Source organism: Mytilus californianus, unplaced genomic scaffold (genome assembly GCF_021869535.1).
Source record: "Mytilus californianus isolate M0D057914Y unplaced genomic scaffold, xbMytCali1.0.p SCAF_3, whole genome shotgun sequence".
In the NCBI taxonomy this organism is placed as follows: domain Eukaryota; kingdom Metazoa; phylum Mollusca; class Bivalvia; order Mytilida; family Mytilidae; genus Mytilus; species Mytilus californianus.
In genome coordinates, this window is record NW_026262679.1 from 111345636 (window position 1) to 111452376 (window position 106741).

General features: G+C 32.7%; 4 protein-coding genes across 8 annotated transcripts; 2 read left to right on the forward strand and 2 right to left on the reverse strand.

Annotated features, from left to right (window-relative positions):
• Positions 1 to 5630: 5630 nt before the first annotated feature.
• LOC127735818 (ciliary-associated calcium-binding coiled-coil protein 1-like) lies at positions 5631 to 23272 on the reverse strand. Of its 3 annotated transcripts, XM_052246197.1 has the most exons (10): positions 23101 to 23272; positions 18662 to 18679; positions 17476 to 17573; positions 15968 to 16137; positions 14150 to 14297; positions 12925 to 12997; positions 12220 to 12342; positions 11962 to 11988; positions 8363 to 8482; positions 5631 to 5826 (listed from the first exon to the last, which is right to left on the reverse strand). In XM_052246197.1, the coding sequence occupies exons 1-10, from the start codon at positions 23119 to 23121 to the stop codon at positions 5746 to 5748; spliced, it is 879 nt and encodes a 292-aa protein (XP_052102157.1). In that variant the 5' UTR covers positions 23122 to 23272; the 3' UTR covers positions 5631 to 5745. The 3 variants fall into 3 exon arrangements, with proteins under 3 accessions (XP_052102157.1, XP_052102155.1, XP_052102156.1); XM_052246195.1 differs by lacking the exons at positions 18662 to 18679; positions 23101 to 23272 and adding an exon at positions 18428 to 18560; XM_052246196.1 differs by lacking the exons at positions 11962 to 11988; positions 18662 to 18679; positions 23101 to 23272 and adding an exon at positions 18428 to 18560.
• Positions 23273 to 29754: 6482 nt separating this feature from the next.
• Positions 29755 to 33451, forward strand: LOC127735821 (uncharacterized). The gene is made up of 2 exons (XM_052246201.1): positions 29755 to 29892; positions 30478 to 33451. The coding sequence occupies exons 1-2, from the start codon at positions 29885 to 29887 to the stop codon at positions 32837 to 32839; spliced, it is 2370 nt and encodes a 789-aa protein (XP_052102161.1). The 5' UTR covers positions 29755 to 29884; the 3' UTR covers positions 32840 to 33451.
• Positions 29916 to 97227, forward strand: LOC127735840 (15-hydroxyprostaglandin dehydrogenase [NAD(+)]-like). 3 transcript variants are annotated; one of them, XM_052246231.1, is made up of 8 exons: positions 29916 to 29931; positions 43343 to 43604; positions 44545 to 44668; positions 46903 to 47009; positions 49061 to 49157; positions 49484 to 49560; positions 50180 to 50355; positions 50670 to 52254. In XM_052246231.1, exons 2-8 carry the CDS (start codon positions 43512 to 43514, stop codon positions 50797 to 50799), a joined length of 804 nt encoding a protein of 267 aa, XP_052102191.1. In that variant the 5' UTR covers positions 29916 to 29931; positions 43343 to 43511; the 3' UTR covers positions 50800 to 52254. The 3 variants fall into 3 exon arrangements, with proteins under 3 accessions (XP_052102191.1, XP_052102192.1, XP_052102190.1); XM_052246232.1 differs by lacking the exons at positions 29916 to 29931; positions 44545 to 44668; positions 46903 to 47009; ... (2 more) ...; positions 50180 to 50355; positions 50670 to 52254 and adding exons at positions 85464 to 85587; positions 91236 to 91342; positions 93238 to 93334; ... (1 more) ...; positions 94310 to 94485; positions 95460 to 97227 and having other exon boundaries at positions 43402 to 43604; XM_052246230.1 differs by lacking the exons at positions 29916 to 29931; positions 43343 to 43604; positions 44545 to 44668; ... (3 more) ...; positions 50180 to 50355; positions 50670 to 52254 and adding exons at positions 80011 to 80237; positions 85464 to 85587; positions 91236 to 91342; ... (2 more) ...; positions 94310 to 94485; positions 95460 to 97227.
• LOC127735824 (uncharacterized) lies at positions 36147 to 38928 on the reverse strand. The gene has a single exon (XM_052246209.1). It carries the CDS (start codon positions 38835 to 38837, stop codon positions 37026 to 37028), a length of 1812 nt encoding a protein of 603 aa, XP_052102169.1. The 5' UTR covers positions 38838 to 38928; the 3' UTR covers positions 36147 to 37025.
• Positions 97228 to 106741: the final 9514 nt, after the last annotated feature.

Consider the following 106741-nt stretch of genomic DNA (forward strand, 5'->3'; position numbering starts at 1 on the left):
GAAAATAGAAACTTACCGGTATTACAGAGACGGTGTTGCCACTTTGAACATTGCTCACACTGAAGTGCATGCTGCCGAGGTCTAACATGTTGGTCACATACCACACAAGGAAAAGCCATTGTGATATTAAAAGCAAACGCATTCTGTCTCCTCTTTTATAGAAAGGATTCGGCAAATCAAACAACATTTCTCAATTTGAGAAGTTTTAAGAACTTAAAACAAAAACAAAGTTTGTATGTATCAGCTTGGGGATCGGCTTGTACCGTTGTGTATGTAACTATTTGTTATTACACAGGATGAAAGACTTGTTAAGATCACAGTCAATTGAAAGAAAATACTAATTACTGCTGATTAATGTTGATGTCTGTTGATTGTACTAAATTCTGTTATATACGTTTTTATTATAATTATACCCAATAATCTTGAAAACTTGTAATGAAAACATAATCAACCTACTTGTTTTATACTCATCTAAAGAAAATATTTGTCAAAGGCCATTTTTTTTTACCGTACACCTTTTACATTATAATAAAACTCATAAACATTTATGAATTACAATTAATATATATCTTTATTTTTATTCCTTATAAATATATTTTTTTATTGGGGCCGGATCGACTTTAAATATGGGCCGGATCGACGTTGGGCCGGATCGACGTTGGGCCGGATCGACGTGGGACGGATCGACTTGGGCCGGATCGACGTGGGGCCGTATCGACATGAAACCAATATCTTATACCACACCAATTATTAAATGATATAAGATGCAGAAACTTTTTTGTACTGACAACTTCCATCGGTATATTGTCTTCCCGGCAAGATGCATGCATGCATATATACGAGATATAGTTGTGATAACTTTCAATTTCAAATCGTATGGCATTCATTGTAATGTGTTTTAATGTCCTAATCACTTAAAAATCCGTAGCCCTCGCTCTAGAGCATAAGATGCCTTGAGGCGAGATTTTTTTCCCATCCAACACCATGAACATCTGAAAAACAGTTTATGGAATGGGTAAAAAGACTTAATTTTTAAGAATTGTGAAATCAAAAATGGGAAAACGCAAGGTGTGAGGGAACATGCAAATTTTGTAAATTGAAATGTTCAAAAAAAAATTAGGACTATGGAAAAATGGACACCAAAAATTTTAGGGAATTATGGAAAAGTCAGTATTATGTTTAGTTTTATATGTATTGTCTATCATCTGTTGTTTCTAATGTATTGGTCTTTTGTTGGGCAATGTATGACAAATATATGTTGATTGATTGATTGATTTTTGGTGTTTTAACGCCACTTTTAAGCAACGCTTTTGGGCTATTTCGTGGCGGCCAGTTTTAATTGGTGGAGGAAGCCGGAGTGTCCGGAGAAAACCACCGACCTTCGATAGGAAAACTGACAATCCTAGTAAATTAAGATTGGAGTCGGGTGCACCCGCACGAGCGGGGTTCGAACTCACAACCTCAGTTTTGACTGGCTAGTGATTACAGTAGTAACTACTTAGACCACTCGGCCACCGAGGCCCCTCCAAATATATGTTGAAAAACCTAGCCCGTAATTATAAATTATGTAATTCATTGACCGCTCCCCGACATGTGTAACTTCAAAGCATATTTTAGCGGCGATCGATGTCTTTCAAAATTACTGCACTTTTCTTGTATCCCTGGTGCTTTCGACTGGAGAACCGTCGTACACAAGCATCGCACAAGTTGGCAGTCCGAGGCGGGTAGGGAGCAAGAAGGTGAACTTTGGTTTATTTTTATCAATAGTACAGTTTAAGTCGACGCTAGGGGCCGTCTTGACCTTGTAGGATATGCATGATTCGTTCATTGTTGAAGACCCTACATCAACTGTCAAGATGAAGAACAGGAATTAAAGCCTTGTTCATTGATAAATATATGTATTGTGTGCGATTTTGTCCCATGTACATTTACTCCATATCCTTTTATTTTCTCTTATGAATACTGACCCATGTCACTCCTCAATGAAGGGTCTTGCTGGCCTAAGTCCAATATCTCGAAAATGAAAAGTTAAAAAAAAATGAAAGGGAGCTTCCCCTAATGTTACTAAATGTTGTGCTAAAATTTCTTTTAAAATCTGTGGAGTTAATTTGAGTTATCCTACGACATAGAAAGTGTAAACGGACGGATGAATAGACGGGCAGAGTGATTACTATAATAGGGCATCCGCCAAAAGTCGACAGGACATAATAAAGACGTAGTCCTGGAGATTATCAGGTCACGCATGATGATATGCTATTCGTTGCATTTCGTCACATATATATTTTTTTCTATATAATGCCCGTTCTCTGACCAATAATGGCATGGGATTTTATCCGACTGGCGAATAGATACCAGCGTGTTCAGAACATGCATACCGAGTTCTGTGTCTAAGATGAAATGTCTAAAACACAACAGGTTAACAATAGGTGCAAAAAGATGATTAATTACAATAACATTCATTCGTCCATGCAGGTAAAAAAAAAAGTGAGGCATACGTCGTTCACATGAGAAAATTACCGAACCAAATATGGAAGATGCAGGTGATACAGTTTCACCCGGGGAGAAGGATGAGAACGAGGAAGAGCTTATTAAAAACTTTTTAGTTATTAAATAGTTTACATTTGAATTTGTTATATGATTACAAAGCTTTTAGTTTATGATTATTTGATAACTAAAGAAAAGAAGTTTTTGATTACCAAAGCAAATATTTAATGGTTATGTGATTATGTTGGCAAAAATTTGGTGATTATGCGATTATTGGTACCTCTCCATGAGGGGCGTCGTTTGTTTTTCGATTTGTCACAGACGGATGGACAAACAGACAGACAGACGACTGGATGCACACTGTCGTTACTGTAGGCTCACAAAAGTCTAAAGAGGTCTTTAAAAACCAATGTATTGGTTACATTATTTCTATCATGTTTTAAAAAGTTTTATAAAAACATTTCTTTCAAAGGAATATTCGTGATATCAATAAGTTCATCTTCCTCTTCCGCAGTAAGAATGTCCAACTCTTTACCTCCTATACTTGATTTTCAAGCAATAAACACAATGTTGCTGAATTCATTTTCCTTATCACTTTCAATAATTTCGCATAGTAGTGCCCCCCCCCCCCCCCCTTCCCCCTCAGTAGTGTTTGATACATATTCATCTTTTGATAAACGTAAAATTTCATAAATAAATAGCCAATAACATCATTGTCAAATGGCCAAATAAATAGCCAATAACATCATTGTCAAATAGCCAAATAAATAGCCAATAACATCATTGTCAAATAGCCAAATAAATAGCCAATAACATCATTGTCAAATAGCCAAATAAATAGCCAATAACATCATTGTCAAATAGCCACTCGTCTACGAGACATTGTTGCAATTTCATTCGGGCGATTGATTCTGTACATTTTATTTCATTCCATTCTTGCTTTCGCAAAAAGTCCTAAACATGTAGACATTCTGCGAAGAAAGAGAAATGAATTGGCTTGCCATCCAGGGGATGACGTTTTCAGTTTTTGACCTATTGAAGATGTGTGCAAGTTGCAAATTGGAGTGGAAATCAGACTTGTAATTGCATTATGTTCGTAATATGCAAAATAAAAGCAAAACAAATAAACCCAAATCAACACTTTATTGATATAAATGTATCGGATTGAAACTAATAATGCTAGATTATAAGAGAGTTTTGTTTATTTCCGTCATCATGGTATTGACATATGCACCACTGCACGTGTTAGTTGTTCAAAATATTTTGTGTCCGCATTTCGGCTATCATACTATTTTCGGTGGTGAAAATGCGGACACTTGCTTATTCCAATTTTGTAATCAAAATTTAGACAAATCAGTAAATATAATTGAAAGAAATGTTTCCTTGCATAAAATACGCAATGCCTATTGCTTTTCAACACATAAATTGCCATTTTTACATGAACAACTGTGTATTGAATGTGACACGCTGACTTTGGACCTTTTTCAAAATTTCCCGGTTTTCAAACTTGTTGACATAAGCTATTTATAGCATGCAATTTCAATCACACGACACAAAAGTAAATCGTAGGCAATAGACATGATAACCTTATTGCAACAAAATAGACATTCAATAGTAAACAAAACACCTTATTTCTTATATCTATTTTATTTCAATTTTCCATAATTTTATCGAAAAGTGAGATATTCGTTTTCCGTCCGCATATCGGCGCTGTCCGCAATTACGCGATTTTCCCCTATCATGTTTCATTGATCAATGTTACTGTTTTATGATTATGCCATTCTTGAGTTACTTTTTACTGTAATAGGTGTACTATATTTAGTAGAGTTCACCTGAACTTTGCTGCATTTCACTGCTCATAGATTGATGTTCAAGTTTTGTGTAACCTGTTTTATAAGATCATTAAGACTTTCAACATATTAAATCAATTCATAATAAGTACAGTAGACAAGACATTGATGAATGAATTTCAGAGGAGATAACTAGCATATTTATTTAGCTATGCTTTCCATAAGTATGACATTGGTAATTATTTGCCTCAATGAACCATTTATGGGGGTAACAAACTTCACATAATAGATTGGGACTAATAAATGTTATTCTTTTCTATACTTTTCAGCATGCTTTTGGTATTTCAAAAACTCAACAAAGTGGGAAATAATTAAATTCATCATATATATGTACTTAAAAAGATGATATTGTCACATGATCTTAGCTAAACCATTTGAAAAGTTAAAATACCATGATTAATCATGGTTTTCATACATATACATCAAAAGTATTTTTTTGTAAACTTTTCAAAATATATTATTCCATTTACTCATAAAATATTCAAGATTTGTGCTGCCATGAAAATTTTGGTAAAAAATATATTGTTTACTAAATTACTTTTCATGTTCAATTATCTGAATTTTTTGTGGTGATTTTGATCAGAATCATGAGTAACATAATATAATAAATGAAGGAAATTTCAACAGTGGATAAAAAATGAATGAGTGGACAGTGGCATCTATGTGTATCATGGACACTAGTCATTTCTGTTTATCACAGCTTCAGAAAGTGTGTACCTGCCTTTCTCATTCACTACCAAAATTGGCAAGGTTGATTTATTTAAAGATTTTGTTAGTTAATAATGGAAGTCTATGGTTTACTTTAGATACTAAAGTTTATTCCACCAATAAATTGATTGATTGATTGTTGCTTGCTTAACAACCAGTGGCAAGTATTTCAAGTATATTCAGGACAAGAAACTATCTGCAATTAATACAATATATTGGCAGGAACAGCAAGGGGGACAGATGGGATCAAAGGTGGAAAATCTGGACTGCCACTGGAAAACAATGGTACATGAATGTATTGTTGCAATTATTTTTTCTACAGGAGTTCTGATTTAATGTCCCAAATCTGACTGGACATGGCTTGGAATTTAAACATCCAACACAGCCAAACAGAGGCTCCAATTTGGATAGGGTTTTACTCCCATGAGAAGAAAACCAAGCAGACTATATTTCTTGACTTCAGTCACCATTGGTGTATACATCAATTGAAGGGACAACCATAAAATTTTACAGCTATACTGAGACACCATTTAAATCCACCCAATAAATGCATCTGTTTAATGCATTTTAAATAAGTGCAACAAAAACTTATTTGGATTTTTAGATATTTTTTTACAAAACAAATTTAAAATAATACAATTATAGTAACAAAATAATAGTCTTCAAAAGGAATATCACAGTATATATAATCTGTACATAATATTCATTCTGCCACTTTATGAATTTTATTTATTCTCTGAATAATATTATTTTCCTTTTCCCTAAGTTTTGCAGCAAGGTCGTTCTGAAAAAAGAAAAAAAAATATGTTATAAATTAAATCTCCAAAAAATAATGGTCTCTTTTATTGATACATATTATAGGTTTTGTATTTATATTTTGGATATCACTTGCTCTGTCTGTAGGTGTTTAAGTTTTCTACAAAGGATAGGGTTATTTGTAACAATAAGGGACACAGAGGTCTTATAAATAGTTGATGGTTAAGTTTTCTACAAAGGATAGGGTTATTTGTAACAATAAGGGACACAGAGGTCTTATGAATAGTTGGTGGTTAAGATTTCTACAAAGGATAGGGTTATTTGTAACAATAAGGGACACAGAGGTCTTATGAATAATTGGTGGTTAAGATTTCTACAAAGGATAGGGTTATTTGTGACAATAAGGGGCACAGAGGTCTTATAAATAGTTGGGTCATTATCAACCCTGTACTATTACCACGCTTTGTCCTATGAATTTGGTTACTGTAAATTCAGATATTATTGCGTGCATATATTATTGTGATTGTTGAAGAATTGACAAAGATGCGAGTTTAATTATTGCGATTTCAGGAAAATCTGTATACAGATATATGTATCAGATACCAAATTGCGTGTTCTTATTGTGATACTCACCCAGACGCATTATTCACATTAATAAAAACCTCTCGATAATAATTTACAGTACTAAAATAACACTTTTTTTTATTTTAAACATCCAAATCCCTTTTCTTGATTTACCTTCACCAGGAACACTCATACCCTAACACCTGAAAGCCAAGGATGTATAAGACCTAATATTTGAAAGCCAAGGATGTATAAGACCTAACACTGGAAAGCCAAAGATGTATAAGACCTAACACTTAAAAGCCAAGGATGTATAAGACCTAACACTTAAAAGCCAAGGATGTATAAGACCTAACACTTTAAAGCTAATGATGTATAAGACCTAACATTTGAAAGCCAAAGATGTATAAGACCTAACACTTAAAAGCCAAGGATGTATAAGACCTAACACTGGAAAGCCAAGGATGTATAAGACCTAACATTTGAAAGCCAAGGATGTATAAGACCTAACACTTGAAAGCCAAGGATGTATAAGACCTAACATTTGAAAGCCAAGGATGTATAAGACCTAACACCTGAAAGCCAATGATGTATAAGACCTAACACTTGAAGGCCAAGGATGTATAAGACCTAACACTTGAAAACCAAGGATGTATAAGACCTAACATTTGAAAGCCAAGGATGTATAAGACCTAACATTTGAAAGCCAAGGATGTATAAGACCTAACATTTGAAAGCCAAGGATGTATAAGACCTAACATTTGAAAGCCAAGGATGTATAAGACCTAACACTTGAAAGCCAAGGATGTATAAGACCTAACACCTGAAAGCCAAGGATGTATAAGACCTAACACTTGAAAGCTAAGGATGTATAAGACCTAACACTTGAAAGCCAAGGATGTATAAGACCTAACACCTGAAAGCCAAGGATGTATACGACCTAACACTTAAAAGCCAAGGATGTATAAGACCTAACACTGGAAAGCCAAAGATGTATAAGACCTAACACTTAAAAGCCAAGGATGTATAAGACCTAACACTTAAAAGCCAAGGATGTATAAGACCTAACACTTTAAAGCTAATGATGTATAAGACCTAACATTTGAAAGCCAAAGATGTATAAGACCTAACACTTAAAAGCCAAGGATGTATAAGACCTAACACTGGAAAGCCAAGGATGTATAAGACCTAACATTTGAAAGCCAAGGATGTATAAGACCTAACACTTGAAAGCCAAGGATGTATAAGACCTAACATTTGAAAGCCAAGGATGTATAAGACCTAACACCTGAAAGCCAATGATGTATAAGACCTAACACTTGAAGGCCAAGGATGTATAAGACCTAACACTTGAAAGCCAAGGATGTATAAGACCTATTACCTGAAAGCCAAGGATGTATAAGACCTAACACTTAAAAGCTAAGGATGTATAAGACCTAACACTTGAAAGCCAAGGATGTATAAGACCTAACACCTGAAAGCCAAGGATGTATAAGACCTAACACTTAAAAGCCAAGGATGTATAAGACCTAACATTTGAAAGCCAAATATGTATAAGACCTAACATTTGAAAGCCAAGGATGTATAAGACCTAACATTTGTAAGCTAAGGATGTATAAGACCTAACACCTGAAAGCCTAGGATGTATAAGACCTAACACTTGAAAGCCAAGGATGTATAAGACCTAACACTTGAAGGGCTATTATGACCAAAAAAGGACTCCAAAAATAGCCAAATTCATCTAAGGTCAACTTTTCCTAAGGGAGTTGGATCCTTAGTGTCTAAAATCTTCTTAATCTATCAATGGAGAATTATTTAAAAGTTTGTTTAGGCACTGACTACTGAGTTGTTGATACCTTCAGGAACTAACAGTTCACTAGCTGTGGTATTGACCCAGTGCTAGAAAATGAAAACAACATTTAATAAACTTTATTATTAAGAATTAAGGACAAAACTGATTAACATGTTTATTTGTAACGAACTATACATAGCTGTATTACCTGCAGTCCTCCTAACATTTCTTTAGCAACACTTTCTATCACTTCTCTGACATCATCCACAGTTAAATCATTAAATGCATCAATATCTGGTACTGTAGGCTCACCCTCTTTTGGTTTCTCCTATGGGAACAAAACATAAGGAAAAAATTCATCACAATTCAAAACAGTATTTAAAAATCTGGCAAAACGAAGGAAGATTAATGTTAGTGATTCAATGATTAAAATTTAACTGCACATTTTAATTGAAAGCAGCATTACTGCTAAAATGGTTTATTATCAATAGATTTTAATAAATATCAATGGTTTCTTGACAATTACCTTTAGAATGACCTCATGACTATTACAAAAATTTAAAGAAAATACTGTCTTTAAAATTAAACAAAATTCTGCAATTTGCAAACATTCTTGTTACATTATTATTATACTTCTTGAGTAATGCTTAAACAGTTTTTACTTTAGAAATTGTCTTATTTTTCAAATACATCTTAATTCAATCAATATTCATGATCAAAAACAGGTCTTTATGCCTCTTTTTCATTTTTTGAGAAACCAAGATAATTTAACAATAAAACTGATATGATTTCATGTCTCAGTTAAGTTAAAATTTTATTTCTAAAAATATATCAATTTAATAAATACTTTCAAAAGCCATTTTTCATTTAAATGATTAATAAAAGCATGTAGTCTAACTACATTTGAACTAGCAAATTTTTTTTTAATTGATATACAATATATGCAATTGAATATAAAAGTAAGCAGTAATGAAGACAAAGGCATCCTAAGATCTAAGCAATGACTATTAGTATTATTCATATATAGATTAAGTAAACTCAACTATCTACAAGTGTACTATAAAGAACATATGTTAGCGGTACAAAATATATTTCAACTGTATGATTCCAAGGATATGATTTAATATTTATTTGAAAATCTGTTTGGTTCATTGGAATGAAACTTACACAGATGGAAGATGCATATTGATTTTGAAGTCAAAACTCTAGTCAAGGTCACTGTTATTTAAAATAAAAATTGCTTGCTTGATTGGAATAAAACTTATAAAAATTGAAGATATAGGGAAGAGGAAGAAGCCTATAGATTTTGAGGTCATTAGGTCAAAGGTTAGGTCACTTTAATTACTAATAATACATTTTTTGGAAGAATGGTTTCTGGATGGTACGCTCACTTAAATTTCCCTTGCTTGATTGAAATGAAAGATAGGGAAGGGGAAGAAACCAATTGATCACAGGGTCAAAGGTCAAGGTCACTGTTACTTAAAAAAAATGTATAGTAAATGTAAAAATGGTTTTTGGATGGTAGCTTGAGTTTCCCTTGATTGATTGGAATGAAATTCATGAAAGATATAGGGAAGGAGAAGCATTATGATATTGATTTTGGGATTAACATGTCAAATCACTGTTACTTAAGAATTATTTTTCAAAGTTCATTTCAGGATGGTATCCCAATTTAAACATAACACATTATGCAGGCAAAATAAGGCAATAATAGTACATGTTTATTTGTCCCTTCAAACATACTAGTATTTAGAATTGGCTTTGAACTAGCTGTCTTTAGCTGTAAATAGTATTGCCTTTGAACTAGCTGTCAGTAACTGCAAGAACTCTCAGATCTATACCTAATGTCTCTTTTATTGTGGGGATGTATAAATACCCTGCCACGTCCAATAACTGATTTTCAAAGTTTGTTTGGATGTTGTGTTACGCCACTGTCCTAGGTTAGGGGAGGGTTGGGCATCTGCAAACATGTTTAACCCCGCCAAATTCTTTATATGCCTGTCCCAAGTCAGGAGCCTGTAATTCAGTGGTTGTGGTTGATTGATGCTTCTCATATTTGTTTTTTTTATTTTATTGTTTTGTAGTTTTTTCTTGTGTTGTGCTGTAACAACACTGTCCTAGATTAGAAGGAGGGTTGGTGCATTCAAAAATGTGTAACCCTGCCACATTCTGTATGTCTTAGTCGGAAGCCTGTAATTCAGTGGTTGTCATTTGTTGCTGTTCATCATATTCGCTTTTCGTTCATTGTTTTGTACATAAATCAAGCCGTTATTTTTCTTGTTTGAATTGTTTTACATTTGTCATTTTGGAACCTTTTATAGCTGACTATGCGGTATGGGTTTTGTTCATTGTTGGAAGACCATACAGTGAGCTATAGTTGTTAACTTCTATGTCATTTGGTCTCTGGTGGAGAGTTGTCTCATTAGCAATCATACAACATCTTCTTATTTTTACAGTATTTAGAACCCTTGAAATAAAAACGTTTTCTCTTAATTAAAGCAGTTCTGGGAGCAACTGTTGGCAGTTCCAGCGTTTTGTTTGTTAAATAAAAATTACTGGTAACAATAACTCAGCAAGAGAACAAGGTTAGATGAAATTAAGGGTGGGTGGTAATATAATATATGAAGTTGACTGATTTTTCCTAGTTATCTGTTAATTGGTTAGTGTATGGGAGAGGTTGGTACAACATGTATATGGAAGTGAATATGGCTATGGCAGACTATGAGTCACCTGTTAAGTGGCTATCAGAAATAAATGGAAATGTAACTTCAAAAGAATAATGTGCATACACATGCATGGTGTCTTTTTGTTTGCATGCAGGTTAAAATATAAATATTGAAATCATGCTTAGACTCTTTAAACATCATTGTTAGAATCATGCATTACCTTACTTAACTCTATCTTAACATGTTTTTCCATATTTCATAATAGTTGTAATCTTATGTAAGCAATGGAAATTTAAAGTTTTCCATTTACTAAGAAAAGAACGTGTATTAGTATTAAAATATTTGAAATAATGGGATCATTTTAACAGATTGGACATACCGGTATATGATTCCTGTTAAATAGTAAGTCTTTTGATTTGTGAATATTGAGTCCTTTGGGCTGTGGTTAGAAAAAAATTAATATAATAAAGATCAAATAAAATTAGCGACAAAAATTAAGTCACAGATATCAGGGAAAGACATTTCAATATTTACAATGTTTGTAATTCCCAAAAAATCAAGAAAGGTCAAATGTACTGTTTGTCTTGCCTTTTCTCATTATTGCCAGATAACTTTGTGTATGTTTCAAATGTATTACTGTTAATTCAGAAATTTTTGTGTTTATTTATTATTGGCATTGTTGAAAAATGTACATAAATGCCAGATTAATTATTGCCACCTCAGGAAATGTTGAATACAAATAATGCCAACAAAATTCAACATGAAAGTTTTACTTTTTGTGAAACCTATCCTGTCCAAATTTTTGCAAAAATAAAAACATCCCAATTTTTTTTTAATTTACATGATAACGTTAAGTGTATGAAAATTTCTATCCCAGTAAGCTAATAATGCATAAATAGGAAAAACGAAAATATTGACATCTGACTTTTTCACATCTTAGTAATTACTTATCTCTGAAGTCTTATAAGGAAGTCTCATTCTTTTGCCTGAGTGGATAGATAGAAAATAAATAAGTCAGAAAGTTTTTTTTTTGTGATAACTGGGTATGAATTTTCATCATTAACTCATTATTTGATCTTTATTCGTATGCAATAGCAGTGAAAAATAAAGGGAGATAACTTAATATATGTATACCAATTACCTGATCTGATTTTGTATCTTCAGCACCCTACATTTAATCATACAAGGAGATAAGATTTGTTTAAATGTTGATGTATGTTTATATCTAAGAATATATTTCATTAAATAACTAAAAAAAATTATTATATTGGAATCAAGGGAAAATACATTCATAATATCTCATTATATATTGCATAAAATATGAAATTGAAATAAACAAACTAAAAACTAAAAAAATAACTTAAAAATATCTCTGCATTATTTGATATTTGATACATACCTCTGCAGGTGGTGGTGTAGGTGGGGGTGTGGCTATAAATGAGGCATACATATCATCCTGAACTCCTTCATGTAGAGGGGGAGGGAATGGCAGTGTAGAAGGCTTGGCCACTTCTATAGAAAGCTGTAAAAATTTTGATCTTAATTTTACTTCATGTATTAACTACCTGCAATATTATATACTTACTGTTTATCTGGACAAAAATTGAAGTTTTCCACATAAATAATGGATTGAAGACTCATAGAAAAAACTATATTGTACAAGCTAGTAAATTTTAAACTATTTTTTCAATGGAAGTTATAAAAAAAATTGATTTTAAATTAACACGAAAGTTTTAGAACAAAGACAACAATAGTAAAAGTACTATCAATATAATATTTCATTGTATTTTCTCCATCCCATAATTACAAAAATGTAGCAAAATTTTATTTCTAATAGCGATAATATGTATATGTTAATATATAATTTAAGAAAAATACATCTTCTTTCTTTTATAAATTGTTTACAATTAATGACATTTGTTAATTATATGTGTCAAGATAGGGTTTTCCCATAAAATAGTGTCAATATCTTTACCAGAAACCACATAAACACAGGACTAATGGTTTTTTTTCGATTATAAACTTCCAGTAGCATATCAACGATGAAAACAAAAGTGATTTTTGGTTTTCACTTTTGTTCAAGTAATTATATATATGTACTCACATCTGTTCCAATAATTTCTTCTGCTTGAGTGTGTGTGAACATAAACTGGTATAAATTATAGTGCTGGAACAAACTATAATGTAAAGATATTACAAAAACATGTAATGGGAAAATATAAATCAAAAGCAGAATTTAAAAAAAAATTAAAAAAATCAATATCTAATGCTACACATTGTGAGCAACATAGGAAGAATAATCATTACTGCTCATTATTTAACAAATTGAGATATGGGGATATTTTTGACTGCCACAAATTATCTCCCTTGCCACAATTCCAAAATATTGACAGTAACTATGTTCCAGAGATTCCCTCAGGTTTTGTTTATTATCCTGATTTTGTATATTCCTAATGGATTTGCAATATTTGAAATCAGTACTGTTAACTACTGTTATCTCTATTTCATCACAATTTTTTTAAAAGGTTCATAATTTTAAAGTCTTACATCAATGGTATGAAACACCGCCTCGGTGGTCTCGTGGTAGAGTGTTCGCCTCAAGTGCGGGAGGTTGTTGGTTCAAACCCTGGCCGGGTCAAACCAAAGACTTTAAAATTGGTATTTGCTGCTTCTCCGCTAAGCACACAGCATTAAGGAGTAAGAGCAAAGACTGGTTAGCTCGGAGTCAGAATAATGTGTCTGGGTAAGGTGACATGTTTTCCTGCGGACTGTTACCTTGTGAACTAGCACATTAAAAATACGGCTCAGCATGTCGGTCTAGTACAAAGCAGTGCTAAATTTCATATTACATTAACATGTTCTCGTCCTGAAAATGCATATTAATTTGCCGCTGGACGTTAAGCAGCCATCCATAGTCATCATCATCAATGGTATGAAAACTGATCAAATTTTGAAAGAAATCATTATCATTATACCAGTATAGCTAAAACATAACTAAAAACCTTCATTTACTATGATTTTGAAATTGCCCAAAAAATAGGTTTTGTCAATATCTACAAGAATTTTTTTTTTATTTCCACGATTGCATGTTGTGAAAGCATAAAAAATTATTTGCCATGCTAAATAAATCAATTATCATGCAAATATACAAAAGAATTGATTAATCTGCAAAACTGTATGTTCACTGAGTAAATTCTACATGGAGATTTTCAAAACTTGGCAGTCAGATATACATGTATATCAGACTTAATTATCCATTGTCATTTTTCTTGTTTTGACAATGAAATATGTTCAAAGTATGAGACTTAGCTTTATAATAAAATTCATACCTAGTATGTATGTACAGAGCAATGGCTCTTGCCTGTGCTACAGAGAAGAAATCTAAACCAGCTGATTTAACATCTGGATATTCTGGTTCTATACCCATCATTACGGCTTTAAATTCTTTCAAATTGTCTACTTTATTCATGTGTTGTTCTGTAAAAAAAGTTTATTTGCTAATGTTACAATATACAAGGTCTAGTAAATCAGAAATAAACTTGCTTTATGAATTGTCAGAAAGTGTGGGAATCATATTAATAAAACTTAAACCTTAAATTTACTACTATTATTTTCTTACACAAATGCACTAGAATTAAACTGTTTATAGTCAGAAAACATTTATGGTATACTGTTAATTCAGAAATTATTGTGTGTGCAATTATTAAAGTTTATGTTGAAAATGGATAAAAGTTTGAGATTGGTTAAATATTGTGAATTCAGACAATGGGACATACAAATGTTGCTATAAAAATTTTAAATGTGAGTTTTTTATTTTTGCAAATCCTATCCATTCTCAAAATAATAAAAACATCACAAAAATTTATGAATCTAAATAATTTGGATTTCTTTTAAAGGGGCATTAGCTGTCAAATTCATGTTCACCGATTTGACTCAAATTCTTACATTTGACTCATAACATAGTAAAACGCATATCCAAATTATGAAAAAAGTCTAAAATAAACAATTTAAGTTGCAAAGACTCGATTTTATGTGTGAGCATTTTGTGTGTATTTTAGTCCAGACGACATCTAATTAACCATTGAGGTGACCTCCGAAGATTGCCGACGGTCATACAACCCAATATAAACATAAACATAGATATAAATAGATTGTGAACTCGTGCAATTGGATTTTTCTAGGTCTGTTTGATTTCATATTATAGGTTAAAAAATATGTTAATAATCCTTTTTACCTGTATAAGAATGAGTTTTTCTAGATCGAATCAGTCAACCAAATGGTTTACCCTTGTTTCATTTCCAATGTTTACATTCTTTTCCATTTAATAACTGAACACGCCTAGTTCATGCGCAATACATCTCTAGCTATAGGGATCAATTTAAGTTCACATGAATACAGATTCAATGAGGTCGAATTATTCATTTGCAAGTGAATAATTCATTAGCAATGTCTCTTTGCTTATTTTGACAAAACTGAACCAAACTGATTGTTAAAAGCAAATTATTATTTCAATATTTCACTTTCATTATTATTGATAAAAAAACAATTATATTTCATTTTTTTTATATCTCGTAGCTAATGCCCCTTTAAATTTGATTTCAATCCACAAACTTTGTATGGTAACAATTACCTACAAAGGCTGTCGAAATGGATATCTCATTCATAACTTTTTTAGACTAACTAGGAGCAATTTGGAATATGACATGATACATTTTTATAGTTTGGACCATATTTTTACCTCTATTTTTTATTTTTTTCTATTGTGCTACTGTTTCATAAACATATACCAATAAATACATTCCATCATAATTAGCATTTTTTTTGTCAATTTTAGGAGATAATATTGACACACTGAATTGGCAATAAAGTAAATACAGCATTGAAAGTATTTAAGAACTTTTTTGAAGTTTCAGGGTCAAATATTGGCTATTATCACATCCCACTTTACAAAAATTACAATTTTGCCATTATTTTGGCATAATTTGAAGATACATCATTAATGTTATTACTTCTAATTGTGTCTTTGTTCTATGGTTGTTTTGTTAATGCAACGCTCAGTGTTGGTACATTTATATAGATACATGTACCTCTAAAATTAAATAGACATAGATTATCTAATTCTGTAGATCATTTTCTTGTTTAATTACCTTTTACATTGTCAAAAAGGTTATAAACTACAGTAAATAACCCAGATAACTGTTGTGGGTTTAGTCCTTGTTCTTTACCCCACCAGACTGCTCCTGTGTAATAATCTAACGTGGATGCTTCTTGTAAATCTGTGCTGTAGTTTTTTAATTTGAATATATCACCTAGTTCTCTGAAAATGAAGTAAAATATATAAAAATAACAAAATATGGTTATTTTTTTACTTTTATATTTCAAAATGTAAAAATCTTACACATACATTGTAAATAAGATAATGTGACACAAATGATTCTTGAAGAACAAATAAATAGGAGGAAATGGAGATGAGGCCACCATGAGGGTTACATCAATAAGACAGTAACCAAACAAAGGAGGTGAGGCCACCATGAGGGTTACATTATTAAGACAGCAACCAAACAAGGATATGAGGCCACCATGAGGGTTACATCAATAAGACAGTAACCAAACAAAGGAGGTGAGGCCACCATGAGGGTTACATTATTAAGACAGCAACCAAACAAGGATATGATTCCACCATGAGGGTTACATCAAGAAGACAATAACCAAACAAAGGAGATGAGGCCAACTTGATAGTTACATTATTAAGACAGCAACCTAACAAGGCGATGAGGCCAGCATGATGGTTACATCAATAAGACAGTAACCAAATAAAGGAGATGAGGCCATCTGGAGACTTACACTATTAAGACAGCAACAAAACAAAAAAATAACAACTGCAGGCAATCTCTCTTAGAGTAGCTAGACTTCTCACAAGCTGTGAATGAATTCCAGAGATGACCAATGATCTGACATCAACATCATAAACAGACCAGGAAAAACCTTTATACATGTAGCATAAACACAAACAGACCTAAATAGCAACACCCACTTACAAGATTCCTAATATGTAAATTAAACATAATGAAAGGTTTATTAAAAATCCCAGTAATTTATGAGTAGTACATGTACAATATTAAAATGATGGGCTATTAGAACAAGTATATGTAAATATGATAATAACAATAACAATAATCCTCCCATAAAGGTTTGACCCTTTATCTGTGAAAATTATGTCTACATTTTGGGGAGGAGGGGGTAGTGACCGGTAGTTTGTAAATGGGATATTGAGCAGATTTTCCTTATGTTGTTTAATACTAGTTTTTTAAATAATAATAGAATTCACATTTTGCCAAAACAAAAAAAACAGTTTAAAAATTATTATGTCTTTTAATTCACCTACTTTTTTGAATTAAGGTCCTAGTATACTTTCTTTTACGTTAGGGGTTCCTGTACTGCAGGGTTAGAGTTCATTTATAGTTAGGGTTAGTTAAAGTATTTAAGACTTTTAAGTTTATTAGAGCTCGAGATCTACATGGGTTTGAATTCTTTATATAAAAAAAGTGCAAGAATGACTGCTCAAAATGTTCTGATTGAAAAAACTATATAAAATATCTACTGCATAAGATTTTGTGATGATTTATCATTCAGAACAAAGAAACTATGAAATTACTTTTGTATGTCTTCAACTTCTAATGTGAGTAATTTTTTCGTCTGGTCTTCTGACAATACTTTAAATGCCAGAACAGCAGTTTCATCATCTGGATCATCCTAAAAGAAAGAATCAATAATTATACAAGAGGATCCTCTAATAATATTATATGAATTATCCTAATAAAGGTCACTCTTTGTATAAAATACACATCTTGTAAGAGGTCAATTCTATCCAGATTGTTCTAAGACCTTATAAACACTGGTAGCTAATTTGCTATTGGCACCTAAATCGCCTAAGCTAAAGTCTCACTCAGGTTATATAACAGAGAATTATTGAAAGTTACCCTGTTACTGTTGTGTTGATGGACGCTGCCATGTACAACATGTAAGTCATACAATTTCCTGTAAATTTGTATATCTACCAAAAAGAATACTGACTTCCTTCTCTTTCACGGGTACAAGTCAAATCGGCACTTGGTTGATTAGGCACATTTAGAAAAAGTCAGATGGGCACTAAGTCAAATCGGCACCTTATATCATTTTCTTTCTTTTGAGGTATGGGCAAAAATTTGTATAGTACTGTACAAAATTATTGGTACGGGGAACATATTTTTTTTGCTTTTTTTACATAAAAAAACAGAGTATTTTACTTGAAAAACATCATGTGAACCGCAGGTGCCAAAAATAACAAGGTAACAAGGTTTGACTATTCCAGGTGCCGAAGTGAGTAGAATTCCTCTTCACAGGGAACAATTGCTTCATATTAATGGTTAAGTTTCGTTTTAAAGGCTTTCATTTCAATTTGAAAATTTAAACCTTGTGACTAACAAGTTAAGCAAACATGCAAAATAACTTGTTATAAACCATTACAACCATCGCCTTTAGGAGCTGATCAGGTAGAATCTACATCATATCAAACGATTAAGTATAGACTATTGCGAATCTGGGACGACTGCAAAAAATATACACACTTCTTCCACGGTTACTTTTTTCTTTCCTTTGATATCTTTCCCTGTAGATGCATTAGATCTCGTTGACTTTCCAGAACTTGATTTTGATTGACTTTTCGCGGCCATATTGTTTGTTGCTATGCATGATAGACGATTTCTATTTCCGGCAAAAGAGAGTGGTGAAAGTTGATACAACTAAATACCTATTTTCTACTACGAAAGTGTGCAATAACGTTCCAAATTTTAAAAACTTACCCCTTTCTTGCCTTTCTTCTGCAAATGAAAATATTGAAGTGAATCATTTGAATATTTATTTAGATATAATCGATTTTAATAAAATAAAAAAAATGGTAGCATAGAATATAGGCCTATATATTATCACTTATTATTAGCGGGCAACTGGGCCGAAAACAAGAGTGTTGCCCGGTGCGCAAACCTTTTTTTTAAGTCATCAAAGTTGTATGAATTCAGCGTCTAGTCGTGAATTCTAGTTTTGAACTTTTTGTTTATATTATTTTAACATCAAACGAACTCTTTTCTAGTCACTTGAAATATCACAAGTCATAGTCTGCAGACGGTACTGTGTGGAAAGATATTGTCGATGATCGAAAATATAGTAGTGACTATGAAACTCTTTTGTTAAAATCTGGTTTACCTTCTTCAAAAATAAGACGTCTACGAACGATGGCAATAGAAACTTTTAAAATATTACACAAAGAGTCACCAGTGTATCTCCATGGTATTATCAATTTTAAAAATGTACCATACTCTTTTAGAAAGCGCGAACAAACTGTTGAAGTACCCATTCATTAAGGTATGCTGGAGCTACACTCTGGAATGAGCTGCCTGACGCGATCCGTGCGCAGTCGAACCTGAACCAGTTTAAAAGTATGATCAACAACTGAAATGGCAACTCATGCAGATGTGGCTCATGCAGATCTTAATTTTTTGATTTTTATTTTGAGTTTTCCATGCAGCTTTTAGAACTAGTTTTGCATTGTTTATTTCGTGCTTATAATCTAGTTTAGTGCTTTACTTGTTTGTGCTTTGCTTTTATATATAAACATTTTTGCTTGTGCAATATAGCTGTCTTACATCTGTATGTCTAATGTGTATGTTTTATATGTCTTAATATATTGTATGTGTTGTTATTGTTATTAATGTCGACAAAAAGCTCTACAGAGCTTATGTTTGTAATGTTTCATGTAAACCCGACTTAAAATAAAATTATTCTATCATTTTCACATCAAATATTTACTGTAACTATATATTATTGATTTATTTTGAGCAAACACCATAAAAGAAACTTTCCCGTAATGGCTTTACTAGATCTCTATAAACGTACAAGGCATTATATATCTTATTCAATAATACATAAATTCCGGCGGCAGTGAAAACATTGAATATAACCTAAGGAGATGCAGTATGATTGTAAAGCGCCATCTGTCTAACAGCGTCCAAATGAAATGGATTCATACAACTTAAGGTCGCCGTACGACCTTCAACAATAAGCAAAACCCATACCGTATGACCAGTTATAAAAGGCCCGACATGACAAAATGTGAAACAATTCAAACAATTATAAAACAGAAACCACGACAACCACTGAATAACAACTAATGACTTCGGACACACATATAGAATGTGTCAGAGGTAAACATGTCTATCGGCGCTCGACCCTCTCCTAACCTGGGAGAATGGTGTAACAGTACAACATAAGAGCAAACTGTAAAATGCAGTTGGAAAAGGCTGGAATCATCAGATCAACACGAAGTACACAAAAAAAACCAGCTACCATCAATACAAAAGATATAAGAGTACTCGCACTTACAGGAAGATAGTTCAAAGCCAATAACAAATAATGAATAAATCATGTTCTTCCAGACTACAGTAGCTATTAGTACACATCCAATGGATTTAGCTTAAATACGTCTTGAACAGTCTGAGAAAAGCATGACCTTGTGCAATGCCAAAATGTCAGTAAATAATATCGGCAGGATGTAGGACCATCAGTTTTTATAAATGTACAGCAACACATATTTAGTTATGTTTTAATTTATCAAAAACAAAATCAATATTAGCACGGATAAAAACAATATTCAAATTTCTGATTAAGGTATTAAATTGATATTCTTTAAGAATAAGTTCATCAAAAGAACCAATACATTAACGTGGATCGTATCTAAGTTGATGGGCTTTATAAATAACATAACCGTAAAAATTAGGATGTGATATCCAGTTTTTATACGACCGCAAACAATTTTTGTGGTCGTATATTGGTATCACGTCGTCGTCGTCGTCGTCGTCGTCCGAAGACACTTGGTTTCCGGACAATAACTTTAGTATTAGTAAATAGAAATTTATGAAATTTAAACACAAGGTTTATAACCACAAAACCACAAAAGGAATGTTGGGATTGATTGGGGTTATGGTCTTAACAGTTTAGGAATTAGGGGGCCAAAAAAGGGGCCCATATAAGCATTTTTCTAGTTTTAAGATAATAACTTGTGGAACGGTGTATAGATCTCTCTGAAATTTTACAACAAGTTTCCATACCACAAATGGATGGTTATGATTGGCTTTGGGGGGTAATGGCTCAAACCGTTAAGGAATTAGGGGCAAAAAAGGGGGAAAAACAAGGGTTTCCTTGTTAATGACAATCACTTTTAAGTACAATGTTAAATTTGGATTACCTCCCTTACACTGCTTTTTTTTTTAAATTATGTATAAAGAAATTTTGTATTGTCGTGAGGTGATTAGCTGTCAATTTATTTTTAGAAGTAAATAATAAAAATGCTGATTAAAGATATATTATTTTTAGACATGATTATGTATGTCATTTTCTATTTTAAAACTTTTATGATGTATTTAAATGGGTAATTATGGTTGCAAACTCCATTGGAAAATTGAATTGAGATAATGACCATATCTTGAGGGAAAGATTTTTTTTTTTTTGAAAAAGGGGAGGGGGAGGGGAGGTGAAAAATAATTGGGGGGGGGGGGGGGGGTAAAAAGGAAATTGTGTTTTTTTTTTCTCATTACAGATTTCAGAAATGAAAAAGAAAATTTCTTCAAATACGTGTCGTGTGCAATATCGATAATATCCGACATTAGCGTGTCGTGTGCTTTCACCTCTCTTTTCATACTTTTTAAAAATTAGTTCATTTAAGAATTGAATGCTTCTTTTTGTAAATTTATTGGGGTGTAAAAGCGTTGACCGAAGTACATTTTGTTCCGCGCTTGATTCTAAAAATGTGCGCACGGTCAACGCTTTTACAACCCTATAAAATTACTAAAAGAAGCATTCAATACTTATAATTACATTTTTTTGCTAGGATCATGAAAACACGATTTCTATCAAGTTTCTCTTTTATTTACCTGTGCACTTTATTGTGGAAGCTCGTGTCGTCATGAATGTTACATTTCATTATGAAATGAAGGTTAATTTCAGAATGACGCGAGATTGCTGTTAGCCAATCAAAATAACGTATTATAATGAAACATACATGTAAAATGTAATTATATGGAGATATTTTTAACATTATCATAAAAAGTTTGTCATATAGCCGGTTTTAAGCGTCAGTTGTCCTAAGTTTGTATATTTTGTCAGGGTTATACACGGAATTTTCATAAGAATAAAATTAATGATGGCTAGACTTAAATAGAGTTGTGTATAGTCAAAATTTGAATAATGCCTAGTCTAAAATCTAATTATGTCTAGCCTTAATTTATTGTGTCTAGTCTAATTGAATTATGTCTAGTCTAGTCTAAATGACATATGTCAAGTCCTAATTGAATATGACTAGACAGAAATAGATATGACTAGACTAAACTAGAATTAAGGCTAGACTAAATCATTCATGACAAGACATTATCAATTTTGACTAGTCATAATTATATTTAAGGCTTGTCATAATTAATTTAGACTAGACATAGTTCTATTAAGGCTGGTTATAATCAATTAAAACTAGACATAATTCTATTTAACAGTTTAAGACTAGTAATAATTAATCTAGACTAGATATTTATAATGATTTATGACTCACAAACCGCGCCATATAATTCTTCAAAGTTTATAGATAAATCTTCATTATTCTAAATTAAAATCATGCAGCACATGAATCACAATCTTTTTTCCTTCACTAAATTAGCTGGTATTTTTTTAATGTTTTTTTTTTATGAGAATATTATAAAATAAGATGATATACATTCTGCATTGAAATGAATCATCATGCAAATAATATGTATTCATTGAATTTCTGTATTATATTTTAGTAGTTTTAGTAAACATATACCGTTCATTTGCGATCCAAAGATAGTCAATTGGTGTATTAGAGTAATTTTCATGTTTTCTGTAGAACCTACATATTGTCAAAGGTTTATGTGAATGTGAAGTAATTCTATCTATAACATGTCTTCGATATACAAGTGAACAAAGCAACAAAGACTATCCCATATAAAGTTTTGACACTTTTATAAATAACTTTATCACACACACGTATGTTTTTCACTTGACTTTTAGACGTCCTGCAGTCGTTTCTACTCATATAGCAATCAGTTTTTCCACAATGGCTTTTTGGTATTGTCCCCAGACTGCTGAATTGCAATTATGAAATATTTAGTAAATAGCACTAAAACAACGACGGTTTTTATTTTAATCAAACATTTTTTACACGAAATATTGTTTTGCTTACCTTTCCTCCTTTCTTCGACATCTTTTTGGTTCACTGAAATTTTGATGAAAGGATCAAATGTTTAAAATTAATCCTCGAAAAACAGAATTCATTACATTCTCATTCATGCACAAATAAAATGAACTAGATGTCTCCAATATACACAAACAGACAAATAATGTATGTTAAATCTATCACAGGATCGCTTGATCAATGCCGAGATTAAAATTTATTCTTCTGTTCTACAAACCTTTAAGTAGAGTACGTTATTCATTTAATTCTAAATCAGATTGTTTTGACATGTAAATTGACCAAAATTAAATCTACTAAGTGTTTTATAAAATAATCCACTACATGTTTTATGCATTTGTTTAAAGAATTCTATAAACAGAAATATACAGTTGTATAGTAACGATTCTACGATGAATCATATCTTTAACGAAATGGGATTTAAGATTTAAAACCTTTCGAAGTTTGCGTCGATGTTTCCCAATAAATTTTAGATGATGATATATTGTTGATATTATCGTGTGTTCATTAAGTTTCTATAGGGATCACATTCAAATAAGAAATTCCTGTAATCACTTGGAATACGAATACGAATCAGAATGAAGGGACCTTAAGTGACTTCAAGTCGTTTAGGTTCTCAGCTTTGGTGAAATAGCTGCTGAAGCAGAACTAATGTCTTGTTTTAATTCGAGATATTTCAGTTGAGGGTTTGAACAAACCATTTAGGTCTTAATTCATGTGAAAATAATCTTAATAGTTTGTCACTGCAGTTGAGACACCTATATTTATTTATTCAATATGTTTGAAAATCAGATCTATCGTAACTCGCATACTCGTCCACACAGGCACTTCTCTGTGAACAAATTCATATATACCTTTAATATGAGCTGTCAAATTCGTGTTCACCGATTTGACTTAAATTCTTATATTCGACTTATAACATACTAAAATGCATATTCAAATTATAAAAAGTCTAAAATAAACAATTTAAGATGCATAGACTCGATAGTATGTATCAGCATTTCGTGTGTATTTTAGTCTGGGCGCCATTTAATTAACCATCGAGGTGACCCCCAAAGACCCCCGACGGTCATATAACCCGATGTTAACATAAACATAGATATAAATAGATTGCGAACTCGTGCAATTGGATTTTTATAGGTCTGTTTGATTTCATATTATAGGTTAAAAAAATATGTTGATAATCGTTTTTACCTGTATAAGAATGAGTTTTCTAGATCGAATCAGTCAACCAAATTGTTTACCCTTGTTTCATTTCCAATGTTTACATTCTTTTCCATTTAATAACTGAACACACCTAGTTCATGCGTAACCCATCTCTAGCTATAGGAATCAATTAAAGTTCACATGATTACGGATTCAATGAGGTCGAATTATTCACTTGCAAGTGAATAATTCATTAGCAATGTTTCTTTGCTTATTTTGACAAAACTGAACCAAACTGGTTGTTAAAAGCGAATTGTTAAAAGCGAATTATTATTTCACTATTTCACTTTCGCTAATGATTGAACAAAAAAAAATCATATTTTTTTTTATATCTCGTAGCTAATGCTCCTTTAACACCTATATGTTGGTTTTTTTTTAGAGACAAGTGCCTGTTCTCTTCCACCATATCAAAATCAATGATATAGACATACATTTTCATAAGGCTGACATTTATTTCGCATGGTATTTCCTTTATTTGTTTACTTAAACGTGTAATATTCTAAAGTATGGACGAAACCGAGGGGAGAATTTTTATTTACCCATATTGTTCAACGCAATTTAACATCCATCTTTAAAAGTATGTTTCTCTAATAGATATTACTGAGTTCATTTCTGGACTGATTTTGGAAGGGTTCGATTTTTTTTTATTGATCAGCTTCGTATCTTCTTACCTTTATGTTTGATTGTTGATTGCTTGACATCCAGCAGCAAATATTTCACGCATCTTCAGGCAGAGAACTAATGAGCAAAATAAATCCAGTAGACAGAGTCTACAATGTGGATTGCCTTGGATGATGGGTTTGAATTTCGATAGCAGCATAAAATCATACGGTTATTATATGCTTGGTACGGATCTCCAAACAACTCAATGAGGTAGCGTGGTACTCTCTTTATTTACATGTATCTTGTGTACAGGATGTAATTTTACATGTTATCAGTATTTTGTGAACCTCTTAACATTATTGGACAAAACAAGATCGTTGTCTTTGCTTTGTAGACTTGTACACAACACAGATACTAACGTTTTATAAGGACAGGACATTTTTTTTTGGGGGGGGGGGGATTAGAGAATCTGGTATAAGCGAAAAAATATCAATAGAATCTATCAAATGTGTTTCATCATTTGCAACCTTATACCAAATTGTTTAAGGTCATATGCTACTTCAAATTTAAAATAAAAGTTAAATATATTTTATGAATAAGTTTTACTATAAAACACGTGTGCATGTACATGGACTTACTTTTAAAAGAAAATCCTTTATCTTACCAAAATCTTCAGAAATGTTCTGCTATTGATATATTATCTCCCCGTACTTTAATTTGCCAATAGCTTTCCAGTATGCAGTGACCTTAACCACGAGACCTCTCGTTAGTACTTCGGCAACCGCACAGCGCAAGTGCGACGGAAAGGCCTCGAAGAAAGAAAAAAGGTAAACAAACGTGAAAGTTATAGATATATTGTAGTGTTACGATAGAATCATAATAATAACAACTGTTACACTGTGTCTAAACAAGTGCCTTTACCCCGGCAAAAATGTTTGGACTCAATAGTATCTCATATCCGGTACGGTGACGGCCCATCAACAGACAGAGAAAAGGTAGGATTTCTGTTTATTTATTTGTTAATTTTTATGATATTGAAGAATATACATACAAATATAACTGTTTTCGATTGTGAGATGTAATATTTTCTACAACCGTTCTAGATTAATGGAGAAATAAGTAAAAAGGCACATCAAAATGGTGAATTCAAATGTTTACGAATTAAAATGTATAATAAGTTATCCTCTGAAAGAAATCGTTTTCCAACGAGCCATCAAACTCCTGTTGCCAGTGAATGCCGGATTTTAATTTACGTCTTGCGATCATGCATTATTTTCTATGACAAACCGGGTCGTACACATTGACGAAACCGGGTCCTTCAATCTTGACATGACCCATTTCTTTCGTTCCATGCACAGATATATAAATATTGAGGTGCTCAAACTGACTAGTCTTGCAATCTCCGTGTTAATATCTTTCTTTTGGTACAATGTGCTCAATTTAAAAAGAAATTAAACAAATTCGAGACAAGGTTCACTCAATTCACAATTTTGATGTGCCTTTTTACTTATTTCTCCATTAATCTAGAACGGTTGTAGAAAATATTACATCTCACAATCGAAAACAGTTACATGTGTATGTTTATTCTTCAATGTAATTAAAATAACCAATAAATAAACAGAAATCCTACCTTTTCTTTGTCTGTTGATGGTCCGTCACCGTACCGAATGTTAAATACAAATGAGTCCACAGTGTATTAAATGACAAAATTTAATTAAAAATAGAAACGCAAGGAAAATATATATATAAAAAATTAAAACCAAGCTCGATTGCATGTCGATCAACTGACCTTTTTCACTTGTTTCATGATTTTGCGTTGATTGGTTTATTGTAAGGTCATAATCGGTTAAATTCAGCAATAAAACACGAAAAATAATCAGCAGGGAAATTTTTCACTGAACGAAATATTTTTGTCGATTTTATGTTATGTATTCGTAATAAATGTAAAATAATCGGGCATAGAGAACTGAATTTAGTATGTATATTTATGCACTGGTTCAATAATTTCCTTAAAATTATAATTTCAAGAAACTCGTTTGATATGACTTTAAAGTCATGTTGAACTATATATAGATAAACATTTGTGAGTGAGCACCAAACTGGTCAATAATTATCTTGTTTCACGCGGAGAAAGAAGGAGGTTGTCTGAATATTAATAACTTGTGCAAAAAGTCCGCATAAATTCTAACTTGTGCTAAAATTCCAATTTGTATTTATTTAGCGATCAATACCACAATAACACAGCATTTTTATATATGCATAATTCCCATTATATTATCATGATAGTTGTCAAGGAAGAGCAAATTGATTCATAAAAAATACACATACTTTCACCTTATTTGTTTAAAAATATCCTTCCATAGAATTTGTCATGAGATCGAAAGTAGGTTTATATGCGTGTCTTTTGTTTCCATGGTCTTTTATTTCCGTGACATTTGTTTGGAGGGAAGCAATTATGTCAAATATATATTTAAAACATTATACTTAGAACAAAAAGTTTTATACAACACATTCTTTGATGAACCATTCAGATTGGACCTATCCGTTTAAGGAAAACTATCTGTTACACAATAATATAATATAGATCACTTTATCTCCAATTTATATTATTGTGTAACAGATAGTTTTCCTTAAATGAATAGGTCCAATCTGAATGGTTCATCAAAGAATGTGTCAACAACTGATTCACATTCTAATGTGCCTTTATTTTCTTATTTCTATATTTAGAAAGGGAAATACTAAAATATGCAAGTTCGTCGATATTGCCAGGGATTATTAATATAATCATTTATTTGTTAATAAGAGAATTAATGAAGAATATATTTTGTACTTTACCACTTTAAATTTTTACTTGTCCAGGACAATTTGAGCAGCTGTTAATGGCTAACCATAATAGTGTCATTTATTCCATATTTCTTTACAATTTTCAAGATTTTTACAACTTTGATAAAACCAACGAATAAAATACAAGCATTTTTTTTAATCGTTTTTTTTTTCTCAATAGAAACAATGTATTTTTTTACTTATCATCTGAAACAAATAATTGTTTTTAAAAAAAATCAAATCAACCATTTTGATATTCTTACTAAAATGATGCCACACAAAACAAAAATAATGATGGGTGTCTTAGTTCGTATATGAGCCGCGGATTTAGTCACGTATTTCAGGAGGTCCTAAAATATTTGTAGTCCCCGAGAAACCGACATAACCACGAATATTAAAACGTTGACAAACCGTCCATATCTTATGAACTCTACCAGACGGACATGTAATATTTAATTTCTAACACCGAATATAGTTAACCTTTTGCTTGTAGTATCTGAGAAACGGATTTTCTGGACCAAGAAAACTATACCTTGATCAATGAGCCATTAAAATGAGGTCGAAGTCAGATTGTCACAGCCAGATGGACATGCACACCTTACAACCATTACATACACAATATATAGTTTACATATTGCTTATAGTATCTGAGAAACGAATGTTACCACGAAAACTTAACGTTGACCAATAAACCATAAAAATGTGTTTAAGGTCAGATGAATCATGCATGTAGACGAACATGTACAACTTACAATCATTCCAAAAGCCAAAAATATATGACTTTTAGAGAGAAAACTTACAGTTCTTTTAAGCAGTCGCTGAACTATGAAAATGAATTCAAGGGCAACAGATATATGCTAGACGGAAACTTTAGAACATAAAACATCTGTGTACAAGTTCGTCCCTCTTTTACGAAATATCCAGGTCTTCTACCTTCTGAAATATATAACGCATATTCTTCGACATTTTTCGAAGGCACGACAAAAAAAAAACAGCGGAATGTTGACATTTGACATACCTCTCACAAGAGGAAAAAGCATAGTTTTCAGTAATTAAACTTTTGGAACGGTATTTAAATTCCCGCATAAAAAAATCACTCGGATAAAAATTCATCCACATACGATGGTCTGGATGGGGTTTACAGAATAGAAAATATGGTCAAAAGGTGAAGAATAAAGGGCAAACTATATAAAGAATAGAGAAAAATGGCAAAAAAAATAGATAATAATTGGGTGCTGATATATAGCGAATACAGAATAAGAGTCAAAATAAATAAGGAATTAGAAAAAAATGGTCTAAAATATAAAATAAATACACTGGCACCCGTTGTGGAACAATTGTGTATACAAGTAAAAAATGAATAGTTCCATACTTAAAAGGGGAAAGGGGAATGGGAGATTTAGTTATCAAAATGTTCTTCTGTATGAAAATTACACTTCACATTTTTTTTTGCGTCCGAAGCGTTTATTCTGGATTTACCTTCACCAGGAACGCTCAAAGCCGAATATTTGAAAGCCAAAGAATAAATTTAAAAAATAAATAATAATGGGGTGATGATATATAGCGAATACAGAATAAGAGTCAAAATAAATAAGAAATAGAAAAAAAATGGTCTAAAATATAAAATAAATACACTGGCACCCGTTTTGGAACAATTGTGTATACAAATCAAAAATGATTGGTTCCAGACTTAAACGGGGAAAGGGAAGTATTGGTTATCAAAATGTTCTTCTGTTCAAGTATTTAAAATGAAAATTACACTTCACAAATTTGTTTGCGTCCGAAGCGGTATATCTAGATTTACCTTCACCAGGAACGCTCAAAGCCGAATATTTGAAAGCCAATCATGAATAAGCACAGTAAGAGTTTCGTTTATCTGATTTCATGATGCAATAGTTGCTAAAATTATCATCAAGTATCAACAATAACCAACATTTTAAATCGAGGCAACGTCAATAAACTTGTAACCTTTAACGATATTTATTTCAATTCGGAAATTTTAAATAGAACTACGTAAATCATAGTACATTGAAAGTTTATTCGAAAGTTTCCGTCTTCCTCCTTTAAATATCCAATAAAAAGAAAAAAAAGATTTAATTAGGGATATACATCCTAGTTATTTACCTGTCGTAGTTGTGTTAGGATGACATTGTAAGTAGCATATATTATCTGTTGTGTTAGGATGACATTGTAAGTAACATATATTATCTGAAGTATTGAATATATTTTCTTTATACATTCTAATTAAAATTCAGATCTATTGTAACTTGCGTCGAAGTCTTGTGAGGATAGCGAAATCAGAAATCTATATTTTAAGTAGATTGATCTTTTCAATGTTTCGTCAATTCAAAATGAAAATACCGGTAAATTATTGCCAAGTTGATTGTAATTTTTAACAAATTGGAATGAAACATCTCACTGAAAAAAATTCTAAAAAGAAATAAAAGTAAACACCAACATACAATAATGTTATCATAACTGAAGAAGGATAGATGGGGACTATTATCGGAAACAAAACGAATATAGCATTAGTTTATTTCTACATCTATAGTTTTGTAGAAACATGGCGGATTGAAGGATTAAGGATGGTCGCGACTCTGTTTCAAAAATAACAAGCTTTTTAAAAGAGTGTTATAAATTGATAGTAAATAAATAACGGAACTAAAAAGGCAGAAAAAAAAGAAGGGTCTGTGTCCTTGTTTTCGAGATCTTTCTAACCATTTTTTTCTGTTGAAGGTGTGGAAGTAGGACTACTGACTACGCCGTCACGATACTTCTAGTTACTTTTATTATTTCTTGTAATGCTTCAAATGATCTTGAAAAGCCAAAAAAGTGTCATTTTGAGGTTGAGAACAAATCCGGCAATTACTTAGCTAAATGGCTTAAAATTATAGACGGAATGGTTGCTCCTTTGGACATTGCGTTTACAAATAACAAGACATATAGTTCAACACCAGACGTTTTGCTTCCGAACAGATGGATATGGACATTTGTTCCTCCTTTCGGTGGAAAATTCTACATTTCATGGCCCTTGGATTACTTTGTGTATTCGTTCGGTCTACTCGATACGCATACTTTATATCCTACAAAAATCTACTTAAACGTTACTCCTCCGGACTGCAATATTACATTCGGCGATCCTAAAACTACTGAAGGAATTGGTAACGCTTTGCAAAAAATGGCCAAGGAGCAACACTTTTATAAAATCAACGAGATGTATGACTATAGCTACTGGTGTTATTTGTCGAGGAGTTCTTATTTTAATAACTCATTGTACTATGGTTTAAGTCGATACCTAAACGTACCATTACAACTATTGGGATATAAATGCTGTCGGAACAGTGGTGGAAAGAAACGGTTAATTTGTGACCACAAAAATGTCATACAGAATTCCTATCAACTAATACCCTTTTACATAGGACTTGTTTTCCTAGTATATTTTCCACTTGCTCTTCTAAAATTTGGACATGAAGCTTTGGAATCCAGTAATGACATAAAACATATCGCGTTACAATCGGAATATTCAATTATACCAAATCAGGATGACGACTATATTTTTATGAGAACAAGAGGTCATATATCAGTCTTTAAAATGATTGTCAGCGCTTTTGGATTGGCTGACAAACATCCGGTAATTGTGTCGAGAATACGACGAGTTATATTTGTAACATTGGCTCCATTTCTTGTATACATATTTATTTTACTTTACTACAAGAAAGGACGTTATTTGATGAAAGAAATAGTCAATCATAGAATTCCACATGGGTTTGTATCTGTTGTCGGTGGTTTTACTGAGAGTCTAGACCTGTACCTACCAATGTTTGGTGGTCCGGCAATTTCGCTCATTTTATACCTCATAGTAGGATTAATATTGACGTTAGTTCCAAGAAGTTTGTCTGATATCCTTCAGTTGGGGTTATCTCCTGACGAATCAACCTATTCAACACTTTTAACATTAGACTTGGTAACAATTGAAAAGTTTTCGAAGAAGAAATGCAGTCAAATATCTGGCTACCGGAGATTCTATTCTGTAATGAGAGGATCGTTATACATGTTAATAAATCCGTCATTTTGGTGTTATGTCCTATCGTTCCAAAAGACAAGATTGAGAAAAGTAATAGATAAATTGTGTCCTGGGTGTGTTGGGACGATCTGTATGGCCATTATTTGTCTGCCTGTATTTGTATCTTACTTCTGTTTCTGTATTTTAGAGACGGTATTAATGATATTTTATTACGGCTTTCCCTTTTGTTATTTTGTGGTGTCAACTGCCAAAGGATACGCAAAGTATTTCCAAAGAGCACAACAAAAACAGACATTTATGCTAAATGTTGTATTATCAATACTTTTCCCTATTTGCTTTCTCTTTTTCATGTTTATGTTGGTCATGATAAGTCTGGAAACTTTCATGATCATTGGTTATTTCATATTTTTCGTTTACTTATCCCTTGTGATATTTCCAGGATGGTCTTTTGGTTTCGTATACTATGTAATTATGTTCATTCTATATGTACATAGTGTATTGAAAGATTTTAAACAGGAATACCAAGACTTATTGCATCATACCATACAAGCATCCGTTAAAGTGGAAAAGGCTGCCTTAGCAACGGAACTACTAAATAAAAGACAAAACTGTACAGGCTGCTCTATGCCCGAATTTATAGCAATTACTAACAGAATTCCCTTAGAAATATTTAATCAAACTACATCGATACAGCATGATAATCGAATCGAATATGTACGATTTCGAAAACAGATACCAGGAGTTCGAAGAGATCTGTATCGGTTCGTTATCGATAGATCCTATCCCGTACATATCGCATTCTTCCATATCATCGTGCAAATTTTAGTGCTACAAGTTATCGTTTTGATCTCTATATTATTTATTACCACGTACATACAGAGGGAATCGTCACGGGACTCCAGTGACGTCCTGAATGTAATGTGTATTATAATTGTAACAATGATTCCAAATCTTGTACGTATTTTCTTCTGTAAAGTACATAACAATAAGGTAAGAAAAAGGAAAATCCGACAAAGAGTTATAGAATTTTGGAGAGCAAAGAACAATGTTTACATCGACGATGATAACGAGTAAGGAAAAGGACACAATGGCTCCATTTCATCTGTTCTGATGTCAATTACAAAAAGGGTTAATTGGGATCTCCAATTGATCTAAAAGGTGATTACAAGAAACTCGTAATAAGTTCATGGACATTAAGTTAAAAGTTTAAGGAATCCTGAAGTTTTAGCAGCAATAGATTTTTAGTTTCTACAACTTAAAACCTTGTCCGTATTTTGAATTCAGAACTTTGAAGTACTGAACAATTAGGTTGGTGACAGTACTGAACAATAAGCCTGGTGACAGTACTGAAAAATTAGGCTGGTGACAGTACTGAAAAATTAGGCTGGTGACAGTACTGACAAATTAGGCTGGTGAGTCTCCCAGTAAAGATATCTAACCAATGATAACATTTAACGGTACAACATTTACAGCAGCAGAAGCACATGAAATATTGTATAGATACCTGTTTATTGTTGACTATTTGTATCCATTTAGATGTCTTTTGTTTATTTTTGTCATTGGTTTGTGCAATACATTGTAAGCTAAACATTTGTTTCCGAATCGAATTAATGATTCAACTACAATTATATAATCATGCCAATGTGTAAAACTTGAATGAATCAATAAATAAAATCTTAACACTTACTCCACAATACCAGTATCCTAGATAACAGATTCAATAAATAAAATCTTATCACTTACTCCATAATACCAGTATCCTAGATAACAGAATCAATTAATAAAATATTAACACTAACTCCACAATACCAGTATCCTAGATAACAGAATCAATAAATAAAATCTTAACACTAACTCCACAATACCAGTATCCTAGATAACAGAATCAATAAATAAAATCTTAACACTAACTCCACAATACCAGTATGATCCTAGATAACAGAATCAATAAATAAAATCTTAACACTACCTCCACAATACCAGTATCCTAGATAACAGAATCAATAAATAAAATCTTAACACTAACTCCACAATACCAGTATCCTAGATAACAACAACAACAAATCTCAGAATGCTCGTAACCTCAATGTTGCTGATATGAACAACTCTAATTTTGATGACTGTACTTCACGCAGAGATTTTATAAAGCAGAAGTATAAGAAGACACTTGTACAATTCCATGAACAAATATGTACAGCAGAAAATCAATGCAGAATAAAACAAATAGATCGTTGTAGTCTTGTTATTGAACTTGTTAGCTTGAGAAATATTATCATCGTTCTTGTACATGTATATATTTTCCAGCAGGTGGAATCATACGTCACAATAAAACTCAACTCTTGTGCTATAATTTAGATACACTTTTTTTTAGCAATCTATGAAATCTATATCCCCGTTTTAAAAGTTATTTAGTACGTTAACAGAAAGTTTGCCTGGTCTGCATGTATTACACGTACATGGAAAAAAACAAATTGAACATTTAAGTCTTATTTCGGATAATAAATGAACAGCACTAGTCTATTCAGTTAGCCAAAGACTGAGAGTAAAGCGGCCCGCTAATCTTGTTAGCTTAATGAATTGCGCCCCTTTTTTTGATCTGATTCCCAAAAGTGATATCGTACTTCAACATTAAATTTCAATATTTGCTATTAACATAAGAAACAGTTTTGATCAATTTGTGAAATCTATATCCCACTTGTAAAAGTTCATAAACATATCAACAGAAAGTCTTCCTGGTTCGTATTGATACTGCTTTATGGTACAAGTTACACATCATGCACAACAGACATAATTTAACACCTTAGTAAGTGTTTGAATACTATTTTTATCAATACTAACATTGACTTTGTTTTTGATAAATTAAAACACAAGTAGATATGTAGTGTTGTACTGATATGAAAGGTTATGGTCCTACATCCTGTCAATATTATGAATTGTTTTTTTTTCATTGCACAAGGTCATCCTTTCTCAAGCTGTTCATAACATTCTTACACTAAATCCCGTGGATGTGTACTGATTGATATTTTCTTTTGGGAGATCTTGATTTATTTATTAGTTGTAATTAGCTTTAAAATGGCTTTCAGTAATTGCGAGTACTCTTAGATCGGTATGTTGTTTTATTTTTGTCTTCATACTGATCTGACGAGTTGAGATATTTTCAAAGGTTAGGAGTCTGTTATTCGGTGGTTGTGGTTTGTAGCTGTTTAACGTATTTGTTTTTCGTTTATTGTTTTGTCATAAATCAGGCCTTTGTTTTTCTTTTTTCGCATCTTGTCATGTCGGAGCTTACTATAATTATGGGTTTTGCTCATTGTTGGAGGCCGTGCAGTGATCTATAGTTACTTAAATCCATGTTATTTGGATTCTGGTGGACATTTGCCTTAGAGGCAATCATACCACACCTTATTTTAAAATAAATTACAGATTGTATCTATGTTATACACATCATATATATATATAACATAAGTAAGCAAATAGATCTGTCTATAGATATTGACGTTTGAAACGATTCGAGTTTCACTGTCATAAAAATCGACATCCATTCAGAACGATGGACCTGAATACATAATTAAGGTCTGCTGAATACATTAAACTGTAAACTGAACCAATTTTTGTTCACATCAAAGCTAGTTTGGAATATTTTATTGTGATCTAATTGTTAGAGAAGTGCATTTTTAGTTGAAGCACACTAAAGTTTTGTGGTAATATAATACAAAAAATTGTCAAGACTCATATAACTTACCAAAAGATGCTCAAACAAGTAATACACGACATAGTGACCTAAATATTGCTGAACATTATTATGCTACACAAGAAAACTACAACCCTGTAAAAGTCATTTATCACTAATACTAGCATTAAATTTAATGTTGTTTTTTTTCCATTCAGACTAGCATTGACAATAACCCACTAGCGGTTCTCCTCAAATGATATGAAACATTCATATCTATCGTAACTCGCTCACTCGTCTCGAATATTTATACTTTAATTATAGATTCAATATTACACTAACGGTGTTTGAGCAAATGACAAATGAGCTTTTGCTCCGTGTTGAAGGCCAGGATGTGACTTTATGACGAAGATCAGCACTATCAGTGCTGTATTTTTACTGTGGGTTTTGTCAGATGCGTGAACGAATATATCTTTGTTTTCCTTCGTTTCCGTTATGTTATATGCGAACGAGACAGGAACAACCTACTTAAAGCAAATTTGAATTCAAGTATGTTTTTTTCGTGTAGACATCGTCTTTTCTGCATCGTAGATAATAGTAAAATGCAACGGCAGATTATAACATAACACATAATTAAATACAAAACAGATTTGGGCTGGTTATAGATACAACTACCAATATATAGCCAACGAAATTTTTAGGAAACAATACTTTATACTATCTGACACTTTTATTTTACAACAGAATGTACAAAACTATACATTTTCAAATCATATGCTTTATAAAAAGCAAAAAGAAACATAACACTTTACTTAAGGTCAAGAAACAGTAAATGAGCTATGTTACAGATTTTGATAAAATTTTGCATGCAACTTTGGCTCGTTGTATTTTAGCTAAAAATCGAAAAAATAATGAATTTATCTTATTTATTTTCTGAAATATTACTGATTAAATTCTTTCAAAATAGGTGAACATTTGCATAGAAAGCACATACAATCGGCGAAATACGTTCTTAAATTTGTCTTATAATTACCAAATCTCCAATTTCAATTCCATAGATTTTTCCTAAAAAAAACATATGGTATTGATACATACATTTTCGTAAAAGATACAATAGAACAAAAAACACTACAATTTGATAAATTGATATTGAAATTGTTTCGCAAGTAGAGGTTGGAACTTAGGAGTTTTCATGTTTTTCATGCAATGGATTTTGGTAGAATTTATACCCGTTGATGTAATCCATTATCAATTGTGATGATGACGTTTTGTCAGTTTTGATACAAGTTTGAACATAAGTTTTCACACATGTACTACCATCAACAAACGAAAATCGCATTTTGTTACTTACTTTCTAACAAAACTAAAGTTCGAGCGTATCCGAAAATTTTCATAAAAAAAATCTTTCCATCTTGTATCATTCGGAGAACTTCCTTGTCACTAGTCAGTGCCTATAGATCTTATTGTCTACACACTAAAATTTGACTTTATATTCTAAGAGATTATTTGATAAATTCGGTTCTCGCACAGTCTCTCTATTTGGAAAAGTTTGAAAGTTTTTAATTGAATTATACTTAGGAATCAGCATGTTTAATTCTCCATTGCAAATTTCTTTTTCTTTTCCCAGAAGTCTATTATACTTTGTCTGACTTTCCTTTTCCGAACATTTTTATTGTGCACTCGCACGAAAAGCAGACGAATAAGATTTGGGAACATGGTAACGACGACAACTGACATAACGTTCAAGACTTCATTGGACTCGTCCGATGTAAAGTTTTTAATGTATCTTGAAATGAAGATAATTGATACTAATACAAGTACCTGCACACACAGAATCTGAATTATTATATGAAAAAATGCTATGTGAACGGGTAGAAATTTGTCAATAATGTATTCAAACAGATCTTTTCTGACTCCTGGCACCTGTCCTTTGTACAGAACATAATCGTTTTGAAATCCGTACTGAATGGACAACGATTCATAAGACATTCCTAAAGGAATTGTGTTTGTCAAGGCCAAACATTCGGTTGCACAGCATCCACTGTTGTTTTTAGCTTTATGGTCGAGTAGTTCTTTCGCAATTTTAACTTTAACGAGTTTTTCCGAAGCTTTGATTGTAAACTCTAGTAATGCTTGATACTCGTTTTCAAATTCTTTCACCACAGTATGTACAAATAAAATGAACATAATGATAAAATAGATAAATCCAAATGAACGACTGGGAAAAACGATCAATGACAAGTAAAGAAAAAATATAAAGTAGCCAATGATAGTGAAGGATTGCAGAATTATGATAATGAACATAAAGAAATAGAAAAGGCAACAAAGTGGAAATAATATAAACGCACATACACTGGATACTACTAGCATCCGTCTGTTTGATTGCTTGAAATGACGGACATATCCTCGCACGACTGACAAAATGAAGAGAAAAATTGGAAACCCATAGAAAATATACAATAACAGAGTTTCAACTATACACCAAAAGATGTAAATAATAAACAATGGCATACGAACAAAAAACGTAAAGCATCTTTTCATGTGACAACAACTGCATAAAGCCATCATAATGGATTTCCATCTACGTAAATGAAATAAAGTTATGAACTTCAAAAAGACTGGATTTATAAGCATGTAAATAGATCCTCGCATCACTGAATATACTTTTCTATATCTACTGAAGTTTCGACAGTGCTTTTTTGAGAATTTTTCTATAGTGGCTACATCTAGCATAAGAAGAGTTGAAAATGGCTTTGTGTCCGGTGGTAGACCTTGTTCCAAAATTTTAGAAAGATCTACGGGAACCAATATTACAATCAGTCCAACAATGTTGTATAGAATAAGGGATATTACTGGGCCTCCAAACATTGGAAGAAATAAATCCCTGCTTTCTGTGAATCCACCGAGAAGTGACATGAAACCGCATGGTATTTTATGCTTGACTATCTCCTTGATGAGGTCTTGTCCAAGTCCATGATATACAAGGAGAAATACATACACAATGATCGGAGTTAGCAATACAAACATTGTTCTTCTTATTCTTGAGACAAGGAGCGGATGTCTATCACCAAGACCAAATAATCCAAACAATAATTTGGAAATGGATATCGGTCCCCTTTGTTTTAGAAACAGAAAATCTGTATCTTTAGTTTCTAGACTTAACAGTTGGGTACCTGAATTATCTAACTCTTCTCCAGAATCGATAGCATGTTTTCCTATCTTTACAACAACAAGAGGGAAATACGCCATGGCAATTATTCCAATGTAGTATGGCAGGAGTTGATAAATATTCCAGATATTTTCGTTTCTTATGTCACAAATCGCTTCCCTTTTCTCCATGAAATTACGACAACATTTATAACCAAACAACTGAAGCGGAACACCTAGGTATTGGTTAAGCATATACCACGTGGAGTCTCTAAACTTTGAGTTTGTTGTTATATAACACCAATAACTGTACTCATAAAGTGCATTGAGTTTGAAAAGGTAATATTCTGACATGTTATACAGAGCATTGCTTAGTTCATGAATAGTGTGATTACCACCGAAAAGAATGCTGCAGTTTTCGGGGTCTGTTTGAACATAGAGTGTAACTGGATATTTTAGACTGTGCGTGTCGAGTAGACCAAACGAATAAACAAAATAGTCTACAGGCCATGAAATGTAAAATTTTCCTCCTCCAGGAGGTACAAATGTCCACATCCATCTGTCTGGAAACAGGACCTCGTCAGTCGCGTTAAACGTTTTGTCGTAAAATTTGAATTTTATATGTGCCAGCATTCCCTGTAGTATTTTTACCCATTTCGTAAAATATTCAGCCGACTCGTCCTCTATTTGAAATTTACATCCATTCCATTCCTCTATGTAAGACTGTGTTGCGAAAACCGAAGACAAAAACAGCAAGACAATGAATGGCGTCATCTATATACTTTGATTGCTCTGATAGAAAGAAAAATGTTCTATTACCCAATCTATTAATGTTTAAAGAATACAAAATCGGTTTTTGATAAAACTAACTAATATTATTATATATAGTTACATATATATAGTGTGCTTGTGAACTAATACGATATATTGGGGTAAGTAAATTCCATATGGGATGAGAGCGAAGCTCGAATCCTCATATGGAATTTACTGACCCCATATATATCGCATTAGGTCACTAGCACACTATGTAACGAATTATCTTGCCGACTATCTTAACTAGTGGCCTATCAAAGTAATCAAGTCTTCAATACCGTTAGTATAAAGAACCTACTTCAATTAGTCTGTACAAAAACACATGCCAACAATAAATACTTGTTAGCTTTAAATGTGTTTTATTAATTTATTTCAATCGTTCATCATCAATTTTTTCGTCTGTTGAAACGTTTAATATTTTTCCTAAACATCGTGTTGTTTTTATAAAGGGACGTAACACCACTACTAACCGTGTATTGAAATTAGCCCCGCCTACTAAACCAATATAGAATATACACGGTCTCCACGCGGTTGCTTTTAACCAATCATAGTCCTAGAAATATATAGGAGGTGAGATAAATGTATATATCAAACGCGTCTTAATGGGCATTAGCTGTCAAATTTATATTAACCGATTTGACTAAAATTCTCATTGTTGATTCATTACAAGTGGTAAACAAGAAACAATCAAAAATGCATGGACTCTTTATAATGTATCAGCGTTGCTTCAGGCTTGTGAATTTTAAACTAGACGCAATCTATAGGTAACCATCGAGATGACCCTTGAAGAATGCCGATTTTCTATGACCTGATATAAACATAAATATCAATACACAGACAAGCACGTGCAATCAAATCCAAATAATGCTAATTTTCCTGTGGATCTGTTTGCTTTCATGTCATGATTAAAACAAAATGTAAATCATCGTTTTTACCTGTATAAGAATAATTTTACATTAGTAAACGAAATGGTTCTTCCCGGTTGCTCCCTTCTTTCTTTTTCAATCAGACATTCTTTTCTTTTTATAACTGAACATGTTTAGAAAATGCGTAACCCAACTAAGGGTATAATTGAAGATCGCATGAATATTGAGGATTCAAATGACTCAATCAGAGGTTGAATAATTGACTTGCAAGCCAATAAAACATTAGTTGAACCAAATTGACTGCTTTTATTGAAATATTATTTCAAAATTCCAGTTCTATATATGTTTGAGACAAAAACAAAATCATATCTTAATGTGTTGTCTAAATCGTAGTATTAAAGTTAGTTTACAAAAAACAAATAAGACTTCAAGGTGTGATCAAAATTAATAAATCGAAAATAAAAATGGAGTTTGATATGTTTCCAAATACGAAAAAACATGTTAGTTACAAATAGCCGAACCAAGAGTATACTGTTCACCAATTGTCCGTCGATTGAATAATGAATTTTGGGGTTATCATTTTCGTCGCTGGGTTACAGTTTCATTGGCGTAACTCCTACATCTCCTTTTCTGTATTCATTCCTAATAATCAATTGCAAACTGAAAAATAACTTCTACGATTGAATTTTACAATCTTAATTCAAATAAGAATAAAAAATAAACTTACTATTTTTCTCTGTTTATTTTGTTATGAATTGCTCAAAACCTTTAAACTTGTAAGACCTTTCACAAGTATTTTATCATATGACATGTCAATCATTGTTTATCCGGTTTTAAACTATTGTTACATTAAGGCAAATAACTCGATCACCATGGATATAAGGAAGTAATAGCTGATATAATGAAAACGACATCCTTCAACTTCACCCCAGTATGCATCAGTCAAGTTGGTGTTTCCTTTGATACTGTCTGTAACACGAGTCTGTAACATGTAAATACTGTCTGTAACACCAGTCTGTTACATTTAATTACTCTCTGATAACACCAGTCTGTTACATTTAATTTCTCTCTGATAACTTAATATATAATAACTAGATTTAAGCAGCTATATGGAGCGAGACAGAAAACAATAGAATATATTATGATGATTTCTTTGTCATGGCTTTTACTGAACGTTTCACTTTTATGCTTGTAAAGATGTTCCACAATTCACATTCCATCTTATGAAAAATGGCCACAGAAGAAAGTCAAGCTCATAAGGGAATATATCAAATCATACGATCATGGTATATTACCTATTACTACTCCCGCAAGACAATATAAAAAGAGAAAGAGAAGATACCAGAGTCAACAAAACCCCCCTTTTTTGACGATCAATGCTTTTGAATGGGGACATATGGTTGGACCCCCTCCCTTTATCCTTGGTGGGAACCCCCTTTTATAAATGACTGGATCCGCCCCTGAGACAATACGTACGCCATCAAAAACCGGGGTGAACGCCGGTGCTCCACAAGGGAAAGATGATCCTGTTTCACTGGTGGCAGCCGTCGTGTTACTTGTTGTAAGTAAAAGTAGGAAACCGTAAAAGTACATTGAAAAGTCGCATTCGGTAATGTCACAATGGAGGAAAATAGAACAGGGTGTGGTTGGGAAAAAACTATACCAAGCGGAACATAGAACATATATATCCGTGATCATCTATGGCATAGATATTGCATAACGTTTAACCAAATATTTATGGCGTTAATAATTTTTTAGAAGGGATTTACTTAAACTATACCGTTTGGAAGCCTTGGAGCAATAGCTTCCTTAATTGTAAGCAGTAATCTTCTGTTAAAAATCATGAACGCAAGTCCGGGGATATCTTATCAACTGGGAGTTGCTTACTCCATGATGGCATCTGTTGGCGCTTATGGAATGTTGCTACACAGAATGGACATGACCAATGGTTTATCAACTTGAGATTTCTTAGAGTAAGAGAAGAGTCAATTACCAACCCCCTATTGGAAAAAGTTGAAATCTTCTGTCTTGTCTTGAAATTTAGTTCTCAACCGATCCTCTTTTTTTTATTTATAGATGTAAGTCAAGATAGGAAGCAGACGTAACTGTATCTGTGGTATCCTTTATTTCATGTCAATTGTGATAGAGCTTACCAGTAAAACATCCCTGAACTCGAAAAATAAAACGACCAGGAATACAACACTGAAAACTAAAGCAAAAGCAACACGAATGAATCCCTTTAAGCAAAACTACTCAGGTGCTTAAAAGGATAAGCAATTCCTGATGCATTAGTGTTGCTCATTATGTACGGAAAAATACGGAATAAGTTGCATTTGGAAATGTCACGATCGTAGAATATAAACGTGCTCGCTTTGAGTGTGAGAGGTTGAGTCGATCCCCGCTCAGTGGTTTTAACAAAAAGAATTCAAAACTGACATTTTCTGCTTCTCTGCCAATCTATGGCACGACATTTGGGAATGAGAACAAAGATTGTCAGCCGTCGGTTCATATTTATAATAACGTGTGTATGAGTATGGTAATATATCTACCTTTGAAGTTATCATGTTATTAAAATATGTATCAGTGTGTCGATCTAGTTCAAAGCATTTGCATATAACTGATAACGCATATAACATTTGCAGTGGGCGAAAGGGGTGAGCAGGGACTTCCTGATTCCTCGCACTGCCCTCCCAAACTCCCATTTCCCTCTAGCTACTCTGGGCCAATCCCCCCTTTTCACTCTAAGACGAAATCGGTCAAAGAAACAGAGAAAATAATATTAAACAAGAGCTTATAGGCGAACACAACAGTAAGCCTTGAGTAAGTTTGAATTTTAGAAATGATTGATACTAGTAGTAGCCAGACTGAGAGATGAATGATATATATAATATGTCTCTGTAGTCATGGTAGTAGCCAAGCCAGTGGGAAAACTCAACTAAAATTTTGTTCAAATTTATACTGGGACTTAGATATCAAGCATTTCCTTAATAATAATATAAATTCATTTTAATATTTGATTATAATCAGAGACATATATACACATGTGTATATATGTCTCTGATATAATATAGATTAAAACAGGACACTGATTGAATGATGTTATGATAGAAAGAAGCGGAAAATCAACGTATTCGTCCCTGCTAGTACGCTTCACGATTGGAGAGGTCAAAATATAGCACATACATTGATAACACTGAACTTCAAACTCTTGTTTTGTTGTTTATAACTTGGCAATCACAGAAGCCGCTAGATGAAGTTGAAAGGAAAAGTAGCATTGATTTCAGGAGGCGCCCGAGGTCTTGGTAGAGCATACGCAGAAGCAATATTAAAGGCTAGCGGAAAGGTAACTTCGTGTATGCAAAATCATTTACAACTGTAAAATTCGAGTTGAAGAAAGTTGGTATTGAAGAATAAGAATAAACATTAATTTTTGACTTACTGGAACATCAATAATTCGAGATTAAAGCAATTAAATAACATTCATTTAGGGTAGGAGGAGGGTCTAAATTATAAACGATGTGTAATGCTTTGCCAAAATCATGAATATGTAGTATATATGATATTTTCAAAATATAATAACAGAGACATGTGATACAATCTCTGATAATAACATGTATCAAGGTGAGTGCAAAATTGTCAAAGTTGTAAAGATTGTACAACCACTTTCATGTGAGTTGAAAGACAACTAAATTATAGAATTTTGCATATTTCAATAAAGATCTAGATCGATTGTTTTCTACTATTTCACAATGCAAGATGATGAAAGACACAAATTCTACCTGTACACAAGTACTAAATATTAATTTTTAAGTTACATTATTTTAAACATTTTTAAATAGTTCATTATATTATAATAATCTACAATGCAAGTGTGCTCTACATTAGTATTAGAACTATATACATGTATATGTATGAACAAATATTTTTGTCAGTTTTCTGGCATGCCACTAGTATAAATCTATGAGTATTTAAAATAAAAGAAGTGATTTCAAGAATTTATAAAATAATGTTATGCTATCTCATATGAGCATATGTATAAATTATTATGAGTTAATCTTATGAATTTTCCATCATTATGTTTTTTAAAGAGAATTAATGTAATGTGTATTGTTTTCATTGTGTGTAACCCCCTCCTCACCTGTCTCGTCACGTAGGTACATGTGATGCCTTACATTTGATTAACCACCTGTAATGTTTATTTGTTATGTTATTTGATAAAACACTTGTTATTTCAGTATGATAATGTGACATATTTTACTTATTTAAACACATGCATTTTTCAGGTATGTTTATGTGATATAGATTCAGAGGAAGGATTAAAAACTCTGAAAAGATTTCAGACAACATTTGGTAATGACAATGTAATGTTTGTAAAATGTGATGTATCAGATCATGATAGTTTTGAAAGTAAGTTTGCTTCTTTTTCTATTTTAATTATTTATGTATGTAGTTTTGTTTTTTTTAGGGCGGGGGTGTGTGTATTAATAATCTTAACCTATAAAAATAGGGGGAAATAAAATTGAGAATGGAAACGGGGAATGTGTCAAAGAGACAACCAAACCAAAGAGTAGAAAACAGCCAAAGGCAACCAATGGGTCTTCAACACAGCGAGAAAATCCTGCATCCCTCAACAAACATGTATACTAGTTCAGCGAAAATGGAAAGGACACTTGCTTCCTTCCCTTTTGTATTTAATCTTTAAATCAAATTATTTGGATGTTTATCTGCTAGAAATGTAATACTGTATTTAAAGGAAAATCTTATGGAACTTTTGATAAGAATTTTATGTGTTAGTCTCATACATACCAAGCAGTTCAGAATCTTATGTGTTAGTTACATACACACAACACACAGTTCAGAATCTTATATGAGTCTCATACACACCACGAAGTTCAGAATCTTATGAGTAAGTCTCATACACACCATGCAATTCAGAATCTTATGAGTAAGTCTAATACAAACCAGTCAGTTCAGAATCTTATGTGTTAGTCTCATTCACACCAGTCAGTTCAGAATCTTATGAGTAAGTCTCATACACACCAGTCAGTTCAGAATCTTATGAGTAATTCTCATACTAAACAGTCAGTTCAAAATCTTATGTGTTAGTCTTATACACACAACACAGTTCAGAATCTTATGTGTGAGTCTCATACACACAACACAGTTCAGAATCTTATGTGAGTCTCATACACACCACGAAGTTCAGAATCTTATGAGTAAGTCTCATACACACCATGCAATTCAGAATCTAATGAGTAAGTCTAATACACACCAGTCAGTTCAGAATCTTATGTGTTAGTCTCATACACACCAGTCAGTTCAGAATCTTATGTGTAAGTCTCTTACACACCATGCAGTTTTGAATCTTATGTGTTAGTCTCATACACACCATGCAGTTAAGAATCTTATGAGTAAGTCTCATACACACCAGTCAGTTCAGAATCTTATGAGTATGTCTCATACACACCAGTCAGTTCAAAATCTTATGTGTTAGTCTCATACACACCAGTCTGTTCAGAATTTTATGTGTTAGTCTCATACACACTAGTCAGTTCAGAATCTTATGTGTAATTTCATTGTTCATACACAAAATGGAATTGTTTAAATATTAATTGTTTAAGACAGAATCAGCCAATCACAATATTGTGATGCACACTTTTAAAAATACAAGTTTATTTTTTTAGCTCACTTAGCCTTAAAGGCCATGCAAGCTTTTGCCATCACTAATCACTTGGCGTCCATCGTCGTCCTTCATCCTGAAAAAATTTTCTCCTCTAAAAGTACTGGGCCAAATATTACCAAACTTGACCTGGATGTTCCTTAGGTCATCTTCTTTAAAATGTGGGGATTTGAACCACCATCAAACATGGCATCTATTTCTAATAATAGAACAGACGGGGTAAAATGTAGTTTTTGGCTTATATCTCAAAAACTAAAGCAGTAAGAGCAAACCTGACAGGAATAAAATTATCAGCAGGTCAAGGTCTATCACCCGAGGAAATTTAAGGAAAATTGGACAATCCATTTAGGAGTTATTCTGAAATGTTAATTTTTTTAAAATTTCAAAGCTTTTGGCCTTTATCTAAAAAGCTAAAGCAATAAGAGCAGATCTGACATGGGTAGAGTTGATCTACAAGTAAGTCATAAAATTATGAACAAAGGGAGATAACTCCAATTCAAAATATTGCCTTAATGTGTTCAATCACTACTTTAATTTAATGTTCAATTTTAAGTTCACATTGCAAAATGAAAGCAACCTTTACTCTTACAAAAAAGTACTATAAGGTTGCACTCTGTCAGATTGTCAGTTCATACCTCTGAAGATTTTGACATTATAGTTTTGCAGAGATGTTGTGGCTTGTGGATAAGAAATATCAAGGAAAAAATTCTGCAGAGGATCTCAGTTATTGAAAATATTTGCATTATAAGATAAATTTTCTTACCTGATTAATGATAAGATTTGAAATACCTGACTACATCCCCAACAACTCTTCCCCAATTTGAATTGACATTTCACCAGCTCTAGCTCCCTTACAATCCAATACAAGTGCCCCATAAAAGTGTAAACTCATCCAGTGTTCCTATTTTGGCAAATATAATACCTTCAAAATGCTTATACATTTTTGCAGTTTTTTTTTCAGATGTATTTAAGCAAGCAAAAAGAAAATTTGGTGTATTAGATATTGTGGTAAATAATGCAGGACTTCTTACAGAAGATAACGTGAGAAAAACAATGATGGTTAATTCAGTAAGTTCAATTTAGTTTCTTATTTAGTCAGAGTCCCTGCTAACATGTTTAGTACCACCAGATTCTGTATGTGCCTTTCCCAAGTCAGGAGCCAGTGTAATTTAGTGGTTGTTGTTTGTTACGGTATCATATTTGTTTTTCGTTTATTGTTTTGTATATAAATCAGGCCGTTAGTTATCTCATTTGAATTGTTTTACATCTGTAATTTCTGAGCCTTTAATTGCTTGCTTTTCGGCATTGGTTTTGCTTATTGTTGAAGGCAGTATGACCTATAGTTGCTAACTTCTACGTCATTTGGTCTCTGGTGGAGAGTTATCTCATTGGCAATCATACAACATCTTCTTATTTTTCTATTGGATGAGACTGTGAACTTTGAGATTCGATAAACAACATTTGAAAAAAATAAAAATCCATCTGAGCCTTTATTGGGAGAGAACAGTTACAGGTACCTGACATTTTATGCAATAATAAATGTTATCTTCAGACAAATACTATTATTTCATCTGTGATTGGATTAAGATAGGGAAATGCTGACATGGAAGATTTACATGCAGGGAAATGACAATATCGCTTAATGATGTCCAGAATCTTTGGAACTTAATGGTTACAGCCTTGTCATTATATGCTTGCAAATTCAGTTTAAAAATTACTGTCACTAGCAGTAAAACTTGTTTAAAACAAAATTATTTCTTTAAAAAAAAGAAAGGATCTTGTGTATACCGGTAGTTTATGACACAAAATCACTACACTGTTGAGCATACCATATGCAGAAGAACAGTGGTTTGATTGCTGTTCTCCATCTCAAAGTCACATTGAGGCCTTCACCATGGAACAAAAACTCTCACCTCACTGCAAGTTAAATATGGCCCCTTAAAGTGCATCGAAACACACAGCTGTGTGGTAATATCAACAAGTTATAAATTATATCTGGCAAAGAAATCTAGTAAATACTGTGTGTTTGTTTATTCTACATTGGCTAGAGGTATAGGGAGAGGGTTGAGATCTCACAAAACATGTTTAACCCGGCCGCATTTTTGCGCCTGTCCCAAGTCAGGAGCCTCTGGCCTTTGTTAGTCTTGTATGTTTTTTAATTTTAGTTCATTTATATGTTTTGGAGTTTAGTGTGACGTCCTTTTTCACTGAGCTAGTACACATTTTTATTTAGGGGCCAACTGAAGCCCGCCTCGGGGTGAGGGATTTTCTCGCTGTGTTGAAGACCCATTTGTGGCCTTTGTCTGTTTTCTGCTCTTTGATCAGGTTGTTTTCTCTTTGACACATTCCCCATTTCCATTCTTAATTATATAAATTGCCCAACATTCTTACTATAAAATACAGAAACAGCACACACATTTAGACGATCGCAAGTCACATCTAGATATAATGTTATATTACTTGATAGGTATGAATAGGGCAAATAATATGGTTGGACTGCACACCAAATTTAGATCAACAAATTGGTCGAAATGAGAAAATATGTACAATACAATCAGCTATATTTAATGGCCGTACATTTTAACATACAAAACATAAGATCTAAGACCTTTTAAAACCGATTTTTTGTCTTACATCATGTGTATTCTTGAGATAACTTCTCTTATGTGTGCTTCTTCTCTAAACATTGAATAACTGTCTAAATTGAAAACAACGTTCAAACCTATGATTGCGTTGGATAAAAACCGCAATTTTTATACGTGTGCATGCAAAACAAATTTCTTGTTAGAGGGGTCTAAATACAGCACAAACAACATATATATACAACTCGTCTAAACATCAGCCCAACAATGTTAGATCTGTAAATTTGCTTTCGCAAATTTTTTGTTCTTCCCTCGCCGGGATTCGAACTCATGCTACTGAGATATCGTGACACAAATCGCCTGCACTGTATCCGACGCGCTAGACCACACGACCACCTAGGCTTCACTAATATATTCCTAGTAAAATCTGATTTAATCCCTTCTTTGGACGTTCAGCTACATTGTTTTTATCAATTTTTTATGATGCTTATTTGAGATGTAAATTTAATTTTGTACATTTCTGTTCCTTTTTCACAGATAGGTGTCATAGAGGGGACACAGCTAGCTACACACTATTTAAGTAAGCAATCAGGAGGACAAGGCGGTGTTGTTGTCAATATTTCTTCTACTGGAGGTAAGTAAGGATAAAGTATGATTCAAAATATAAATAATAATATACGAAGTAGGTTCACATAGGTTAAGTATGGAGTCAGGACTCTAAACTTGCATGAAATTTTCATCTTGATTACTGTACTATTTATTTAATGAAAAATTCTGAAAATATGATTGACAATTATAAATTTAATGTTTCATGCTGTATTAATCTGAGGAATGTTTCATGTTACTTGATAAGCCTTCACATATAGAAAATGAGTATTTCACAACACAATTGAACAACAACATTCATTCATATTTCCTTTACAAACTTCTGGAATGTTATTTGCACCAATTTATTTTCAGGTTTAACTCCAGTATTCTACATGCCAATTTATGTAGCTTCTAAATATAGTATTGTAGGATATACAAGAAGTGTTGCTGTAAGTATATCTCTACAAGAAGCACAGTAAAACCTGTATTATCTAAATAAACCCTGGATCTAAAAAGAGTTGTGAATAAATTCAACAGACTATCAAAAATCTGCTGTCTGTCACTGAACAAAATAGCTAAAAAAACACTACGATATAGAAATAAAAAAGATGTGGGGTGTCAGGAATTTGAGCACGATTTCGTTCATGTAAACGTTGCTAACTGACACTTATGTATTATGACATTACTTATATAGCAATGGCTAGATGTTAAATAAACACGATGTATACTCACATTACGCATTTAGCTACTTTACCCGACATGGGGTTTACATCAATAAGACAACAACCTAACAGGAAAAATAACTAAAATAAACATGTATGTACAGGGCAACATACAGTCCTCAACAAGCACCAACAGGACAGGCACTTGAATATGTGGCAAGAGTTGGTTTTAAACTTCTTGCAGACAAACAGTTAAACATGCTCTTTTTCTCTCTTCAAACTTTTACAAGTCCTAGAGCTTGCATCTCAAATAAGAAAAATTATTAACAGACAATTTGCATGTTAGCATAAATTTTGATGCCTGTTTTGGCTCACTATAAATCATTGCAGTTATTATGTTCTACAGCAAAATCCTGCCAACAAAGAAAGAGGGATGAGATATACTTGTTTGTGTCCAGCCTTTACTGATACTACCATGTTTGATAAGAAATGGTCCGATGAGGGTGAAGAACCACCACCAGGGATCAGTGAAGAAGAGAAAAAAGAGTTTCTACACCTAATAGAGACAACAGGTGTTAATACGTAAGTAGATACGATGAAAAATGTCAAAACTTGGTCCTTGGTAAACAGGAAACTTGTCTCAACTTTTTTTTATAAGAACATACATAGAATATTTATTAGTTATTTAACCTATTAAGAATAATAAAAATCTAGTTTAAATCAGATATTCTATCAAAATGTTTCCACAATATAGATTTTACTATGCTCAATTTAAGTCTAAATATTTTGTGTTGTATTATGGTATGGGTGTGTCATTGCCTGTCTTACCTTTTGGCAACGACTTTAGTTATCTGAGGTTTATTTACTTCCTTTATAGAATATTATTTTTATTTCAGAGTAGAGGAAGTGGTGAAGGGATTTATGAAATTACTAGAAGTAGATGACAACAATGGTGCTGTGATGACAGTCACTAAAAAACATGGTGTTCAGTATCGTCATGGAAAACCGTTAAGCCATAAATTATAACTTGAAAACAGAATATTTTAATCAGATGAACTACTTAAACTGCCATTACTGATTGAATCCTTAAACTGATTTGATATTTTACATGCATACTAAGTGTTCAGACTAGACTACTCAAGATATAATTTAGGTCTTTCCTGAAGATACAACACTTTGGGGTCTCTAATGGCAGTCCATAAAAAGTGTCTCAAGGTAGAATTTAGGCCTGTCCTAAGGAGAACAACTCTCTGGTGTTTCTGATTGCACTCCATTATCAGATGCTTGCCAAACTAGGGATTAAAAGTTATTTTACTGCTAATCTTGTAAAAATTCACAATTAACAAGTAGAAAAATTTTAAGATTCTTTCTGATACAAAAAATCTGGTACTGAATACATTCTTTAAGTTTCAGGTCCCAGGTTTTATAAATCTTGTAAATTTTTTAAATTTTTATCAGGAGTTTCGATGAAATACATGCCAAACTGAGAATAACTTCAATGAATGCCACTAATGCAGTTGGATCAACATGAGCAGTACATCCTTTCTATGATACTATGCATACATAATTATCACCTGTTAGTGATGCTAAATACAACATTTTCCTATTAAAATGAATATTAATGTTCATGCATATTATTCCAGTAAAATCCAGCACTAGTTTGAGAGGAAGTTCCCATAGTATTCCTATCTTTAAATTTGTACATGTATGATTGGTCTTGTGGAAAACCAAGGCACGGTCCCTGTCTTCCACAAATGTGGTTGGATGTCATTTTATTTTGTTAATTTTACTTATATTTTGTGATAAATGAAATGAAATGTGTATATATATATATATTTTATATTATGGAGAAGGTAGGATATAAGTTCCTTGTAGTCTCCTTTTTAAGATAAAAAAATTAAAGTTTAGATTAAAAGATTACATGTAATACCAGTTCTATCATTAATAATGATAAAAAGAAGTATTTGTATTCTGTTACATAAAAATTGACTAGCTTTTGTCCATATCAACATATTTTTTGAAAGAAATATCTGATATTTGGATCTTTCTTGTTCTCTGTCTTATTTTACCCAAATTTATATTACTGTGGAGTTGTTATATTGAGTGGGATACCTATTTGTAAGAATTTTCTGGAATTTTAATGGTATGGGTGAACGACAGAAATTATTTCCTACAGGCTTGTATGTCTCCATATAAAGTATCCACGAAAAATACAATTTTAACCAATCCACAAAAATTGGTAATCACCGAAATTAATGAATCTAAAGTGTTCAAATATGTTGTTTTGCACCTCGTTTTGAAATAACTGGGCCTCCAAAAGAAATCCTTTTTTACCTTTTCCTGTAATTTTTGGTTGATTTTATCTAGATGTATTTGTTAACGATTATTAATTTGAAGTATTTATTGTTAATTAAATTCACCATGTGAAACATTTTATTTTTTTTACAATTTTTTATACAGGAATAAAGATATTAATCATTTCCTGTTGGAAGTTATGAATTATTATGATATATATATTTGATTCCTGTCGGACAAAACAATTTAAAAAAATGTTACCACAGACAACAGATGCTTCATAAATTTCACAAGATATTTGACGACAGGAAAGTCTAGTAGAAAATTACATTCCTTCTTACAATCCAATTATCATCTGAAGATATGTATACAAGATGAATTTTTTAACATTTATCCTTAAAAAGTTAATTTAAAACAACAGAAGACATAACTTGTAAATGGCAAACCTTGATTGAAAGACTAGATTTTGGCCAAAGGGTTTGACCTTATCAACAGTATTACTTGAAAATCATCAATGTACTCTTATCATTGAAAATCATACAATATGAATAATAATTGATGTGGGGGAAAAGTCACTGAGACAGAAACCCAATGACACAAATAACCAAAAAACATCTGCAGGTCAATGTCATACATTGAATTTGACATTGACATTGTCTCGTTCAAATCTGTAAAAAGTGTTTCGTTTCAAAGCCTCTTCAGACTAATAATAGATAAGAGAGATATATAATTCACAATATTCTCTTTTACAATGCTATTCCTCCTTACCAGCAAAATAATGTTTTATGAAAAGGGTGGTCTTTAGTGTGAAGTCTAATTTAGGTCAGAAATACTAATCCAAAGACTGATTGCAGTAACCTTTCATGAGTTTGGTCCAAGTGTAAATCCTTGCTGTGACTTTGAGATAAAGAATGATAATAGTAGTTTTTTTGCTTTGGGTTTTGTCAAGTGTTTGTCCTCATTGATTTACTATGTCTTTTCTTTCCACTTTTTTACAGCATGTCCCTATTTTTTCATTCTAGAGGTTGATAAGCTCGGAATTAACTTAAGTGTTCCTTAAACTTAGATTTCACTAAGAATTCCCTTAGTTAAGTAAAATTCTTAAGTGGTATGCATAAAATTACTTAAGTCATCACTTAACTTAGGAATACTTAAATCGGAACCTTTCTCTAATTACCGTATGACATATGTTACTCATCGCATGTACTCATCCGTGTAAAAGTTTGTTTTGATTATTTACATTGATTGAACAATACGTTTAGCACATACTTAGAACTTCTCGTCCAATCAAATTGCTAGAATTTGCCTTCTAATTTTCATAGTACATACTTTTTCCATGTACTAAGTAACTACGCATGAATGCCCACAAGGGTAAGATTTCATTGTATCGTTATCAAGATGTTAAAACAAAATTGCCACTGGCTATTTTGAAATAAAATGCTGTGTTCCAAATTAAATTAAATAGTTTGTAATATAGTTTTCACGTTGATTTTTAAATATCCTGCTATTAAAATCTTTGGATCTAAAAAATGTTTTTAACGATTGCAAGTTTCTTTCATTTAAATAAAAGAGTAACAAATATGGTTCTTTATACCTTGATAAGAGTACAACGCCATCTTGAAATTGTGATAATTTATCATCCATGCAATTACTTTGTACACAAAAAAGTGTGTACTATGAAACCTTGTGAAGGGAAATTCAGGCAACTTGATCTATTTCGTCATGAATTGATTGATTGATTAATTATTGGTTGCTTAATGTCCAGTGGCAAATATTTCATGTATGTTCAGGACGATGTCATGAATTGCAAAACCGTAATAATGTCTGAAGAGAATATGCCACCTATATATATATATATATATATATATATATATATATATATATATATACAAACAACATTTTCCAAAAGAACAAAAGAGTGTACAAAAACGTATATTTTAACAAAACGCATTTGACTAACAGGTCGAACAACAAATGTTCTTAAACCCTGCTGACTGCCATTGGCGATTGCCAAATTAACGGATCACAAGGTGTAATAAATGGTTCTTAATTATAAATTTAATACCAAACAGAAAACAATAAACTTGCGGCAAAGATGGTTTACCGCAAACAAAGGTGCAAAGATTTTTGTACACCATATCCGGATTTCGACAATTAATGTCTCTTCAGTGATGTTAGGAATCGAAACAGTATTCGGAAGGCCATGTAATTTACCTCAATTTAGGATAGACTCTTGAATTTTGAGGAGTCAAATTAGGATGAACGGATCATATAAACCCGAAGGCAAATATAATACAAGCCCAAACGAAAAAATATAAACAAGTCTAAATTGAAAACAACGTTCAAACCTATGATTGCGTTGAATAAAAACCGCAATTTTTATACGTGTGTATGCAAAACAATTTCTTGTTAGAGGGGTCTAAATACAGCACAAACAACATTTTCCAAAAGACCAAAAGAGTGGAAAAGTATATTTTAACAAAACGCATTTGACTAACAGGTCGAACAACAATTGTTCTTAAACCCTGCTGACTGCCATTGGCGATTGCCAAATAAACGGATCACAAGGTGTAATAAATGGATCTTAATTATAAATTTAATACCAAACAGAAAACAATAAACTTGCGGCAAAGATGGTATACCGCAAACAAAGGTGCAAAGATTTTTGTACACCATTACTAAAACACACATTATTAGATTCATATGTTTACTGTAAGGTATTATCAACATCTTTGCGTATTTCTGAATATTTCACTTGAAAGTTATCAACGCGTAAAGATAACTCAAAACTGCATGCATTCTGGCCAGATTTTAGAAAATTTTAGCAATTATCTAAAACTGACGAGAAGGATTTTCCTAAAGGGATAGTAGCTACGATTTTGACAAAATTTTGAGAATGTTTAAAAGTGGCCAAGATGAAAGATACATAAAAACCAAAATTTATTGGAAGTTATAACATTCATTTCTTTCAGATACACCATAATTTATTTAAGGTTAAAATCTTCCTTCTATGCAAAATTTGCAGAATATATAAGGAAATACAAAAAAATATTGAATACGGATTAAGTATCATGAATACATCATATATATAAACTTCGAATTCCACGGAGTAGGTCTTAAAACGTTTTGATTTTGTCCCAGTTAGTGAAACATATTTAGGGGAAATTTGCCCAGTATATGTAGAAAAAAACAATATAATTGAAAATTAAACCGATGTCCCCCCAAGAAAACAGGATTTTGCATGCCTAAAGATCTTCTTACAGTTTTGTACTAAAAGTTACAATCGATACCAGGCGATGTATTTTATCAATCTAACATTTAATGTTATTTGTGTAAGCAGGCACGAACAAATCAAAAGAAAAATAAATGCATGAATTCCATGCGTGTAAAAACTGTGAGCACTTTTCGGAATACACACCAACGAGATTGAGAAATAAGGGTAGAATGAAATTATAAAACTATCCTCAATTATCTCTTGATTTTGTTGGTTATAGGTGATCTTTCGAAAATTACAATGATCGTTAATATTTAGCAATAAACAAACGAAATATTACTGAATATATTTATAATTCAATTAAATGGGAGCTAATATATCCATGTTCTGCAAAAAACGCATGCATTCGACTGAATTTATATATTTTAGAAAAGTTAAGGTAGCTCTATAGGTACCTTATACTTAAGTATAATCTTAGGCGTTTTCTTAGTTTAAGAATTTTTATGCATACCACTTAGGTAAAAAGGGCGGAGTTTCCTTAACTTAAGTGTTTACTAAGGAAAATCTTTACTTAAGTAGCTTTATGCATAGGGGCCCAGGTCTTTACTCCTCATGTTCCAATTCAGGAACTATTGTTTTACAAATCAAATAATGCATTTCTGTAAATAAAGGATTTTTTTTACTTCCTCTTCCAAATCAGGAATTAATGTACATTGTACATAACTTTTTTTTATAATATTTCTGTAAAGCAGGGAAATGCTTTATAATATGATCAGAGTCAGAGATTATTTTAAAATGTATATCATAGACTGATTAAAACATTTCAGTTTAGTAGGGAAGCTCTCGAGCTCCTGTACTATGTTAGCATTACTCTACATATATTTCATAGACTTCTTAAAATGTTTAAATGAATCAGGAAAGTTCTCTATATTTTTAAAAAGTCATTCCATCAGCTGGGTATATTATTGTTGGCAAATGTTTCGCACAATGACTTTGAAATGACCTTGAATAGATATAAGAAGATGTGGTATGAGTGCCAATGAGACAACTCTCCATCCAAGTAAAAATTTATAAAAGTAAAACCATTATAGATCAAAGTACGGTATTCAACACGGAGCCTTGGCTCACACCGCACAGTAAGCTATAAAGGGCCCCAAAAATTACTAGTGTAAAACCATTCAAACGGGAAAACCAACAGTCTAGTCTATATAAAAAACGAGAAACGAGAAACACTTATGAACCACATCAACAAACGACAACTACTGAACATCAGATTCCTGACTTAGGACAGGTGCAAACAAATGAATTTTACAATATGTGAAATGACCTTGACTTGTGAAATGACCTTGAAGTTTACAATTTGTGAAATGACCTTGATGTTTACAATTGAATACTTCGTGATTTTTTTTTTCAGACCAAAAATGAATTGTCTGCCAATACAGAAATCAGTAGATACTCACTCCAACATTTTATAAATAAATTTTGATATTAAAAGGGTACAAATGGCAGGTTTTCTTCATTTAAGAGTACGGAACCTAATTGTTTTTTTGTCTTTAATATTGAAATATTTATTATTCAATGTGCAATAAAACCATTCATCATAATATGGAAATCCATTAATCGTCTGAAATGTAAACCATATTTATTTATACTATGAAAAAGACAGTATTCTTTCTGAATCCAAAAATAATGATGTTTGTATTCCAAGATAAACAGTCATGTATCATGTACATATATATTAATATTTTTCTTACTTCAGGACTAATTGACCTCATTTTTGTTGGTTGTTTCTGCTGCCTCCAAATTAACACTAAATGAAAATAATTTACAGAATTATTTCAAGCAAGAAAGAGTTAATATCAAAATGTTTTAAAAAATTTTATACTTACATTTTTAACTTCTGTATATGCATGCAGTCCATATTCACCCAACTCTCGGCCTTGTCCAGACATCTTATATCCACCAAATGGTGCTGCAGCATCAAACGCATCATAGCAGTTCACCCTATTGACAAAGTAGAAAGTAAACTTTGGAAAAATAAATTTACCCTGTGTGCAATCATTAATTTGCACAATCCAACTATAATACACATTCTGTGACCACACAAGTGGGCAGTTTAGGTAGTTATAAAACCAGTTTTAACCCACCATTTTCTTCGGCAGTTGTTTTTCACTTGTTCCGTTGGTTGATAGCGTTTGATTTTGTCACTTTTTATAATTGGACTTCCCCTCTTTGAATTTGCCTTAGAGTTTGGTATTTTTGTTCAAGGATCTGTCAGTGCTTCGGGATGCTCTGGTTTTGTTGTAATGAAGGAGGGAATTTGGTTTGCCGATTTAAATATTACCAGTACATAATATAGAACAGAGTGTTGTCAAATCCTGGTAAGCAAAGCGTTGACACAAGATCTGTATTTTTATCTGGTTGTAATTTGCAGTTAGTCAATTTTTTAAAAAGTGTTGAGATCTTAGTAAAAGCTTTTTCAGAAGTGTTGTAATCTTAGTAAAAGCCGCAAAGTTCATAACAATACACTTGAGTTTCAAGGGCTTTAATTCCATCAACAAGTAATGTTATTTAGAATCAACAACATAACCTACAAGCAAGACAAGGAAGTCTGTGGACATGTTGAATTTCAGAATGATATGACAAATCAACAAAGAAGTCTGTGGACCTGTTGTATTTCAGAATGATAGGACAAATCAACAAAGAAGTCTGTGGACCTGTTGTATTTCAGAATGATAGGACAAATCAACAAAGAAGTCTATGGACCTGTTGTATTTCAGAATGATAGGACAAATCAACAAAGAAGTCTGTGGACCTGTTGTATTTCAGAATGATAGTGCGAAGAACCATATATCTATCTAGTCGTTCTGTCTGTATATTACAAGAGCCGAAATCAGTTTTCTGTCGAAGCAGATGGAAGATTCAGTCGTATATCTGTCCACTGTTTCCACGAAAAAGGGATATACATATTGGGTACGTTACGTCGTGAACTTTAGGGTGTTTAACTGTGGGAACTGGCTTGGTGAATTGTGGGCTACTAGTATTCTCAATTGTCACTTAAGCTTTGGACAACTGACTTCGGCTCTTGTGATATACAGACAGAACGACTAGGCAAAAATCATTTTGTCTGATAAAAGAACATTAGACTTGAATATTACAGATCTGTATTGCACCAACTTAACATAAGTACCATATTTTATCATTACATGTATTAATTAAATATGAATAAAATTTGAAAGTACTATGGACTTAAAATATTATTGAATTGGAATGTATTGCAACTAGTTGGAAAGAGTCCTTATTTAAATAAATTGGGAATGTGTCCATGGGACACAGATGATGCCCACGCTTGCATATTATATAAAGTTATAAAGGGACATAACTGAAGAACGGTAAAAGTGACGCTTCCCAAATTTGTACTTGATCTGAGTTTTGTGATAATAAGCATTGTGTATAAGTTTCATAACATTTGGTTGAGGCAAACTTAAGTTAGAGAACAGAAACGAAAAATTCAGCAATTTTTCCATTGGTAAAGGGGCATAACTCTAGAACAGTTAAAGTGACACCACCAAAATTCAAACTTGATCTATATTTTGTGGTAATCAGCATTGTGTATAACATTTGGTAGAGGCAAACTAGAGTTAGAGAACGGAAATGAAAAATTCAGCAATTTTTCCATTTGTAAAGGGGCATAGCTCTAGAACAGATAAAGTGACGCCACCAAAATTCAAACTTAATCTGTGTATTGTGGTAATAAGCATTGTGTATAAGTTTCATAACTTTTGGTCGAGGCAAACTAAAGTTAGGAAACAGAAACCAACTTTGGGACTTACGGACAGACGTACGTACGTACGTACGGACGGACAAGGGTAAAACTTAATGCCCCCTTCGCTACGGCGGGGGCATAAAAACATGTTAACACTACAAATCAAAGTGCTGGTGAGCACTGCAGGGTAAAGTTGCTTTTATTTTTCAACGTGAACTAAAAATTAAACATTGCATTGTATTATGCAATGGAACACATTTAGGCAATATTGTGAAGTATAGTCAATATTCCGTTGTTCATAATTGTACATTTGTAGTTAAGCCTTTTTTTCTTTTAGAACAGACAGATTACTACACCTTGCACAGTTTATGGAATTTTTTTTATATATATGAAATAGTTATACATATGCACATCATTTTGTAACTTATCTGAGTATATATTATTAATAATTGTATCATATGGGAGGGATAGGATATCAAAAGTGTTCACCTCACTATATTGTTTGAGCTTTCAAATGTAGAGATGAGACTATGAATTTATAGCTATCAAACCTGTGATCTTAGGGTTTTTGTTGACATTTTAAGCAATCTTCACTCAAAATTAGATAGGTGTCCCTTTAAAGCATGACAGTCCAAACTAGTTGTTGTCAACATCAACAAAGGTAGGAAGATCGGGGATTACTACTTAGTGATCTAAATAATTAGCTAAGACCCTCCTTGGACAAACATGTGGTCCTTGTTCAGTTGATTTTAAGTATGGATCACCAACAGTCCCTTTTCTTTGCTCTCTCTGTACTACGTTCTACAAATTCATCATAGATCTTTTCTTCTACGTACACTCTAGTTCCTGCACAGCAGCACTGACCCATGTTGAAAAACAAGGCAAAATGGGTATCCTCAACAGCTTTCTCAGCTAGTAAATAAATTTACAACTTTTAGCATTTTAATCTGACCACAAAATTGGCTCTTTTTGAGTACTGGTAATTACAATAAGCTGCATGTGTTGTTGTTGATGTGCTAAGTATACCAACAATCATAATTCAAAGTACTTAACATGAAAACGGTTTCCGACAGATCCTTGAATAAAAGTGTGACAGAAATTGTTGTCAGATGAACCGATGGATAGACAGAAATTCTTAATATAACCCCAATTATAAAATTTCAATACATTTTTAAATTGATATAGTTTTACTTTGGAATCAACAGTCAATATTTTCTGGGGAAAAAATGATGTTGTTTATAGCAAATTTCCACACAAACATTATTTTTTGTTAGTTTCTAGTACTGTTTCTAGTTTCTGCGATACTATAGCTCTAAAATCAGTCTCATTTATATGCATCTAATTCTGTCCTGCAATAAGCTTTCTTTTTCTATTTTATCATACTTGTCACTTATATATATGTTCTATAGAGCTGTGTATTACCAATATATTTTTAATTACATACTATTAACATCAGAGAGTATGATATTTGGACTCTTTCCTCCTAATTCCAGGGACACTCTCTTCAAGTTAGACTCAGCTGCAGATTTGGCAACTATTTTTCCTACCTTAAGTAAATAAATGTTCACATATGAAATTTTGTATCTCTACTTCATATACTAATATCTTGGGTATCTTTTTTTAGAGGAAATCAAACAAAGATGTCTTCTGCTTGATTATGTTCTTGGATATCTATCTCATTGATGTATACCGACATCTTTTTCATTTACATGAACTAGAATATGTTAAAACTTGTTATGTAAAGTACACTGGTGATTTGATAACCAGCTGTTCAGAAGCGTTAACACCTTTTCATCATTTAAGGTCAAATGTTGACCTTTAGATGAACATATTTGTAACTTGTGTTGGGTAGCTGTCCTACTGATGTTTACCCCATATGTTTTTACTTTCATTTCCTCTAGATAAAAACTAGATTTATTGTTGAATTATAGGTAAAATTCAGCTTTTGTGGTGACTAACATTTTTGAAAATATAGGAAGGTAATAAAAATAACTGCTATAATAGGAATAAACAGATCATATGAAATTATCTCATTTCTGATATACTCCTGTATACCCAGTAAAGGCATTTTTCATTGAGAGTAAGAGTCAATCATGATTTTTTCCAAATTAGCAGAAGCTATCAAACCCAGAAATATCTATAAATCCTGAGAGTAACTTAATTGTTTTGTCAGCCTTGTTTCATTTGACTTTAATAACTAGAGGCTCTAAAGAGCCTGTGTCGCTCACCTAGGTCTATGTGCACATTCAACAAAGGACACTCTCCAACATTGTAGACGAGAATAGAATTCATAACAAAAATCTCTTTTTTGTTGATCTTGCATTGCTGATCCTTTTGTCTGTTTAGTTTCTTTAGTGTTTGCTCAAAACACAAAAGAGGGTAAAAAAATCCTCATTTAAGGGCAATCACTCCTATAAAGAGTGACAGTCTACTAACTATATCGGCTTAATTTGTCTTGTTTGTAGATCTTGCCTTGCTGATCATTTTTGTTATTTAAAGTTTCTATTATCTATAATAATTTTTATCATATAAGGAAAAACGCAAAAATTGTTAAAAATCGTCATTTAAGGGCAATAACTCCCAAAAAGGAGTTGTCGGATGATTTCCTTCATGTAGTTTTAATTGTAGATCTTGTCTTGCTGATCATGTTTGCTTATTTAAGTTTCTATCAATCTATTATAATTTCTTAGATAAAAGGCAAAAATGCAAAAAATTGGATAAAATCGTCATCAAAGGGTAATATACCTCTAATAAGGAGTTGACTGACGATTCTGACCATGTTAAACTTATTTGTCTTCATGGTTTTTTTTTTTGCAATTTAAGGTTTCTTTGTATCTATTATAGTTTTCAAGATAATAGGCAAAAATGAAAAAAAAGGTAAAATTTGTAATTTAAGGATAATAACTCCTATATGAAGCCCCCTGACAGTTTTGACTTAAATGGACAATTGTATACTTTGTTCAAGTTTTCATGTTATCAAATAGTCCTAGCTAAAGCTACCTGCAGAATAGCATATTACATAACATATATCACAAGGACTTTAAGAGCTATGGTTCTGCTGCTAAGCTTGAAAAAAGTTAGATCACAAAAAATACTGAACTCCAAAGAAAATCCAAAACGGAAAGTCTCTAATCAAATGGCAAAATCAAAAGCACAAACACATCAAACGAATGGACAACAACTGTCATATTCCTGACTTGGTACAGGCATTTTCTTATGTAGAAAATGGTGGATTGAACCTGGTTTTTTAGCGCTAAACCTCTCACTTGTATGACAGTCGCATCAAATTCCATTATATTGAACATACTCTCCCCTACTTTCTTATACAGGACCCTGCATCCTTGAAAACCCACTGAAATCTGAGTAAGGACCAATTTATTTTATTTTGGATGCTCAGATATAGCAGTGCCAGTTATAGAGTCCACCTCAGCTCATTCTACACCCCCTAGTTAATACAAACCTCTGTAGATCCAGTAAAGGCCACTTTGTCTATGTCTGGATGGTTGGCAATAGCAGCACCAGCAGTTGGACCATAACCTGGTACAATGTCCAATACTCCTGGGGGAAATCCTGCCTGTAAAAGTAGTTAATTAAAACTAATTATAATGTAACAGAAGATTACATTCTAATGTATGCTGCTTCCCACATAAGTTCTTTAAATTTTCGATGATCTAAAAAGTTTTATTCCTATAAATATTTCTACCATCCATTTAACATGTTTGACATACTGATATAAATCTAAAAAACAGTATAGTGCTTTAATAATAATAAACACGTCTTAATTTATATTTCAAATTCATAACTCCTTTCAATCATTCATTCTTCTACTCTATACAGAATTTCTGTATTACTGTATAGAATAGAAGAATGAATGATGCATCACATTTGGCTTCTTATTTTAATTGTTTTCTATTTTCTTTCCAAAAGATTGCAAGCTCTGATTATTCAGAAAATACTAGTTTTAATACTTTTGCTACTTTTTTATTAGGCCTGTTTAAACCTGTGATTTCCAAATTATACATACATTCTCTTATTTCCTATATGTTAATGGTTACATATTTTTTTATTGTGCTGCATTGGGTCTTGGTCAGTAAGAGATGTCTTTGAATACACCTAAAACCAATCCAGGTAATCTATGCCACACATTGTATATGTTCTAAGTCATGTTATCTATCCAGTATTACATGCTTGAACCAAGTCAGGCAATCCATCCCATATTTTGTTCTGTTATGTATGCATCGTACCAGTTTTCTATCTCTTCAACAACAAATTTTTTGTTTAAGGAAGTTCGCTACTCAGTTTCAAAATAACAAGCTTTTCACAACACTAGTATATATTGATAGGGGATTAGTAAAGGAACCAAATGAGCGGAAACAAAATATAGGTCCGTGTGCTCGTTTTCGAGATATAAGCCATTGAAATGTTCTCTCTTGATTTTTCATAGCTTTATCATTGACGAGTATAAGTTCACAAAAACTATTAAAAAATAACAAAGATTTTATAAGACTTTTACAGATGGCTTATAATTATACATGTAAAAGAGTTATAAAAAGAAAAATGTGGGTTAGTGGGCAAAATTTTTTAAGGCATTCAAATGGATAAATCCAGAGGATTCCGAAAATCTGACAAAAATTCCAAAACATGCCAAGCGAACATCCTTAATTTTCAAGTGTAGATTTTTATCAAAGGCTGACTAATTGTCAAAAATAAATGCTAGGATACAAGAATCATTAAAAGAATACAAGAGTTTAAATTTTGTGATTTGTAGGGAAAAACCTGTTCTGGGGGATATAAGACTTTTTTCTTGTGCCTTATTCTAATTCTCCATGAATATCAACCTTACATGAAAGGATGTTTTCATGAAATAAGCAAAAAAATTAAATTCCTCGTAAAAATTTCCACATAGCATATCAATAAAACAATCCGACACTTAACAGTTTGTTCAAATGTTTTGGCCTCAAGCATCACTAAAGAGACATTAATTGTGGAAATGTGCATCTGGTGCAGTAAAATTAGTACCGTTTATATTATTAGCTCTGCTGCTAACTGAACAACATATAAAGCTGTCAATGGTGTCTGTTCTGCTGTCTTCATCACGACACAGTTACCAATTGATAGTGCAGGTCCTAATTTCCATGCCTGAATCAGCAAGGGGAAATTCCACTGAAAAAAAATAAAACATTCTTATCAATGAATACAGCAGACATTTTGAAATTTCATTATATATGGACACATGAAATTCTGTTGTCTCCACTGATTTGAATTTGTGTGTGCAAAAACTATCTCCCTTGTAAACATATCATTCTAAGTATCGTGAAGGTTGTGGCTAGTACTTTCTTTGAATTGATAAGTCTTGTTCATACAAATTGTATTCATGTAATGAGTAGTTGCGCACAAGGCAACGTTAAGTATACAATAGGTTACATAAACAATAGGTAAAGTTAGTGACGTTGGTTACATAATAAATGAATAGCGGCAAATCCTTGACACTAAGAGTATTGCACTCCTTAGAATGTCCCCATTCTAACAGAACCTTCTGGAAAAAATTTATAAGTACCTCTAAATTGACAACATCTAAGTAAACTGCAACTTTTATTGGTAAACATGCTGCAGATTAGATTGGCGTCTTCAGGACAAGGTATACAAAAATATACACCAGTCAAAACTAGGTAAAACAGTGGATAATACTTCAACAACATTAGACAATTAATGAATTTTACCTCTTTTCCTATTTTTAGCCATGAATGCCATGTTGATTGATTGGCAGGAACAAACAAACACAAACTTTATACAAGATACCCCATTTTGGGGGTAATCTTCCTATATAAATGTATATAAAGACATGCCGCTGGATTGGGACTGTGTTTGTCAAATATATTACTTATTTGCAAAATAAAATGTCAATGGGTAAGGTATTTTCATCTTTCAATTAGATATCTGCATATATGCTGTTTTTCCCTATAAATAAAATTAGGATGTAAAAAATTGTGTATAAGATAATTGAGATATATATCAAGAATGGGTCATCGTCACAAACCTTTAATATATGAATGGGGGAGGGGGTGTTTTTGAAATCTGTACCAAAAATCCCACGTTGTGGCCCCTGTGGATACCCTAAGGATAATTCACTTCTAGTTTGGCTGAAGAAGATCCAGTGGTTTCAGATAAGATTTTTGAAAAGGTTTATGATGACAAGGGACGCTAAGTGATGGCAATAGGTCACATGGCTAATAGGGCAGGTAATCTAATGTATTGAGAATAATTTTCAAATTAACTTACAGGAATAATTCATTCAACACATAATTCTCTCAATGAAAAATATGTTAATTATCATATGAAAACAATCTGTGAAAATTATCTGATCATGCTGATGTGTATTGAATATTGTTTCAAGCGCCATCTTTTGTGTGTATTTGTGATGTATAAATGTGCTGTTAGTATGGGTATGCATTTTTATTTTAAGCATTGTACAACTGCTTTGCTTTTCAATTGTCTGATTGAACATATTACTTAATGAGTATTGATAATAATATTACAGTCTTATCTATGAATGTAAGGGTCATATTTTCGAGCAAGAAAAAAAGATTAGATATTTTTGATTGGGTAAGAGGTAAAAATGCATCTATTGTTTGTTTTCAAGAGATCCACAGTAATGAGGATATCGAGAAACTTTGGCAAGACGAATGGGGTAATACATGCATTTTCAGTCACTGCAACAATAAAAGTGCTGGTGTTAGTGTGATGTTTAACAAGGGTCTGGATTTTAAGATTCATGATTCTAAAATAGACCAGAAAGGTCGTTTTATTGTTCTAGACTTATCATTATATGAACAAAGGCTTACCTTTTTCACCGTTTATGGATTTAATACAGATGAACCATCATTGTTTAGTGATATTTTACACAACATCACTTGCTACACTAATACTAGCATCTTAATGTGTGGTGACTGGAATGTTGTACAAGATTTTCAGACGGACACTTATAATATTCTGCACAATAGAAATTTAAACTCTCGTAATAAGATTAAAGAAATTTTACAAACTTTTGAACTTTTGGATCCATGGAGAACCTGTCATCCTGATGACAGAAACTTAACATGGCATCAAACCTCTCCTATCAAGCAGAGTCGACTAGATTACTTTTTATTAAGTGAAGACTTATTTTCACTTATGAAAAATACAAAAAATATACCTGGATACAAAAACGATCACTCGGCCATTGTTTTCACATTTTCTGCCAGTCTTGATAAAAGGGGTAAGGGATATTGGAAGTTTAATTCACAGTTGTTGAGAGATACTGCGTATGTTGAAAAGGTAAAGATGTGTATTAAGGACACTGTTTCTGAGTTTTATTTTTCAGACAATTTAGATGACCCATTGCATGTACAATTTACTTGTAATGATTTTTTTTTCTGGAAGTACTGAAGATAAAAATCAGATCCTTGTCCATTACACACAGTATATCTAAATCAAAAGAAGAGAAAAATACTACTCTGAAACTTGAAGAGGATATACAAAATTTAGATATTATTATGAATACATCCCCTACTGAAGCTGTACAGACCACTTTATATGACAAAAAAGTGGAGTTAGAATCCATGAGAGAGCAGAAGATAGAGGGTATACTTTTACGGTCCAGGGCAAACTGGCATGAAAATGGTGAAAAATGTTCTCAATATTTTTGTAAATTAGAAAAGAGAAATTTTATAAAGAAGACAATGGTTGAAATGATTGGTGATCAGGGTAATCAAATTTCAGACCAATCCAAGATTCTATCAGAACAACATAATTTTTATAAAAATTTGTTTTCAGACAGAAAAATTGATTGTTCAAATGAAAGCTTTTTCTCACAATGTTGCCCTTACACAGGAACAACATAACCTGTGTGAGGTTAACTTAACATATTAGGAATGTTCTATGGCATTGAATAAGATGAAAAATGGAAAATCCCCAGGAAGCGATGGATTTACTGTCTTGTATACCAAAAGAAGGAAAAGATATGCGATATATTAGTAATTGGCAACCTATCAGCCTTTTAAATACAGAAATTAAAATAGCTTCTGAAGCAATAGCAAACAGAGTCAAGTCTGTATTACCATATATTATTAGTGACATTCAAAAGGGATTTATAAAGGGGAGGTTAATTGGGAGAATACTGGATTATTGTACGATTTGATGCACTATCTTGAATACCATAACATGAGTGCCTTACTTTTATTGGTTGATTTTGAAAAGGCATTTGACTCTGTTGACTGGGTCTATTACAAAAAGCATTAAAAAGTTTTAATTTTGGTCCTTCGATGTGCAGATGGTACAAGACTCTACAAAAGTGCTAAAAGTTGTGTAATCAACAATGGCCATTTATCATTTTTTATCAATCTTGAGAGAGGTTGCCGACAAGAGGATACGCTCTCCCCTTATTTGTTTGTTATTGGTGTAGAGTTATTATCTTTTAAACTTAAGTCCAACCCAAATATTCAAAGTGTCCTCATCAATGAAAAACAAACACTATTAAGTCAGTATGCAGAATATACCTTTCTTACTTTAGATGGTAGTGAGACATCACTACAAGAAAGCCTCGATAGTTTTGATTCTTTTTACATGTTATCTGGATTAAAAATGAACAGATCAAAGACAAGAGCTGTTTGGATTGGTAACAAAAAATATTCTGATCACATATTGTGTCCTAATTACAATCTTATGTGGTCACATACAAACTTTAGTATTTTAGGAATACATTTTTCTCTTGATTTAAAATGCATTCTCGATATTAATTTTAGAAAGAAGATCAAAGAGGTTTCAGCTATACTAAAAAGCTGGCAACATAGAAAATTAACATTACTAGGTAAAATCACTGTAATTCAGACTCTGGCATTGCCAAGATTGATTCATTTGTTGACTGCTCTGCCGAATTTACCTCACTCACAATTAAATGAACTAAATACTATGTTTTTTAATTTCATATGGAATGGTAAGACTGATAGAGTCAAGCTTAGTACTCTTATTGCAGATTTTTCACAGGGAGGATTAAATATGGTGCATTTGCAGTCTTTCTGTACATATCTTAAATTATCTTGGGTAAAGAGATTTTTATCAAATTCAGACTGTACTTGGCAGAATGTATTACTTGCAGAACTAAAACAGTTAGGTGGTGACAGAGTCTTTACATTACAAAAGGATAAGATTAAAGAAATTTCTAATTGCTTAAAAAATCCATTTTGGAAAGACATATTTTGTTGTCTACACATGGCAAAGCCTTATACAAAGTTATGTGTTCCAAAAATTTTATCATTGGATATTTTAAACTTTATACCAGTATCTGAATACCCTGTTTATATGAAATGGAAGTTATATGGTATACAATTTATAAAGGACATTGTAGATAGTCAAAGCAAATCATTGTTAACATTTCAACAAGTAAGACGAAAACTTAATATTGAAAATTTTTTGATATACTACAGTTTATTATCTAACATTCCAAAATACATCAAAAGAAACATCAAAGATTATTGTGATTTGAACTTAGAAAATTTTGTTCCTTTTGATGCATTTTCTAAAAAGATCAAGGAAAATAAGAAGTTGAAATTTGTATACATAGATCTTGTAGATAAAATATGCATACTCCCAAATGAGAAATTTTTTAAATGGGAGGAAGTAACAAATTCTGAAATCTTAGAATGGTCTTAGTATTTTTATCTTCTGTCAAGATGTTGTAGAGATACATATTGAATCATAATTTTCTGTCGATATGCACATCTACATAGTATTTCCTTATTATCTACAACGTTTCATGAATTTCTGTTGTGTGGTTTCAGAGGAGTTGCAATGACAAGAACAGGACTGACGGACGGACAGACAGACGGACGGACAGACGGACGGGTCAAAAACATAAATGTCGACGCAATAAATTGTGTGGGGGTATAATTAGGCTGGTGACAAACAGTCTCCCAGTAAAGATATCAAACCAATGATTAATGATAACATTTAACGGTACAAAATTTACAGCAGCAGAAGCGCGTGAAATATTGTATAGATACCTGTTAATTGTTGACTATTTGTATCCCTTTAGATGTCTTTTGTTTATTTTTGTCATTGGGTTGTGCAATACATTGTAAGCTAAACATTTGTTTCCGTATCGCATTAATGATTCAACTACAATTATATAATCATGCCAATGTGTAAAATTTGAATTAATCAATAAATAAAATCTTAACACTAACTCCACAATACCAGTATCCTAGAAAACAGAATCAATGAATAAAATCTTAACACTAACTCCACAATACCAGTATCCTAGAAAACAGAATCAATAAATAAAATCTTAACAATAACTCCACAATACCAGTATCCTAGAAAACAGAATCAATAAATAAAATCTTAACACTAGTACTAACTCCACAATAACAGTATCCTAGATAACAACGACGATAAATCTTAGAATGATCGTCACCTCAATGTATTTATCTTGCTGATATCAACAACTCTAATTTTGATGACTGTACTTCACGCAGAGATTTTATAAAGCACAATTATAAGAACACACTTGTACAATTCCATGAACAAATATGTACAGCAGAAAATCAATGCAGAATAAAACAAATGTAACGTTGTAGTCTTGTTTCTGAACTTGTTAGCTTTAGAAATATTATCATCATTCTTGTTCATGTATATATTTTGCAGCAGGTGGAATCATACGTCACAATAAAACTCAACTCTTGCGCTATAATTTAGATACACTTTTGTTAGCAATTTATGAAATCTATATCCCCGTTTTAAAAGTTATTTAGTACGTTAACAGAACGTTTTCCTGGTCTGCATGTATTACATGTAGATGGAAAAAGACCAAATTGAACATTTAAGTCTAATTTCGGATAATAAATGAACAACATTAGTCTATTCAGTTAGCCAAAGACTGAGAGTAAAGCGGCCCTCTAATCTTGTTAGCTTAATGAATTACGCCCCCCTTTTTTTGTCTGATTCCGGCAAAAGTGATATTGTACTTCAACACTAAATTTCAATATTTGCTATTAACATAAGAAACAGTTTTGATCAATTTGTGAAATCTATATCCCACTTGTAAAAGTTCTTAAATATATCAACAGAAAGTCTTCCTGGTTCGTATTAAAACTGTTTTATGGTACAAATTACACACCATGCACAACAGACATAATTTAACACCTTAGTAAGTGTTTGAATACTATTTCTATCAATACTAACATTGACTTTGTTTTTGATAAATTAAATCACAACTAGATATGTAGTGTTGTACTGATATGAAAGGTTGTGGTCCTACATCCTGTCAATATTAAGTATTGTATTAACATTTAAGTCTTGTTTCGGATAATAAATGAACAACACTAGTCTATTCAGTTAGCCAAAGACTGAGAGTAAAGCGGCCCGCTAATCTTGTTAGCTTAATGAATTACGCCCCCCTTTTTTTTATCTGATTCCGGCAAAAGTGATATTGTACTTCAACACTAAATTTCAATATTTGCTATTAACATAAGAAACAGTTTTGATCAATTTGTGAAATCTATATCCCACTTGCACCTTAGTAAGTGTTTGAATACTATTTTTATCAGTACTAACATTGACTTTGTTTTTGATAAATTAAAACATAACTAGACATTTAATGTTGTACTGATATGAAAGGTTATGGTCCTACATCATGTCAAGTGTTATGAATTGTATTTTTGCATTGCACAAGGTCACCCTTTCTCAAGCTGTTCACAACATTCTTACACTATATCCCGTGGATGTGTACTGATTGATACTTTCTTTTGGGAGAACATGATTTATTTATTAGTTGTAATTGGCTTTAAAATGGCTTTCAGTAATTGCGAGTACTCTTGGGTCGGTATGTTGTTTTATTTTTGTCTTCATGATAGTTGTGTTATGTGCATCATATATACTGATCTGACGAGTCGAGATATTTTAAAAGGTTAGGAGCCTGTTATTCAGTGGTTGTGGTTGGTAGCTGTCTAACATATTTGTTTTTCGTTTATTGTTTTGTCATAAATCAGGCCTTTGTTTTTATTTTCTCACATCTTGTCATTTCGGAGCTTACTATAGTTATAGGTTTTGCTCATTGTTCGAGGCCGTGCAGTGATATATAGTTACTTAAATCCATGTTATTTGGATTTTGATGGACATTTGCCTTAGAGGCAATCATACCACACCTTATTTTAAAATAAATTACAGATTGTATCTATGTTACACACATCATATATATATATATATATACCATAAGTAAGCAAATAGATCTGTCTACAGATATTGACGTTTGAAACGATTCTTGAAACGAACAGCGGTATACTACTGTTGCCTTTATTTACTATCATAAAAATCGACATACATTCAGAACGATGGACCTGAATACATAAATAAGGTCTGCTGAAGACACTAAACTGTAAACTGAACCAATTTTTTTTTCAAATCAAAGCTAGTTTGGAACATTTATTGTGATCTAATTGTTACAAAATTGCATTTTTAGTTGAAGTACACTAAGGTTTGTGGTGATATAATACAAAATATTGTCATAACTTTTCAAAAGATGCACAAACAAGTAATACACGACATAGTGACCTAAGTATTGCTGAACATTATTATGCTACACAAAAAAAAAACTGCAACCCTGTAAAAGTCAATTATCACTAATACTAGCATTTAATTTAATGTTGTTTTTTTTCCATTCAGACTAGAATTGACAATAACCCACTAGCGGTTTTCCTCATATGATATTACACATTCTTATTAAAATTCATATCGATCGTAGCTCGCTCACTCGTCTCGAATATTGGGAGCCTCGGTGGCCGAGTGGTCTAAGTAGTTACTACTGTAATCACTAGCCAGTCAACACTGAGGTTGTAAGTTCGAACCCCGCTCGTGCGGGTGCGCTCGACTCCAATCTTAATTGACTAGGTTTGTCAGTTTTCCTATCGAAGGTCGGTGGTTTTCTCCGGGCACTCCGGCTTCCTCCACCAATAAAAACTGGCCGCCACGAAATAGCCCAAAAGTGGTGCTTAAAAGTGGCGTTAAAACACCAAAAATCAAAAATCAAATCAATCGTCTCGAATATTTATACTTTTATTACAGATTCGATATTACACTAACGGTGTTTGAGCAAATGACAAATGAGCTTTTGCTCCGTGTTGAATTCCAGGATGTGACTTTATGATGAAGATCAGCACTATCAGTGCTGTATTTTACTGTGGGTTTTGTTAGATGCGTGAACGAATATATCTTTTTTCCCTTCGTTTCCGTTATGTTATATGCGAACGAGACAGGAACAACCTACTTAAAGCAAATTTGATTTCAAATATGTTTTTTTAGTGTAGACATCATCTTTTTTGCATCGTACACAATAGTAAAATGCAACGGAGGATTATAACATAACGAATCTATTTAATACAAAACAGATTTGGGCTGCTTATAGATACAACTAAAAATATATATCCAACGAAATTCGAGGAAACAATACTTTATAATATTATTAATTCGTATATTTTAACTAATTTGATTCGTTCAGGGATAGTCACATGTTAAACTATATTTTCGAAGGTAGATAGAAAACGGCGGATAGCAAAAAGCATATTGCACGGTTATTTTTAGAATATCTATAAACCGATATACTTTGTGACGTCATGTAATGAATTTCATGATAATGAAATTTTTTTTTATTTATAATCGATTATTTGAAGAAAAAAATCTTCAAATTCATAAGATGAACAAAAAATAAACATAAAAAATAAATGAAATAACAACTAATACGTTGTTATTGTTTAGGAGACAATATGATATATATAAAATTCAAACAAAATCAACTGATCGAATATATTACACTGACGATTTTGATACAATTATGGTCTGAAATTAATAATATAACAATTATAGCCTTTGTATGAGGTCCATACAGGATATATCGACCCAAAGAAGTATATCGACCTCGGACTTCGTCCTCAGTCAATATACTTCTTTCAGGTCAATATATCCTTGTATCGACCTCATACAAAGGCTATAATTGTATACTATCTGACACTTTTATTTTACAACAATGTAAAAAAATATACATTTTCAAAGCATATGCTTTATAAAAAGCAAAAAGAAACGTTACACTTTACTTAAAGTCAAGGAACAGTAAATGAGCTATGTTACAGATTTTGGTAAAAATTTTGCATGCAACTTTGGGTCGTTGGATTTTAGCTAAAAATCGAAAAAATATTGAATTTATCTCATTTATTTTCTGAAATATTACTGATTGTATTCTTTTAAAATAGGTAAACAGTTGCATAGAAAGCACATAAAATCGGCCAATTACGTTCTTAAATTTGTCTTAAAATTATCAAATCTCCAATTTCAATTCCATAGATTTTTCCTAAAAAAAACTATATGGTATTCATATATACATTTCCGTAAAAAATACAATAGAAAGAAAAAACACTACAATTTGATAAATTTATATTAAAATTGTTTCGCAGTAGAAGTTGGAACTTAGGAGTTTTCATGTTTTTCATGCAGTGGATTTTGGTAGAATTTATACTCGTTGATGTAATCCATATCATTAACATTACCAATTGTGATGATAACGTTTTGTCGGTTTTGATACAAGTTTGAACATAAATTTTTACACATGTACCACCATTAACAAACAAAAATCGCATTTTGTTACTAACTTTCTACCAAAACTAAAGTTCGAGCGTATCCAAACATTTTGATAAACATATCTTTCCAACTTGTATCATTCGGAGAACTTCCTTGTCACTAGTCAGTGCCTATAGATCTTCCCGCCTACACACTAATGCTTGAATTTATATTCTAAGAGATTATTTGATAAATTCGGTTCTCGCACAATCTCTCTATTTGGAAAAGTTTTAACGTTTTTAATTGAATTATACTTAGGAATCAGCCGGTTTAATTCTCCATTTCATATTTCTTTTTCTTTTCCTAGAAGTCCATTATCCTTTGTCTGACTTTCCTTTTCCGAACATTTTTATTGTGCATGCGCACGAAAAGCAGACGAATAAGATTTGGGAACATGGTAACGACGACAACTGACATAACGTTCAAGACTTCATTGGACTCGTCCGATGTAAAGTTTTTAATGTATCTTGAAATGAAGATAATTGATACTAATACAAGTACCTGCACACACAGAATCTGAATTATAATATGAAAAAATGCTATGTGAACGGGTCGAAATTTGTCAATAATGTATATTCAAACAAATCTTTTCTGACTCCTGGCACCTGTCCTTTGTACAGAACATAATCGTTTTGAAATCCGTACTGAATGGACAACGATTCATAAGACATTCCTAAAGGAATTGTGTTTGTCAAGGCCAAACATTCGGTTGCACAGCATCCACTGTTGTTTTTAGCTTTATGGTCGAGTAGCTCTTTCGCAATTTTAACTTTAACGAGTTTTTCCGAAGCTTTGATTGTAAACTCTAGTAACTTTTGATACTCGTTTTCAAATTCTTTCACCACAGTATGTACAAATAAAATGAACATAATGATAAAATAGATAAATCCAAATGAACGACTGGGAAAAACGATCAATGACAAGTAAAGAAAAAATATAAAGTAGCCAATGAGAGTGAAGGATTGCAGAATTATGATAATGAACATAAAGAAATAGAAAAGGCAACAAAGTGGAAATAATATCAACGCACAAACACTGGATACTACTGTTATCCTTCTGTTTGATTGCTTGAAATGACGGACATATCCTCGCACGACAGACAAAATGAAGAGAAAAATTGGAAACCCATAAAAAATATACAATAACAGGGTTTCAACTATACACCAAAAGATGTAAATAATAAACAATGGCATACGAACAAAAAACGTAAAGCATCTTTTCATGTGACAACAACTGCATAAAGCCATCATAATGGATTTCCATCTACGTAAATGAAATAAAGTTATGAACTTCAAAAAGACTGGATTTATAAGCATGTAAATAGATCCTCGCATCACTGAATATACTTTTCTATATCTACTGACGTTTCGACAGTGCTTTTTAGAGAATTTTTCTATAGTAGCTACATCTAGCATAAGAAGAGTTGAAAATGGCTTTGTGTCCGGTGGTAGACCTAGTTCCAAAATTTTAGAAAGATCTACGGGAACCAATATCACAATCAGCCCAACAATGTTGTATAGAATAAGGGATATTACTGGGCCTCCAAACATTGGAAGGAACAAATCCCTGCTTTCTGTGAATCCACCGAGAAGTGACATGAAACCGCATCATCCATGGTATTTTATGCTTGACAATCTCCTTGATGAGGTCTTGTCCAAGTCCATGATATACAAGGAGAAATACGTACACAATGATTGGAGTTAGCACTACAAACATTGTTCTTCTAATTCTTGAGACAAGGAGCGGATGTCTATCACCAAGACCGAATAATCCAAACAATAATTTGGAAATGGATATCGGTCCCCTTTGTTTTAGAAACAGAAAATCTGTATCTTTAGTTTCTAGACTTAACAGTTGGGTACCTGAATTATCTAACTCTTCTCCAGAATCGATAGCATGTTTTCATATCTTTACAACAACAAGAGGGAAATACGCCATGGCAATTATTCCAATGTAGTATGGCAGGAGTTGATAAATATTCCAGATATTTTCGTTTCTTATGTCACAAATCGCTTACCTTTTCTCTATGAAACTACGACAACATTTATAACCAAACAACTGAAGCGGAACACCTAGGTATTGGTTAAGCATATACCACGTGGAGTCTCTAAACTTTGAGTTTGTTGTTATATAACACCAACAACTGTACTCATAAAGTGCATTGAGTTTGAAAAGGTAATATTCTGACATGTTATACAGAGCATTGCTTAGTTAACGAATAGTGTGATTACCACCGAAAAGAATGCTGCAGTTTTCGGGGTCTGTTTGAACATAGAATGTAACTGGATATTTTAGACTGTGCGTGTCGAGTAGACCAAACGAATAAACAAAATAGTCTACAGGCCATGAAATGTAAAATTTTCCTCCTCCAGGAGGTACAAATGTCCACATCCATCTGTCTGGAAACAGGACCTCGTCAGTCGCGTTAAACGTTTTGTCGTAAAATTTGAATTTTATATGTGCCAGCATTCCCTGTATTATGTCACTAGCACACTATGTAACGAAAACATCTTGACGACTATCTTAACATGTGGTATTTAGACTAGTGGCCTATCAAAGTAATCAAGTCTTCAATACCGTTAGTATAAAGAACCTACTTCAATTAGTCTATACAAAAACACATGCCAACAATAACAACTTGCTAGCTTTAAATGTGTTTTATGAATTTATTTCAATCGTTCATCATCATTTTTTTCGTCTGTTGAAACGTTTAATATTTTTCATAAACACCGTGTTGTTTTTATAAATTAAGGGACGTAACACCACTACTAACCGTGTATTGAAATAAGCCCCGACTACTAACCCAATATAGAATATACACGGTCTTCACGCGGTTGCTTTTAACCAATCATAGTCCTAGATATGTATAGGAGGTAAGATAAATGTATATACCAAACGCGTCTTAATGGGCATTAGCTGTCAAATTTATATTAACCGATTTGACTTAAATTCTCATTGTTGATTCATTACAAGTGGTAAACAAGAAACAATCAAAAATGCATGGACTCTTTATAATGTATCAGCGTTCCTTCAGGCTTGTGAATTTTAAACTAGACGCAATCTATAGGTAACCATCAAGATGACCTTTGAAGAATGCCGATTTTCTATGACCTGATATAAACATAAATATCAATACACAGACAAGCACGTGCAATCAAATCTAAATAATGCTAATTTTCCTGTGGATCTTTTAGCTTTCATGTCATGATTAAAACAAAAATGTAAATTATCGTTTTTACCTGTATAACAATAATTTTACATTAGTAAACGAATTGGTTCTTCTAGGTTGCTCCCTTCTTTCTTTTTCAATCAGACATTCTTTTCTTTTTATAACTGAACATGTTTAGAAAATGCGTAACCCATCTCCAGCTAAGGGTCTAATTGAAGATCGCATGGTTATTGAGGATTCAAATGACTCAATCAGAGGTTGAATAATTGACTTGCAAGCCAATAATACATTAGTTGAACCAAATTGACTGCTTTTATTGAAATATTATTTCAAAATTCCAGTTCTATATATGTTTTAGAAAAAAACAAAATCATATTTTAATGTGTTGTTTAAATCGTAGTATTAAAGTTAGTTTACAAAAACAAATAAGACTTCAAGGTGTGATCAAAATTAATAAATCGAAAATAAAAATGGAGTTTGATATGTTTCCAAATACGAAAAAACATGTTAGTTACTACTAGCCGAACCAAGAGTATACTGTTCACCAATTGTCCGTCGATTGAATAATGAGTTTTGGGGTTATCATTTTCGTCGCTGGGTTGCTGTTTCATTGGCGTAACTCGTACATCTCCTTTTCTGTATTCATTCTTAATAATCAATTGCAAACTGAAAAATAACTTCTACGTTTGAATTTTACAATCTTAATCTCCCGCAGGACAATATAAAAAGAGAAAGAGAAGATACCAGAGTCAACAAAACCCCCCTTTTTTTGACGATCAATGCTTTTGAATGGGGACATATGGAGGGAACCCCCCCCCCCCTTTATCCTTGGTTCGAACCCACTTTTAAAAATGGCTGGATCCGCCCCTGAGAACAATACGTACGCCATCAAAAACCGGGGTGAACGCAGGTGCTCCACAAGGGAAAGATGATCCTGGCATCCGTCGTGTTACTTGTTGTAAGTAAAAGTAGGAAACCGTAAAAGTGCAGTGAAAAGTCCCATTCGGTAATGTCAAAATCGAGGAAAATAGAACAGGGTGTGGCTAGGAAAAAACTATACCAATCGGAACATAGAACATATATATCCGTGATCATCTATGGCATAGATATTGCATAACGTTTAACCAAATATTTATGGCGTTAATAATTTTTTAGAAGGGATTTACTTCAACTTGACCTTTTGGAACCCTTGGAGCAATAGCTTCCTCAAAATTAAGCAGTAATCCTCTGTAAAAAATCATGAACGCAAGTCCGGGGATATCTTATCAACTGGGAGATGTTTACTCCATGATGGCATCTGTTGGCGCTTATGGAATGTTGCTACACAGAATGGACATGACCACTGGTTTATGAACTTGAGATTTCTTAGAGTAAGAGAAGAGTCAATTACCAACCCCCAAATGGAAAAAGTTGAAATCTTCTGTCTTGTCTTAAAATTTAGTTCTCTACCGATCCTCTTTTTTATTTATAGATATAAGTCAAGATAGGAAGCAGACGTAACTGTATCTGTAGCTGTGGTATCCTTTATTTCGTGTCAATTGTGATAGAGTTTACCAGTAAAACATCCCTGAACTCGAAAAATAAAACGATCGACCAGGAATACAACACTGCCTCGGAAAACTAAAGCAAAAGCAACACGAACGAATCCCTTTAAAAGCAAAACTTCTCAGGTGCTTAAAAAGGATAAGCAATTCCTGATGCATTAGTGTTGCTCATTATGTAAGGAAAAATACGGAATAAGTTGCATTTGAAATTGTCACTATCGTAGAATATCAACGTGCTTGCTTTGGGTGTGAGAGGTTGAGTCGATCCTCGCTCAGTGGTTTTAACAAAAAGAATTCAAAACTGACATTTTCTGCTTCTCATCCAATCTATGGCACGACATTTGGGAGTGAGAACAAAGATTAACAGCCGTCGGTTCAGATTTATGATAACGTGCGTCTGAGTATGGTAATGATTGATATCTACCCTTGATAATCTTGAAGTTATCATGTTATTAAAATATGTACTGATCAGTGTGTCAATCTAGTTCAAAGCATTTGCATATACCTGATAACGCATATAACATTTGCAGTGGGCGAAAGGGGTGAACAGGGGGTCCCTGATTTCTCGCACTGCCCTCCCCAGCTCCCATTTCCCTCTGACTAGCTACTCCCAATCCCCCCTTTTCAGTCCAAGACGAAATCGGTCAAAGAAACAGAGAAAATAATATTAATAAGAGCATATAGGCGAACACAACAGTAAGCCTTGAGTAAGTTTGATTTTTAGTAATGATTGATACTAGTAGTAGGTAGCACGGTAGTATTTGCATTCCAGAATTTAGGTTGCTCTTTTGTGTACCTTAGGTCAATGTATCTGAACAGTGTGATTGGACAAAAAATACAGTATCAACTGAACATACTTTCCCAAACCGAGGGATGAATAAGGTGTAGAAAAATATGAAATAATTTTACATACAGGTAAAAATGAATTTTTGAGAATTTTTTTAAATTTTGTATTCATTGCATGATAAAAGACCTAAAAGCACTAGTGGCCTTAGGTTTTTAAAGATATCAAAAAAAGTAAACGGTCATGATACATATTCAAATTCATTTCTGAATAGTATAATGAGAGTACTTCAGTTAACTGTTTAAGTAGAATTTTGGCAGTGTTAGAAAGTGGTGAAAATTCTAAAAAGGCTATCATTATCCCTTATGGGCTAAGAAATACTACCGTGCCCCCAGTAGCCAGACTGAGAGATGAATATTATATATAATATGTCTTGTAGTCATGGTAGTAGCCAAGCCAGTAGGAAAACTCATCTAAAAGTTTGCAAATATATACTGGGACTTAGTTATAAAGCATTTCCTTAATAATAAAATAAATTCAGTTTAATATTTGATTATAATCAGAGACATATATACACCAGGGCTGCCAAGTCTCACGCATTTAGCGCATTTAGCGTGAGACTCACGCATTTTCATGCTTATTTGGCGGCATTTTCCTTTGATCTATTGTTTTTTCTCTTTGATCATTACGATTTTGGCCAAATCTCACGCATTTGCATTATTAAAAGTTGGCAGAACTGTATTCACATATGTGTATATAATGTCTCTGATATAATAAAACAGGACACTGATTGAATGATGTTTATAACGAGTTAGACGATAGAAAGCGGAAAATCAACGTATTCGTCCCTGCTACGCTTGGAGAGGTCAAAATATAGCACATACACTGAACTTCAAACTCCTGTTTTCTCTCTTCCTCTATTTTGTTGTTTATAACTTGGAAATCACAGTAGACGCTAGATGAAGTTGAAAGGAAAAGTAGCATTGATTTCAGGAGGCGCCCGAGGTCTTGGTAGAGCATACGCAGAAGCAATATTAAAGGCTAGCGGAAAGGTAACTTCGTGTATGCAAAATCATTGAGCTGAAATTATTTACAACTGTAAAATTCGAGTTGGAAGAAAGTTGGTATTGAAGAATAAGAATAAACATTTGACTTACTGCAACATCAATAATTCGAGATTAAAGCAATTAAATAACATTCAATTACTTTAGAGTAGAAGGGGTCTAAATTAAAAACGATGTGTAATGCTTTGCCAAAATCATGAATATGAAGTATATAAATGTATACTGATACAGTATGTAGAATAAAATTCTCTAATGGGCTGAGTCCTCCATTCCTATCAGAAAGGGGTGTTAAACAAGGTGACGTATTGATTCCCCTTCTTTTTAACTATTTTATAAATGAACTAGTAGGTAATCTTGATAACAAACATACGGATCCAGTTGCCATTGGGGATACCTCTTTGAACATTCTTTTATATGCAACCGATATTGTTTTACTGTCTGAAAGCAAAGAGGGTCTACAAAAATCTCTTGATATTTTACATGAATATTGTTCATCATGGAAACTACAAGTTAATACTGATAAATCAAAAATTATGATATTTAATTTAAATGCAAGACATTGTTAAACCATTTTACCTATGATAATGCATATCTTGAAACGGTTACAAATTATTGTTACTTGGGTATTGTTTTAAAGTATAATGGCAATTTTTGCCTTGCTGTGAATACTCTAATGGAAAAAGCCAGGACGGCATACTATAAGATAAAGAAAACTATAGGTCTCAACAACCTGTGTAGACTTCTTGAAAAATTGTTTGATTGTTTAGTTACTCCCATTCTTACATATTGTAGTGAAATTTGGGGGGTGGATTCACATTTTAAAGACTCTGATCCCTTTGAAAAACTTCATGTTAAATTTATCAAAGATATATTAGGGGTTCACTGTAAGGCATCTAATGATGGATGTCGAGCCGAACTTAATAGAATTCCCTTGAAAAATAAAATATTATATTGAATATTCAACTACATGTACCTGAACCATATAGTTTCTTTGGAAAATTCTTTGGCATATGATATATTCACTAAATCTGTAGATTCAAACCCTTGGGTCATAAAGGTCAAGAGTCTTTTGAATGGACTTGGAATGTCTTATATCATCAATAACTTTAATTATGTTAAAGGTAATTTAAATTCCATTAAACAAAGAATTAATGACCAATGTTTGCAAGTTCAAAATGCAAATATATTTGAATCAAAAAAGTTAGACTTTTTCAAGAGTGTCTACATAATGGGCAGAAGACCACCCTATGTTGATATATTGAAAAACAGAAGTGACAGAGCTGCAATATGTAAGATCTGTATAAGCGCTCATATACTGATGATTGAAAGAGGGAGACATCTAAATATTCCCAGAAATGAAAGATACTGCTCTGGAATCCATGACAAATCGCCCCACTGGCAAATCGCCCCACACCTAATCGCCCCACTTTTTCACCAACTCGCCCCACTTCCAAAAAAATCGCCCCACTCTTGTTTACCAACTCGCCCCACTTATGAAAAGGGTAAAATCCCATTGAAAATAGGTTGGATAACATGCCCCACTCATGAAAAGGGTTAAAATCCCGCTGAAATAAGGTCTGCCAACTCACCCCACTCATGACAAATAGATAAACCACGATGAATTTAGTAATGCCAACTCGCCCCACTTATGGAACAAGCTGCTATCCCGTTGTATATGTTACTGCCACTTATAAATAAAATCAATACCTATGAAAACCTTAGATAAACATCTTTTGTAATTCTTTTCTTTTTGTTTTTCTTTTCTTTTTGTTTAAATAAAGCAGTAAGAAGTGAGTACCAGTATTTCGGTGACGTGAATGTCAACTCGCCCCACTTGTGAAAAATAGAAAAATCCTGATGAATTGAGTTATCCCAACTCGCCCCACTTATGAAAAATAGGAAAATCCTAATATTGAGTCATGCCAACTCTTTACACTTATGAAAAAGGAAGTAATACCGTTGAATTTATGTCTGCCAACGTACCCAACTGATAAATAAAAGTATGAATAGAATTAATGGCTACCAACTAGCCCCACTTATGAATAAAATGATTAAACTGTAAGGAGTGTAGGCCTTCCAATTCTGCCCACTTATGAGAACGTTAGAAATGCATCTTTTTTTTTTGGTTCTTTTCTTTTGGTTGAAATAAAACAGAATACATAATTATGCATAACAATAACATTTAAAACAAACATACATTAAATCAGTTATGACAAGCACTGGCATGATAACATAAAAAGAAGTACTAGATGAAATGTCAGCACTAGAAACAAGAACATGAATACATTGTCATTAGAAAGTTCAGTAGCTGTCTGCTTCCACGACTAGACCGTTGACACGACCACACTGGCGTAAGAGTCTGGTTGTAGATATGCTGCCTGCAATATACTGCTCCCACATGTTGAATAGGATGGCTTGGGGTTTACCTTTACGTTGTACGTGTAACCGTGGCTGTCCACAAGCTTACGCTTGCCCTGCTGTGTACCAGACTCAACTGTTGTGTAGGTGATGGTATCTGGAGCAATCTCAACGTTGTTGATGGAATCGTCTAAGATCGAGCTGTAAAAAAATCGATTATATAAATAACTTACATTTTTCAATTATGTCATTACTTTAAGCAAGTAATACTGAACAGCACAATTACATGTAATATACGAATACATCCGAGTAGAAGACAACCTCAAGTTACTCTCATAAAAACTTTATTAAATCTAATTGGTAGTCAAATACTTCTTATTTTTACATTTTATGATATTACAATTTTATAATAAATACACGAAAAGAAATATTAAATATACATATAATGAATTAACCTAGAAAATACAATGCTTACACTTCAAGTTGAACAGTTGGCACTTCAAAGGAAGCACTGATGTTGAAGGACAGCTCTGGCTCTTGAAACACCTCTGGGTCATCTGGCTGTTGGTCTGAATCTGTTTGGTCTTGATGAACGGACTGGTCTGCAAGGTCTGTCTGCAGTAAAGACTGATCATCTGGGTTGGGTGCTTCACAAGGCGTACATCGCCAGCTTATAGACATAAATTTCTCATTTTTGTTTGTTTTCAAAGCATAAACAAAACTTACCAATCAATTTTTCAACAACAACAAAACCTGCTTATAGGGGGAGGGTTGAGATCTCAAAAAACATGTTTAACCCCGCCGCATTTTTGCGCCTGTCCCAAGTCAGGAGCCTCTGGCCTTTGTTAGTCTTGTATCATTTTTAATTTTAGTTTCCTGTGTATAATTTGTAGTTTAGTATGACGTCCATTATCACTGAACTAGTATACATATTTGTTTAGGGGCCAGCTGAAGGACGCCTCCGGGTGCGGGAGTTTCTCGCTGCATTGAAGACCCATTGGTGGCCTTCGGCTGTTGTCTGCTCTATGGTCGGGTCGTTGTCTCTTTGACACATTCCCCATTTCCATTCTCAATTTTATTTTACTACTTTTACTAACAAAAACACGACACACGCTTATTGTAAATGAAAGAATGGGCATTCTCTTTGATATTTACTTGAAAGTTACATTTGCCTTTCACTGATTGCTCATTAGTGTTTAATTATTCTTAATTCAAAGACAAAAGTAACCAATCCAGTAAGTGCTATGATAACAAATTGCTGTTAATTGAAATCCTTCAATTGTTATGATATATCGCATTATGATACAATTAACAGGTTTCTTTTCAATTGTTATGCAAATAACTATAAGCTTACAAGAATAAAGTTATTCTGCAATAATACGAAAATTATATTTAGAATTATAATTTCAGAAAGTGAAACATCATTTAATTTCAATAATAATAATTAAATAAATTTTCGTTTTTTTGTATTCTGTGTAGATTAGTTTTCATTTAAGTGGAGCGAGTTGGCAGACATGAAAATTATATATTCATCTAGATATTACCGTTTTTCATTAAGTGGGGCGAGTTGGCAGGAGTAATATTAACGGGATTTAACCCTTTTCAAAAGTGGGGCGATTTTTTAAAAAGTGGGGCGAGTTGGTAAACCAGTTGGGGCGATTTTTTTAAAAGTGGGGCGAGTTGGTGGAAAAGTGGGGCGATTAGGTGTGGGGCGATTTGCCAGTGGGGCGATTTGTCCTGCTTCCCTGCTCTGTATGTAATTCTGGTCAAATTGAAAATGAAAAACATTTTCTTTTACATTGTGAAAAAAACTCAACTAAAAGGGCCATATTTTACCAAAAAGTTTCGAATATAATCGTTGATCCTACAAAATTTCAAAAAAATGAAAATAATGTAATCTTTTTATTAAATAATAATTCATACACAATCCTAAAATTGACTTCCTCTTTCATTTCAGACAGTCTGAATCTGGGTAAAGCAAAACAAACTCTATAAAATTGTCAATATGTCTAATTCATAATCATTGTTTATAATATTACATATTAATATTATAGTCATTATTTGCAATACTTATTATGTATGATCAACTATGTAATTAATATACCATGAGCCTTAACCATTTATTGTTGATGAGTTTGTGCTAATAAAAATTTGTATTTGTATTTGTATAAATATGATATTTTCAAAATATAATAACAGAGAAATATAATACAATCTCTGATAATAACATCTATCAAGGTGAGTGCAAAATTGTCATCCTGGTACTCGGTCAAGTAAGAGCAACCAAAATAAGTAAAATCAAGCATATAATCGGTGTAATTTGAGGGGAAAGTTTACTGTTTTCCGATGATTTTGTCGTGTAAAGAAAATAAGTGCTAAATATTCTTTAGTTACATTATTTTAAACATTTTTAAATAGCTCATTACATTATAATAATCTACAATGCAAGTGTGCTCTACATTAGTATTAGAACTATATATATGTATGAAAAAATATTTTTGTCAGCTTTCTGGCATGCCACTAGTATTAATGTATGAGTTTTTTAAAAAAAAGATGTGATTTCAAGAATTAATAAAATAATGTTATGCAATCTCATATGAGCATGTATATAAATTATTATGAGTTAATCTTATGAATTTTCCATCATTATAATTTTTAAAGAGAATTAATGTAATGTGTATTGTTTTCATTGTGTGCAACCCCCTCCTCACCTGTCTCTTCAGGTAGGTTCATGTGATGCCTTACATTTGATTAACCACCTGTAATGTTTATTTGTTATGTTATTTGATAAAACACTTGTTGTTTCAGTATGATAATGTGACATATATTACTTATTTAAACACATGCATTTTTCAGGTATGTTTATGTGATATAGATTCAGAAGAAGGATTAAAAACTCTGAAAAGATTTCAGACAACATTTGGTAATGACAATGTAATGTTTGTAAAATGTGATGTAACAGATCATGATAGTTTTGAAAGTAAGTTTGCTTCTTTTTCTATTTTAATTATTTATGTATGTATTTTTTTTTTAGGGCGGAGGGTATGTGTATTAATAATCTTAACCAATTAAAAATAGGGGGAAATAAATTTGAGAATGGAAACGGGGAATGTGTCAAAGAGACAACAACCCAACCAAAGAGTAGAAAACAGCTCAAGGCAACCAATAGGTCTTCAACACAGTGAGAAAATCCTACATCCAGAGGCGGGCTTCAGCTGGCCCCTCAACTAAAATGTATACTAGTTCAGCGAAAATGGAAAGGACACTTGCTCCCTTTTGTATTTAATCTTTAAATCAACTTATTTGGATGTTTGTCTGCTAGAAATGTAATACTGTATTTAAAGAAAAACTTTATGGAACTTTTGATAAGAATTTTATGTGTAAGTCTCATACACACCACACGCAGTTCAGAATCTTATGTGTTAGTCTCATACACACCACACAGTTAAGAATCTTATGTGTTAGTCTCATACACACCACACAGTTCAGAATCTTATGTGTAACTGTAAGTCTCATAAACACCAGTCAGTTCAGAATCTTATGTGTTAGTCTCATACACAACACACAGTTCAGAATCTTATGTGTTAGTCTCATACACACCACGAAGTTCAGAATCTTATGAGTAAGTTTCATACACACCAGTCACTTCAGAATCTTATGGGTTATAGTCTCATACACACCAGTCACTTCAGAATCTTATGGGTTATAGTCTCATACACACCAGTCACTTCAGAATCTTATGGGTTAGTCTCATATACACCAGTCAGTTCAGAATCTTATGGGTTAGTTTCATTCACACCAGTCAGTTCAAAATCTTATGGGTTAGTCTCATACACACCACTCAGTTCAGAACCTTATGTGTTAGTCTAATACACTCCAGTCAGTTCAGAATCTTTTGGGTTAGTTTCATTCACACCAGTCAGTTCAGAATCTTGTGTGTTAGTCTCATACACACCAGTCATTTCCGAATCTTATGGGTTAGCCTCATACATACCACTTAGTTCAGAATCTTATGTGTTAGTCTAATACACACCAGTCAGTTCAGAATCTTATGGGTTAGTCTCATACACACCACTCAGTTCAGAATCTTATGTGTTAGTCTAATACACACCGGTCAGTTCAGAATCTTATGTGTTAGTCTCATACACACCACACAGTTCAGAATCTTATGAGTAAGTCTCATACACACCAGTCAGTTCAGAATCTTTTGTGTTAGTCTCATACACACCAGTCAGTTCAGAATCTTATGAGTTATTCTAATACACACCAGTCAGTTCAGAATCTTATGAGTAAGTCTCATAAACACCAGTCAGTTCAGAATCTTATGTATTAGTCTCATACACACCACACAGTTCAGAATCTTATGTGTTAGTCTCATACACACCACACAGTTCAGAATCTTATGAGTAAGTCTCATACACACCAGTCAGTTCAGAATCTTATGTATTAGTCTCATACACACCACACAGTTCAGAATCTTATGTGTTATTCTCATACACACCAGTCAGTTCAGAATCTTATGAGTTAGTCTCATACACACCAGTCAATTCAGAATCTAATGAGTAAGTCTCATACACACCATTCAGTTCAGAATCTTATGAGTTACTCTAATACACACCAGTCAGTTCAGAATCTTATGAGTAAGTCTCATACACACTAGTCAGTTCAAAATCTTATGTATTAGTCTCATACACACCAGTCAGTACAGAATTTTATGTGTTAGTGCCATACACACTAGTCAGTTCAGAATCTTATGTGTAGTTTCATTGTTCATACACAAAATGGAATTGTTTAAATATCAATTGTTTAAGACAGAATCAGCCAATCACAATATTTTGATGTACACTTTTAAAAATACAGTTTTTTTTTAGCTCACTTTGCCTTAAAGGCAATGCAAGCTTTTGCTATCACTAATCACTTGGCGTCCATTGTCGTCCTTCATTCTGAACTTTAAAAAAAAGTCTTCTCCTCTGAAAGTACTTGGCCAAATATTACCATACTTGACATGGATGTTCCTTAGGTCTTCTTCTTTAAAATTGTATGTGGGAATTTGAACCACCATCAAACATGGCATCTGTGTCTAATAATAGAACAGACAGGGTAAAATGTAGTTTTTATACGACCGCAAAAAAATTTTTGTGGTCGTATATTGGTATGACGTTGGCGTCGTTGTCGTCGTCGTCGTCGTCGTCGTCGTCGTCTGGCGTCGTCCGGCGTCGTCCGAAGACACATTGGTTTTCGCACTCTAACTTTAGTTTAAGTGAATGGATCTCTATGAAATTTTACCACAAGGTTCAATACCACAAAAGGAAGGTTGGGATTGTTTTTGGGGGTTATGGTACCAACAGTAAAGGAATTAGGGGCCAAAAAGGGGCCAAAAATAAGCATTTTTGTAACTTCCAGACATAACTTGTGTGTTAGTGTATGGATCTCTCTGACATTGTACCACAAGGTTCCATATCACAAAAGGAATGCTGGGATTGATTTTGGGGGTAATTGCCTCAAAATTTTAGGAATTAGGGGCCAAAAAAGGGGCAAAAAACAAGCATTTTTCTAGTTTCATAACAATAACTTGTGTGTAAGTGTATGGATCTTTCTGAAATTGTACTACAAGGTTCCATATCACAAAGGGAAAGCTGGAATTGAGTTTGGGGGGTAATTGCCGAAACATTTAGGAATTGGGGGCCAAAAAGGGGCCAAAAATAAGCATTTTTCTAGTTTCCAGACAATAACTTGTGTTCAAGTGTATGGATCTCTCTGAAATTGTACTGCGAGGTACCATACCACAAAGGGAAGGCTGGGATTGATGATGGGGGTAATTGCCTCAATATTTTAGGAATTAGGGGCCAAAAAGGGGCAAAAAACAAGCATTTTTCTAGTTTCAGGACAATAACTTGTGTGTAAGTGTATGGATCTTTCTGAAATTGTACTGCAAGGTACCATTCCACAAAGGGAAGGCTGGGATTGAGTTTGGGGGTGATGAATCATAAGGGGGTTCAAAATATTTGTGGGGGGGGATTTTTTTTTTTTTCATTTTTTTTTTCTTTTAAAATTTTCCATTTTAAGTTGGTTATTTCTGATTTATATTTAAAAGCAAATAATAATGATATGGTAGGAGATACACACCAAACAGGATGTGTAAATTATTATATAATAAGTATTGTGCAATAGCAAGAAATTTTCAATTGCGCAGTATTGCACAATAGCAAGAAATCTTCAATTGCACAGTATTGCGCAATAGCAAGAAATCTTCAATTGCACAGTATTGCGCAATAGCAAGAAATATCCAATAGCACAATATTGCGCAATAGCAAGAAATTGTCAATTGTACAGTATTGCGCAATAGCAAGAAATATTTAATTGCACAGTATTGTGCAAAAGAAGATACTTCGTATAAATTGCTTATTTCTTGACCAATTTCAATGGGGTTTTATTCTTGAATTCTTGGGTTTCTTTAATATGCTGAATCTAACCGTGTATTTAGTTTTTGGATTTTGGGCCCCGTTTTTTTAATTGGTCCAAATTGAGGTCCAAAGGGTCCAAAATTAAACTTTGTTTGATTTCATCAAAAATTGAATTTTTGGGGTTCTTTGATATGCCGAATCTAACCATGTATTTAGATTCTTAATTTTTGGTTCCGTTTTCAAATTGGTCTACATTAAGGTCCAAAGGGTCCAAAATTAAACTTAGTTTGATTTTAACAAAAATTGAATTCTTAGGGTTCTTTGATATGCTGAATCTAAACATGTATTTAGATTTTTGATTATGGGCCCAGTTTTCAAGTTGGTCCAAATCGGGGTCCAAAATTAAACTTTGTTTGATTTCAACAAAAATTGAATATATGGGGTTCTTTGATATGCTGAATCTTACCATGTATTTAGATTTTTGATTTTTGGGCCGCGTTTTCAACTTTGTCCACATTGAGGTCAAAAGGGTCCAAAATTAAACTTTGTTTGATTTCATCAAAAATTGAATTCTTGGGGTTCTTTGATATGCTGAATCTAACCATGTATTTAGATTTTGGATATTGGACCATAATAGGTGAATGTCCAATTTAAAATTTTTAAGTTCTTAGACCACATTCATTCTGTGTCAGAAACCTATGCTGTGTCAAATATTTAATCACAATCCAAATGCAAAGCTGTATCAAGCTTGAATGTTGTGTCCATACTTGCCCCAACTGTTCAGGGTTCGACCTCTGCGGTCGTATCAAGCTGCGCCCTGCGGAGCATTTTATTTGGCTTATATCTCAAAAACTAAAGCAGTAAGAGCAAACCTGACAGGTATAAAACTATCAGCAGGTCAAGGTCTATCACCAGAGGAAATTGAAGGAAAATTGGACAAGCCATTTAAGAGTTATTGCCCCTGAAATGTTAATTTAAAAAAAAATTCCAAGCTTTTGGCCTATATCTACAATGCTAAAGCAATAAGAGCAGATCTGACATGGGTAGAGTTGATCTACAAGTAAGTCAACTCGGAGGATTTATCAATTGACCCCTTATAGGAGTTATTGCCCTTGAACAGATATCTTTTACTCATTGTTTGTGTGTATCGCCGCGATATAGCTTTTTGTGCAGATGCGGTGTAAAGCAATCACCAATCAATCAATCAATCTCATTGTTTGTGGGTTTTGTTTGTGCAGAAACTATAATAGATAGAGAGAAATTGTCAGTAAAAGTGTTCAATAAATAAGATCTACAAATTAATTAAATTGACTTAAATTGTTAATTGACCACTTATAGGAGTTATTGCCTTTGCAAGCTGGTTTAAATTATTAATAGATGACTGATTGCAATGAATGGACAAATATTTATCAAAATGGCATATTGTTTACCAGGTGAGCGATTCAGGCTCTTGTTTGGGATTGTGATTTCATGTTAAGGATCAACACCCTTATATGTTGCTGGCTTGATAGCGATATCTTCAAGGACTCATCTCTACCTTTAAAAGTCAAACAAATAGAACAGTGAGGTGAACATTCTTTAGATTCTATCCAGCCCATGTAATACAACTTATTAATAATGTATAACCATACTTTTCAAGAAATAAATTATACTAATAATAATTATATAAATTGTGTATGGTGTTTGAATCTATCTGTACTGAAAAAACTGTACTAAAAAAACAAAAAGTTCAACTACAAATGTAAAATTATGAACAAAGGGAGATAACTCCAATTAAAATATTGCCTTAATGTGTTCAATCGCTAGTTTAATTAAATATTTAATTTTAAGTTCACATTGCAAAATGAAAGCAACCTTTACTCTTACAAAAAAGTACTATAATTTTGCATTCTGTCAGATTGTCAGTTCATACCACTGAAGTTTTTGACATTATAGTTTTGCAGATGTGGATAAGATATATCAAGGAAAAAATTCTTCAGAGGATCTCAGTTATTGAAAATATTTGCATCATAAGATAAATTTTCTGGCCTGATTAATGATAAGATTGAAATACCTGACTACATCCCCAACAACTCTTCCCCAAATTGAATTGACATTTCACTAGATCTAGCTCCTTTACAATCCAATGCAAGTGCCCCATATACGTGTAAACTCATCCAGTGTTCCTATTTTGGCAAATACAATACCTTCAAAATGCTTATACATTTTAGCGGGTTTTTTTCAGATGTATTTAAGCAAGCAAAAAGAAAATTTGGTGTATTAGATATTGTGGTAAATAATGCAGGACTTCTTACAGAAGATAACGTGAGAAAAACAATGATGGTTAATTCAGTAAGTTCAATTTAGTTTCTTATTTAGTCAGAGTCCCTTCTAACATGTTTAGCACCACCAGATTCCCAAGTCAGGAGCCAGTGTAATTTAGTGGTTGTTGTTTGTTACGGTATCATATTTGATTTTAGTTTATTGTTTTGTATATATCAGGTCTTTAGTTTTCTCGTTTGAATTGTAATTTCTGAGCCTTTAATAACTTGCTATTCAGCATGGGTTTTGCTCATTGTTGAAGGCAGTATGACCTATAGTTGCTAACTTCTAAGTCATTTGGTCTCTGGTGGAGAGTTATCTCTTGGTAATCATACCACATCTTCTTATTTGTCTATTGGCTGAGACTGTGAACTTTGAGATTTGACAAACAATATTTGAAAAAAAAAATCCATTGGAGCCTTTATTGGGAGAGAACAGTTACCTGACATTTTATGCAATAATGAATGTTATCTTCAAACAAATACTATCATTTGATCTGTGATTGGATTTAGATAGGGAAATGCTGACATGGAAGATTTACATGCAGGGAAATTATCAGGCATCATGGCTTAATGATGTCCAGAATCTTTGGAACTTAATGGTTATAGCCTTGCCATTATATGCTTGCAAATTTAGTTTAAAAATTACTGTCACTAGCAGTAAAACTGGTTTAAACAAAATTTTTCTTTAAAAAAAGAAAGGATTTTGTGTATACTGTATACTGGTAGATTTATGACATAAAATCACCACACTGTTGAGCATACCATATGCAGAAGTATAGTGCTTTGATTGCTGTTCTTCATCTCAAAGTCACATTGAGGCCTTCACCATGGAACAAAACTCTCACCTCACTGCAAGTTAAATATGGCCCCCTTAAGTGCATCGAAGAACACAGCTGTGTGGTAATATCAACAAGTTATAAATTATATCTGGCAAAAAAATCTAGCAAATACTGTGGGAGGTAGGGGGAAGGTTGAGATCTCACAAAACATGTTTAACCCGGCCATATTTTTGCGCCTGTCCCAAGTCAGGAACCTCTGGCCTTTGTTAGTCTTGTATATTTTTTAATTTTAGTTCATTTATATGTTTTGGAGTTTAGTGTGACGTCCATTTTCACTGAACTAGTACACATTTTTATTTAGGAGCCAGCTGGAGCCCGCCTCCGGGTGTAGGATTTTCTCGCTGTGTTGAAGACCCATTGGTGGCCTTCAGCTGTTTTCTGCTCTTTGGTTAGGTTGTTGTCTGTTTGACATATTCCTCATTTCCATTCTCAATTTTATAAATTGCCCAACATTCTTACTATAAAATACAGAAACAGCACACACATTTAGACGATCGCAAGTCACATCTAGATATAATGTTATATTACTTGATAGGTATGAATAGGGCAAATGATATGGTTGGACTGCACATTAAATTTAGATCAACAAATTGGTTGAAATAAAAAATATGTACAATACAATCAGCTATATTTAATGGCCGTACATTTTAACATACAAAAAAATAAAAAAATGTTTTAACATACAAAACATAGGTAAGATCTAAGATCTTTTAAAACTGAATTTTTTATTGTCTTACATCATGTGTATTCTTGAGATAACTTCTCTTATGTGTGCTTCTTCTCCAAACATATTGAATAACTGACATGTATTGATTTGAATGGCATTGTCTGAACTGTGAGAACTGAATTTGTTGCAAAAATATATGAAACAGAGACTAAATAATCTTTTCACTCACTTTTTTCTTCAAACAACATATTTTGATCATGAGGTATCAGCTAAAATCTGTTTACTGATATATATATATATTCCTAGTGAAACCTGATTTAATCCCTTCTATGGACGTTCAGCTATATTGTTTTTATAAATTTTTTATGATGATTATTTGAGATGTAAATTTTGTACATTTCTGTTCTTTTTTCACAGATAGGTGTCATAGAGGGGACACAGCTAGCTACACACTATTTAAGTAAGGAATCAGGAGGACAAGGCGGTGTTGTTGTCAATATTTCTTCTACTGCAGGTAAGTAAGGATAAAGTATGATTCGAAATATAAATATTAATATATGAAGTAGGTTCACATAGGTTAAGTATGGAGTCGGGACTCTAAACTTGCATAAAATTTTCATCTTAATCATTGTACTTATTATTTAATGAAAAATTCTGAAAATATGATTGAAAATTATAAATTTAATGTTTTATGCTGTATTAATCTGAGAAATATAGAAAATGAGGAATTCACAACACAATTTAACAACAACATTCATTCATATTTCCTTTACAAACTTCTGGAATGTTATTTGCACCAATTTATTTTCAGGTTTAACTCCAGTCTTCTACATGCCAATTTATGTAGCTTCTAAATATAGTATTGTAGGATATACAAGAAGTGTTGCTGTAAGTATATCTCTACAAGAAGCACAGTAAAACCTATATTATCTAAATAAAACCTGGATCTAAAAAGAGTTGTGAATAAATTTAACAGACTATCAAAAATCTGCTGTCTGTCACTGAACATAATAGCTAAAACACTAAGATATAGGAATAAAAAAGATGTGGGGTGTCGGGAATTGAGCACGATTTTGTTCATGTAAACGTTGCTAACTGAAACTTATGTATTATGACATTACTTATATAGCAATAGCTAGATGTTAAATAAACACAATGTATACACACATTACACATTTAGCTACTTTACCTAACATGGGGTTTACATCAATAAGACAACAACCTAACAGGAAAAATAACTAAAATATACATGTATGTACAGTCCTCAACAAGCACCAACAGGACAGGCACTTGAATATGTGGCAAGAGTTAGTTTTAAACTTCTTGCAGACAAACAGTTAAAATGCTCTTTTGCTCTCTTCAAACTTTTACAAGTCTCTAGAGCTTGCATCTCAAATATGAAAAATCATTAACAGACAATTGGCATGTTAGCATTGATTTTGAGCCCTGTTTTGGCTCAGTATAAATCATTGCAGTTATCCATCTACAGCAAAATCCTACCAACAAAGAAAGAGGGATGAGATATACTTGTTTGTGTCCAGCTTTTACTGATACTACCATGTTTGATAAGAAATGGTCCAATGAGGGAGAAGAACCACCACCAGGGATCAGTGAAGAAGAGAAAAAAGGGGCTCTACACCTAATAGAAGCAACAGGTGTTAATACGTAAGTAGATACGATGAAAAATGTCCAAACTTGGTGCTTGGTAAACAGGAAACTTAAATTGTCTTAATTTTTTTTTATAAGAACATACTGTTATTTAACCTGTTAAGAATAATAAAAATCTATTTTAAATCAGATCTTCTATCAAAATGTTTCCACAATATAGATTTTACTATGCTCAATTTAAGTCTAAATATTTTGTGTTGTATTATGGTATGGGTGTGTCATTGCCTGTCTTAAGTCAATACCTTTTGGCAACAACTTAGCTATCTGAGGTTTATTTACTTCCTTTATTGTCTCGCCTTGACGGAGTCAAAAAGCAAGACATAGGTATGCTGTTTCCGGTGTCGGCTGCGTTGGCGGCGGCGTCAGCAATGTATTAGTTTGTGATTAGGTTTAGTTTATTGGGAACCACTAGTGGTAGGTCAATGATATTTGGTATGCAGCTGTAGTAGCATTTGCACATCTCATTTCCATGGAAATTATTTGGCCCTGCCCCCTCAGTCATAGTCTATTGACTATGAAACTTTTGCTTAGTTTACATGTATTAGTTTGTGATTAGATCAGTTTAAGATGAACCGCTACTGTTAGGTCAATGATATTTGGTATGCAAATTTATTGGCATTTGCAAGCTTGTTTCCATGGAGATTATATAGCCCCACCCCCTCATCATCGTTCATTGACTGAAACTTTTACATAGTTTGCAAGTTAATGTTTGTGTTGAGGTTTGTTTAAAGGGAACGACTTATGATAAGTCAACGGTATTTGGTATGCAGTTTTATTGACATTGGCACATCTCATTTCTATGGAGATTGTTTAGCCATGTACCTTCAGTCATGGTTCATTGACTTTGAATATTTGTATTACTTAAATGTTAAAGTATTGCTAAGTTAATTTCAACATTTACATTATCAAATTACAAAAAGGCGAGACATATCTCTGTGTTAACAGTTTATGGAATTTTATTCTTATTTCAGAGTAGAGGAAGTGGTGAAGGGATTTATGACATTACTAGAAGTAGATGATAATAATGGTGCTGTGATGACAGTGACTAAAAAACATGGTGTTCAGTATCGTCATGGGAAACCGTTAAGCCATAAATTATAACTTGAAAACAGAATATTTTAATCAGATGAACTACTTAAACTGTCATTACTGATTGAATCCTTTAAGTGGTTAGTTATTTTACACACATATTTAGTGTTCATTTAGTGTATCGTCTAGGGAAACCATTAAACCATAAATTATCACTTGAAAACAGAATATTTTATTCAGATGAACTACTTAAACTGTCATAACTGATTGAATCCTTTAAGCGATTTGTTATTTTACACACATATTTAGTGTTCAGACTAGACTACTGAAGATATAATTTTGGTCTTTCCTGAAGATACAACTCTTTGGTGTCTCTAATGGCAGTCCATAAAAAGTGTTTCAAGGTAGAATTTAGGTCTGTCCTAAGGGGAACAAGTCTCTGGTGTTTCTGATGGCACTTCATTATCAGATGCTTGCTAAACTAGGGATTTAAAGTTACTTTACTGCTAATCTTGTAAAATTCTCTTTTCACAAGTAGAAACATTTTAAGATTCTTTCTGGTACAAGAAATCTGGTACTGAATACATTCTTTAAGTTTCAGGTCCCAGGTTTTATAAATATTGAAAATGTTATCAGGAGTTTCCATGAAATACATGCCAAAGCAAGAATAACTTCAAGGAATGCATCTTATGGAGTTGAATCAAAATGAGCAATACATCCTTTATATAATAATGTGCATACATGATCACTTGTTAGTGATGCTAAATGCTACATTTTCTTGAAAAATTATTATGTATGTTCATGCTAATTATTCCAGGAAATGTAGCACTAGTTTGAGAGGAAGTTCCCATAGTATTCTATCTGAAATTTGTACATGTATGATTGGTCTTGTAGAAAACCAAGGCACGGGCACTGTCTTCCACAAATATGGTTGAATGTCATTTTATTTTGTTAATTTTACTTATATTTTGTGATAAATGAAATTAAATATGTATTTTTTATATTAAGGAGAAGGTAGGATATAAGTTTCTTGTAGGCTCCTTGTAAGATAAAGAAAATGGTTAGATTTTTAAATTACATGTACATCTTCTTATAGCTATGTAATACCAGTTCTATCATTAATAATGATAAAAAGAAGTATTTGTATTCTGTTTTCATTAAAATGTACTAGCTTTTGTCCATATTGAGTTGAAAGGTACTTAGAGCAAGAGGGACTCATAAAATCTGAACTTGATCAATATCTTTTTAAATGAGATATCTGATTTATGTGGATCTTGCTTGTTCTCTGTCTTATTTTACCCAAATTTATATTACTGTGGAGTCATTATATTTCAGTGGATACCTATTTGTCCTTGAATTTAAAGGGTATGGGTGCATGACAAAAAATATTTCCTATAGGCTTGTGAGCAATGATTTCTAGGTATCCATGAAAAAATACAATTTTAACCAATCCACAAAAATTGGTTACTACAAAAACAAATGAATCCATATTATTCAAATATGTTGTTTTCCACATTGTATTAAAATAACTGAGCCCCAAAAGAAATCCTATACATGTAGTACCTTTTCCTTTTATTCTTGGTTGATTTTATTTAGATGCATTTGTTAATGATTATTAATTTGAAGTATTTATTGTTAATTAAAATACATGATGTGAAACATTTTATTTTTACAATTTTTTATACAGGAATAAAGATATTAATCATTTTCTGTTGGAAGTCAAGAATTATTATGAATATACTTCTGTCAGACATAACAAATAAAATGTTACTACAGCCAAAAGATGCTTCCTATATTTCACAATATATTTGACATGACTGGAAAGTCAAGTAGAAAATTTCATTCCTTTTTTACAATCCGTTGATCAAAATATTAAAGAAAGATACAATTTTGAACACTTATCCTTAAAGAGTTAATTCAAAACATAAAGAGGCATAACTCTTGAAAGGCAAACCTTGATTGATAGTCACTAGTTTTTGGCTGAAGGATTTGTTCTTATCAACATTATCACTTGGAAATCATTGATGTACTCTAAGAAAGTCTTATCATTGAAAATCATACAATATGAATAAAATGTGATGTGGGAAAAAGACAATGAGACAGCAACCCAATAACACAAATAACCAAGCAATGTCAGTGACTAAAGTCCTTTGATTTATCATACAATTTGACATTGTCACATTCAAGTCTAAAAAAAAAGTATTTCATTGCAAAGCCTCTTCAGACTAATGATAGATAAGAGAGATATTAAATCACACAGTATTCTCTTTTACAATGCCAATCCTAACCAGCAAAATAATGTTTAATGAAAAGTGGGGTCTTTGGTGTGAACTCTAATTTAGATCAGAAATCCTAATCCAAATATTGATTGCAGTGACCTTTCATGAGTTATCAGCCTCTAAAATGACAAAAATAGGGGAAGGCTGTAAAAAAAAGTGTTAGGAAAAGACATGGTAAATCATGAATCAGGACAAACACTTGACAAAACCCATAGCAAAGAAACAGTACATTTTATTGTTGTTCTTCATCTCTAAGTCACAGAGAGGCTTTACACATGGACCAAAAGCTCAAACTTTAAAGATTTTTTGGCTCTTACCATTGATTTTTGCAGAATTCTGGGCTAGATGTTGATAATGCTACATTTGTAAATCTGAAATATTAACAAACTACAAACTATGTCCAGCAAAATAATAAACCAATACAAAGTAATAAACCAATACAAAGTAATAAACCAATACAAAGTAATAAACCAGCACAAAGTAATAAACCAACACAAAGTAATAAACCAATACAAAGTAATAAACCAATACAAAGTAATAAACCAGCACAAAGTAATAAACCAACACAAAGTAATAAACCAATACAAAGTAATAAACCAATACAAAGTAATAAACCAACACAAAGTAATAAACCAACACAAAGTAATAAACCAATACAAAGTAATAAACCAATACAAAGTAATAAACCAGCACAAAGTAATAAACCAACACAAAGTAATAAACCAATACAAAGTAATAAACCAATACAAAGTAATAAACCAGCACAAAGTAATAAACCAACACAAAGTAACAAACCAATACAAAGTAACAAACCAACACAAAGTAACAAACCAATACAAAGTAATAAAACAACACTATAAACCAACACAAAGTAGCAAGAGGCTCTCAAGAGCCTGAATCGCTCACCTGTATTTCAGAGGAGAAGATTTTTAAATGTTAGCAAACTTGATGAACAAATTGTGTAAAATTGTCTTTAAAGGGCAATAACTCCTTAAGGGGTCAATTGACAATTTTGGTCATATTAACTTTTTTGTAGATCTTACTTTGCTGAACATTATTGCTGCTTACAGTTTATATATATCTATAATAATATTCAAAATAATAGCAAAAAACTGCAAAATTTTGTTAAAACTACCAATTCGGTGGCAGCAACCCAACAATGGGTTGTTCGATTCGTCTGAAAATTTCAGAGCTGATAGATCTTGACCAATTGAACAAATTTACCCCATGTCAGATTTGCTCTAAAATAGTGCAGCGGCTACAAGATTATTTCAGACGAATTGTGCACATCCTGCTACAAGCATGAAATTTGGCATAGACCTTCCTCAACTATTACTCTTTTATTTCAGATAGGGAGGCATTTGAAAAAAATGTCTCACTTCCGGTAAGATCCAAAATGGCGGACATCATACCTAAATCAGCCCAATATCGATGGCTAGTATGTGAAAAGGTGTTATTATCATAATATTTGGTACAAACCTTTGTTATGTATTACTTTTGGATAAATTATATAGATTAGATGTCTTCAAAAACCCTACTTCCGGTAAAATCGAACATGGCGGACATTGTACTAAAATAAGCTTATTTTTAGGGAGGGTAATTGAAATGTGTTTTAACGTATTGCTACTATCATTACATTGTATAGGAACCTTTCTTTGGTGCTTCTCATAGATACAATGTATAAGACATATGTCTTTAAAACCCTTACTTCCGGTAATATCCAAAATGGCGGACATAGAAATATCAAATTTTTACTTTAATATATTTACACTAATAAAAGTACTAAAACATAGAAATATCAAATTTTTACTTTAATATATTTACACTAATAAAAGTACTAAAACATTTTTAAAATTACTACTATTTGGCCCAAAATACATGTTTATTCACAGTCACCACCTTATGCACACAAAGCAGTGCACGGGAGACCAGATTTTCTACATTAACAACGACCACGGCATCCTTTCTTATATCCACAATGTACAAGCTTCTGACAAAATGATGAGGCCTCAGAAAGAGTTTTTTTTAAAGTGATCCTCTTTGTCCCTTCGCCATCCATTAGCGCCTGAACTGGGTAGCATAAGAGCCAATTCCAAGTTCGTCCCCCTTAACACCTGCCTTAGTATATTGCACGTTTAACATGCTGGAAAAGACTAGACCAAGTTGAGGGAATAGCCTCAATTAGCCTTCCCTTTTGCGCAAATAGTTATTTTCTTGCTTCGTTAACCATGTTAACCCCATCTGATAAGTTTGTGCGATCTTACAGTTGAACCCCGGTGATTTAGGCTGATCAATCATCATTCCTTATGTTAAAGTCACATCTTCAAATGCCATCGATGTCTCCCACGCAGTCTTTTTTCCTTTTCAAGCGAACATAGAACCGTATCACAACCGGTTAAGGCATGGATCACAATAAGTCTGTGTGATCACTCATTGCCTAGTGCATTTGAAAGGTCATTGATAGATGTTTATTCAAAGCTTTTTGCCCTCCCAAACACAATCCATAGTTCGTCTACCCCAATATCACGGAATAGCGAAATAGTAATGACAGCATCATCAGAAACAACTGTTCGAATCATGATTCGTTTGAGTTCGTGTTTCACTGCATCAGACACCATGATTCTAGTGTCAGCCTCTTAATGCGAACATGGTGCTAAACTTGAAATACTTCACGTGGTGGATAAGATAGAATATCCTGAGCATTTGTTGCTAAAACTACCATACGCATCCAAGACTTCATCCACTCCTGTAACAGTTTTAAGGTATTTTTTAAGGTAAGGACATAATACTCTATCAGCATACTCGTTATGAAACACATTGAAACTGTAACAACAGTGGATGTAGTCTCGGATGCGTACATAGACAATACCGGTAGTTTACAGGCTACTACATGAAGCAAGAGCTACATTTAGGGGAAAAGGAATACACAGGCGAATCCAGGGTCAAAACAAATTCCTCAAAATTGGCAAAGTTTTCTGAGAGATGACGACAATAAGAAAGAACTTTTTAGTTTTCATTCACAGCAGATTGCTCAATAGATTTTGAGTAAAAGGTAGTTGTAGCAACAAATGCTGCGGATGTTCTGTGTTATCCATCACATGATGATGTTTCAAGTTTAGCACCATGTCCACATGAAGAGGCTGACACTAGAATCAAGATGCATGTGTCTGATGCAGTGAAACACAGACTTAACTGAGTCATGACTCGAACAGTCGATACTGATGTTGGTTTCATTGCTGTTTTGCTATTCCGTGACATAGGAGCAGACGAACTTTGGCTTGCATTTGGAAGTGGGAAAAGCTTTAGATATATATCTATCCATGACCTTTCAAATGCACTAGGCATTGAGAGATTACACGTTTGCTGGAAAAGGAACTGCGTTGGTTACATGGATGGCGTTTGAAGATGTGACTTTATCATTTAGAATGATGATTGATCAGCCAACATCACCAGATATGGATTTGATAATGTCATTGATAAAACGATACGTGGTTTTGTTGTAAGATCGAACAAATTTATCAGATGGGGTTAATGAAGCAAGAAATCATGTGTTTTGGAAGAGGAAAGACTTATTGTGGCTATTCCCACGACTCGGTCTAGTCTTTTTCAGCATGTAAAACGTGCAATATACCATGGCGGGTGTGAATGAGTAACAATCTTTGAATTGGTTCCAATGCTAACTAGTCCAGACGCTTATGAATGGCGAAGGGAAAAATATAATCCATGTGAACCCTTTTGGACAACTCTTTGTGAGGCCTCTCCATCTTATCAGGAGCTTGTACATTGGATGTAAAAACAATATCACGGTCTTTGTAAATGTTGAAAATCAGCTCTCCGATTGTGAATAAACATGTATTTGCGGCCATAAATTAGTTATTCAAAAGATGTTTTAGTACTTAAGTGATTTTATTTTGTTTTAATCAATCTATCCAAAACTCTACATCGAAGATATGGATTGAGGACTCATCTTTAATATTTTTTAACCGGAAGTGTTAACTTTGTATTTAAACATTTACAACAGAATAGAATTAGTGGTTTTGAGGATAACTTAAAGTCAAAAGTTAAAGGACCAGCACCAAAAAAAAAAACATTTTCTTTACATTTTGAAAAAAATTTAATATTAAAATGAAAAATTTGATATTTCTATGTCCGCCATATTGGATATCACCGGAAGTAGGGGTTTTAAAGACATATGTCCTATAAATTGTATCCATGAGAAGCACCAAAGAAAGGTTCCTGCACAATATAATGATAGAAGCAATACTTTAAAACACATTTCAATTACCCTCCCTAAAAATAAGCTTATTTTAGTATAATGTCCGCCATGTTCGATTTTACCGGAAATAGGGTTTTTGAAGACATCTAATCTATATAATTTATCCAAAAGTAGTACATAACAAAGGTTTGTACCAAATATTATGATAGTAGCTTGATGATAACACCTTTTCACATACTAGCCATCGATATTGGGCTGATTTAAGTATGATGTCCGCCATTTTGGATTTTACCGGAAGTGAGAATTTTTTTTCAAATGCCTCCCTATCTTATATAAAAGAGTAATAGTTGAGGAAGGTCTATGCCAAATTTCATGCTTGTAGCAGGATGTGCACAATTTTTCACAAAGCCGCCGTACTAAAAGCTTTTGTTTTTGAGATATAAGCCAAAAACTGCATTTGACCCCTATGTTCTATTTTTAGCCATGGCAGCCATGTTTGTCGATGGATCAAAACTTCGGATACAATTTATAAACTAGATACCCTAAGGAACATTTAGTTAAAGTTTGAAGGTATTTGGCCCAGTAGTTTCAGAGGAGAAGATTTTTGAAATAGTTTACGACGACAGACGACAACAGACGACGGACGACGACGGACGCCAAGTGATGGCATAAGCTCACATTGGGCCCTTAGGGCCCCGGTGAGCTAATAAAAAACAAATACTGATATAATATGCCTGACAATCTCATTGTAAATAACAGTAAAACAATCTTTGAGACTGTTTAAGACATCTTTTCATTAAATTTGTTGGATGTGTATGTATTGATATTTAAGACCCGGAACTCTTGATTTATTTATTAGTTGTAATTTGCTTCGAACTATTCTAAGTAATTGCAAGTACTCTTCTTTCAGTAGTTTGTGTCGATCTGATAAGTTAATCCCTTTCTAAACGATTTTTTACAGTTTGTTCTTATGTTGTGCTGCAACACCACTGTCCCAGGTTTGGGGCGGGTTGAGTGCTAGCAATCATGTTTCCAACTCAACAATTTGTATGTTCCAGTTATTCAGTGGTTGTTATTCAATGCTCTCTGTTATATTTGTTTTTCCCTCATTATAAATCAGGTAATGGTTATTTCAATTGAATTGTGTTGCACCTTGTCCTGTTGAGTCCTTTTATAGTTACCAGTTTTTTTTTCATTGTAGAAGTCCTTATGATGACATTTAGTTGTTTACATGCATGTAATTTTGTTTCTGGTGGATAGTCATCTCATTGGCAATCATACAAGGCACATCACCACCATTAGAAACTGGTTGCCATGATAGAGCTAAGGTTGCTGAAAATAGTGTTAAACACAATCAAACAAAAATCAACACATTATTGAAAAGTAGTTTTCATTATGTCAGATTTTCTGTAGTGTCAGTTAAAGTTCTCCACAACTTTTAATAACTCAAGACAATAGACCAGTTTCACATAAGCGACTTATCAACGCTGATCTCGAAATCCTATGCGCGTTTGAGTTTAAATCCCGCGATAATTAACGATATCATACGTGACAGGGGGCTACATCAAATTGACTCTGATATTTAGCAACACAATAATAAATCAACTAATAATACACATCTCTCTCTCATGGTGTATGCTTGAGATTATTTAACTTTAAGATATTAATAATCGTTTATTTGATTACCAAATTTAAAATAAAAAGATGTGGTATGATTGCAAACGAGACAACTATCCACCAGACCCAAATGACATATGAAAGCAACTATATATCACCATACAGCCCTCGACAATGAAAAAATCCATACCGAATAGTAAGCTCTAAAAGGTCCCGACACAAAACAATTCAAACCTGAAAATAAGTCATCTTGTTGCTAACAGTTGTGTTTTAATATTAGTAAAATGGTTTTTAAAAAAGTATTGAATCTTGTAATTGCTTTCTTTTGCCTACTGCGCTATGTACATTGCAGTATATCAGTTTGATTTTTCTTGAAAATATTTTTTGATAAAAAGAAAATACATTTAATTTCAGTTCTGTTCCAGAATCAATTCGCAGTTTTTCTGAAATATTTTTTTGCATCTTCGGCATGTGACATGCATGTAAAGGGGTAACGGCCTACATAGGTTTAGTATCATAGACTCGAACTTTTAATTTTCTTTAAAAAAAAAACCAGGTTACTATTATGGTGACTTTTACGTGAAATTTTATGGGTACAAGGACAAGTTAGCGGCATTACTAAATAATCGAAATTTCCACTAATAGTGGTATGGAAGTGTATACTAAACCAAAATTGATAGAATTTGTCCTTATATCCTTTGTCAAAGATGTAGTATATATTGTGATATGTTAAAAATATGAAAAACACAATGATGGGTCACCGAGTTTTGTTTTTAAGCTACAGGCTGTAAAAATATGAAACATTTTGTATGGACTATACAGAGAAAAATTTTAAAGGTATCATTATATGAATATTTGAAGGTAAAATGAATGATAGAATATCAAAATAAAATGTGGGAAGATATAGCCCTTATAAAATGCTTTCAGAATACCAACAGAAAAAAATTGACATGTAGTAGACAGGGCCTCAGCTCCAAGTTGAAGACCGTACTGTGACCTATAATTGTTAACTTCTTATACATTGTGACTTGGATTGAGAGTTGTCTCATTGGCACTCATACCACATCCTCTTATTTGAATGTACATTTATTTCAAATATTTCTGCATCAGTGATATTTCAAACGGCCATGATAATGAAGAGAGATATAAACGCAGTTTTAAAATACGTATCAGAAATACAGGTTTATCTTTAATTTCAAACATCAGACTATAATACAATGCATTCAATACCATTTTAATTTCTAAGCTATGTTCATGATCGACTTGGTCTATGCAGAGGTTCAGTCCCAGCAACCAGAGTAATTTTCTACATATTTTCAACTTTATCATTTTTCATGCCATCAGAGACATATAATACATTGTATTATATGTCTCTGATGCCATTAAAATTAATTGAATATCCTATATTTACCACGCTTTGCCATAAAAAAGATCAAATTGCTGAATGCCTCCTAAATTATTAAAATATTCCCAGTGACATTAAGGTCCGTAATGGCCATGATAAATAAGTATTAATTAGGTACTAGGGTTAACATTTTAAATATCTGTATAAAGGATGACCATTTGATTTTTAGGGGGGGGGGGTGTTTAGAAAATTATTATTCTAGTAGGAGTTAAAAATAAATAAGTATGACCAGGCACGATGGAAAAGAATAATCTGCAGGATGCAGGAAATAATTGTGTACAAAAGTTGAATAAATCAATCAAATAGTCGCCCTTAATCAGTAACTGCATGTATAGATAAGGGCACGTTTTTATCAATTGTCACCTGGTGAGATTGTACAAGGTAAAACGAGGATTCAATATGGCTAAGGTGTTAATTGACTTCTTAATTTATGACCTATTACTATGTATATGAAGTGAGCCCCGCTTATTTATCTAATTTATTCTTCCCGTTAAGTGAACGACCTCAGCGTGAATTTGTGACAATTAAAGGTACAATTAAAGCCAGGCGGCATATCAGATCGTATATTACCGCAACCAACAACACAGCAGTAGTCCGTTTTAAAATCTTTAAATATGTCATTGTTAATAAAGTTGTCTCGTCAATATAATTTTTATATTTTGATTCAAATGATGCTCATGTTGCTTTGACATGTAAACGCAAACATTTAATCAGATGATTTTTTTTCCAAGTCTGCATGGTCACTGCTTATCAACCGTTAGCCCCCAGTTGATGGACTCTCGGAAATTATCGCGTGATTTCATAGTTTGTCTAATTAGATTAGACATGCGCAGTTAAATGTGAAACTGGTGTATTACTGTATATCGGTTTTTTTTCGTGTGAGTTTAATTTTCGCTTTGTTTGCGGCAGCTAAAGAAACGCGAAAAAGTGACCCCCGCTTACATTTCCCTGTTAATTTCGAAGATTTTTCGTTGTGTAAGCGTTTCATACATATATATAGTCATTATACTGTTAACTATCAAGTATACACCAAATTGATATGTTGCTCATTTTCATCCTAAAAGTTAATTACATTATAAATAAAATCAGTCTTTTGTTTCGATCGACGGATCACCAGATGTACATATTTAATTAGGAACTCTGTTTTTTTAATAATTAGATTGGCTTATCATACATGCCATAACTTTTCACAACACCGCAATCAGTTACACATTCAAAAATGTTAATTAGCGACGATCTATTGATTGTTGTCATAATTTGGACACCAAATTCTGTGCATTTTAGTTCGTAGGACTTGTATTTATCTGTCAGTTAATTAATTTTATACTGTTTACACCTTTAACAATACAATACAGTGATTTTTTCACCTGTATTTTCCCATTTAGCGAAAATTATACACAGTGAAAATTTAACCTGCCCATTTTGTCATTAAATCGTGAAAAAAAGCAGACGTGAAAAAAAGACCGATAAACTGTATTAGCCTGACCTATGGTTTTCATACTTGTCAATCATTTAAGTTGACTGCTTGATATCTTATTCTTGTTTTTATGTTTTAGCACTTAATATTAGAATTGAGTTTATATGTAAGCAATATTGTTTTAACTAAAGGGCATTTTGCCCTATATTAAAAATTAATTTGTTTGCTGAAGTATATGTAAAATGCTCTCATCACTATATAGTGTGTGACTCAAATCTTAATTGAATATG

What these genes read in the sequence shown, in the direction of transcription:
- LOC127735818 (XM_052246195.1), bottom strand. Translation starts at nt 18,532, where the DNA reads ATGGCCGCGAAAAGTCAATCAAAATCAAGTTCTGGAAAGTCAACGAGA. An exon ending in CCTTTTTGACAATGTAAAAG is followed by an intron (nt 14,298 to 15,967) that starts GTAATTAAACAA and finishes CTTTTTTTACAG; the next exon opens with AACAACACATGAATAAAGTA. An exon ending in AAATGTTAGGAGGACTGCAG is followed by an intron (nt 5,827 to 8,362) that starts GTAATACAGCTA and finishes TTCTTTTTTCAG; the next exon opens with AACGACCTTGCTGCAAAACT.
- LOC127735824 (XM_052246209.1), bottom strand. Translation starts at nt 38,837, where the DNA reads ATGCTTAACCAATACCTAGGTGTTCCGCTTCAGTTGTTTGGTTATAAA.
- LOC127735840 (XM_052246231.1), top strand. Translation starts at nt 43,512, where the DNA reads ATGAAGTTGAAAGGAAAAGTAGCATTGATTTCAGGAGGCGCCCGAGGT. An exon ending in AGATCATGATAGTTTTGAAA is followed by an intron (nt 44,669 to 46,902) that starts GTAAGTTTGCTT and finishes TTTTTTTTTCAG; the next exon opens with ATGTATTTAAGCAAGCAAAA. An exon ending in GAGACAACAGGTGTTAATAC is followed by an intron (nt 50,356 to 50,669) that starts GTAAGTAGATAC and finishes TTTTTATTTCAG; the next exon opens with AGTAGAGGAAGTGGTGAAGG.